Genomic DNA, 144,179 nt, shown 5'->3' with positions numbered 1-144,179 from the left:
TTGGCAGTTCCGTTCGGCTCGGGAAGCCACAAACATCGCCTGAGAATATCGAATTTTCGTTTAAAATGTAGCTGGGTATGTCTAGTATCATATTCGAGGAGAGCATTTTGATATTTATAATAATTATTTTTCTGTATTTTTCTAAATTCCCGTCCCTGGCACCGAAAACCGCGTCTTTTCGCTCTGGAGACTAAGTCCCAACGTTTTTCTTGGCAGTTCCGCCCTGCTCGGGAAGCCACAAACATCGCCTGAGAATATCGAATTTTCCTTTAAAATGTAGCTGGGTATGTCTAGTATCATATTCGAGGAGAGCATTTTTATATTTATAATAATTATTTTTCTGTATTTTTCTAAATTCCCGTCCCTGGCACCGAAAACCGCGTCTTTTCGCTCTGGAGACTAAGTCCCAACGTTTTTCTTGGCAGTTCCGTTCGGCTCAGGAAGCCACAAACATCGCCTGAGAATATCGAATTTTCGTTTAGAATGTAGCTGGGTATGTCTAGTATTATATTCGAGGAGAGCATTTTGATATTTATAATAATTATTTTTCTTTATTTTTCTAAATTCCCGTCCCTGGCACCGAAAACCGCGTCTTTTCGCTCTGGAGACTAAGTCCCAACGTTTTTCTTGGCAGTTCCGCCCGGCTCGGGAAGCCACAAACATCGCCTGAGAATATCGAATTTTCGTTTAAAATGTAGCTGGGTATGTCTAGTATCATATTCGAGGAGAGCATTTTGATATTTATACTAATTATTTTTCTGTATTTTTCTAAATTCCCGTCCCTGGCACCGAAAACCGCGTCTTTTCGCTCTGGAGACAAAGTCCCAACGTTTTTCTTGGCAGTTCCGTTCGGCTCAGGAAGCCACAAACATCGCCTGAGAATATCGAATTTTCGTTTAGAATGTAGCTGGGTATGTCTAGTATCATATTCGAGGAGAGCATTTTGATATTTATAATAATTAGTTTTCTGTATTTTTCTAAATTCCCGTCCCTGGCACCGAAAACCGCGTCTTTTCGCTCTGGAGACTAAGTCCCAACGTTTTTCTTGGCAGTTCCGTTCGGCTCAGGAAGCCACAAACATCGCCTGAGAATATCGAATTTTCGTTTAGAATGTAGCTGGGTATGTCTAGTATCATATTCGAGGAGAGCATTTTGATATTTATAATAATTATTTTTCTTTATTTTTCTAAATTCCCGTCCCTGGCACCGAAAACCGCGTCTTTTCGCTCTGGAGACTAAGTCCCAACGTTTTTCTTGGCAGTTCCGTTCGGCTCAGGAAGCCACAAACTTCGCCTGAGAAAATCGAATTTTCGTTTAGAATGTAGCTGGGTATGTCTAGTATCATATTCGAGGAGAGCATTTTGATATTTATAATAATTATTTTTCTGTATTTTTCTAAATTCCGTCCCTGGCACCGAAAACCGCGTCTTTTCGCTCTGGAGACTAAGTCCTAACGTTTTTCTTGGCAGTTCCGCCCGGCTCAGGAAGCCACAAACATCGCCTGAAAATATCGAATTTTCGTTTAGAATGTAGGTGGGTATGTCTAGTATCATATTCGAGGAGAGCATTTTGATATTTATAATAATTATTTTTCTGTATTTTTCTAAATTCCCGTCTTTGGCACCGAAAACCGCGTCTTTTCGCTCTGGAGACTAAGTCCCAACGTTTTTCTTGACAGTTCCGCCCTGCTCGGGAAGCCACAAACATCGCCTGAGAATATCGAATTTTCGTTTAAAATGTAGCTGGGTATGTCTAGTATCATATTCGTGGAGAGCATGTTGATATTTATAATAATTATTTTTCTGTATTTTTCTAAATTCCCGTCCCTGGCTCCGAAAACCGCGTCTTTTCGCTCTGGAGACTAAGTCCCAACGTTTTTCTTGGCAGTTCCGCCCGGCTCGGGAAGCCACAAACATCGCCTGAGAATATCGAATTTTCGTTTAAAATGTAGCTGGGTATGTCTAGTATCATATTCGAGGAGAGAAGTTTGATATTTATAATAATTATTTTTCTGTATTTTTCTAAATTCCCGTCCCTGGCACCGAAAACCGCGTCTTTTCGCTCTGGAGACCAAGTCCCAACGTTTTTCTTGGCAGTTCCGCCCGGCTCGGGGAGCCACAAACATCGCCTGAGAATATCGAATTTTCGTTTAAAATGTAGCTGGGTATGTCTAGTATCATATTCGAGGAGAGCATTTTGATATTTATACTAATTATTTTTCTGTATTTTTCTAAATTCCCGTCCCTGGCACCGAAAACCGCGTCTTTTCGCTCTGGAGACAAAGTCCCAACGTTTTTCTTGGCAGTTCCGTTCGGCTCAGGAAGCCACAAACATCGCCTGAGAATATCGAATTTTCGTTTAGAATGTAGCTGGGTATGTCTAGTATCATATTCGAGGAGAGCATTTTGATATTTATAATAATTATTTTTCTGTATTTTTCTAAATTCCCGTCCCTGGCACCGAAAACCGCGTCTTTTCGCTCTGGAGACTAAGTCCCAACGTTTTTCTTGGCAGTTCCGTTCGGCTCGGGAAGCCACAAACATCGCCTGAGAATATCGAATTTTCGTTTAAAATGTAGCTGGGTATGTCTAGTATCATATTCGAGGACAGCATTTTGATATTTATAATAATTATTTTTCTGTATTTTTCTAAATTCCCGTCCCTGGCACCGAAAACCGCGTCTTTTCGCTCTGGAGACTAAGTCCCAACGTTTTTCTTGGCAGTTCCGCCCTGCTCGGGAAGCCACAAACATCGCCTGAGAATATCGAATTTTTGTTTAGAATGTAGCTGGGTATGTCTAGTATCATATTCGAGGAGAGCATTTTGATATTTATAATAATTATTTTTCTGTATTTTTCTAAATTCCCGTCCCTGGCACCGAAAACCGCGTCTTTTCGCTCTGGAGACTAAGTCCCAACGTTTTTCTTGGTAGTTCCGCCCGGCTCGGGAAGCCACAAACATCGCCTGAGAATATCGAATTTTCGTTTAAAATGTAGCTGGGTATGTCTAGTATCATATTCGAGGACAGCATTTTGATATTTATAATAATTATTTTTCTGTATTTTTCTAAATTCCCGTCCCTGGCACCGAAAACCGCGTCTTTTCGCTCTGGAGACTAAGTCCCAACGTTTTTCTTGGCAGTTCCGTTCGGCTCAGGAAGCCACAAACATCGCCTGAGAATATCGAATTTTTGTTTAGAATGTAGCTGGGTATGTCTAGTATCATATTCGAGGAGAGCATTTTGATATTTATAATAATTATTTTTCTGTATTTTTCTAAATTCCCGTCCCTGGCACCGAAAACCGCGTCTTTTCGCTCTGGAGACTAAGTCCCAACGTTTTTCTTGGCAGTTCCGTTCGGCTCGGGAAGCCACAAACATCGCCTGAGAATATCGAATTTTCGTTTAAAATGTAGCTGGGTATGTCTAGTATCATATTCGAGGACAGCATTTTGATATTTATAATAATTATTTTTCTGTATTTTTCTAAATTCCCGTCCCTGGCACCGAAAACCGCGTCTTTTCGCTCTGGAGACTAAGTCCCAACGTTTTTCTTGGCAGTTCCGTTCGGCTCGGGAAGCCACAAACATCGCCTGAGAATATCGAATTTTCGTTTAAAATGTAGCTGGGTATGTCTAGTATCATATTCGAGGACAGCATTTTGATATTTATAATAATTATTTTTCTGTATTTTTCTAAATTCCCGTCCCTGGCACCGAAAACCGCGTCTTTTCGCTCTGGAGACTAAGTCCCAACGTTTTTCTTGGCAGTTCCGCCCTGCTCGGGAAGCCACAAACATCGCCTGAGAATATCGAATTTTTGTTTAGAATGTAGCTGGGTATGTCTAGTATCATATTCGAGGAGAGCATTTTGATATTTATAATAATTATTTTTCTGTATTTTTCTAAATTCCCGTCCCTGGCACCGAAAACCGCGTCTTTTCGCTCTGGAGACTAAGTCCCAACGTTTTTCTTGGTAGTTCCACCCGGCTCGGGAAGCCACAAACATCGCCTGAGAATATCGAATTTTCGTTTAAAATGTAGCTGGGTATGTCTAGTATCATATTCGAGGACAGCATTTTGATATTTATAATAATTATTTTTCTGTATTTTTCTAAATTCCCGTCCCTGGCACCGAAAACCGCGTCTTTTCGCTCTGGAGACTAAGTCCCAACGTTTTTCTTGGCAGTTCCGTTCGGCTCAGGAAGCCACAAACATCGCCTGAGAATATCGAATTTTTGTTTAGAATGTAGCTGGGTATGTCTAGTATCATATTCGAGGAGAGCATTTTGATATTTATAATAATTATTTTTCTGTATTTTTCTAAATTCCCGTCCCTGGCACCGAAAACCGCGTCTTTTCGCTCTGGAGACTAAGTCCCAACGTTTTTCTTGGCAGTTCCGTTCGGCTCGGGAAGCCACAAACATCGCCTGAGAATATCGAATTTTCGTTTAAAATGTAGCTGGGTATGTCTAGTATCATATTCGAGGAGAGCATTTTGATATTTATAATAATTATTTTTCTGTATTTTTCTAAATTCCCGTCCCTGGCACCGAAAACCGCGTCTTTTCGCTCTGGAGACTAAGTCCCAACGTTTTTCTTGGCAGTTCCGCCCTGCTCGGGAAGCCACAAACATCGCCTGAGAATATCGAATTTTCCTTTAAAATGTAGCTGGGTATGTCTAGTATCATATTCGAGGAGAGCATTTTTATATTTATAATAATTATTTTTCTGTATTTTTCTAAATTCCCGTCCCTGGCACCGAAAACCGCGTCTTTTCGCTCTGGAGACTAAGTCCCAACGTTTTTCTTGGCAGTTCCGTTCGGCTCAGGAAGCCACAAACATCGCCTGAGAATATCGAATTTTCGTTTAGAATGTAGCTGGGTATGTCTAGTATTATATTCGAGGAGAGCATTTTGATATTTATAATAATTATTTTTCTTTATTTTTCTAAATTCCCGTCCCTGGCACCGAAAACCGCGTCTTTTCGCTCTGGAGACTAAGTCCCAACGTTTTTCTTGGCAGTTCCGCCCGGCTCGGGAAGCCACAAACATCGCCTGAGAATATCGAATTTTCGTTTAAAATGTAGCTGGGTATGTCTAGTATCATATTCGAGGAGAGCATTTTGATATTTATACTAATTATTTTTCTGTATTTTTCTAAATTCCCGTCCCTGGCACCGAAAACCGCGTCTTTTCGCTCTGGAGACAAAGTCCCAACGTTTTTCTTGGCAGTTCCGTTCGGCTCAGGAAGCCACAAACATCGCCTGAGAATATCGAATTTTCGTTTAGAATGTAGCTGGGTATGTCTAGTATCATATTCGAGGAGAGCATTTTGATATTTATAATAATTAGTTTTCTGTATTTTTCTAAATTCCCGTCCCTGGCAGCGAAAACCGCGTCTTTTCGCTCTGGAGACTAAGTCCCAACGTTTTTCTTGGCAGTTCCGTTCGGCTCAGGAAGCCACAAACATCGCCTGAGAATATCGAATTTTCGTTTAGAATGTAGCTGGGTATGTCTAGTATCATATTCGAGGAGAGCATTTTGATATTTATAATAATTATTTTTCTTTATTTTTCTAAATTCCCGTCCCTGGCACCGAAAACCGCGTCTTTTCGCTCTGGAGACTAAGTCCTAACGTTTTTCTTGGCAGTTCCGCCCGGCTCAGGAAGCCACAAACATCGCCTGAAAATATCGAATTTTCGTTTAGAATGTAGGTGGGTATGTCTAGTATCATATTCGAGGAGAGCATTTTGATATTTATAATAATTATTTTTCTGTATTTTTCTAAATTCCCGTCTTTGGCACCGAAAACCGCGTCTTTTCGCTCTGGAGACTAAGTCCCAACGTTTTTCTTGACAGTTCCGCCCTGCTCGGGAAGCCACAAACATCGCCTGAGAATATCGAATTTTCGTTTAAAATGTAGCTGGGTATGTCTAGTATCATATTCGTGGAGAGCATGTTGATATTTATAATAATTATTTTTCTGTATTTTTCTAAATTCCCGTCCCTGGCACCGAAAACCGCGTCTTTTCGCTCTGGAGACTAAGTCCCAACGTTTTTCTTGGCAGTTCCGCCCGGCTCGGGAAGCCACAAACATCGCCTGAGAATATCGAATTTTCGTTTAAAATGTAGCTGGGTATGTCTAGTATCATATTCGAGGAGAGAAGTTTGATATTTATAATAATTATTTTTCTGTATTTTTCTAAATTCCCGTCCCTGGCACCGAAAACCGCGTCTTTTCGCTCTGGAGACCAAGTCCCAACGTTTTTCTTGGCAGTTCCGCCCGGCTCGGGGAGCCACAAACATCGCCTGAGAATATCGAATTTTCGTTTAAAATGTAGCTGGGTATGTCTAGTATCATATTCGAGGAGAGCATTTTGATATTTATACTAATTATTTTTCTGTATTTTTCTAAATTCCCGTCCCTGGCACCGAAAACCGCGTCTTTTCGCTCTGGAGACAAAGTCCCAACGTTTTTCTTGGCAGTTCCGTTCGGCTCAGGAAGCCACAAACATCGCCTGAGAATATCGAATTTTCGTTTAGAATGTAGCTGGGTATGTCTAGTATCATATTCGAGGAGAGCATTTTGATATTTATAATAATTATTTTTCTGTATTTTTCTAAATTCCCGTCCCTGGCACCGAAAACCGCGTCTTTTCGCTCTGGAGACTAAGTCCCAACGTTTTTCTTGGCAGTTCCGTTCGGCTCGGGAAGCCACAAACATCGCCTGAGAATATCGAATTTTCGTTTAAAATGTAGCTGGGTATGTCTAGTATCATATTCGAGGACAGCATTTTGATATTTATAATAATTATTTTTCTGTATTTTTCTAAATTCCCGTCCCTGGCACCGAAAACCGCGTCTTTTCGCTCTGGAGACTAAGTCCCAACGTTTTTCTTGGCAGTTCCGCCCTGCTCGGGAAGCCACAAACATCGCCTGAGAATATCGAATTTTTGTTTAGAATGTAGCTGGGTATGTCTAGTATCATATTCGAGGAGAGCATTTTGATATTTATAATAATTATTTTTCTGTATTTTTCTAAATTCCCGTCCCTGGCACCGAAAACCGCGTCTTTTCGCTCTGGAGACTAAGTCCCAACGTTTTTCTTGGTAGTTCCGCCCGGCTCGGGAAGCCACAAACATCGCCTGAGAATATCGAATTTTCGTTTAAAATGTAGCTGGGTATGTCTAGTATCATATTCGAGGACAGCATTTTGATATTTATAATAATTATTTTTCTGTATTTTTCTAAATTCCCGTCCCTGGCACCGAAAACCGCGTCTTTTCGCTCTGGAGACTAAGTCCCAACGTTTTTCTTGGCAGTTCCGTTCGGCTCAGGAAGCCACAAACATCGCCTGAGAATATCGAATTTTTGTTTAGAATGTAGCTGGGTATGTCTAGTATCATATTCGAGGAGAGCATTTTGATATTTATAATAATTATTTTTCTGTATTTTTCTAAATTCCCGTCCCTGGCACCGAAAACCGCGTCTTTTCGCTCTGGAGACTAAGTCCCAACGTTTTTCTTGGCAGTTCCGTTCGGCTCGGGAAGCCACAAACATCGCCTGAGAATATCGAATTTTCGTTTAAAATGTAGCTGGGTATGTCTAGTATCATATTCGAGGAGAGCATTTTGATATTTATAATAATTATTTTTCTGTATTTTTCTAAATTCCCGTCCCTGGCACCGAAAACCGCGTCTTTTCGCTCTGGAGACTAAGTCCCAACGTTTTTCTTGGCAGTTCCGTTCGGCTCAGGAAGCCACAAACATCGCCTGAGAATATCGAATTTTCGTTTAGAATGTAGCTGGGTATGTCTAGTATTATATTCGAGGAGAGCATTTTGATATTTATAATAATTATTTTTCTTTATTTTTTCTAAATTCCCGTCCCTGGCACCGAAAACCGCGTCTTTTCGCTCTGGAGACTAAGTCCCAACGTTTTTCTTGGCAGTTCCGCCCGGCTCGGGAAGCCACAAACATCGCCTGAGAATATCGAATTTTCGTTTAAAATGTAGCTGGGTATGTCTAGTATCATATTCGAGGAGAGCATTTTGATATTTATACTAATTATTTTTCTGTATTTTTCTAAATTCCCGTCCCTGGCACCGAAAACCGCGTCTTTTCGCTCTGGAGACAAAGTCCCAACGTTTTTCTTGGCAGTTCCGTTCGGCTCAGGAAGCCACAAACATCGCCTGAGAATATCGAATTTTCGTTTAGAATGTAGCTGGGTATCTCTAGTATCATATTCGAGGAGAGCATTTTGATATTTATAATAATTATTTTTCTGTATTTTTCTAAATTCCCGTCCCTGGCACCGAAAACCGCGTCTTTTCGCTCTGGAGACTAAGTCCCAACGTTTTTCTTGGCAGTTCCGCTCGGCTCGGGAAGCCACAAACATCGCCTGAGAATATCGAATTTTCGTTTAAAATGTAGCTGGGTATGTCTAGTATCATATTCGAGGAGAGCATTTTGATATTTATACTAATTATTTTTCTGTATTTTTCTAAATTCCCGTCCCTGGCACCGAAAACCGCGTCTTTTCGCTCTGGAGACAAAGTCCCAACGTTTTTCTTGGCAGTTCCGTTCGGCTCAGGAAGCCACAAACATCGCCTGAGAATATCGAATTTTCGTTTAGAATGTAGCTGGGTATGTCTAGTATCATATTCGAGGAGAGCATTTTGATATTTATAATAATTAGTTTTCTGTATTTTTCTAAATTCCCGTCCCTGGCACCGAAAACCGCGTCTTTTCGCTCTGGAGACTAAGTCCCAACGTTTTTCTTGGCAGTTCCGTTCGGCTCAGGAAGCCACAAACATCGCCTGAGAATATCGAATTTTCGTTTAGAATGTAGCTGGGTATGTCTAGTATCATATTCGAGGAGAGCATTTTGATATTTATAATAATTATTTTTCTTTATTTTTCTAAATTCCCGTCCCTGGCACCGAAAACCGCGTCTTTTCGCTCTGGAGACTAAGTCCCAACGTTTTTCTTGGCAGTTCCGTTCGGCTCAGGAAGCCACAAACTTCGCCTGAGAAAATCGAATTTTCGTTTAGAATGTAGCTGGGTATGTCTAGTATCATATTCGAGGAGAGCATTTTGATATTTATAATAATTATTTTTCTGTATTTTTCTAAATTCCGTCCCTGGCACCGAAAACCGCGTCTTTTCGCTCTGGAGACTAAGTCCTAACGTTTTTCTTGGCAGTTCCGCCCGGCTCAGGAAGCCACAAACATCGCCTGAGAATATCGAATTTTCGTTTAGAATGTAGGTGGGTATGTCTAGTATCATATTCGAGGAGAGCATTTTGATATTTATAATAATTATTTTTCTGTATTTTTCTAAATTCCCGTCTTTGGCACCGAAAACCGCGTCTTTTCGCTCTGGAGACTAAGTCCCAACGTTTTTCTTGACAGTTCCGCCCTGCTCGGGAAGCCACAAACATCGCCTGAGAATATCGAATTTTCGTTTAAAATGTAGCTGGGTATGTCTAGTATCATATTCGTGGAGAGCATGTTGATATTTATAATAATTATTTTTCTGTATTTTTCTAAATTCCCGTCCCTGGCACCGAAAACCGCGTCTTTTCGCTCTGGAGACTAAGTCCCAACGTTTTTCTTGGCAGTTCCGCCCGGCTCGGGAAGCCACAAACATCGCCTGAGAATATCGAATTTTCGTTTAAAATGTAGCTGGGTATGTCTAGTATCATATTCGAGGAGAGAAGTTTGATATTTATAATAATTATTTTTCTGTATTTTTCTAAATTCCCGTCCCTGGCACCGAAAACCGCGTCTTTTCGCTCTGGAGACCAAGTCCCAACGTTTTTCTTGGCAGTTCCGCCCGGCTCGGGGAGCCACAAACATCGCCTGAGAATATCGAATTTTCGTTTAAAATGTAGCTGGGTATGTCTAGTATCATATTCGAGGAGAGCATTTTGATATTTATACTAATTATTTTTCTGTATTTTTCTAAATTCCCGTCCCTGGCACCGAAAACCGCGTCTTTTCGCTCTGGAGACAAAGTCCCAACGTTTTTCTTGGCAGTTCCGTTCGGCTCAGGAAGCCACAAACATCGCCTGAGAATATCGAATTTTCGTTTAGAATGTAGCTGGGTATGTCTAGTATCATATTCGAGGAGAGCATTTTGATATTTATAATAATTAGTTTTCTGTATTTTTCTAAATTCCCGTCCCTGGCACCGAAAACCGCGTCTTTTCGCTCTGGAGACTAAGTCCCAACGTTTTTCTTGGCAGTTCCGTTCGGCTCAGGAAGCCACAAACATCGCCTGAGAATATCGAATTTTCGTTTAGAATGTAGCTGGGTATGTCTAGTATCATATTCGAGGAGAGCATTTTGATATTTATAATAATTATTTTTCTTTATTTTTCTAAATTCCCGTCCCTGGCACCGAAAACCGCGTCTTTTCGCTCTGGAGACTAAGTCCCAACGTTTTTCTTGGCAGTTCCGTTCGGCTCAGGAAGCCACAAACTTCGCCTGAGAAAATCGAATTTTCGTTTAGAATGTAGCTGGGTATGTCTAGTATCATATTCGAGGAGAGCATTTTGATATTTATAATAATTATTTTTCTGTATTTTTCTAAATTCCGTCCCTGGCACCGAAAACCGCGTCTTTTCGCTCTGGAGACTAAGTCCTAACGTTTTTCTTGGCAGTTCCGCCCGGCTCAGGAAGCCACAAACATCGCCTGAGAATATCGAATTTTCGTTTAGAATGTAGGTGGGTATGTCTAGTATCATATTCGAGGAGAGCATTTTGATATTTATAATAATTATTTTTCTGTATTTTTCTAAATTCCCGTCTTTGGCACCGAAAACCGCGTCTTTTCGCTCTGGAGACTAAGTCCCAACGTTTTTCTTGACAGTTTCGCCCGGCTCAGGAAGCCACAAACATCGCCTGAGAATATCGAATTTTCGTTTAGAATGTAGCTGGGTATGTCTTGTATCATATTCGAGGAGAGCATTTTGATATTTATAATAATTATTTTTCTGTATTTTTCTAAATTCCCGTCCCTGGCACCGAAAACCGCGTCTTTTCGCTCTGGAGACTAAGTCCTAACGTTTTTCTTGGCAGTTCCGCCCGGCTCAGGAAGCCACAAACATCGCCTGAGAATATCGAATTTTCGTTTAGAATGTAGCTGGGTATGTCTAGTATCATATTCGAGGAGAGCATTTTGATATTTATAATAATTATTTTTCTGTATTTTTCTATATTCCCGTCTTTGGCACCGAAAACCGCGTCTTTTCGCTCTTGAGACTGTCCCAACGTTTTTCTTGACAGTTTCGCCCGGCTCAGGAAGCCACAAACATCGCCTGAGAATATCGAATTTTCGTTTAGAATGTAGCTGGGTATGTCTTGTATCATATTCGAGGAGAGCATTTTGATATTTATAATAATTATTTTTCTGTATTTTTCTAAATTCCCGTCCCTGGCACCGAAAACCGCGTCTTTTCGCTCTGGAGACTAAGTCCTAACGTTTTTCTTGGCAGTTCCGCCCGGCTCAGGAAGTCACAAACATCGCCTGAGCATATCGAATTTTCGTTTAGAATGTAGCTGTGTATGTCTAGTATCATATTCGAGGAGAGCATTTTGATATTTATAATAATTATTTTTCTGTATTTTTCTAAATTCCCGTCCCTGGCACCGAAAACCGCGTCTTTTCGCTCTGGAGACTAAGTCCCAACGTTTTTCTTGGCAGTTCCGCCCTGCTCGGGAAGCCACAAACATCGCCTGAGAATATCGAATTTTCGTTTAGAATGTAGCTGGGTATGTCTAGTATCATATTCGAGGAGAGCATTTTGATATTTATAATAATTATTTTTCTTTATTTTTCTAAATTCCCGTCCCTGGCACCGAAAACCGCGTCTTTTCGCTCTGGAGACTAAGTCCCAACGTTTTTCTTGGCAGTTCCGTTCGGCTCAGGAAGCCACAAACATCGCCTGAGAATATCGAATTTTCGTTTAGAATGTAGCTGGGTATGTCTAGTATCATATTCGAGGAGAGCATTTTGATATTTATAATAATTATTTTTCTTTATTTTTCTAAATTCCCGTCCCTGGCACCGAAAACCGCGTCTTTTCGCTCTGGAGACTAAGTCCCAACGTTTTTCTTGGCAGTTCCGCCCGGCTCGGGAAGCCACAAACATCGCCTGAGAATATCGAATTTTCGTTTAAAATGTAGCTGGGTATGTCTAGTATCATATTCGAGGAGAGCATTTTGATATTTATACTAATTATTTTTCTGTATTTTTCTAAATTCCCGTCCCTGGCACCGAAAACCGCGTCTTTTCGCTCTGGAGACTAAGTCCCAACGTTTTTCTTGGCAGTTCCGTTCGGCTCAGGAAGCCACAAACATCGCCTGAGAATATCGAATTTTCGTTTAGAATGTAGCTGGGTATGTCTAGTATCATATTCGAGGAGAGCATTTTGATATTTATAATAATTATTTTTCTTTATTTTTCTAAATTCCCGTCCCTGGCACCGAAAACCGCGTCTTTTCGCTCTGGAGACTAAGTCCCAACGTTTTTCTTGGCAGTTCCGTTCGGCTCAGGAAGCCACAAACTTCGCCTGAGAAAATCGAATTTTCGTTTAGAATGTAGCTGGGTATGTCTAGTATCATATTCGAGGAGAGCATTTTGATATTTATAATAATTATTTTTCTGTATTTTTCTAAATTCCGTCCCTGGCACCGAAAACCGCGTCTTTTCGCTCTGGAGACTAAGTCCTAACGTTTTTCTTGGCAGTTCCGCCCGGCTCAGGAAGCCACAAACATCGCCTGAGAATATCGAATTTTCGTTTAGAATGTAGGTGGGTATGTCTAGTATCATATTCGAGGAGAGCATTTTGATATTTATAATAATTATTTTTCTGTATTTTTCTAAATTCCCGTCTTTGGCACCGAAAACCGCGTCTTTTCGCTCTGGAGACTAAGTCCCAACGTTTTTCTTGACAGTTTCGCCCGGCTCAGGAAGCCACAAACATCGCCTGAGAATATCGAATTTTCGTTTAGAATGTAGCTGGGTATGTCTTGTATCATATTCGAGGAGAGCATTTTGATATTTATAATAATTATTTTTCTGTATTTTTCTAAATTCCCGTCCCTGGCACCGAAAACCGCGTCTTTTCGCTCTGGAGACTAAGTCCTAACGTTTTTCTTGGCAGTTCCGCCCGGCTCAGGAAGCCACAAACATCGCCTGAGAATATCGAATTTTCGTTTAGAATGTAGCTGGGTATGTCTAGTATCATATTCGAGGAGAGCATTTTGATATTTATAATAATTATTTTTCTGTATTTTTCTATATTCCCGTCTTTGGCACCGAAAACCGCGTCTTTTCGCTCTTGAGACTGTCCCAACGTTTTTCTTGACAGTTTCGCCCGGCTCAGGAAGCCACAAACATCGCCTGAGAATATCGAATTTTCGTTTAGAATGTAGCTGGGTATGTCTTGTATCATATTCGAGGAGAGCATTTTGATATTTATAATAATTATTTTTCTGTATTTTTCTAAATTCCCGTCCCTGGCACCGAAAACCGCGTCTTTTCGCTCTGGAGACTAAGTCCTAACGTTTTTCTTGGCAGTTCCGCCCGGCTCAGGAAGTCACAAACATCGCCTGAGCATATCGAATTTTCGTTTAGAATGTAGCTGTGTATGTCTAGTATCATATTCGAGGAGAGCATTTTGATATTTATAATAATTATTTTTCTGTATTTTTCTAAATTCCCGTCCCTGGCACCGAAAACCGCGTCTTTTCGCTCTGGAGACTAAGTCCCAACGTTTTTCTTGGCAGTTCCGCCCTGCTCGGGAAGCCACAAACATCGCCTGAGAATATCGAATTTTCGTTTAGAATGTAGCTGGGTATGTCTAGTATCATATTCGAGGAGAGCATTTTGATATTTATAATAATTATTTTTCTTTATTTTTCTAAATTCCCGTCCCTGGCACCGAAAACCGCGTCTTTTCGCTCTGGAGACTAAGTCCCAACGTTTTTCTTGGCAGTTCCGTTCGGCTCAGGAAGCCACAAACATCGCCTGAGAATATCGAATTTTCGTTTAGAATGTAGCTGGGTATGTCTAGTATCATATTCGAGGAGAGCATTTTGATATTTATAATAATTATTTTTCTTTATTTTTCTAAATTCCCGTCCCTGGCACCGAAAACCGCGTCTTTTCGCTCTGGAGACTAAGTCCCAACGTTTTTCTTGGCAGTTCCGCCCGGCTCGGGAAGCCACAAACATCGCCTGAGAATATCGAATTTTCGTTTAAAATGTAGCTGGGTATGTCTAGTATCATATTCGAGGAGAGCATTTTGATATTTATACTAATTATTTTTCTGTATTTTTCTACATTCCCGTCCCTGGCACCGAAAACCGCGTCTTTTCGCTCTGGAGACAAAGTCCCAACGTTTTTCTTGGCAGTTCCGTTCGGCTCAGGAAGCCACAAACATCGCCTGAGAATATCGAATTTTCGTTTAAAATGTAGCTGGGTATGTCTAGTATCATATTCGAGGACAGCATTTTGATATTTATAATAATTATTTTTCTGTATTTTTCTAAATTCCCGTCCCTGGCACCGAAAACCGCGTCTTTTCGCTCTGGAGACTAAGTCCCAACGTTTTTCTTGGCAGTTCCGTTCGGCTCAGGAAGCCACAAACATCGCCTGAGAATATCGAATTTTCGTTTAGAATGTAGCTGGGTATGTCTAGTATCATATTCGAGGAGAGCATTTTGATATTTATAATAATTATTTTTCTTTATTTTTCTAAATTCCCGTCCCTGGCACCGAAAACCGCGTCTTTTCGCTCTGGAGACTAAGTCCCAACGTTTTTCTTGGCAGTTCCGCCCTGCTCGGGAAGCCACAAACATCGCCTGAGAATATCGAATTTTCGTTTAGAATGTAGCTGGGTATGTCTAGTATCATATTCGAGGAGAGCATTTTGATATTTATAATAATTATTTTTCTTTATTTTTCTAAATTCCCGTCCCTGGCACCGAAAACCGCGTCTTTTCGCTCTGGAGACTAAGTCCCAACGTTTTTCTTGGCAGTTCCGCCCGGCTCGGGAAGCCACAAACATTGCCTGAGAATATCGAGTTTTCGTTTAAAATGTAGCTGGGTATGTCTAGTATCATATTCGAGGACAGCATTTTGATATTTATAATAATTATTTTTCTGTATTTTTCTAAATTCCCGTCCCTGGCACCGAAAACCGCGTCTTTTCGCTCTGGAGACTAAGTCCCAACGTTTTTCTTGGCAGTTCCGTTCGGCTCAGAAAGCCACAAACATCGCCTGAGAATATCGAATTTTTGTTTAGAATGTAGCTGGGTATGTCTAGTATCATATTCGAGGAGAGCATTTTGATATTTATAATAATTATTTTTCTGTATTTTTCTAAATTCCCGTCCCTTGCACCGAAAACCGCGTCTTTTCGCTCTGGAGACTAAGTCCCAACGTTTTTCTTTGCAGTTCCGCCCTGCTCGGGAAGCCACAAACATCGCCTGAGAATATCGAATTTTCGTTTAGAATGTAGCTGGGTATGTCTAGTATCATATTCGAGGAGAGCATTTTGATATTTATAATAATTATTTTTCTGTATTTTTCTAAATTCCCGTCCCTGGCACCGAAAACCGCGTCTTTTCGCTCTGGAGACTAAGTCCCAACGTTTTTCTTGGCAGTTCCGCCCTGCTCGGGAAGCCACAAACATCGCCTGAGAATATCGAATTTTCGTTTAGAATGTAGCTGGGTATGTCTAGTATCATATTCGAGGAGAGCATTTTGATATTTATAATAATTATTTTTCTGTATTTTTCTAAATTCCCGTCCCTGGCACCGAAAACCGCGTCTTTTCGCTCTGGAGACTAAGTCCCAACGTTTTTCTTGGCAGTTCCGCCCTGCTCGGGAAGCCACAAACATCGCCTGAGAATATCGAATTTTCGTTTAGAATGTAGCTGGGTATGTCTAGTATCATATTCGAGGAGAGCATTTTGATATTTATAATAATTATTTTTCTTTATTTTTCTAAATTCCCGTCCCTGGCACCGAAAACCGCGTCTTTTCGCTCTGGAGACTAAGTCCCAACGTTTTTCTTGGCAGTTCCGCCCGGCTCGGGAAGCCACAAACATTGCCTGAGAATATCGAGTTTTCGTTTAAAATGTAGCTGGGTATGTCTAGTATCATATTCGAGGACAGCATTTTGATAATTATAATAATTATTTTTCTGTATTTTTCTAAATTCCCGTCCCTGGCACCGAAAACCGCGTCTTTTCGCTCTGGAGACTAAGTCCCAACGTTTTTCTTGGCAGTTCCGTTCGGCTCAGAAAGCCACAAACATCGCCTGAGAATATCGAATTTTTGTTTAGAATGTAGCTGGGTATGTCTAGTATCATATTCGAGGAGAGCATTTTGATATTTATAATAATTATTTTTCTGTATTTTTCTAAATTCCCGTCCCTGGCACCGAAAACCGCGTCTTTTCGCTCTGGAGACTAAGTCCCAACGTTTTTCTTGGCAGTTCCGCCCTGCTCGGGAAGCCACAAACATCGCCTGAGAATATCGAATTTTCGTTTAGAATGTAGCTGGGTATGTCTAGTATCATATTCGAGGAGAGCATTTTGATATTTATAATAATTATTTTTCTGTATTTTTCTAAATTCCCGTCCCTGGCACCGAAAACCGCGTCTTTTCGCTCTGGAGACTAAGTCCCAACGTTTTTCTTGGCAGTTCCGCCCGGCTCGGGAAGCCACAAACATTGCCTGAGAATATCGAATTTTCGTTTAAAATGTAGCTGGGTATGTCTAGTATCATATTCGAGGACAGCATTTTGATATTTATAATAATTATTTTTCTGTATTTTTCTAAATTCCCGTCCCTGGCACCGAAAACCGCGTCTTTTCGCTCTGGAGAAGTCCCAACGTTTTTCTTGGCAGTTCCGTTCGGCTCAGAAAGCCACAAACATCGCCTGAGAATATCGAATTTTTGTTTAGAATGTAGCTGGGTATGTCTAGTATCATATTCGAGGAGAGCATTTTGATATTTGTAATAATTATTTTTCTGTATTTTTCTAAATTCCCGTCCCTGGCACCGAAAACCGCGTCTTTTCGCTCTGGAGACTAAGTCCCAACGTTTTTCTTGGCAGTTCCGCCCTGCTCGGGAAGCCACAAACATCGCCTGAGAATATCGAATTTTCGTTTAGAATGTAGCTGGGTATGTCTAGTATCATATTCGAGGAGAGCATTTTGATATTTATAATAAATATTTTTCTTTATTTTTCTAAATTCCCGTCCCTGGCACCGAAAACCGCGTCTTTTCGCTCTGGAGACTAAGTCCCAACGTTTTTCTTGGCAGTTCCGCCCTGCTCGGGAAGCCACAAACATCGCCTGAGAATATCGAATTTTCGTTTAGAATGTAGCTGGGTATGTCTAGTATCATATTCGAGGAGAGCATTTTGATATTTATAATAATTATTTTTCTTTATTTTTCTAAATTCCCGTCCCTGGCACCGAAAACCGCGTCTTTTCGCTCTGGAGACTAAGTCCCAACGTTTTTCTTGGCAGTTCCGCCCTGCTCGGGAAGCCACAAACATCGCCTGAGAATATCGAATTTTCGTTTAGAATGTAGCTGGGTATGTCTAGTATCATATTCGAGGAGAGCATTTTGATATTTATAATAATTATTTTTCTTTATTTTTCTAAATTCCCGTCCCTGGCACCGAAAACCGCGTCTTTTCGCTCTGGAGACTAAGTCCCAACGTTTTTCTTGGCAGTTCCGTTCGGCTCAGAAAGCCACAAACATCGCCTGAGAATATCGAATTTTTGTTTAGAATGTAGCTGGGTATGTCTAGTATCATATTCGAGGAGAGCATTTTGATATTTATAATAATTATTTTTCTGTATTTTTCTAAATTCCCGTCCCTGGCACCGAAAACCGCGTCTTTTCGCTCTGGAGACTAAGTCCCAACGTTTTTCTTGGCAGTTCCGCCCTGCTCGGGAAGCCACAAACATCGCCTGAGAATATCGAATTTTCGTTTAGAATGTAGCTGGGTATGTCTAGTATCATATTCGAGGAGAGCATTTTGATATTTATAATAATTATTTTTCTTTATTTTTCTAAATTCCCGTCCCTGGCACCGAAAACCGCGTCTTTTCGCTCTGGAGACTAAGTCCCAACGTTTTTCTTGGCAGTTCCGCCCTGCTCGGGAAGCCACAAACATCGCCTGAGAATATCGAATTTTCGTTTAGAATGTAGCTGGGTATGTCTAGTATCATATTCGAGGAGAGCATTTTGATATTTATAATACTTATTTTTCTTTATTTTTCTAAATTCCCGTCCCTGGCACCGAAAACCGCGTCTTTTCGCTCTGGAGACTAAAGGGCCACCCACACTAGCGAGAAAACGCGCTCGGCGCGCCGATAAATCGGTTAAGCGGCAAGATAAAGGGCGTGTGTCTGCACGCGCTCGTGGCGCTGACTGTGCTTCGGCGACATTTTGTTACTTGCCGCGATCGGCGTGCCACGCGCGTTTTCTCGCTAGTGTGGGCGGCCCTTAAGTCCCAACGTTTTTCTTGGCAGTTCCGTTCGGCTCAGAAAGCCACAAACATCGCCTGAGAATATCGAATTTTTGTTTAGAATGTAGCTGGGTATGTCTAGTATCATATTCGAGGAGAGCATTTTGATATTTATAATAATTATTTTTCTTTATTTTTCTAAATTCCCGTCCCTGGCACCGAAAACCGCGTCTTTTCGCTCTGGAGACTAAGTCCCAACGTTTTTCTTGGCAGTTCCGCCCTGCTCGGGAAGCCACAAACATCGCCTGAGAATATCGAATTTTCGTTTAGAATGTAGCTGGGTATGTCTAGTATCATATTCGAGGAGAGCATTTTGATATTTATAATAATTATTTTTCTTTATTTTTCTAAATTCCCGTCCCTGGCACCGAAAACCGCGTCTTTTCGCTCTGGAGACTAAGTCCCAACGTTTTTCTTGGCAGTTCCGTTCGGCTCAGGAAGCCACAAACATCGCCTGAGAATATCGAATTTTCGTTTAGAATGTAGCTGGGTATGTCTAGTATCATATTCGAGGAGAGCATTTTGATATTTATAATAATTATTTTTCTTTATTTTTCTAAATTCCCGTCCCTGGCACCGAAAACCGCGTCTTTTCGCTCTGGAGACTAAGTCCCAACGTTTTTCTTGGCAGTTCCGCCCGGCTCGGGAAGCCACAAACATCGCCTGAGAATATCGAATTTTCGTTTAAAATGTAGCTGGGTATGTCTAGTATCATATTCGAGGAGAGCATTTTGATATTTATACTAATTATTTTTCTGTATTTTTCTACATTCCCGTCCCTGGCACCGAAAACCGCGTCTTTTCGCTCTGGAGACAAAGTCCCAACGTTTTTCTTGGCAGTTCCGTTCGGCTCAGGAAGCCACAAACATCGCCTGAGAATATCGAATTTTCGTTTAAAATGTAGCTGGGTATGTCTAGTATCATATTCGAGGACAGCATTTTGATATTTATAATAATTATGTTTCTGTATTTTTCTAAATTCCCGTCCCTGGCACCGAAAACCGCGTCTTTTCGCTCTGGAGACTAAGTCCCAACGTTTTTCTTGGCAGTTCCGCCCTGCTCGGGAAGCCACAAACATCGCCTGAGAATATCGAATTTTCGTTTAGAATGTAGCTGGGTATGTCTAGTATCATATTCGAGGAGAGCATTTTGATATTTATAATAATTATTTTTCTTTATTTTTCTAAATTCCCGTCCCTGGCACCGAAAACCGCGTCTTTTCGCTCTGGAGACTAAGTCCCAACGTTTTTCTTGGCAGTTCCGCCCGGCTCGGGAAGCCACAAACATTGCCTGAGAATATCGAGTTTTCGTTTAAAATGTAGCTGGGTATGTCTAGTATCATATTCGAGGACAGCATTTTGATATTTATAATAATTATTTTTCTGTATTTTTCTAAATTCCCGTCCCTGGCACCGAAAACCGCGTCTTTTCGCTCTGGAGACTAAGTCCCAACGTTTTTCTTGGCAGTTCCGTTCGGCTCAGAAAGCCACAAACATCGCCTGAGAATATCGAATTTTTGTTTAGAATGTAGCTGGGTATGTCTAGTATCATATTCGAGGAGAGCATTTTGATATTTATAATAATTATTTTTCTTTATTTTTCTAAATTCCCGTCCCTCGCACCGAAAACCGCGTCTTTTCGCTCTGGAGACTAAGTCCCAACGTTTTTCTTGGCAGTTCCGCCCTGCTCGGGAAGCCACAAACATCGCCTGAGAATATCGAATTTTCGTTTAGAATGTAGCTGGGTATGTCTAGTATCATATTCGAGGAGAGCATTTTGATATTTATAATAATTATTTTTCTTTATTTTTCTAAATTCCCGTCCCTGGCACCGAAAACCGCGTCTTTTCGCTCTGGAGACTAAGTCCCAACGTTTTTCTTGGCAGTTCCGTTCGGCTCAGGAAGCCACAAACATCGCCTGAGAATATCGAATTTTCGTTTAGAATGTAGCTGGGTATGTCTAGTATCATATTCGAGGAGAGCATTTTGATATTTATAATAATTATTTTTCTTTATTTTTCTAAATTCCCGTCCCTGGCACCGAAAACCGCGTCTTTTCGCTCTGGAGACTAAGTCCCAACGTTTTTCTTGGCAGTTCCGCCCGGCTCGGGAAGCCACAAACATCGCCTGAGAATATCGAATTTTCGTTTAAAATGTAGCTGGGTATGTCTAGTATCATATTCGAGGAGAGCATTTTGATATTTATACTAATTATTTTTCTGTATTTTTCTACATTCCCGTCCCTGGCACCGAAAACCGCGTCTTTTCGCTCTGGAGACAAAGTCCCAACGTTTTTCTTGGCAGTTCCGTTCGGCTCAGGAAGCCACAAACATCGCCTGAGAATATCGAATTTTCGTTTAAAATGTAGCTGGGTATGTCTAGTATCATATTCGAGGACAGCATTTTGATATTTATAATAATTATTTTTCTGTATTTTTCTAAATTCCCGTCCCTGGCACCGAAAACCGCGTCTTTTCGCTCTGGAGACTAAGTCCCAACGTTTTTCTTGGCAGTTCCGTTCGGCTCAGGAAGCCACAAACATCGCCTGAGAATATCGAATTTTCGTTTAGAATGTAGCTGGGTATGTCTAGTATCATATTCGAGGAGAGCATTTTGATATTTATAATAATTATTTTTCTTTATTTTTCTAAATTCCCGTCCCTGGCACCGAAAACCGCGTCTTTTCGCTCTGGAGACTAAGTCCCAACGTTTTTCTTGGCAGTTCCGCCCTGCTCGGGAAGCCACAAACATCGCCTGAGAATATCGAATTTTCGTTTAGAATGTAGCTGGGTATGTCTAGTATCATATTCGAGGAGAGCATTTTGATATTTATAATAATTATTTTTCTTTATTTTTCTAAATTCCCGTCCCTGGCACCGAAAACCGCGTCTTTTCGCTCTGGAGACTAAGTCCCAACGTTTTTCTTGGCAGTTCCGCCCGGCTCGGGAAGCCACAAACATTGCCTGAGAATATCGAGTTTTCGTTTAAAATGTAGCTGGGTATGTCTAGTATCATATTCGAGGACAGCATTTTGATATTTATAATAATTATATTTCTGTATTTTTCTAAATTCCCGTCCCTGGCACCGAAAACCGCGTCTTTTCGCTCTGGAGACTAAGTCCCAACGTTTTTCTTGGCAGTTCCGTTCGGCTCAGAAAGCCACAAACATCGCCTGAGAATATCGAATTTTTGTTTAGAATGTAGCTGGGTATGTCTAGTATCATATTCGAGGAGAGCATTTTGATATTTATAATAATTATTTTTCTGTATTTTTCTAAATTCCCGTCCCTTGCACCGAAAACCGCGTCTTTTCGCTCTGGAGACTAAGTCCCAACGTTTTTCTTTGCAGTTCCGCCCTGCTCGGGAAGCCACAAACATCGCCTGAGAATATCGAATTTTCGTTTAGAATGTAGCTGGGTATGTCTAGTATCATATTCGAGGAGAGCATTTTGATATTTATAATAATTATTTTTCTGTATTTTTCTAAATTCCCGTCCCTGGCACCGAAAACCGCGTCTTTTCGCTCTGGAGACTAAGTCCCAACGTTTTTCTTGGCAGTTCCGCCCTGCTCGGGAAGCCACAAACATCGCCTGAGAATATCGAATTTTCGTTTAGAATGTAGCTGGGTATGTCTAGTATCATATTCGAGGAGAGCATTTTGATATTTATAATAATTATTTTTCTGTATTTTTCTAAATTCCCGTCCCTGGCACCGAAAACCGCGTCTTTTCGCTCTGGAGACTAAGTCCCAACGTTTTTCTTGGCAGTTCCGCCCTGCTCGGGAAGCCACAAACATCGCCTGAGAATATCGAATTTTCGTTTAGAATGTAGCTGGGTATGTCTAGTATCATATTCGAGGAGAGCATTTTGATATTTATAATAATTATTTTTCTTTATTTTTCTAAATTCCCGTCCCTGGCACCGAAAACCGCGTCTTTTCGCTCTGGAGACTAAGTCCCAACGTTTTTCTTGGCAGTTCCGCCCTGCTCGGGAAGCCACAAACATCGCCTGAGAATATCGAATTTTCGTTTAGAATGTAGCTGGGTATGTCTAGTATCATATTCGAGGAGAGCATTTTGATATTTATAAGAATTATTTTTCTTTATTTTTCTAAATTCCCGTCCCTGGCACCGAAAACCGCGTCTTTTCGCTCTGGAGACTAAGTCCCAACGTTTTTCTTGGCAGTTCCGCCCGGCTCGGGAAGCCACAAACATTGCCTGAGAATATCGAGTTTTCGTTTAAAATGTAGCTGGGTATGTCTAGTATCATATTCGAGGACAGCATTTTGATAATTATAATAATTATTTTTCTGTATTTTTCTAAATTCCCGTCCCTGGCACCGAAAACCGCGTCTTTTCGCTCTGGAGACTAAGTCCCAACGTTTTTCTTGGCAGTTCCGTTCGGCTCAGAAAGCCACAAACATCGCCTGAGAATATCGAATTTTTGTTTAGAATGTAGCTGGGTATGTCTAGTATCATATTCGAGGAGAGCATTTTGATATTTATAATAATTATTTTTCTGTATTTTTCTAAATTCCCGTCCCTGGCACCGAAAACCGCGTCTTTTCGCTCTGGAGACTAAGTCCCAACGTTTTTCTTGGCAGTTCCGCCCTGCTCGGGAAGCCACAAACATCGCCTGAGAATATCGAATTTTCGTTTAGAATGTAGCTGGGTATGTCTAGTATCATATTCGAGGAGAGCATTTTGATATTTATAATAATTATTTTTCTGTATTTTTCTAAATTCCCGTCCCTGGCACCGAAAACCGCGTCTTTTCGCTCTGGAGACTAAGTCCCAACGTTTTTCTTGGCAGTTCCGCCCGGCTCGGGAAGCCACAAACATTGCCTGAGAATATCGAATTTTCGTTTAAAATGTAGCTGGGTATGTCTAGTATCATATTCGAGGACAGCATTTTGATATTTATAATAATTATTTTTCTGTATTTTTCTAAATTCCCGTCCCTGGCACCGAAAACCGCGTCTTTTCGCTCTGGAGAAGTCCCAACGTTTTTCTTGGCAGTTCCGTTCGGCTCAGAAAGCCACAAACATCGCCTGAGAATATCGAATTTTTGTTTAGAATGTAGCTGGGTATGTCTAGTATCATATTCGAGGAGAGCATTTTGATATTTGTAATAATTATTTTTCTGTATTTTTCTAAATTCCCGTCCCTGGCACCGAAAACCGCGTCTTTTCGCTCTGGAGACTAAGTCCCAACGTTTTTCTTGGCAGTTCCGCCCTGCTCGGGAAGCCACAAACATCGCCTGAGAATATCGAATTTTCGTTTAGAATGTAGCTGGGTATGTCTAGTATCATATTCGAGGAGAGCATTTTGATATTTATAATAAATATTTTTCTTTATTTTTCTAAATTCCCGTCCCTGGCACCGAAAACCGCGTCTTTTCGCTCTGGAGACTAAGTCCCAACGTTTTTCTTGGCAGTTCCGCCCTGCTCGGGAAGCCACAAACATCGCCTGAGAATATCGAATTTTCGTTTAGAATGTAGCTGGGTATGTCTAGTATCATATTCGAGGAGAGCATTTTGATATTTATAATAATTATTTTTCTTTATTTTTCTAAATTCCCGTCCCTGGCACCGAAAACCGCGTCTTTTCGCTCTGGAGACTAAGTCCCAACGTTTTTCTTGGCAGTTCCGCCCTGCTCGGGAAGCCACAAACATCGCCTGAGAATATCGAATTTTCGTTTAGAATGTAGCTGGGTATGTCTAGTATCATATTCGAGGAGAGCATTTTGATATTTATAATAATTATTTTTCTTTATTTTTCTAAATTCCCGTCCCTGGCACCGAAAACCGCGTCTTTTCGCTCTGGAGACTAAGTCCCAACGTTTTTCTTGGCAGTTGCGTTCGGCTCAGAAAGCCACAAACATCGCCTGAGAATATCGAATTTTTGTTTAGAATGTAGCTGGGTATGTCTAGTATCATATTCGAGGAGAGCATTTTGATATTTATAATAATTATTTTTCTTTATTTTTCTAAATTCCCGTCCCTGGCACCGAAAACCGCGTCTTTTCGCTCTGGAGACTAAGTCCCAACGTTTTTCTTGGCAGTTCCGCCCTGCTCGGGAAGCCACAAACATCGCCTGAGAATATCGAATTTTCGTTTAGAATGTAGCTGGGTATGTCTAGTATCATATTCGAGGAGAGCATTTTGATATTTATAATAATTATTTTTCTTTATTTTTCTAAATTCCCGTCCCTGGCACCGAAAACCGCGTCTTTTCGCTCTGGAGACTAAGTCCCAACGTTTTTCTTGGCAGTTCCGCCCGGCTCGGGAAGCCACAAACATTGCCTGAGAATATCGAGTTTTCGTTTAAAATGTAGCTGGGTATGTCTAGTATCATATTCGAGGACAGCATTTTGATATTTATAATAATTATTTTTCTGTATTTTTCTAAATTCCCGTCCCTGGCACCGAAAACCGCGTCTTTTCGCTCTGGAGACTAAGTCCCAACGTTTTTCTTGGCAGTTCCGTTCGGCTCAGAAAGCCACAAACATCGCCTGAGAATATCGAATTTTTGTTTAGAATGTAGCTGGGTATGTCTAGTATCATATTCGAGGAGAGCATTTTGATATTTATAATAATTATTTTTCTGTATTTTTCTAAATTCCCGTCCCTGGCACCGAAAACCGCGTCTTTTCGCTCTGGAGACTAAGTCCCAACGTTTTTCTTGGCAGTTCCGCCCTGCTCGGGAAGCCACAAACATCGCCTGAGAATATCGAATTTTCGTTTAGAATGTAGCTGGGTATGTCTAGTATCATATTCGAGGAGAGCATTTTGATATTTATAATAAATATTTTTCTTTATTTTTCTAAATTCCCGTCCCTGGCACCGAAAACCGCGTCTTTTCGCTCTGGAGACTAAGTCCCAACGTTTTTCTTGGCAGTTCCGCCCGGCTCGGGAAGCCACAAACATTGCCTGAGAATATCGAGTTTTCGTTTAAAATGTAGCTGGGTATGTCTAGTATCATATTCGAGGACAGCATTTTGATATTTATAATAATTATTTTTCTGTATTTTTCTAAATTCCCGTCCCTGGCACCGAAAACCGCGTCTTTTCGCTCTGGAGACTAAGTCCCAACGTTTTTCTTGGCAGTTCCGTTCGGCTCAGAAAGCCACAAACATCGCCTGAGAATATCGAATTTTTGTTTAGAATGTAGCTGGGTATGTCTAGTATCATATTCGAGGAGAGCATTTTGATATTTATAATAATTATTTTTCTGTATTTTTCTAAATTCCCGTCCCTGGCACCGAAAACCGCGTCTTTTCGCTCTGGAGACTAAGTCCCAACGTTTTTCTTGGCAGTTCCGCCCTGCTCGGGAAGCCACAAACATCGCCTGAGAATATCGAATTTTCGTTTAGAATGTAGCTGGGTATGTCTAGTATCATATTCGAGGAGAGCATTTTGATATTTATAATAATTATTTTTCTTTATTTTTCTAAATTCCCGTCCCTGGCACCGAAAACCGCGTCTTTTCGCTCTGGAGACTAAGTCCCAACGTTTTTCTTGGCAGTTCCGCCCTGCTCGGGAAGCCACAAACATCGCCTGAGAATATCGAATTTTCGTTTAGAATGTAGCTGGGTATGTCTAGTATCATATTCGAGGAGAGCATTTTGATATTTATAATACTTATTTTTCTTTATTTTTCTAAATTCCCGTCCCTGGCACCGAAAACCGCGTCTTTTCGCTCTGGAGACTAAAGGGCCACCCACACTAGCGAGAAAACGCGCTCGGCGCGCCGATAAATCGGTTAAGCGGCAAGATAAAGGGCGTGTGTCTGCACGCGCTCGTGGCGCTGACTGTGCTTCGGCGACATTTTGTTACTTGCCGCGATCGGCGTGCCACGCGCGTTTTCTCGCTAGTGTGGGCGGCCCTTAAGTCCCAACGTTTTTCTTGGCAGTTCCGTTCGGCTCAGAAAGCCACAAACATCGCCTGAGAATATCGAATTTTTGTTTAGAATGTAGCTGGGTATGTCTAGTATCATATTCGAGGAGAGCATTTTGATATTTATAATAATTATTTTTCTTTATTTTTCTAAATTCCCGTCCCTGGCACCGAAAACCGCGTCTTTTCGCTCTGGAGACTAAGTCCCAACGTTTTTCTTGGCAGTTCCGCCCTGCTCGGGAAGCCACAAACATCGCCTGAGAATATCGAATTTTCGTTTAGAATGTAGCTGGGTATGTCTAGTATCATATTCGAGGAGAGCATTTTGATATTTATAATAATTATTTTTCTTTATTTTTCTAAATTCCCGTCCCTGGCACCGAAAACCGCGTCTTTTCGCTCTGGAGACTAAGTCCCAACGTTTTTCTTGGCAGTTCCGTTCGGCTCAGGAAGCCACAAACATCGCCTGAGAATATCGAATTTTCGTTTAGAATGTAGCTGGGTATGTCTAGTATCATATTCGAGGAGAGCATTTTGATATTTATAATAATTATTTTTCTTTATTTTTCTAAATTCCCGTCCCTGGCACCGAAAACCGCGTCTTTTCGCTCTGGAGACTAAGTCCCAACGTTTTTCTTGGCAGTTCCGCCCGGCTCGGGAAGCCACAAACATCGCCTGAGAATATCGAATTTTCGTTTAAAATGTAGCTGGGTATGTCTAGTATCATATTCGAGGAGAGCATTTTGATATTTATACTAATTATTTTTCTGTATTTTTCTAAATTCCCGTCCCTTGCACCGAAAACCGCGTCTTTTCGCTCTGGAGACTAAGTCCCAACGTTTTTCTTGGCAGTTCCGCCCTGCTCGGGAAGCCACAAACATCGCCTGAGAATATCGAATTTTTGTTTAGAATGTAGCTGGGTATGTCTAGTATCATATTCGAGGAGAGCATTTTGATATTTGTAATAATTATTTTTCTGTATTTTTCTAAATTCCCGTCCCTGGCACCGAAAACCGCGTCTTTTCGCTCTGGAGACTAAGTCCCAACGTTTTTCTTGGCAGTTCCGCCCTGCTCGGGAAGCCACAAACATCGCCTGAGAATATCGAATTTTCGTTTAGAATGTAGCTGGGTATGTCTAGTATCATATTCGAGGAGAGCATTTTGATATTTATAATAAATATTTTTCTTTATTTTTCTAAATTCCCGTCCCTGGCACCGAAAACCGCGTCTTTTCGCTCTGGAGACTAAGTCCCAACGTTTTTCTTGGCAGTTCCGCCCTGCTCGGGAAGCCACAAACATCGCCTGAGAATATCGAATTTTCGTTTAGAATGTAGCTGGGTATGTCTAGTATCATATTCGAGGAGAGCATTTTGATATTTATAATAATTATTTTTCTTTATTTTTCTAAATTCCCGTCCCTGGCACCGAAAACCGCGTCTTTTCGCTCTGGAGACTAAGTCCCAACGTTTTTCTTGGCAGTTCCGCCCGGCTCGGGAAGCCACAAACATTGCCTGAGAATATCGAGTTTTCGTTTAAAATGTAGCTGGGTATGTCTAGTATCATATTCGAGGACAGCATTTTGATATTTATAATAATTATTTTTCTGTATTTTTCTAAATTCCCGTCCCTGGCACCGAAAACCGCGTCTTTTCGCTCTGGAGACTAAGTCCCAACGTTTTTCTTGGCAGTTCCGCCCTGCTCGGGAAGCCACAAACATCGCCTGAGAATATCGAATTTTCGTTTAGAATGTAGCTGGGTATGTCTAGTATCATATTCGAGGAGAGCATTTTGATATTTATAATAATTATTTTTCTGTATTTTTCTAAATTCCCGTCCCTGGCACCGAAAACCGCGTCTTTTCGCTCTGGAGACTAAGTCCCAACGTTTTTCTTGGCAGTTCCGCCCTGCTCGGGAAGCCACAAACATCGCCTGAGAATATCGAATTTTCGTTTAGAATGTAGCTGGGTATGTCTAGTATCATATTCGAGGAGAGCATTTTGATATTTATAATAATTATTTTTCTTTATTTTTCTAAATTCCCGTCCCTGGCACCGAAAACCGCGTCTTTTCGCTCTGGAGACTAAGTCCCAACGTTTTTCTTGGCAGTTCCGCCCGGCTCGGGAAGCCACAAACATTGCCTGAGAATATCGAGTTTTCGTTTAAAATGTAGCTGGGTATGTCTAGTATCATATTCGAGGACAGCATTTTGATAATTATAATAATTATTTTTCTGTATTTTTCTAAATTCCCGTCCCTGGCACCGAAAACCGCGTCTTTTCGCTCTGGAGACTAAGTCCCAACGTTTTTCTTGGCAGTTCCGTTCGGCTCAGAAAGCCACAAACATCGCCTGAGAATATCGAATTTTTGTTTAGAATGTAGCTGGGTATGTCTAGTATCATATTCGAGGAGAGCATTTTGATATTTATAATAATTATTTTTCTGTATTTTTCTAAATTCCCGTCCCTTGCACCGAAAACCGCGTCTTTTCGCTCTGGAGACTAAGTCCCAACGTTTTTCTTGGCAGTTCCGCCCTGCTCGGGAAGCCACAAACATCGCCTGAGAATATCGAATTTTCGTTTAGAATGTAGCTGGGTATGTCTAGTATCATATTCGAGGAGAGCATTTTGATATTTATAATAATTATTTTTCTGTATTTTTCTAAATTCCCGTCCCTGGCACCGAAAACCGCGTCTTTTCGCTCTGGAGACTAAGTCCCAACGTTTTTCTTGGCAGTTCCGCCCTGCTCGGGAAGCCACAAACATCGCCTGAGAATATCGAATTTTCGTTTAGAATGTAGCTGGGTATGTCTAGTATCATATTCGAGGAGAGCATTTTGATATTTATAATAATTATTTTTCTGTATTTTTCTAAATTCCCGTCCCTGGCACCGAAAACCGCGTCTTTTCGCTCTGGAGACTAAGTCCCAACGTTTTTCTTGGCAGTTCCGCCCTGCTCGGGAAGCCACAAACATCGCCTGAGAATATCGAATTTTCGTTTAGAATGTAGCTGGGTATGTCTAGTATCATATTCGAGGAGAGCATTTTGATATTTATAATAATTATTTTTCTTTATTTTTCTAAATTCCCGTCCCTGGCACCGAAAACCGCGTCTTTTCGCTCTGGAGACTAAGTCCCAACGTTTTTCTTGGCAGTTCCGCCCGGCTCGGGAAGCCACAAACATTGCCTGAGAATATCGAGTTTTCGTTTAAAATGTAGCTGGGTATGTCTAGTATCATATTCGAGGACAGCATTTTGATAATTATAATAATTATTTTTCTGTATTTTTCTAAATTCCCGTCCCTGGCACCGAAAACCGCGTCTTTTCGCTCTGGAGACTAAGTCCCAACGTTTTTCTTGGCAGTTCCGTTCGGCTCAGAAAGCCACAAACATCGCCTGAGAATATCGAATTTTTGTTTAGAATGTAGCTGGGTATGTCTAGTATCATATTCGAGGAGAGCATTTTGATATTTATAATAATTATTTTTCTGTATTTTTCTAAATTCCCGTCCCTGGCACCGAAAACCGCGTCTTTTCGCTCTGGAGACTAAGTCCCAACGTTTTTCTTGGCAGTTCCGCCCTGCTCGGGAAGCCACAAACATCGCCTGAGAATATCGAATTTTCGTTTAGAATGTAGCTGGGTATGTCTAGTATCATATTCGAGGAGAGCATTTTGATATTTATAATAATTATTTTTCTTTATTTTTCTAAATTCCCGTCCCTGGCACCGAAAACCGCGTCTTTTCGCTCTGGAGACTAAGTCCCAACGTTTTTCTTGGCAGTTCCGCCCGGCTCGGGAAGCCACAAACATTGCCTGAGAATATCGAGTTTTCGTTTAAAATGTAGCTGGGTATGTCTAGTATCATATTCGAGGACAGCATTTTGATATTTATAATAATTATTTTTCTGTATTTTTCTAAATTCCCGTCCCTGGCACCGAAAACCGCGTCTTTTCGCTCTGGAGACTAAGTCCCAACGTTTTTCTTGGCAGTTCCGCCCTGCTCGGGAAGCCACAAACATCGCCTGAGAATATCGAATTTTCGTTTAGAATGTAGCTGGGTATGTCTAGTATCATATTCGAGGAGAGCATTTTGATATTTATAATAATTATTTTTCTGTATTTTTCTAAATTCCCGTCCCTGGCACCGAAAACCGCGTCTTTTCGCTCTGGAGACTAAGTCCCAACGTTTTTCTTGGCAGTTCCGCCCTGCTCGGGAAGCCACAAACATCGCCTGAGAATATCGAATTTTCGTTTAGAATGTAGCTGGGTATGTCTAGTATCATATTCGAGGAGAGCATTTTGATATTTATAATAATTATTTTTCTTTATTTTTCTAAATTCCCGTCCCTGGCACCGAAAACCGCGTCTTTTCGCTCTGGAGACTAAGTCCCAACGTTTTTCTTGGCAGTTCCGCCCGGCTCGGGAAGCCACAAACATTGCCTGAGAATATCGAGTTTTCGTTTAAAATGTAGCTGGGTATGTCTAGTATCATATTCGAGGACAGCATTTTGATAATTATAATAATTATTTTTCTGTATTTTTCTAAATTCCCGTCCCTGGCACCGAAAACCGCGTCTTTTCGCTCTGGAGACTAAGTCCCAACGTTTTTCTTGGCAGTTCCGTTCGGCTCAGAAAGCCACAAACATCGCCTGAGAATATCGAATTTTTGTTTAGAATGTAGCTGGGTATGTCTAGTATCATATTCGAGGAGAGCATTTTGATATTTATAATAATTATTTTTCTGTATTTTTCTAAATTCCCGTCCCTTGCACCGAAAACCGCGTCTTTTCGCTCTGGAGACTAAGTCCCAACGTTTTTCTTGGCAGTTCCGCCCTGCTCGGGAAGCCACAAACATCGCCTGAGAATATCGAATTTTCGTTTAGAATGTAGCTGGGTATGTCTAGTATCATATTCGAGGAGAGCATTTTGATATTTATAATAATTATTTTTCTGTATTTTTCTAAATTCCCGTCCCTGGCACCGAAAACCGCGTCTTTTCGCTCTGGAGACTAAGTCCCAACGTTTTTCTTGGCAGTTCCGCCCTGCTCGGGAAGCCACAAACATCGCCTGAGAATATCGAATTTTCGTTTAGAATGTAGCTGGGTATGTCTAGTATCATATTCGAGGAGAGCATTTTGATATTTATAATAATTATTTTTCTTTATTTTTCTAAATTCCCGTCCCTGGCACCGAAAACCGCGTCTTTTCGCTCTGGAGACTAAGTCCCAACGTTTTTCTTGGCAGTTCCGCCCTGCTCGGGAAGCCACAAACATCGCCTGAGAATATCGAATTTTCGTTTAGAATGTAGCTGGGTATGTCTAGTATCATATTCGAGGAGAGCATTTTGATATTTATAATAATTATTTTTCTTTATTTTTCTAAATTCCCGTCCCTGGCACCGAAAACCGCGTCTTTTCGCTCTGGAGACTAAGTCCCAACGTTTTTCTTGGCAGTTCCGCCCGGCTCGGGAAGCCACAAACATTGCCTGAGAATATCGAGTTTTCGTTTAAAATGTAGCTGGGTATGTCTAGTATCATATTCGAGGACAGCATTTTGATAATTATAATAATTATTTTTCTGTATTTTTCTAAATTCCCGTCCCTGGCACCGAAAACCGCGTCTTTTCGCTCTGGAGACTAAGTCCCAACGTTTTTCTTGGCAGTTCCGTTCGGCTCAGAAAGCCACAAACATCGCCTGAGAATATCGAATTTTTGTTTAGAATGTAGCTGGGTATGTCTAGTATCATATTCGAGGAGAGCATTTTGATATTTATAATAATTATTTTTCTGTATTTTTCTAAATTCCCGTCCCTGGCACCGAAAACCGCGTCTTTTCGCTCTGGAGAAGTCCCAACGTTTTTCTTGGCAGTTCCGTTCGGCTCAGAAAGCCACAAACATCGCCTGAGAATATCGAATTTTTGTTTAGAATGTAGCTGGGTATGTCTAGTATCATATTCGAGGAGAGCATTTTGATATTTGTAATAATTATTTTTCTGTATTTTTCTAAATTCCCGTCCCTGGCACCGAAAACCGCGTCTTTTCGCTCTGGAGACTAAGTCCCAACGTTTTTCTTGGCAGTTCCGCCCTGCTCGGGAAGCCACAAACATCGCCTGAGAATATCGAATTTTCGTTTAGAATGTAGCTGGGTATGTCTAGTATCATATTCGAGGAGAGCATTTTGATATTTATAATAAATATTTTTCTTTATTTTTCTAAATTCCCGTCCCTGGCACCGAAAACCGCGTCTTTTCGCTCTGGAGACTAAGTCCCAACGTTTTTCTTGGCAGTTCCGCCCTGCTCGGGAAGCCACAAACATCGCCTGAGAATATCGAATTTTCGTTTAGAATGTAGCTGGGTATGTCTAGTATCATATTCGAGGAGAGCATTTTGATATTTATAATAATTATTTTTCTTTATTTTTCTAAATTCCCGTCCCTGGCACCGAAAACCGCGTCTTTTCGCTCTGGAGACTAAGTCCCAACGTTTTTCTTGGCAGTTCCGCCCTGCTCGGGAAGCCACAAACATCGCCTGAGAATATCGAATTTTCGTTTAGAATGTAGCTGGGTATGTCTAGTATCATATTCGAGGAGAGCATTTTGATATTTATAATAATTATTTTTCTTTATTTTTCTAAATTCCCGTCCCTGGCACCGAAAACCGCGTCTTTTCGCTCTGGAGACTAAGTCCCAACGTTTTTCTTGGCAGTTGCGTTCGGCTCAGAAAGCCACAAACATCGCCTGAGAATATCGAATTTTTGTTTAGAATGTAGCTGGGTATGTCTAGTATCATATTCGAGGAGAGCATTTTGATATTTATAATAATTATTTTTCTTTATTTTTCTAAATTCCCGTCCCTGGCACCGAAAACCGCGTCTTTTCGCTCTGGAGACTAAGTCCCAACGTTTTTCTTGGCAGTTCCGCCCTGCTCGGGAAGCCACAAACATCGCCTGAGAATATCGAATTTTCGTTTAGAATGTAGCTGGGTATGTCTAGTATCATATTCGAGGAGAGCATTTTGATATTTATAATAATTATTTTTCTTTATTTTTCTAAATTCCCGTCCCTGGCACCGAAAACCGCGTCTTTTCGCTCTGGAGACTAAGTCCCAACGTTTTTCTTGGCAGTTCCGCCCGGCTCGGGAAGCCACAAACATTGCCTGAGAATATCGAGTTTTCGTTTAAAATGTAGCTGGGTATGTCTAGTATCATATTCGAGGACAGCATTTTGATATTTATAATAATTATTTTTCTGTATTTTTCTAAATTCCCGTCCCTGGCACCGAAAACCGCGTCTTTTCGCTCTGGAGACTAAGTCCCAACGTTTTTCTTGGCAGTTCCGTTCGGCTCAGAAAGCCACAAACATCGCCTGAGAATATCGAATTTTTGTTTAGAATGTAGCTGGGTATGTCTAGTATCATATTCGAGGAGAGCATTTTGATATTTATAATAATTATTTTTCTGTATTTTTCTAAATTCCCGTCCCTGGCACCGAAAACCGCGTCTTTTCGCTCTGGAGACTAAGTCCCAACGTTTTTCTTGGCAGTTCCGCCCTGCTCGGGAAGCCACAAACATCGCCTGAGAATATCGAATTTTCGTTTAGAATGTAGCTGGGTATGTCTAGTATCATATTCGAGGAGAGCATTTTGATATTTATAATAATTATTTTTCTGTATTTTTCTAAATTCCCGTCCCTGGCACCGAAAACCGCGTCTTTTCGCTCTGGAGACTAAGTCCCAACGTTTTTCTTGGCAGTTCCGCCCGGCTCGGGAAGCCACAAACATTGCCTGAGAATATCGAATTTTCGTTTAAAATGTAGCTGGGTATGTCTAGTATCATATTCGAGGACAGCATTTTGATATTTATAATAATTATTTTTCTGTATTTTTCTAAATTCCCGTCCCTGGCACCGAAAACCGCGTCTTTTCGCTCTGGAGAAGTCCCAACGTTTTTCTTGGCAGTTCCGTTCGGCTCAGAAAGCCACAAACATCGCCTGAGAATATCGAATTTTTGTTTAGAATGTAGCTGGGTATGTCTAGTATCATATTCGAGGAGAGCATTTTGATATTTATAATAAATATTTTTCTTTATTTTTCTAAATTCCCGTCCCTGGCACCGAAAACCGCGTCTTTTCGCTCTGGAGACTAAGTCCCAACGTTTTTCTTGGCAGTTCCGCCCGGCTCGGGAAGCCACAAACATTGCCTGAGAATATCGAGTTTTCGTTTAAAATGTAGCTGGGTATGTCTAGTATCATATTCGAGGACAGCATTTTGATATTTATAATAATTATTTTTCTGTATTTTTCTAAATTCCCGTCCCTGGCACCGAAAACCGCGTCTTTTCGCTCTGGAGACTAAGTCCCAACGTTTTTCTTGGCAGTTCCGTTCGGCTCAGAAAGCCACAAACATCGCCTGAGAATATCGAATTTTTGTTTAGAATGTAGCTGGGTATGTCTAGTATCATATTCGAGGAGAGCATTTTGATATTTATAATAATTATTTTTCTGTATTTTTCTAAATTCCCGTCCCTGGCACCGAAAACCGCGTCTTTTCGCTCTGGAGACTAAGTCCCAACGTTTTTCTTGGCAGTTCCGCCCTGCTCGGGAAGCCACAAACATCGCCTGAGAATATCGAATTTTCGTTTAGAATGTAGCTGGGTATGTCTAGTATCATATTCGAGGAGAGCATTTTGATATTTATAATAATTATTTTTCTGTATTTTTCTAAATTCCCGTCCCTGGCACCGAAAACCGCGTCTTTTCGCTCTGGAGACTAAAGGGCCACCCACACTAGCGAGAAAACGCGCTCGGCGCGCCGATAAATCGGTTAAGCGGCAAGATAAAGGGCGTGTGTCTGCACGCGCTCGTGGCGCTGACTGTGCTTCGGCGACATTTTGTTACTTGCCGCGATCGGCGTGCCACGCGCGTTTTCTCGCTAGTGTGGGCGGCCCTTAAGTCCCAACGTTTTTCTTGGCAGTTCCGTTCGGCTCAGAAAGCCACAAACATCGCCTGAGAATATCGAATTTTTGTTTAGAATGTAGCTGGGTATGTCTAGTATCATATTCGAGGAGAGCATTTTGATATTTATAATAATTATTTTTCTTTATTTTTCTAAATTCCCGTCCCTGGCACCGAAAACCGCGTCTTTTCGCTCTGGAGACTAAGTCCCAACGTTTTTCTTGGCAGTTCCGCCCTGCTCGGGAAGCCACAAACATCGCCTGAGAATATCGAATTTTCGTTTAGAATGTAGCTGGGTATGTCTAGTATCATATTCGAGGAGAGCATTTTGATATTTATAATAATTATTTTTCTTTATTTTTCTAAATTCCCGTCCCTGGCACCGAAAACCGCGTCTTTTCGCTCTGGAGACTAAGTCCCAACGTTTTTCTTGGCAGTTCCGCCCGGCTCGGGAAGCCACAAACATCGCCTGAGAATATCGAATTTTCGTTTAAAATGTAGCTGGGTATGTCTAGTATCATATTCGAGGAGAGCATTTTGATATTTATACTAATTATTTTTCTGTATTTTTCTACATTCCCGTCCCTGGCACCGAAAACCGCGTCTTTTCGCTCTGGAGACAAAGTCCCAACGTTTTTCTTGGCAGTTCCGTTCGGCTCAGGAAGCCACAAACATCGCCTGAGAATATCGAATTTTCGTTTAAAATGTAGCTGGGTATGTCTAGTATCATATTCGAGGACAGCATTTTGATATTTATAATAATTATTTTTCTGTATTTTTCTAAATTCCCGTCCCTGGCACCGAAAACCGCGTCTTTTCGCTCTGGAGACTAAGTCCCAACGTTTTTCTTGGCAGTTCCGTTCGGCTCAGGAAGCCACAAACATCGCCTGAGAATATTGAATTTTCGTTTAGAATGTAGCTGGGTATGTCTAGTATCATATTCGAGGAGAGCATTTTGATATTTATAATAATTATTTTTCTTTATTTTTCTAAATTCCCGTCCCTGGCACCGAAAACCGCGTCTTTTCGCTCTGGAGACTAAGTCCCAACGTTTTTCTTGGCAGTTCCGCCCGGCTCGGGAAGCCACAAACATCGCCTGAGAATATCGAATTTTCGTTTAAAATGTAGCTGGGTATGTCTAGTATCATATTCGAGGAGAGAATTTTGATATTTATAATAATTATTTTTCTGTATTTTTCGAAATTCCCGTCCCTGGCACCGAAAACCGCGTCTTTTCGCTCCGGAGATTTAAGCCCGAATGTCCCTGGGGCAGCTGCGCCTGGTTCAGGAAAGCACAAAATTGCCTGAGGAGGTCCAGTCTCCACTATGGATACATGACGCTAGTCTGGGAGAGTATTTTTATATGTCATCTAATGCTGTTTTAGTGAGCTTTTAATTATTTCGCTCATTATAAATCTGACAATCTGGCGTGAACTAACCGCATGACCTGAAGTAGTTCCATGCCAAATTATGCAATTTTCAGTATCTCTTATTACACAAGGCCCGGGAAATTCGACTACCATCAAAAATCCCGGGCGCTCAGGCAATGACATACTTCAGGACTCTCGGGAGTTCGCAACCAGTTTTTTTTTCTAAGGTTCCACCAAGACTCAAACATTACTATGGACATCTTATTTTATCTGCCTGAGTTTTTTTTGCATTCGGGGGCGGTTGTGTATCACAATGCCGAAATAATTATCTGTAGAAGGTGAGGAAGAACCCTGGTGGGGAGATGATGTTTCATGTTTTACAAAGTAAAGACTGTGTCACAGGATTGACTGATATCTCCACCAGACGACTACACATATGCCGCCAAATGAGCTAGTCCAGACCCCATCGAAGAACCGACGGAGCGCGACATTTCTCATGTCGAGCTGCTCCCTAGGCCGTACACCCACGCTAAGTGCGTGTACAGTCACTCGCAATATGAAGGACCCATTCGCCGATGCAATTTATGGGGCGGCGCTTATACCACTTTAGCCAGGCGCACTTTATTTTGAGCGACAAGAAAGATAAAAGTTTATTTTATTCTTTCACGTCAAGAAATATGGTCCAGGCATAGACAAATCCAAAACAGCCTCAAACTGCCTGGTCGAATGGGTCCTTCATATTGCGGGAGACTGTACATCCAGCTAGAAGAACTGTAAGGAGGGAAAGTACGCGAGCGAGCTGGCTAGGAAACATCACTGAAAGAAAACCTTAGACTAGCACAAATAAAAATTGGGGGGACACTTAGGCTCCGCCTTAAGTGCATGACGCGATAGCGCAAGACCGGGTCGTCAGCGCAGGAGTGGAGGAAGGCGGAAGGGCAGGGGAGGTGGAGGAAGGAAGGGAAGGGGGTGGGGGTTGGGGGAATGGAGGGCTTGGAGGGGGTGGATGAGGGGAGGGGAGCTGGGGAGGGGGCCCTCCCACGGGGTCAAGCCGCCGCCGACTGCTACTAAGGGAGAGCAAGGGGTGGAGGGCACGGGAAAGGAGTGGGGGTCATATAGGAGTAGTGGAGGAGGGGATGGGAGGTGTGGGGGGTAAGGGGAGGGGATCCCATTCAACACCCGGGTCACGTGACCCGAGTGTTCAGGGAAGGGGAGTGGCCCACCCACGAGGTCACGCCGGACGCCGTGACCCGGGTAACTCGACACGGGTTACGGGGCCTACGAAGTCATGCCGGACGCCGACTACTACTACGCCGGCTTTTCCGCTGAACGGGAGCCTTACACTATCGCGTGAAATAACTCCCAGTCTCAGGTTTTTTTACAAGAACTTGCCTAGACCGATGATACTTCAGTCATTTTACCGCCCAAGCATTAGTATGCTGTGTTTTTTTTTTCGAAGTGCACTCGCGTGGGCTTTTCTCCTGGCTTATGCGCTTCTCGTGTATGCCTTTTCTTTTTTGCTGGTAACGTACGGAACAAAACAAGTTTCCATCGATCTGTGATAATCCATAATGAAGGGTGTACGCTTTTCCGACTGTTCTGTCAAAGACGAAAACTGCCGAGTCACTGGGCTGTGGACGCGAATGCGACGTACACCCGTCGTCAATATAAATGTAAACGCCGGACCGCCGACTGCTCCGTATCTATCAGCGTCATGATGCTGCGGCCCGTGGCGGCTTGCGCACCTTATCGCGCGCTACGCCGAGATTCAGCGTGTGAATCAGCTCAGCTCTGCTGCTGCTCCCTGAAGAAAGCGCGAGAATTGGGTAGGAGCCTTTCGGACGTTGTCAGGAGGCACTGTGGTGACTTGATAAAGTAACTATTTGTTTTTTTCTTGAATGCGGTCACATTTCTTTCGGCTCATTCGGCCACGCTCATTTTTGAAAAGTCGAAGTGGCTTCTGTCATGATACGCTCGAAATATTTTCTTGGTAAAAATATTTATCGCTATTAGCGTTCACTGAATAATAAAGAAAGAATCTGAGTTTTGATGAACTATACCGAGCAACGTCGGCGTTTTTCCGCGGGCGAAATGCAAACTATTTGCCGTCAATGACGTGTGCACAGCGCCCATAAAATGTCCCAAAATGGAAATCCACTTTCACGCTCTCTGCAGAGCGGAGCAGTAAAAGCGAAGACAGTGTTCGATCCAAGCGCTTAATTTCGGTGAGGCGCCAAGCGCCGATAAGGCTCGATAGCCGCCACGCCCGCCGCGTCATGACGCGGATAGTACGGAGCGGTCGACGGACCGGCCTCTACCTTCATATTAGGGAATTGTAGTAGACCGTTTTCCTTATCCGCTACGGTATCCGTGAAGAAAACGCCGCAGGTGCGCATGCGCGCCGACAGCCTTCTCTGCATAGTTCAAGGAGTTGTGGCGGATTACGGACCGCTATCCGGGTGCTTAACGGGCTGCGGAAACGGTCTACTACAATTCCCCATTAACGACGGGTGTACGATATTTCGCAGAGGGTTATTTCTCATACGAAAGAGTTACACAGCCCAGCAAACAAAGATGGTATCTCGCAGAAGGCTCTAATTTGAATGGCCCTATATACATTGGGGCCAATGTGCATGGTGTAGACCTTCGATCTTCTGTTAGTTGCCATCTTTATTTGGCTGTGGAGTGCATTTTGATCATGCGCAGTAGCTCTTCTCCGCGAAATATCGTACTCCGCACCTGCGTTTACAGTCCAGTCGCTCGGAATTTTTCGCACCAGAGATAAGCGTTTGGAAGGTATATAACACGAAACAAGTCGCAGGTTCGAGGAACAATGAAGATGTAGACGATAGGATCTTTCCTTCTACGGACCTCTTGTTCGTTGTTGCAGATCTAATATGCCGAGGTATGACGGCACAGCAGCTGTTAGCTGAGTAAGAAAGAGAGAGAGATGTTTATTTCCCCCCTTTTTAAAAAAAAAAAATGACTTAGTTGCTTGCCCGCTCAGTGCGCACACTGTCGATAGGGAAGGGGTCGGGAGAAAACGATGGAAAATATAGAAAGGTTGGGAGGTTTATAGATTAGGTTGGGAGGTATGTCTCAGCCGTCGTCCGCCCGTCGAGTCGCGTTCGATTCGTGTTCACCCCTAAGTTGGCAGTGCGGTGGAAGCTGTGGGCTTGTTGGACTAGTCAACTGCTGGCCTTGCACCACGTGACCACCCTGATCTCCACATACCACGTGCCAAGAGCGAGTTCAGGCGATAAGAGGCAGGCCACTGATTGGTCTGGCAAAACGCAGCTTCCACCGCACTGTCAGTTTAGGGGTCGAACGGAGTATAGTACGATCCAACGTTCAGAACGCACGGCCCCTCGAAGTTAGTAGATGTGGAGCAACCTTAGAGCGAATAATAAGTATTTTGCAACTGGGGTGGGCAGCAGTTGTGCTACAGAGTTAATGGAGAGATTTAGCAGTTCGATTTTTCGCCCTGATAACGGTAAGATGCATGCCCAAGGCCGCCGGAGGGGAGAGGAGGTATCGTTATCGGGGATAAAAAACAATCTGCTAAAACTCTCTAATATCGTCACAAGGCTTCCATTGAACGGATGGCTTTTTAGCGGGAAGCGCTTAGTGCCGCTTCCCACTAAACTTCACGGTTTTTTGGTGAGACAGCTAGTGTACAATACAACTCCTTCGGTCTCGGGTATTATATTTTGTTCCTTGCTCCTTCTTCGTATTTGCCCCGTGAGTGCGCGCTGTAGGCATTGGGTCCCACAAAAATGAACTTTGATGCTTTGAAACGTGTTCGCCCCATAGCTCGGTCTGTATATAGCATCGGGGTACGGATCATTAGTTCCCAAGTTCAACCCCACTCGATCGCTTCTGCTGTTTTCTTTTTTTTATATAAGATTGTAACAAATGTAGCGGTAAAACATAAGGGCTTAACCTGACGGTTTTTCATAGAAACTGGCGTACAAACATATTTTGTGTTAATAAACTCGGTTAAGGACTGAGACAGCATGCAACAATTACTAGGGCTCGGCGGGGGAGCAGGAAGAGCATGCGCCGGTTTCCGTGATGAATTCGTGAAGCCTCTAAACCCCTTCTTGCATCTGTATGTTGAATAAAGCAAATGCTCCTTTCAACTCTCCCAGACACGTGACTTTCATGAGTCCTTAAGGTGGAGTCGCACTTCTTATCATTATGCTGTTTCACGCACTACCATTGCAAAGATAGCGGTAAGACAGACTGCATTATTTGGGGCACCTTTCGTTAGCTTGTTGGAAACAACGCCTTCGAGCAAAGGAAACAAAACCCAGCCGAAAGTAACGCGTGAGCGTAAGTGGAAGGCATACGTCGCGTCTCTTGCGGTAGCACAGTTGTTTCACACCAGCATATTGCGTCTGTTGGTTTTCTCCGAAGCATGTGAGCGTAATCCTTGTCCGGGCCTCCTACACTTTCACTAATGATATGAGCGCGATCGTGCCCCCTGCCCGCTGCCACAAGGCGAGATTTCAAGCTCGCAATCCCGCATGCAATTTTAGCTAAGTGCAATAAGCAAAAATAGCTGAGTATTTTTAATGTCGGAAGCACAATCGGAGGCACTCAGTATCCAAACCGAGTGTCCGAGCGTCTACGCTTTCTCCAGTACTCTTTATTTTTTCGGACTCCTGCATGACGTATATACCTTCCTTACCGAATGTTTGCAAGAAAAGCTCGGGTCCAGCACATTTTATGTTAAAGTATTTAGGATTCAAGTGGACATAAGCATAAAATGATCTGAAGGCGCGCAGGCGCTGTTCTCGGGAACCACCCTGTCTGGGACCGCCGTGTCACCGTGTTGTTCTCCTTTTCTGGTCTTCCTGGTTCTACCAAGTCGGCCCAACATCTTGCCTGCTTTGTTTTCATAAATAAAGGATCGAATAGTCGCACCGCAGAGCCTATGGATTCAAGGGTTCAATCCCCACCCCTGTCCGTTTCGATGTGGATATACATTGTACCGGGGCGCGTCCGTCTATTACCACTGCGTGGTGCACGTTAAAAACCCCAGGCTAGCGGTCATATTCCACTTGGCAAATTTCTCATTTACAGCGTCCACAACATCGCCATACAACAACAAACTGAAATCATGCTCGCTAAACGCTCGATAAACATTTGTTTGTTTCTCTCTCATAGAATCGTGGTGCGTCTAGAATCTCTCGGAGAAGCACGTTGTTTATGGCGTTTGATAGACACAAGAGTCCGTTCGAGCTTGTTTAACTTTGAGAAAGCAGAGTGCTGAACCAAAAGGAAAATAATAAGTAAAATATAAACTTCAAAATACTATCTAGAAGTGCGCACAAGACAGCCCACCATATCAAGGTGGATGGAAAACAGGAGACCTTGTAGAATTGTTTAATCATAGAACATCGCCCGCTGTCGCCAATTGCGTTTCTTTTAACTACATACTTCAAAAGAGCCCTGCTTAGCAAATATGTGGCCTCGCAGCTTTCCAAAAGATTAAACCAGGCAACTACATTCGTCGTGAGCGTTTCCGCATGAGCTAGATCTGCACAGTAAAAATTGTAACACCCATAATTGTGTAAACAGGGTGTAAGAATGGTGTGAGTTAGAAAACACACCCATCTTATACCATTTTTACACGATTTTCAATTATTGATGGGTGTAACAAGGGTGTACGGACGATTCACACCCATCCTACACCGTTCACACACCCTACAGGTACATATCGTTCGTAAATTGTGTTAAAAGAGTGTTAGTCTTTCTCTTTACACCTATATCGACAGGGTGTGAGAGGGGTATGTCGGTGAAATCTCGGATTAACCCAAGGCATCAGTTAATCGAACTTTGCTACGACAAACAATGGCGATAAAGGCATCTCGACTGATCGTCACAATCAGGTATAGTTTGAAAGTCCTAATGAACTGCACGGGGTGGTCCGACCGATTCAATTTCGGTACGTTGATGCGACCAAACGTGTAAATGTCAATTCGTGTGTAGGACGATACAGCCAAATAGAAAAACGCCGCCACGCGCGAAAGCCGGATGTAGAGGTTGAAAAGTGCACGTGATCGTGCACGTGGAGTGCACCACGTGCACTCCACCTGACGGAAGCTTTTTTTTTCATTAGTCCGTTTTTGTATGATAAGAACATGAAGCCCACACGCTAATGCGTCGTATGCTGTCACTGACGCCCGCAACCGCGCATTTAATCGGCCGCTTTCGCTACTCGCGTACTTGTCCAAACACCCTTATTCGAGGGCGTGACATATTACACCCTTTTTCTGGGGTGTTTTCTTACACAAATAAGGGTGCTCCCTATAGGACAGGCCATTTACACAAATAAGGGTATAAAAAAGTGAAAGCCGTTTACAACTCCCTGTAACGCCGAATTGGAGCGCAGCTCTTGACGAGGAGGAGTGAAGGGTACTGAGCGGAGGGTAGACCCCTCCTCCTTCTCCTCCTCCTCCCCTCATTCTTTAATATGCTCCGGGGGGGTCACGTGACCTCGGGGGGGGGGGGGTGTCACGTGACTTCGGGGAGGGGGGTCACGTGACTTCGGGGAGGCGTGACCTGGGGGTCACGTGACCTTGGGTGTCACGTGGGGGTCACCTCAAGGTCACGTGACCCCCAAGGTGACCCCCACGTGACCTCAGGGGGTCACGTGACCTTGGGGGTCACGTGACCTGGAGGGGTCACGTGAGCTCGGGGGGTCACGTGACCTTGGGGAAGAGACCACGTGACCCCGCCGACGGCGACGCCAACGCCGACGCCGCTCAAGCCGGGAACGGGCCCCTAAGAGCTGCGCTCTAAAATGTTATGTGTGTGCCGTTTGAGAGGTGGTGATACTGGCTCACGCTGTACCTGAGAAATTCAGCCTGTGCAACTCAAACACGTGCCGGTACGATGCTCATCCTGATTGGATGGGACGAACCCAGGATTTCCGGGTTTTTGTAGCCTGATCTTTCTGCTCTCCACATGCCCCGAGCTGCCAGGCGCTAGCACACTCGGTTAGGGGCTCTCAGAAAACCAGGACTCAAACAGGAAATGTTGCGGGTCCCTCGCCTTCGCTGAAGGTATAAAATATATGGGCGAACTAGCATATAATTATTTATTTATTTGCACCATATAGTATCTCTCTTTCTCTCCCTTGCACAATATTACCAACTGCAGAGCTTACAGATGTTTCTGTGACTATCAGTCAACTTAGTCAAATTTCGACAGGGGCTTAAAATCATGTGGGTTACCACTATTTCAAGGCTGCTTGCAGAGTTTTTGCTGAACCTGGAAGCACGACTTTCAAAAACTTGCATATTATACAGTTTGTTACAATATATGGTCAGGAGGGGAAGCTCCTACTCCGGCTCGAGCTCTCAAGTTTGGTAACGCTTCAACTTACGAAGAATGACAAGCGCGAGGTGGAGACGGAGCTTCTCCTGCTGACCTTCTCGGTCTGGTCCAACCATTCGTAGGTACCGCCTCTATCTGTACCACATCGCGCTCGGCGTGAGTTGATATTACAAGGGCGACAGGGTGGTTCGTGCCCCAGTAGACTTCTGGTAAAGCGCGTATTTGTCCATCTCTAATGCAAAGCGTGCTTCTTGTTCCGAGTTATACATTTATATGAATGTGCATACAAGGGTCGTTTGATGAGTTTGGTAAAAAAAGCTGGTTAAACGCTTTGTTAGAAGAAAAAATTGATGTCGTTTCTCAACATAGTCCCCATTGAGGACTATCCACTTGGTCCAGCGAGTTTCTAAATTTTCTTTCTCTCAGAAAAAGAGGTTTTCTTAAAGGCTAGAAAATATGAACTGGCAAAAGTAATGACATTCTCATTTGATGAGAACTTTTTCCGACAGAGTCAGATTTCTCAAGTTTAGGAACACTGATAAAACACACGACGCCATATCAGAAGAATGAGGTGGATGAAGAATCAACTCGAAGCCCAATTCTTCCAATTTTGCCATTGTCACGGTCAATTCGTAGGAGAGCGCGTTGTCTTGGTGAATGAACAGTCTGGTGCCAACACCTCCTAGATCACAAGGCCGTAGTGGTGATAATTTTTCGTCACAGAAGAAGGCCGATCGCGGGCGGTGATTGGATACGAGCGCTGCGTCCGTCTCTCTGATTAGAAACGAGACGCTGACGCAGCCCTCGCGTCCAATCACGGCCCCCGATCGGCCTTCTTCTGTGGCGAAAAATTATTAGCATTACGGCCTTGTTATCTAGGAGGGGGTGCTGGCACCCATCGCGCACATCGCTTTTTGTAGAGGGTTTTGTGCACACGTTATTTTGAGATGCCTATGGTCTCAGCAGTCTTGTGCACATTCACTCGACTGTCCTCCAATTAATATATTATAAATTTTTTCAACAATATCCATCGTGGTGGCCTCAGCTCGGCGTCCGGAGCGCGCTTCATCTTCAGGGAACGTTCTGCCACGTTTAATCCAATGAACCCAGAGCTAAACAGCCTTCAATGTTGAATAAGGGTCCCCATGAACTTAATGCAACTCGGTTTTCATGCGTGGACGTTAACATTTTTAAAACAAACGTGCTTGATCATTGCACAGAGCCGGGTTTTTTTTTTCCAGTGTTGTGGCAAGCGCTACAGTGTTTGCTTCAGCCGTCTGTCAAACATGAACAGCGCTTCGCTCCCGTCTGGAAGCTAGCCTGGGTTAGTTTTAAGAATGACACTTGCCAGCCATGGCGTCATCCATTGAATTGTTCATCGTATAAATTTACCAAACTTATCAAACGACCCTTGTACTTGCGAGCTGTAAGGGAAGCAAAATGACGTGGAACAAAACGGAAAGAAGCTCGAATCCGGAATCGCGCAGGGGTGTGCCAATAGTGGACTCTATAGTCTGTGACAGCTCAAGAGTGCAGTGGGAGCTCCGCTTCCAGCACAAGCTTTGTGGCCTTGATAGCACAAGTGTGCACGCGCAGTCAAAGCGCGGCGGAAAGCAAGGAGCGCGCGCTGAAGGCGGAGCTTCCACTGCACTCTTGAGCTGTCACCCACAATAGTGAGCTTGTTTACAAACAGACAAATAAATAGCCGACGTGCATATTCCACCGTATCACGGCCAAAGCTATAATTGTACCTTTTTAGCAACCACGCGCAATAAAAGCCCGGGGTAATCGCTTTGGGTGACGCCTCGGCAGCTGCGCGAGCACTCGTGCTGCGAGGATGCAAATCTACGCAGTCAGGGCTGCCATCTCACGCTAGCGCAGCCTCCGTGGTTTGTCCATGTTAGCGTGAGACTGCGAAGTACTACTGAAAAGGTTGTGCAAGCGCGAGCGGCTAGCCTTGACAAACTCGACTGGAGTACTCTCTGCCCGAGCGCTCGCGCAGCCACCGAGGAGTGATTCAAAGGAAACGGCTCGCGCCTTTAGCATGCATGGCTTACAATAGTCCATGCTGAGGTGAGACAAAGTTTAGCCTGAGCCAAGGCGCCCTAAGCCAGTAGACCCTCTCTAACAGGCTCCAGTGATAAGAGAAAGCCCAGCCTGAAACAGAGCACTTTTAGCATCGTTTTGCCTTATGTCCGATGCACTACCGCCGGTGCGAGGTAGGAAGACGCAGCGGATTCGGCTCGCGCTTCAATACTTCGTCTAACCTTAGCATGGGCTATTGTTGGTCGCGTGCTAAAAGCGCGAGCTATTTGCTTTCGAAGACACCTCGGCGGCTGCACGAGGGCTCGTGTGGCGCGAACGCCAATGAAGGCTACCGTCTCGCGCTAAAGCAGCCTCCGGGGCCAGTCCATGCTAAGGTGAGACGAAGTATAGCTTTAACTTTGCTCGGTTTAAATTTGGCTTTTTAGCGATGGAGCAATAGTCTTGAGCGTTAGCTTATCACTTTAAAATGCGCATTGGCTGCGGGAGAAGCAATTACACATTGCACGTCTGCGCTAGGCGCGCCCAGCTGTGACCTTGAGAGGTTCCGAGGTTCGGAGCTGTCTTGAGCGTGTTATCAGTGCTATGCCCTTGCTGCATTACGATGTCTCCTCTCCGGATTCGAAGATAAGATTGGCGGTGCGGGCGGAAACAGAGGGCACATTGGAAATTGGAAAAGTGATTTCGCTCGGGGCTTAGGCGCCACATGCCGTCGCGGAATGTAATTAAACCGAATGTCTCGGATTCTTGGCCATGGTTCAGCTACTCTCATCCCCGCAGTGGTTGGATACAAGCCACCACCGGAGTGTCCGCCAAGGCATTGATTGTTACGAGCCGAAGTCGAGTGCTCACGCAGTTCTCGTGTCCAATTCATGAGCCGCGTTCGACTGTCGTCAGGCGGGTTGTCTCGATTCTACAATTACTTCATTAAGCTTTGCGAAAGCATGATTGAAATAAATAGTCCCCTTTTCGCCTCGCAATTCCGCCGCGACCAAGGAGCTTCTGAATCAGCGGCGGTCCGTGCGAGTATATACTTGGGCCATACTAGGACCAATATGCCTCTGTAAAGTCATTAACATTGCAACCCGATATCATTTCGTGACCCCTTTAAGCTTCTGCTGCTCTGGCTGTTGCCACTGCGCTCCTTTTATTTGCGTTTCTGATAATTTTATATTTATGGCAGTGCAAGACAAGAACACATTGGGGCGAGACGAACTTCTAAACAATGTTTTCATGCTGCGTGCGAGGACATACTATACTTCGTTCAAACTTAAGGCCTGTTCACACATACAGCGGAGCCGTAAGTTAGCGCTATCGTGAGCGCTCCGAAGAGCGCTCATGTGGCGCTTCCTAGCACGTGACTTAGTTCTAATCCAGCGCGCGACTAGAGCTTGTGTAGCGCCTTGTTAACGCTTGAGTAGCGCCTTGCTAGCGCTTGTTGTACGGCGGTTATTGCTGCGGATTATCGCGTGCACTGCGGTTCCGGTTCCTCTGGACGGGTGTGCATCAAAAGTGCCATGAGGGACATGTGGGACGCTGACATAGAAACGCAACAAACGCTCAGTGGATATGTGTTTGGACGACTTAACACCCAGAAGAGCCTTCTGGGTCCTCGAAATCTTTGGCCACCGAGATACCGACAGGTATCAGGCAAACCTTGTTTCCAGGCTGAAAGGCTGAGACACAGAGCTCTTTCGAAGGTGTTTATATTTTAACGGCGTGTATTTTAAACGAGGGTCACCCATATCGAATAGAAAGCATGAGGTCGTACCCAATCAATCAGTCGTTCGGAGTCCATGGCTCTGGATCGTCTGCCCGACCCTTTGCTTGGAGAGCGTCTGTTTTACTTTCTCTTCTTTCGTTGCTCAAAAGAGAAACAACAACAACGGAATCGCCGTGCACGCACTGTTCCACAACAGCAAGCACGGCACAAGGAGCGTGAGAGCGCTTACGCTGCGCTGCTGAAGCTCTAACCCAGCGCCTACTTAAGCGCTTCTGGAGTGCTAACTTAGCGCCTACTGGAGCGCTATGTCACGCGCAAGTCGGTGCCACATGAACGCTGTTTCCAGCGCTCCTGAAGCGCTGACTGAGCGCTCCGCTGTATGTGTGGACCGCCCTTTAAAGACACACTGACAGGGTATTTATGCTCGCCAAGATTTTCATTTGTATATGACATATGAGAACCCGACTACCGAAACGCAAATTACGGCTCGAAATTTGTTTTTTGTCTGTTGGAAAATGACCGATCGAGAACTAATATAAACAAAATTATCATCATACAATCCTTTTTTTTTTAAAGTGATGCAAATGAATTATTTACTCACTTTTCATTCATTATGAAAGTTTGAAACATAATAAAATTAACTTTTCTGTTGTTATTTTTGGAGTAAAGAGAAGATAATCAGAACGTTTCACACGAATTCAAGCGAGAGGAATAATGAATATCTACTCGGCACCAATATCACAATGACTGCCCACGGCTAGCTTTGCCTTCTGCGACTTGCCGTCATCGTTCTGGTGGCAGCTCTCGCCCCGATTCATATCCCTTCTGACAGTATTTTGCTGCTACGGTATTTTCTGGATACCTCCCCGAATCTTCCGCAATAGTAAGTGCTTCGCTGGCGCTGGCCATGGGCGACGATACGGCGGACATCGACGTCTTTAGCTCTATTGGGGCGAACCTACATCAGTTACCTGAGGAAGGCCAGCTCAGCTGAAAGCAATGATCGTTACCGGCTCAATGACAGTGGGCGCCATCGTGTAACTCCGGCCGATCTCGATTGCCTCAACTGTCGTTGGCTTAATGAGAGCTAAGAGCGCTTCAGTAACTGGTGTATTAAATCGGCATTACTTGTCCTTGTGATGGGGTTCGTGATAGTTGAAGTTACTAATCCCAGGAGAGACCTGAATACGTTGAGCAATAATTTGGTATGCAATAAAAATATAATAAAATAATATTAATATATATATATATATATATATATATATGCAAATCGTCCATGGGTGTGTTCAGATAAGAACGGTCATAGTGGTGTCATGCCTATTTTTATTGCAATTATATTTTTATGTGGGGTAGCTAAATCTGTCCCCACAACGGCATAGACCTTACTTTTGCAAGATACTTCCTTGTATTTCTGAGAAAAATAGCATTCGAGAGGAGGTAAAAAAAAAAAAACGATTTTCCCAACTGCGCCATGACGCAAATTTGAAGCCTGGAGGAATAAAGAGTGAAACTTTCTACAGAGTCCAATTTCTTGTGCTTAATGCACGTATACTTTACTGCCAGAATTGGTTAAAGTTAACTTATTTGAGCATATATTTCAAGCGAAATAAAATGCCAAACTTGGCTTGTGGAGCAAATCTGACATAATGAGGTATTTTTCGGCGACTTTTTTGGTAGTGTTAAATTCATATTTTAAAGACGAAACTTTTTTGCATGGAGTGTTTCATGCTTCGTGAACTTTTAAAAATTAATTAGCGTTCTACTGCTGAAAGTATTTCCTGCATTGCGCCCAGAGATTTTGCCAAGACCAAACATTTTTTTTAGCTATTTTCGTGTGGCAATTAAAAAAAAGTAATTCTCAATTTTTTTTTTCAATTTTACCCGAAGGGCCATTGATGACCGGTAATTACAAATCTGCAGAGACATGTTGCATTATTTTGTTTGAAAACAAGAAAATAAATGCGTAACCCGGTCGTGGTCCCTTAACCTCCCGGGCATTTCTATCTTAACCACTAGTGGTACACGAGCGACGCATGCCACAGTAACCGTACATGGTCATATTGCCTCGCGCGTGCAGCTGACAAGAAGGCAGCGCGGCCGTGGCCTAAGGGTTATCGTGCTTGTCTCCCACACGGAGAGCCAGGGTTAGAATCCTGGGAGCGACGTGTCTTTTATTTATTCTTTTCTACTTGTCATTCTCGCAAGTTCGAGAACTTTCTCGTTTCACCGAGTTACGAATGTTCTACTCCCCGAACGTCCAAGCGCGAATGTTCTAGAAACCCACGCCGGTACAAAAGGCGCTCGGCGTGGCGAGCTGGGATCAGTCTCGCTCCAGCGCTCGGTCCTGCGGTTTCGCCGACTTCGACGCCCGCGACACTCTGTGGTTTTCTTCTGTTCCCTTTTTATTTGGGCCCAAGTTCGCCCCATCAAACGTTAAGTTATCATCGTCTAATCAATTGTCATTCGTGACAGTATTAATGCCCACGTGCCACGAAGCATTATAGAAATAGCACGTGAACTTGGTTTCATGGCTGATGTGACTGTTATTGCCAATGAAAACTGAACGTTTCGGCCCGTCCGATCCATTTTAGGGCAGTAAACTTGGCTGGTTAGATGTTCATTGTGCTACCATTTCAAGTTATTACTTTAATATTAGTGCCTGGGTGACAAAATAATTTGATTCGTATTTCTGGGCACCGCTAGAAAGCTTGCCGAGAAAATAGTTTGATTCCTTTCTCAAGGCATCCCTTGGAACGAGCGACACTGCGGAAGCTTCTGATCCTACCGATGGTGGGCGTGTCTAGGGCGGAACGATAACAGGTTATATCTAGAAAAAAAATGGCGAATGAGTGGAAATTAAGGTTAAGTTAGAGGGGATTTAGGTAGCGTAAACGGTCCAGAGTCGAAGGCCACAGCCAGATGTTCGCTCGGGCGCTACTCAAGTCGCTTTAACTGGATCTCTTGCGACGCCTGATCCGCGATCAGAAAAGTGATGATCTCTGACTGGGTCAAGGGGGGCAAAAGAGTTATCAATCTGGGGAAATATGTTATGAAATTCCAAGAGGGTTATAGAGTGCAAAAACCTGCAGATGTTAATTTCCAATTAGAATGCTCTTGGTGTGAATCAGCCAGCGCCGCTACGAAATGCCTTAAGCCGTCACACGCGCAAAGGTCCGCGGTTCACTATAAACAGAGAAGAAAAAAATAACTGCTGATCAGTCGACCGGCCTAGACCGCGGTGAGGTCTTCCCAATAAAGAGGACGTAACACAAGTTTTAAAATAACGGTAGTATTCTTAAAACGATGATTTAAATAGAAAGAGGAATAATATAATGGAGTTCACAAGTACCGAAACAGGGCAATAAACAGACTCAGCACTTCACCCTGCCGGTGCGCGGGCGGCAAAAATTCAAAAATACCTAGGAAACACACGGAAGAAAAACAATTACTAGACAATTGAAAGATGAACTCCTAAAATCCGGAATTACTACCAATTCCATAGCAATACTGAGGAGCTAGCGGGTGGAGGGAGTATCTTATCTGTCACCGTCCAGGAGTTACGGCTTCTTCCGTTGCATTATCCGAAGAGGGTGGTTCCGGTGGATTCCACGGTGGGTTCGTTTGCAACTCGATGAGGCCAGCCAGCCAGCCAGCCAGCCGGATGTAACCTTCGGCCTCATTTTCGGGGAGGGGGGGGGGGGGGGGGGAGGGGTCTGCCACTTATTTTGTCGGCAAGTCTGCATCAAAGCAACACTTGTTTTCCTCCGCCGTCTTCGATTATGCTCCGGCTTGGAGTCTAGCTACTCTACGCCATGCGTTACAATTCAAAAATATACCACCGGCTTAACCTTCCGTTCACGCCACGGCCCTTATCAGTCGTGCCAAAGGCTTCCGTAAAATCGCTCGGCCCTAGCGGTTGCTAGTACGGCGAATTAAATTATTTTGTCGGCCAAGTACTCGCATTAAAGTACTAATCTGAAAAGGTAGCACGATGAGCATCTAACCAGCCAAGTATAACACCCTAATAAGTATCGGACGCGCCGTAAAGTTCAGTATTCATTGGCAATATCAGCCCCATCAGCGATAAAAACAAGTTCACGTGTTATTTCTAAGTGCTTCGTTGCACCTGGGCAATAATATGACTAAGTATGGATAGTGTGGCATGCGTCGCTCTTGTACCACAATCTCGTTAAGACAGAATCGCCCCAGCGGTATTTGATGTGACCATGACCAGTTTACACATTTTTCTGAACAAAATACAGTGAAGTGTTTGTGCAGATTTGTATTTATCATTCATTAATGGCCCAACGGGTAAAAATTAAAAAAAAATTTGAATGATCATGTTTTTTATTGCCGCACGAAAATCGCAAAATGTTTACTTTTTTATATTGATAGAACGTCCGGCCGCAATGCAGAAACTACTTTCAGCAGTAGAAAGCTAATTAATTTGTTGAACATTCACAAAGCAGGAAACACTCGACACAAAAAGTTTCAGCTTTAGCATATAAATTTAAAGCGACTCAGAAAGTCGCCGAAAAATGACTGAATATGTAATGCTTGCTCCAGAAACAAAGTTTGGCATTTTATTTCGCTTGAAATATATCCTCATATTAGTTAACTTTAATCAATTCTGACAGTAAAGCATACATGCATCAAACGTGAGAAGTTTGACAGTGTAGAAAGCGCATTTTTTATTCCTCCGGCCTTCAAATTTCCGTCATCGCGCAGTTGGGTTTGCGCGATGACGTCAGAAAAATCGAATGCGATTTTTCTCACGAATACAAGAAAGTACCTTGCAAACGTAAGGCCTGTCCCGTTGTGTGGACAGCTTTGGCTATCTCATATAAGTATTTCATTGAAAGCAAAAAAATAGGCATGAGACCACCATGACCTTTCTTATCTGATCACACCCACATGCACAGTCATAAGTGAATGAGTTCGTTGTTAATGTCCTAATGGGTAGGACTCACTGTTTACAATGTTTGTGGATCGATCCTTGCCGTTGACCTCTATGACTTATGAAGGGTCCGATTACTGTTAACGGTCAGAGGTTCGATGGTCGGGCAATCGGCTAGTTCATAGGGATAGAACGAGATTCCTTACTTGGCGGATTTTCTTCTTTTCGCTCCTTGCGGTCGAGTCGGCCTCGTACAGGCCGGCGCCTCGATAGCTTGAGGAGAGGGGGTGACGCGTCGGGTCTCTCGAAGCTTGGGTGCCAAGCTTCATGTCGTCGCTGTGATCCGGGACCTTGGAAGTAATAGTGACTTGCTGCCGGTCGCCTCTCGGGGCCTGGGCACTCCGCCGGATGCTGACGATGTTCGTCCTGAAGCGAAAATTAGGGACTCTAACCAAAAATGTAATAAACATTTACCCGACGTTTTGAGACCAGTTCGGTTTCTTGATCACGGGTGAGAGACGAAAAGAAAAGAATACGCGTCGCCTAATTGCACATACGGATGTAGGGGGCTTTGCTCCCATCACGCAGTCCCGAGACGTAGCTGCTGGGCAGGGAGCCCGAAGAACAATTCACGTTCCCCTTTGTGTGCTGTACTCGCTTCGTTGAGTCTTGGTTTATCCAGCACACAAAGGGGAACGTGAATCGTTCTTCGGGCTCCCTGCCCAGCAGCTACGTCTCGGGACTGCGTGATGTGAGCAAAGCCCCCTATATACGTATGTGCAATTAGGCGACTCGTGTTCTTTTCTTTTCGTCACTCACCCGTGAACAAGGGACCTAACTGGTCCCGAAATGTCGGATAAATGTTTATTTAGGATCATGAATATCGAAATTATTTTTTTTCGATTTTGTGCACAGAAGTTGACGAAAAATCATTTTTAAAATACCGCTGAAGGCCATCCTTCCCGGAGTGTGACGCCATATTAGAAGTTTTCGGAATCTCCAGTCTCGCGCATCAGTCTCGAGAGTCGAGCTAGCTAGCTCCAGCCGGTCAAAGTAAAAATGACCAGATTCTAACATATTTTAGTAACATCAGTCTCATCGCTTCTGCGATCAGTGTCGAAGACTCCGACGAAGCGAGTGACGCCACAGACGTCACCGTTTTGGAACCGCGTGTTTGAAACATTAAGGTAAACGTTGAAGCTGAAGAGCGAAACGATCGGAGAGCCAAGTTTGCGAGTGCATTTCAAAGGACGCTGCCAGTTGGGCGGAGGAAGTCACCGATCAACCGAACGCGGCATCCTTTTCGAATAGGGCTTCTTCTTGTGCCGCACCATTTTAGAAATGGCGTGCCATCGAGATGTGGTTGACAAGTTCGCATTGTAGACGAGCGATTTTTTTAATGCTGTAGAATTGATGGCCTCTCTGATGGTTTAACAATGCCTGGAGCTTAGCACGCGTTTTCTACTTTTTTGCCTTGCTATGATTACCGTTGGCGGCATAGGACAGGCACCAGGCCACGTGGCCACTTGTTCTGGCTCCGAGTTGAGGGGTTGAACGATGCTGATACACTAAGAATTCATTGGCCCACTGCCATTGCTTCTAAAGAAATGTTGAAAAAGGTGTATTCGGTTATCAGCGTTGGGGAGTGATTGTGAGGTGTATTTAACGAAAGTAGAAATAATGTTTAATGGTGCTTTAAGTGTAATGAAACTGCGGATTGTGGGGTCTTCATATATTTTTCTTTGAATGTGTGAATAACTAATTGCTGTCTATTTTAGTACTGTATACGAATCGCTGCGGTTAAACGTTGTGTTATGTTAGCGCTGTGTGTGTGGGCGCTTTGCAAGCTAAACCGCGATTGCACCTTCTGCTGGGCGCGTGTTCAGAAGGAAGAAATTAGGATCGGTGCGTTGTAAGACTTGTACGTGCACACCATCTTTAGAAAAAACCTAATTCAGAACAACAAACGTGCGAGGTACTCGAGGCATTCACCATCTTGAGTCTGGCCGATCGTTGCGTTAGTCAGCCCTTGGTTGTTTTGAGCGAAAAAAAAGGTGCCTTGTTGCGAACATTTGTCTGTGATTGAACCGTTCACCCCCTGGTGCCGATGTCCCCTGTCATGAATCGTGCTTCATCTTTCCTTTCTTCACTTAATATACCAAAGTAATCAGTACGCGCCTGTGTGTGTTCTTTGTTCCTTCCTCGTTTGCCTTTATCTCTTTGTGCGCGATTTTTCATCATCTTCAACGCCTACCAACCCGCCCTGCTTACCGTATTTACTCGAGTAACAGCCGCACTGTTTATAAAGAAAACCTGATGGTTCGCTTTTCCGCGGAGCACGCGGCTTGCGAATCACCGCGACCCACAACATGATGCCAGCTGTTTACAGGACAGAGATACCGTCTTCGCGCGATGATACCATCTGTGAAGGTTGCATTCGTATGGAGACTCGTGTTCTTCATTTAGCTATTCGCTATATTATTTATGCGCAACGCGATGATTAGGTGTATATCTGCGTTGCGGCAAAATAGACACAAGGGCCTTGTTCATAAATAGTGAGGCTATTGCCTCGAGTAAGTACTGTACTACTTTACTACAAAATTCCCCATTATGAGTACCAATTTAAAGCGCAAAATAAATAACAAACTTTTTTTTTTTAAATGCCAGTTTTTTTAGGTTGTCAGAAATTCCTCGTTATAATTTCGTGAAAACATGTAATGTTATCAGGTCCATCAAATCAATACCTCACACATTTCGATTGCCACCAATTGCCTGCTTGATGCAAATCCCGCAACGGTGCACTACGTTTAATTTAATGTAAGCAGTTCCAGGGATTAAACATATATGATGATTGCATAATCTATGACCTATAGGCATTCAAAAGGGACCCAAATTATTTTCATGCAAGACCTATGGGCCTGCTAAAACACGTTCAATGGTTGTTTTTTCTTTTTTTTTTGTATCGTAAACACAAATCGTCTTCTCTATTGATAACATAAATGCTTACTAACTGGTGTCAAGTACATTAAAATTAATGTGTATATTTATTGCATGGAAACCACAAATATAGAACAGTGGTGTAATTCCATACCATGGTATACCGGCAGATACCCCACACCCGCAAGACAACACACCCTATTTGATTTGCATAATTTTTACTTTCTTCAAGACCAGTAAAAATAGCCCACATCTAGAAATTTCAACAGCTGCTCGGTGAACTTGACAGAAACAGGGCAAACTACGATAGGAGATAAGCGAACTATTGGGACTGATAACGACAATCATCTTTGGTTCACCTGTCCATTGCTACTATAACAAGTTTGACACTCCACAAGGCCCAAAAATAACCTTGTGAATCTTAAACTGAAAGTGTGGGTTAATATATACAAAACTTAACAGTATAAGATAGCGAGGCGAGGACAAGGATGTCCTGTTCCCATTGTCGTCCTCGCAATTTTATACTTTCAACTTTTTTTATTTGTGAATGTTAAAATAGTTATTTTAGTGCCGGACTGCCCAGCGAACCGAGCGCGGTCCGAACTCTTCCAGAGAATGGGGGCTAGAAGGAGCGGCAGAAAACTAGAGTAAAAAACTTTCAGCCTTTGCACTCTGGCGAACATTGAAGACCAGCGAAGTTGTACTAAGGTGGAATTTAAGTATTTCTAAAAACCGTTCAGCCAGCGTGGCGTCCTGTCGTCGCCGGGCTTTGCGCTTGGCTTCCTCGGCACGATCGCCATCCGTGGCGTTAGCCCGCCGGTGCCGGTCACATCGCCGCTTTTGTTCTCGGCGTCCTTCCGGGGAGCGATCTGCTCTTTTTCTCGGAAGAAACTCAGAACCACTCGACGCAGTGGAACTTGAGGCGATAGCGGCTTCGCGGTGTTTGCGCGGCCACTCACGCTGCTGCGCAAGTCGCCGCTCCTTTCGCTCCCGCTCTTCCTCTTCCGAACCAACGGCACGCGGGAAATCTTCTTCTTTAATAACTGATCAAAATAAATGATAAGAAGACATTGGCTGCTGCTATAGCAGCGCCGGCTACTCCTTTGAACTTGAGTGTTCAGTGTCCATTTCCTTCAGAGTTCACAGTTGTCACATAAACTAAACACTGCACAGAACACCCTGCAATACACTCCAAGTTATAAAAGTACACTATTTACATCAGGGTGCAATGATTTGTCATGCTATTTATATATATTCCTACACTCAAACGTACGTGGTACACTGTACAATATATATACACTAAAAAGGGCGGTATGCACATTAAATTATTCAAACACTTTTTACATTAAAAGCTCAATTTAGCGCGATAGTATAGAACCAAGGTGTATTATATACAGAATTTCACAGTTGAAGGATGTATGTAACGTAAATTTATCATATAATGATGTTTCCACTTTGGTGTTGCATTTCTGTTGTTCTTGTTGAAGATGTATAACTCTCAATATCTGTCCGCTATTTTAGTTTCCAAGATGAAATCGCGTAAGGCAAACAGAGCCCTTTTTTGTAGAACTGGCGTAGGCCAAGGTCCTAGCATCTTCTTCAGTGACAAGGGGCGGTCGTCAAGTACCATGAGCCGTAAATTGAGCTCTTTTCGACACTTTACGAATCTTGAGCATTCTAGTAGGAGATGAGTTTCATCTTCGACCGACTCTCCACATGCACATTCTGGAGATTCTGCGCGATGGATGCGGTATAAAAAACTAGCGGTATAAGCAACATTGAGACGAAGTCTATGTAGTAATGTTTCTATGCTGCGTGGGAGAGAAATGGGTACGCGGAATTTTATCTGAGGGTCGATTTCAAAAAGAATGGAGCGTTTAGAGTGTTCGTCAAACCACGTGGAACTACACTTTGTGCGTACCATTGTCCTTAATATTTCCCGAGTGTCTCCACGGGAAAGGGGAACTCGTTGATATTGCCCGTCCCAGTGTGCCTTTTTCGCGAGGCAGTCTGCAGCTTCATTGCCCGTGAGGCCACAGTGTCCTGGGACCCACTGAAGTGCAATGTCGTGGCCTGCCTTCATTGCCGCCGTCATTTCCATCTGAATTTTGTAAATGTATCCTCCGTTGTTACTTTTATAGTTCATTGATTGTATGGATGTTAGAGCCACTTGCGAGTCACTGCATATGACCCATTTCTTTATCATGCTTCCATGCCGAATATATTGTAATGCTGACAGTATGGCATGTAACTCAGCTGCAGTAGAGGATGATCGATGTGATAGCCGGAATGAACGATGTGTGTCTAAAGATGGTATAACAAATGCAGAAGCTGATCCTTGATCGTCGGTAGATCCGTCTGTGTACACTTGAGTGAAACTGGGGTACTCATTGTATACATGGAAGAGAGCCAGTTGTGCCGCCACCATACTGCTCACTGAGCTTTTCTTCTCCATTCCATTTATAGTGGTCTGAACTTTAGGCATCGTCAACGTCCAGGGAGCAGGTGAGGCCGGTACTTCCCATTGTGTGTAACTTGGTAGGTGGCGCTGATGTTCTAAAAGAACGTTATGTACTCGTGCGCCTGTTCTGCTCATAAGGTTATGAAAAATAGGATGGTCGATATGTTGTGTCTTTAACCGAAAAAAATGCCTGCAGGTTTCTTGTATTCGAAGGACCGAGACTGGCGGCTCCCGTGCCTCCGCAAAAACTAGAGTACCGGATGTTGCGCGAGGCACTCCCAGGCAAACTCTTAGACTACGAGCCAATAAGTAATGTAGACGAGTCTCGGCAGTGCGCGAGAGGCCATGGAGCACTGGAATAGAATAGGCTAGTGTTTGACGTACTAGCGCTACGTGCAGGTGGAGGAGGGATGATGTTGAGCCTCCCCATTTGGTTCCCGCAATGCAGCGTAAGGCATTAATTATCCTATTAACTTTTTGTTCCATCGCAGTCACGTGCGTGTTCCACGTAAGGGTTCGGTCTATAGTTATACCCAAAAATCGGTGGGTCTTGACAGTTTCTAGTTGTTCTCCGTCTACAGAGAGTCTGAAGTCTTTTAGTCTTTTTAAGGTGAAGGGGAGAACTGCCGATTTGGTCGCAGAGAGGTCCATTCCATGCTCTTTTAAGAATGACACAATAATGTCTAGACCGTTCTGCAATGATGCTTTAACAGTATCAATAGAACGTGCTGACGCCCAGATGCATATGTCGTCTGCGTAGATGGAATACTCTAGCTCTGATGGAAGGAGACGTGACAGCTGATTCATAACCGCGTTGAAGAGGGTGGGGCTCAATACGCTGCCCTGAGGAACCCCATTGCGAAGAGTATGTTCCTGGCTTTTGCCTTTGTTTGTGTCTACAAAAATCTTGCGTTCATTGAGGAAGTCTGCTATCCAACGTAGGGTGCGACCGCGAACACCGAGTTCAAGAAGTCCATGTAAAACATGACTATGATTAACGGTGTCAAAAGCCCGTTTGATGTCAAGAAATACGGCTACGGTGATGTTACCTCGGCTTCTTTCGTGTTCTACATGCGTTACTAGGTTCAGTATACAATCCATTGTGCATCGTCGTCTTCTAAAGCCAGCTAGGTGCGGTGAAAGTGCGTTGTTTTCTTCAACCCACCATTGCAATCGCTCGTTAATTAATTTCTCCATAACTTTACCAATACAGCTTGTTAGACTCACGGGGCGGAATGACTCCAGTGACATGGGCGATTTTCCTGGTTTCAGAAGAGGGACAACTTTCGCTAGTTTCCAGTCCTCTGGTAGACGTTCTTGTTGCCATATGTTATTAAATAATTGAAGAAGAAGCGTGGTTACTTTAGGTCCCAAGTTCGAAAGGGCTCCGTATGTTATGCCATCTGGTCCTGGCGCTGTTTTTCTACCGGAAATTGTTTGTAAGGCAGTCTCCAGTTCGGGCATTGTGAATGGGAGATCCAACTCTGAATGAGTTGACCAAAATTGTGCATCTATTTTTTGTTTCACTGCGTTGCATGATGTTGTGAATTCTTTTGTACATGTCGCAGCGCCCGGCCGCGTGAGCAGTTGGCAAAACTCGTCCGCAACGAGGGCAACGGAAATATCCCGATGTAATGCCAAAGCCCGGAATGGGTGAACCTGAGTGACAGGAGTTCTAAGTGCTCGGAGTATGTTCCAGATTTTGGGTATTGGTGTAAAAGGCGAAAGAGAATCGCAGTTGCTGCGCCAGCGTTTTTTGGCAAGCTTTTTCAGTTGTCGACGCATGAGGGCATGCGTCCGTTGAGCCTCTAAGTAGTGCTCAACTTGCCCTGATCGATTGTATTTCCGTTCAGCCCTTCGTCGGATAGCCCGTAGCTTCTCATATTCGGCATCTACTCCAATACATCCCTGAGGAACTGATATTACCCGCGTGGAGCGTTCCATATTTGTGCGAATGCTTGTAACAAGATTTTCAAGTGTGCAGTCAATTGTATTTATGGTTTTAGTATTTAAGTGTCGATAAACTTTCCAATTTGTTAGTTGAGTTCTACGTTTCTGAGGAGACTGCAAAAGTTTAGGTTGACACACGAGGATAGGAAAATGATCACTTCCCCTTGTCTCGACATCTGTGCGCCACTCCATTCCAGAAGATAAGTTGTGGGAGCAGAGTGTTAGGTCTAAACAACCAACGGCACGCGGGAAATCCATCGTGAGCCCAAAGGTCGACTGATGAGAGCGCTAGCACCACCTCGACTTCACGGGACACAGGACACACACGATTGTTAGGTGAGACAATGATGTAGGGTGACGGTGAACTGTCTCGAGTTTTTTTGTCGACACGCCGCTTCTCCGCGGACACGATAGTGGGGGAACTAGCACTTAACAGCTTCGCTGTAAAAAACAGCCGCTACATTAGACTGGCTCAGTGTTGCCCCGACGGGTTGATGTCATGCAAGTGCTTTGCTACGTTACGCCGCGAGCTTGCGCCAAGACTGAGCACCAGTTCTCACTCAGCCCTCTTTGGCTGGAGAGATGGTTGATGTGTAGACTGTTGATCGTAAAATTATTTTTCCGTGCGGTGATAGCATATTTTTCGACGTGATTTTTTGTTTAAAAAACAAATGATGTCAATAAAATGTTTACTGCTCGCAAGGAGAAAACGGTATTGTCACTTCTGCTTAATGAAAAATTATTACACACATGGCGCGGACGTTTAGGGCAAGAAGTTTCGTAAACTGTGTAATTGTTGAGCTCCTGCGTTTCTAGGAGTGCGCGTCGTGTTTCGTTAACTGAAATGTCTAGACGAAGATCTCAGCCGGCGCTGTCTGTAGAAAACAACTGCCGCAAGTACAAGCCTTCGGAAGCATTTTGCGGGTGTTTTTTTTCGTAGCGGAACAGGCGCAACTCTAGCGTCCTACGCAAACTCTTTTGCTTAATCTGACATGATATGTTTGTTTAAGCGTGTTAATATTGAATAAGGATGTCGATTTCTGCAAATAGCTCCACTTCTTTTTGAACCCTGCAACTCTCGTGACTGCGACCATGTTTCGAGAGGTGCGCAATTTCGCGACATTTGGCACTCAGCCTCAAGTGTGCGCCTAGCATTATGTTTGTTCAATTTTGCGTCCGTTATTAAACTACGGTTGCGTGTAGCTCAAGTCATGAGCAGCACACGTGGCTTGCTAAAGTGGATATTTTCTGGACTCCTTTTACTGCGCGTTATGATGGTCACCCAACTTGCTCGCAAACGCAGTACAAGCAAATAGTAATAAAGAAAAAGTTGAAATCCTTCATTTTGTTGAGATCCTTGCTTATACTTTTTGCAGCTTTCTAGGAGGCACCAATTGACGCAAATAGAGGTTTGTATTTGGACCAAAGCTTGTGAAGGGTGGAACACCAGAGCGCCGCTTTCATGACTACGCCTTCCGGGTGATGCAGGGGGGGTCGACGGTGGTGGAATAGCAGATAATTTCGAAAGCTGCCCCACGCCTGCTCGCGCGACTAGCAGATGGTGTCAGGCGGCATTCTAGCGGCGCTGGACGTCGGGACAGGAAGACAATAGGTTTGCGAACGTGCTCGGTCGAGTGGCCAGGCCTACCTCGTAGCTATGGGTGGGGCCACTGGTTTCTGGGAGGGGCTTAGAGCGTATCGTAACCTCCAACTAAACTGCATCTCGCAACAAATATATTGCGCTATATTTTTCTTTGTCAAACATTTCTTTTGTCACATACGTTCACATTTATGCACTTCTTAAAATGTCTTATTATTTCTAGTTTTTCTTTATGTTGTCAGTCGTTATAGCTGCCAAGTCACATATCATTTTCCATTTTCTTTCCCAGAATACAAGACGCTATGACATATCTCCAGAAGAAACAGAGTTAACATCGATGGAGCGGACGGACTTAAAGCCATCTGCAACCAAAAATGCGAAGCAGTCTACATCCCACGTGCTCTACGAGATTATGCTACCCCTGTTCATTCTTGCGGGCTTGGCGTTGTCTGCGTTTCTTTTTATCCGGGTCGTGGAAAATGTCCTCGGAGCACGAAATGTAAGCAAACAAAACCAGCGCGTGGGATTAGTTAAAGTGCATAAACATATCCTATTCAAGAGCTCATCGAGAAACACTGGTGACTGACATGTTATGGGCATGGCTCACCGCGAGGCAAATGCATGGACGCAAGTTTAAGCAAGGCTCTGACACAGCACTCGTGTCGACTAGATTGAAACCCTAGTGCGCACGGAACGTCGACGCAAATATCGTGTCCAATGCATGTTCATGGTGCATGGTGAAAACATAATGACATCGCAGCTGCTTCTGAGGTCTGAATTTGGTCACTGCGAAAACGAGATCTAATTTTCCCCTCGCGGAGCGAGCGAAGATTACGTTCGTAGACGGTTTGTCTTCTAACTCTATGGGAGAACAAGTTCGTCAGGTTAGAAGTGATATTCGCGCACAAAAAATAAAGCAAGAAAAAATGTACGTCTTCTGCATACCAATACGTAAACAACTTTGATGGTCTCCTTCGAACCTAGCGTGGCGGGGAAGTAAAATCAGACGACTGCTGAAATTCTGAACGTCTGCTTGTTCTTGTTGGAAGTTATTGGCAACCCGCGCTTCGTTTGCCCATCACAACCTATTCTTCGCGGCACACAAGCTGATGTCGACCGGTGGATTAACTTGTTCTAAAGACATTTAAATAAGAGTCCGCGGAACCTCTATTACTTTCGGTATATTGGTGAACCATTCTCACCAAAATATGGTGTTTGTGAACGCGCGATCGCGTTTAAAAGGTCTGTTCAGTTGATTTCGCGCAAGCTGCGGAGCACCTCCTAGTCAACACCCGTGGAAACTTTCACACTCACCTTGACCGAAATTAAACTTTTGAAGTGCCTCTAGTTCTGAAAGGTATGGTCATACAGGCATATGGTGACCATAATTTTCCTTAGCGCATTAAAAACACACCGGAGAATATTCGGCGCCAGTGCGCAGAGGGCTCAGATTTTCGAAGAATGAATGGTAACGATGTGGATTTTACCTTAATGCATTTTAAGTCTTTGATTCCTTCTTGCGCTAAGTGACACCAACGAACATGCCATGGTCCACGGCGTACGTGTTAAAAAACGACCACCCAGGCAGCAAAAACTGATTGGAAATACATTTGCCCAACAAGGTTGGCCACTGGAAAATGCATTGTTAATTGCCTGGTCTAAGCGGTACGCCCAGGCTTGTCATTAAAGGAAGGTAAACCTCAGTGTTGCAGGCGCTGCGGAAAGAAAAGGAACGAAATGCGTTTCACGTTATCATGAAAATAAAGGAGCGCGTTACCGACCTACGTTACTTAAAATAAAAGAACTCGTTACCCTTACAGTCCTAAGTTGAGCTAGTTGGTACATGTTACATATAACTGTTATCCTTTGTGTTATGTTCTCGCTGACGCTCATGCCTAACTCGTTACCAATACAGTTACATATACAATGTAACGCACATTGCGTTAGCGTTATTTTCTATTTATAAATTACAGCTTTTTTTTTTGCCGACAGCGTTTCTCGACATTGAGAGAAAGGGCATGGATGTTGAGATTTTATCTAAAATTGGGACTTTCTGCGTGGGGAAAAGACACGCAAACTATTAAGTCTATGTAGAATGAGTGAAATATCTAACGACTTAGCGTCTATATTTCTTTTCAGGTTAACTCCAGACACAGCCGACGCTACGAGCTAATAGGACCAATCAAGGAGCGTCAAAAGCGCAAGTTACTGGGCCTTTTTCGTTTATGATAGGTTCAGCGATATTAGAACACGTACAGTAACATGATGACCACCATGATGATGCCCGTTTAACGCTGCCTAATTGGTCCCATTAACTCGTAGAGTCGTCTGCGTCTGAACGTAAGGTAAAACAAAGTATAGAAACACTAAACAAAAATTAGGTCTACTATTTTTTAGGTTTCGGAAAGAAGATGTAAGAAGTAACGTAACTACGTTACAGGTAACTCGAAATCTGTAACGTAAGTACGTTACTTGTCACTCTTTTTAAGTAAAATTAACCAGCACGTTGCTACGTTACTGAGAAAAGTGACGCCTTACCGCTAACTCTGTTATCTGTAAGGAGTTTCCGGCAACACTGGCTAAGGGTACCCTGACGCCTGTACACTTACCCACAAACGGGCGTAAAGTTGCCTTCCCGAAGGAGCGAAGCTTGCGCCTCAACCAGGCTCTAAGCTTGTATTTTATAACAGGAGTTAACGTTAGGCTATTAGGGGGTTCTACAGTGACGGTCTGGTTATCTCAAGGATGTAGATCCTGCGCAAATTGTTTTTAACTCTGCGCCTTTATTTTTACGTTTTCAATCTCGCCACGTCCCAGTCCCAGCCCCAGTGCCATCCTTGCCACGCCACGCCATGTGCTTTTTGAAAGGAAACTGAAGCTGTTCCGTTTACTTTCGTACACAGGCTTACTAGTTCCACATGTTCGCACACCCCATTCCCCGTCCGGACCAGATATCGTCGTCTTTGTTCTTTTCTTAAAAGTCTCTTGTTTTAGGAAAACATCAGCATTCGTCCGCCCTGAAGCCTAACGTCCTCGTTAAGTTCAAGAGACACACAAATACCAAGATATTAAACAAACACGCACGCAAACAAAACTTAGTAAACGACTTCACATTATACGGTCTCGCAGCTCAGCAGGCAGTGTGCGCTTCTTTGTAGGCCTTCTAGCAGCGGAGGGCTCCCCTTGCGTGTCTCCCAAATCATTGAGGCGACGTCATGCTCAAGGTGGGGCGCTGCCGACGTCGTTGACCATTCTGTTAAATTAGGAAACGTGTGCCGTCGTTACGAACCGGCTCCCAAAACTTTGGTCCAGCTCTGGCACTCCATAGGTATTTGCGGAAACACCTGTGTGACAACCAGGTGTCCTCGGTACTTTGGTTGTGTCTTCGGTGAGTTTCAGGTCTGATGATTTGCTCTCCCCGTAAATGCAACTTCCTCCACGTCATGCAGCTTTACTGGCTAGTGCCGACGATCATAAACCTGCTTGTTTCTTCCCTGTTTGTCCAGCAACCGTTGACACACATAGACGCGTCTCGCTAGGAACCTTCCATGTGACTTAATCGTCCAATGCTAGCTCCTGTAATGCAGTTCAGTAGAACCTTGGCTTGTATCCATGAAGCAGTTAGAATGGCGTCTTCTCTGTTGACTTGTTCACCGCATTGTGAAGGCTGCACTCAGCGCGTTTGAGTTTAGCGCCCCTCTCTCGGTGGACGCGAATCCTTATGGCTACTGTAATGACAGGTAGCACTGCCAAGTTTACCTTCTCGACCTGACCGTTGGCCTTGGCATGTCGTGTGGAGTTTAGCACGTATTTTAGTGTTCGTGCCGTGCAAAACTCTTCAAATGCCTTTCATGTAAAAGAACTTCCTCTGGCTGTGAGGATAGACTTAGGCAGACCTCTGTCAAGTATGAATTCCTCCAACGCACACAGCACATGCTTGGACGATATATCTCAAGTAGCAAAAAGTCAAAGAAACTTTGTTAAGTTGTCGACGGTAACCAGAAGGTGCTGGTTGCGCTTCTTGCTTGAACCAAATGGTCGAAGTTCACTATCGCAAAGAGGTGCTTTCCCAGTGGGATGGGTTTGAGGACCCTCACCCGGGGAAGTATTGAGGAAAATAGTTGTTTGTGTGGTCTTAGAACAATATTTCCCCTGGACGAGAAAGCGTGAGGCACCATGACCACATTGTTTTAACAAAAGCATTCAATGAAAACTGCGAGAACCGGCTACAAGCTGTTTGTGGTTAGCGGCGTGTCTATGTATCGTAGTCTATTCTAGATTGGCAAAAAAAAAAAACTGTCTACCTAGGAGTCTGCCAGCGAAGCCAGAACTTGATGCCACTGTAAACATTGTTGGGAAGCTCAGCAGGGGAGTTTTAAGAGACCCGAAGCACACTCTTTCTTGATAATCCACTTTTTTTACCAGATGAAGTGTCCACGTGTTTTGCAGTTAAAAGTCATGTTAGTGTCCAATGATATCGTAAACGACAATAACAGGTTTTCGTGTGAAACGCTCGTGGCCGCGCTCGTGGTGTGCCCACGAGCGCGGCCACGGCTTAGCCCAAATGTCTTGAACCGAAGAGATAATGAACACAATTATGTACACATCGCGACACTGTTAGCGCGAACACGACATCGGCGTCTTTTCGCTTTTTATTAGGAAAGAGAATTAGTGGGCACGCTATTTTACCCCTTACATTAAAGCCCTAGATCAGCTCTTTCTATAACCACGATACTTTTGATGACAGCCTTTCGGTTCTAAGAGAAAAATACAAAAAACTGGCGATCGCTTGTTCGCGCTAACAGTGTCGCGCTCTGTACGCTTCGCCCCCAGTACAGCTTACATCTGCGCTCGCTGCACCCCCTAGAGCCGAGGTGGAACCATCTAAGGACAAAAAAAGGGCCTAACTTGCTTTAGCCGCCACGATGATTCTCAAAGAAATGCGTAACCGTTTCGCGCTTTGGTACATATTGCCACGCGCAGGGCCGAGAAAGCAACGCTCGGTCACGGACGTTTAGAAGGTTTTTGTTTATTTTTGCTCCGGACTTAACTTCTATCATTTATTGCTGCTATCTTGTCCTAAAAAGTGCGTGTTCATTCTAGCCACGAGAGCGCGACGCTCGAGCTTTCTTTGACGAATCTTCGAGATGGTGACGTACTCTAGATGGTAGGCAACCTGTGACTTTATCAAGTCAGTCTCGCTCCAGCATGTGATCGTGCTGTTTCGCCGTCATCGACGCTTGCGACGCTAGCCTTTTTTTCATTGTGTGTTGGAGCACAAGTTCGCCCCATTAAAAGTTTAGTATACTTCAGTTTTCGTCGCATCATCACTTGTCATTCGTGACATTTTTGTGGAGGTGCGGGGTAACGCATGGCCCTGCAGCGTACCTCTCCGATGGCCCGCAGTGCATGACTGACACCAATCTGACGAATACCCAACAAAGACACTACCGAGACCCGAGTAAGTCGCCACACCCAGGGCCTACACCCAGAATATGGACTTCTGCCAACCAAGACGAAGCAGCCAACGAGGCCGACGATAAACCACCAGTCGTCGCAGACCCCGACCGCCCCCGCCATTGTCTATCTGTCCATCGATCAGCAAATACCGCATCTTCCATGGCGAGACCCTCGAGCATGGCAGCATCTTCCATGTCGAGACTCACGAGCATGTCAAGGGCTCGCTTCTGCACTATGAACGTGTAGACTGCCACAATCGATGGACCACTGAGCAGCGCCTCCAAAACCTATACTTCTGTTTGGAGGTTATCGCGAGGAACTGGTTCGAGAACCACGAGGCTTCACTTACGTCATGGGACTCCTGTATCGCCGGCCTGAAGTAAACATTCACTAACCAGACGCGGCGACAGTGAGCGGAAGACCTCCTGCAAATACGGAGTCAAGGGCCCAACGAAACGGTCCCCAGCTTCGTTAAAAACGTCCTCCACCTGAGCAGCCGCACCGACGCTCAGTCCACCGAGAAGATGATGCTGGCGTCTTGATGAGAAGCGGGAACAGTGACATCTTCGGCGGCCTTGTACGCAACCCACCAACTGCTGTCGATGAATTCGTTGCCAAAGCAACTAACTCCGAGCGTGCCCTGTCGATTCGAGCCAGATAACTACAATCGAATCGCCGGCTGCAAAGCTGCTTTGGTGATTGCATCGTCGCCACTTAACCTGGGCAGCCTCAGTGTAGACAACCTTCGCCAGATTGTCCGCGACGTCTTTCGGGAGATCAGGAAGGTGCTGTCCACCGCCGGTCACCCTGCCTCGCTCTCCATGACCGATGTAGTGCGAGGGAATGTGCACCGAGCCTTCCTGCTGGAGGCTCCGTTGACCTGCCAGCGTCAGAACCACCGACGGTGAGATACGCCGCCACGTTTCGATGACCGCCACCTGCTGCCCATCAACCTTCTGTGCCACCGCGACGGGACGCATAAGGACAACCGTACACCGAAGTTTTGAGGATCGACTTCAGTACGTCTGATGAGAACAGCCGGCGCCCAGGAAGACCGACGTGTGGCGAACGGCCGATCGACGCTCGGAATGCTACCACTGCGGTGAAGCGGACCACATGTACCGACGATGCCCCTACCGCCAGTTGGGCCTACAAAGGTTTGCGCCCAAAAACCCTCGACCACACCTTGGAGAGCGACCTCGGGACATCGAGGAATACCTCTGCCGCTCTTCATCTTCTGAGTCGTCTCCCCGCCGAGGATTCCGTTCACCGTCTCCCCGACGCTTGCCATCGCCCTTCCGCGGTCATGCCATGACAGCCTGTCACCCATCGCTTCCCGTCGGGAAAAGTAGGCGCGGCAATGCCGGAAGGTGGTGTTGCCGAAGGCGAGCGATGCCAAGATCCTCCAAGATTGTCGGAGCCCCCCCACTCTAACACCGCAACGCCCCGAAATGACGTTTTTTGCAACTGTCGAATAACCTGAACGTTAATATCTACAGACGCGACGGCACTCGACGACACCGGAGCAGGTTATTCTGTTTTGAGTGGGATACGCTCTCGTCGCCTTTGGAACGTTACAACGTCGTGGGACGGACTGCAGACACGAACCGCCGACGGACATCTCTTCACACCTGTCGGCAGGTGCACTGCTCGCGTTGAGATTCACGGTAAAACATGCCCTGTGAAGTTCGTCGTTCTGCAAGACTGCTCGAGGGACGTCATTTTCGGAATGGACTTCTTGTTTGAATACGGCGCCATCATCGGCCTTGTGGAGAACAAGCTGACGCTTCAAAAACCTGTTCCATTGGCGGAAGATCTCTAAGCAACATCAGCTGCAGTGCGAGTCCTTATCAGCCACCTGCCGCTGTCTAGTGTCTTTGTGCCAATCGGAACCGTAGAAGCCACCTGCGGTTTAGCACTGTTGAAAGGAAGCGTCCAACTTCTCCTTGGACGAGGGATTGGCATTTCAAGAAGCGTAACCGAGCTCCAGAACGGGCGTACTGTAGCCTTTTTCACCAACTTCCGGCAAGAGTCGCAGCACCTTACAAAGGGTACAGCGGTGGGCTACGTTGTGGAAATTCAGGACTCGGCTGCGATCGCAGTGATCTCAGAAGGCGCCTTTCCTACGTAGCGCAAGAGAATTACGTCGTCAGAACTAAACGTCGACCCGTCCCTCCCAGCCCCACAGCGACGACAGCTGACTGACGTTCTTGCTGAGTTCAATTAGTGCTTCGCCACATCGTCAAGGCCACGCCAAACAGCGGTTGCAAAGCATCGAATTGTTACTGATGATGACGTGACCCCTATTCATCAGCCGCCGTACCACCTTTCGGTGAAAGAGAGTGAAACCGCCCAGAAACAATTCCAAGAAATGCTTGACAACGATATTATCCAGCCCTTAAGTAGTCCGTGGGCCTCTCCAGTCGTGCTGGTGAAGAAGAAGGACGGAACTCTTAGGTTCTGCGTGGACTACAGACGGCAGAACGCTGTTACAAAAAAGATGTATATCCGCTACCCCGATACTTTTCGTCGATGGACTTAAAAAGTGGCTACTGACAGAGTGATGTCGATGAACGGGACCATGAGAAGACTGCCTTCGTCATGCCTAATGGACTCTACGAGTTTAAGGTGATGCCCTTCGGCCTCTGTATGACGCCGGCGACTTTCCAGTGGATCATGGATACCACGCTAACGGGACTGCAGTAACAGAGCTCCCTGGTCTACCTGGACGACTTCGTCGAATTTTCGCACGACTTCGACGTTCACTTCAAACGGCTTAGGGCCATGCTCTAAGCCATCAAGACCACAGGGCTCACAGTCAAGCTAACAAAGCGCCCTTTCGCCTATTGCGAACTAAATTTCCTTGGCCTCATCATCAGTAGCGAAGGGGTGCGCCCTGACCACGCGAAGACATCCTCCGTAGCAGTATTTCCTCGACCATCGGACAAGAAGGCCATCTGCAGATTCCTGGGGCTGTGCACGTGTCACAGACAGTTCTTTCAATATTTCGCATAAATGTCGGCGCCCCTCACACATCTTACGAATGACGCCATAAAGTTTCAATGGGCAGAATAACAAGAGCGGGCGTTCGCCAACTGAAGCGAAGTCTTCAGACACCTCTGATTCTCAGACATTTTGACCAGTACGCCGCAACCGAAATTCACACAAATGGTAGTGACTCCGGACTTGGCGGGGTATTGGTACAGCTACAGGAATGCACGGAGCGAGTCTGTGCCCACGCAAGTCGGACACTGTCGAAGGCGGAGGAAAATTACTCCACGACGGAAAAAGAATGTCTCGCAGTCGTATGAGCGATCCCAACGATTCGTCTGTATATATACGGGAATCCGTTTCGCGTTGTCACAGACCATCACTCGCTCTATTGGCTTGCAAATCTCAAAAACCCTTCAAGACGCCTTGCTCGATGGGGTCTTCGACTGCAAGAATTTGACATGACCGTGGTCCACAAGTCAGAACGGAAACACAGTGACGCCGACTGCCCGTCCAGAGCCCCCGTCGAAACGTCAGGCTGTACCGACGGCGATGACAACGAGTGTTCTCTAGGTCTGTGGAAACCGACGACATGGCAGGACTTCAACGAGACGATCCGAAGTTGCGCGCCCTGATTGAGCATCTAGAAAGACGAGGAAGTACAGTTCCCCATGTCGTTTCACGAACCCTGCTGACCTTAGCTATTCGACAAGGTGTAATTTATAAGAAAAAGTTTGGAACCAGCAATTCGCCGTGGCTTCTGGTAGTCCCTACCAGCGTTCGTGAAGAGATTTTTCAAGCCTGCCATAACGACCCGACTTCAGGACACCTCGGTTATATCCGGACACTAGCCCGAATACTTTAAAACCCATACAAAAATGGTCTCTGGTCGTCTATGGCAAATTCTATATCAGGCTATCATCCCCTATTGCCTTCTATGGTCGGCCATAGAAATCCATAAATACAGCTACAGCCAGCTATAGAAAAATCTATGGTCCTGTGCCTAAAGACTGAGAACCAATGCGTTTTCTTTACACGCGTATAGAAAATTCTATGGCCGCGAGACTAAAAACTGGGGATTAATAAATTGTCCTTACCCGCATATAGAAAATTTTATGGCTTTGAGTCTAAGACAGGGAAGCAATAAATCTTCTTTAACCGCTTATAGAAAATTTTACGACCCTGCGTCTAAAGATTGGGAATTAATACATTTGCTTTACCCGTCCATTGAAAATTTTGTGGCAACGAGCCTAAAAATTCCTCCTCTATGCTCGCGGCGGCGGTGGCGGTCTGCTCAACGATCTACTAAAACTCTCAACACGGGCTTTTGAACTTTCTGACTTGGGCAACTTGATGCTTTTAAGTGTCGCATTATATCACAGAAAACAGTCTCATTTTACTCGTCTGCTGTGATACCCAAGGTATGGTTCGTGGGTCTTTATCACTCCAGGCGCCTACTTTTTATAGGAAAAACGCTCCAGGTTCGAAAATTAAAGCAATACTAAATTTTTGTAATACCGGTGACAAAGCATGACCCATGTTATGTTCACTGCTGTTGCAACGAGTCTTGAAAACCGGTAATATTGTTTGCTTGAAAAATTAATTGAAATATTTGTGCAACAATTAAAATTAATTGTTACCCCACCAAAAACTGAAAATAGATTACACTGCAATCAAGCAATAGCTTGATTGCAATGTTCACCACCAGTGTTCTGCATTTCAACACTTCATTGTAAACACGATTCATTAAACTTGTTAAAAAGATAATTAATACATTTTAGTTAATTAGCCTAATGATCTCCCTGTCCTTTGCTCAGGGTGTTGAATTAAGAGATGGGGGCTATTCCAAGAGACAATTCAAATAATATATTAAGTACGAGTATTATTTGCTCCGCCTCTCCGTGTTTTTGCGACAAATAATGGGTCACCGGCAAAGTCGGATTCAAAAATTAGACTGCCATATATACAGGTAGTGCGAACGTAGCATATGTAGAGAGGGGCGGGGGACAGGTGTCGCTGCGTTGTAGCTGTTGTGGGGGGTAGTGTTCTGCTTGTGTTCTGTGCATTCTGTTCAGATATGTATGTGTATCTACAATGTAGCGTTCATAAGTTGGAAGAACTTGAAGTAAAATTTTTTTAGAGTTCGTTGGCTAAAGAGAGCCATAGGGTAAGCCATACAAAAGTCTTTAACCAACCATTAGAAAAGCTAAAGAGCGCCATGGCTTGACAGCAATAGGGCTATAGACGAAGCTAAAGAGGCCCATAATGGCGACCTTAAAAAGCGCTAAAGACGGCCACAGAACAGTTTTTAGCTAATTGGGCCAAACAGCTAAAGCCGATCATACAAAGAATTTTCTACAGCCGACCATAGGACATTCTTTGTACGGGAAATACTACTGGCCCAAGCTTCCGAACAGTGTCCGTCTCTACACACGATGGTGCCATGAGTGCCAGTGACGCAAGAAACCACCGTTAAAGCCAGCAGGTCTCTTTCAGCCTATTACCCGTCAAACTAAGCCCTTCCAGCTAATTAGAATGGATTCGCTGGCTCGTTTTCTACCGTCGACGATGAAAAACCGCTGGATAATTGTTGCCAGAAATTATCTTACACGTTACGCCGAGACGAAAGCCCTTCCGTCGGGGACGGCTGTCAAAGTCGCCAAGTTCTTCATTGAGTCCATCGTTCTCCGGCATGGCGCGCCCGACATTCTGATCACAGACTAAGGGTCATCGTTCAAGGCAATTTCGACCCAAGAGATCCTTCGTCTAAGTCGCACGAACCACCGTCGGACAACTGCATACCATTCGTAGAACGACGGGTTGACTGAGCGGTTCAACAAAACAATCGCCGACATGGTCTCTATGTACGTCAACGTGGAGCACAAGACCTTGGACGAAGTGCTGCCCTAAGTCACGTTTACCTACAACACGGCAGTGCAAGAGACCACAGGAGTGACGTTCTTCCAGCTGGTGTATGGCCGGAAGGTGATGACTATGCTAGACTCCATGTTGCCGCACGAGCCAGTTGACGACGGGAGCGATGACGCCCAGGTGGTAGCGCAACGGGCAATTCACGGAGCGCACAGATTACACAATCCCGATAATGACTTTGCCGTTTTTTCGCCGGTGTCCAATTGTCGCGCTTCGCAAACTTTCAGCACCAACTTTTGACGTGCTTAGGGCCACAGGTCACTTATCGTGCGCACGACGAACGATGGCCGCAGAGGATCGGCTGGTTATAAGGACGACGGCGTGACGTAGCACATAGCAACCGAGTTGCAGTTAAAGGGGGCAGCGGGGCAATGGCGTACTTGTGCCGCCGGTGGCCCAAGTAGGCTTAATATTTCGTAATTAACCATCCGCACAATGTCGCCACAAAGTGTCTTGAACGGACGGACTGGGGTGAGTTAACACGAGCCCCAGGGGCACTCCCAACGTCACCCCACTGCACGGCGTCAAAATTGTCGATTGGGGACGTCGCCTGCGATCTTTGGTTGCTAGATGTAGAGTCACGGCTTTACTCCTTACAACTAGCCAATCCAGTACGGCCTCCGTTGCTATGTGTTCTGTTGCCAAGCCCCTGGAAACATGCACGCCGCCGCGATGTATCGACGCTTAAAGGTTTTTGCTAGCCCGTTTCCGCGGAAAGTGGTGCTGTGGCGCAATCCCGGGGCGACGTTGGGAACCTTATATAGGTGTGCTCCCAACCATTCAAGGTCAGCGCATGCGCCCAGGCTGTGATTCTAAGGCATTAATATTGAACAAGCTAAGTCGGACATTCCACGCCACGCCGAGTTGCGTCTGAAGGGTGTGTTATGTATTTGCAACTCTATTTTGGGCATGCTCACGCTGCGTTCATCTGGAACTAAATTGTGTTTCGAAATTGCTGCACTAACCTACATTACCCACGTGGGACCCACGCGGGCGGCACCTAATGTGCTACCTGTACGTGTTCAGTCAGTGAGGACTTGAGTTACACCCGGACGCTGCTGTAGTATTCGTGTCCACTATGTGTCCGGGGCAGTCCTTTCTTTGATGACAGAAAAGCTGCTATGAATGCACGGTCTTTAAAATAAGCTAAAGGAGTGTTTTGTTTGATTCTCTTGAAGAAATGACGAACGTATAATCCTTAGAGCTAGCTAGGAGTAAATACTGCACTGGCGTAAAAACGCTGCAATAAAAAGGCAGAAATAGGCGGCCCCTGCGCTGCACCCCTTATAGTGAACATAACTCCAAATCGTGCATTGCTATTTTTATCTGGTGATGAAACTGCGCCGCAAGAAAGTGATAAAATCTGTTAAGCAAAGTCCCTAAAAAGCAAGCAAGCTCTTTGCTTATAATTGAGCAGGGCCAAGTCCTTTTTGAACAACAACCGACACCAATCAACCACAGGTACCTGCAGCATTCATGTAACGGTATGATAGGCGGGCGCGGGATCGCCCGCACGCATTTCCTGAGCATTGAAAAATGTTAGGCTTTTTAAATACGTTATTGTATGTATGCTGCTTATGCTCGAAGTTGGTCGTTGAAAATTTGCAATATTTGTCGCTCAACTACGACTGGGGCGTAATTAAAGCCTGATTCAATGGTCCGCATTTCCTTGCAATTTTACAGTCGGTAAGTCGAGCCCCACAGCTTCCGATGCGCTTTCTTTGCCACTCAGGTGACGTCGAAATTTCGAAATTGGAAGCAAACTTGCCCCATGGTAATTATGCTTAACAGGTTCGTCGGAGAACAAGTAATCTCTAGATGTAGGCGAAACCGGCAAGTGAGGAATCACTGCGTAGGGTCACTCTATTATCGGTTCGGTGAGCCTGGCACTTGCACGCAATTAGGTTTCACAAGTAAAAAATGCAATATCTTACGCTTCCTCCAATAGAACATGATCACGTGAATGTGTTTCAACAACGTGTTTGCGAGCTTTGTGTAAATTTTACAGGCACATATCGATGGCCCTTAAATTCGCATTTCGTGCGCACTCGGGCTATCAAAACATGTCGGCCACTAACGTTGTCACACTGGTCGTTTTACTGCCTCACGCAGAACCTCTTAAACATAACAATAGATCACTCAAAAATTGCAGCACTATCTCCCGACAGGCTCAGCGAGCAAACGACGCACTTTGATGTTTACTCGCTGCGTCTATCGGTATCAGCGTGGCTTATTATCATCAGAGATATTTGTTTTGTCTTTTGTTAAGTTTTTAATGTTTAATGCAGCATTTGTATTAGCCTTGGAACAATACTAGAACGATCAAATCTAGCTACGCACTACGTTTTGTTTTTCTTTTTCTAATACGATGGAGATTATAGACGATTGCAATGGGGATATATTCGCTCTATTTTTTCGCCCAGGACACAAGAGAAACTGGGGGCACAAGAGACATATTTGAACTCGGGCCGGTGGGGCGCCCCAGCCCATCTTCCGGAGTCACACCTGAAGTGGAGGTAATTACGACACGCGTTTCCTGTGGGATGATGCTACGCGTGCTAGCGAAACGCCTCTCTAGCCTAAAATGGAGATCGTGAGTTTTCTATAAAAAAAGACGTGGAAGAAACCAGGACCTCCTCATGCAAATATTTACAAACGTTTAGAAGCCGAATTGAATAATAAAGCGTATAAAACTCCTCTGGAAATTCCCGTATCGCAAACGCACTCAATAAGCGAGCCGTGATGCCGTCCCCTTGGGATCAGTACGCTGTCTCCTTAGGACTCACGTTCTACCGCATTCCTCGTTCCAGCATCTTGTCATGGCGTTGACTGCGTCGCGTCGCTCAACGCATTTCTTCTTAATATTAGCAGCAATGACGTGTTTTAAGCAAGGACGAAAAATCTTGGCAGACTGCTTCAATTGGGAGTTTAAGAATTACGTATTCAAATGCTTTACGAACGAAAATGATAGCGTCGTCGCCACTGCGCGTGCACCCAGTGCTTACCGGGTTTTGCGCTTTACGAGCGCTATTTTAGCGTACGCCATTTTTCAATAATTGCGTGCGCACGCAGATAATCTTTGTCAACCTCAGCCCTTGGACTCCTCCATAAGGGATTCGTGACGTGCGAGAAGTTGGCTGAAGCGAAGACGAGCATAGTTAGAAAATGGCGGCTCCCGGTATCACGGCTGCGGCCGCTCTGGCGGTCACCGTGGACGCGAACGTCGGCGGCATCCTCGATACAGCGAATTTCAATACATTAAGACAGCGCACTTTCGCGGGAGGTGCACGTCGAAAACGGTTTGGAAGAACCAGCAGGCTGGGTAACCATTGCCGGAAACTTGCTGCTTGCAACACGCGAGCAATTCTGGGCGAAAGTACACCGGGTACGTGTGCGAAGGTCTTTACACTCGACCTCTCTTGCAGAGGCGCCGCAAGCGGACACGACCGGTTGACCGGTTTCGTAGCATTCTCATATTTAAAAAAAATCTAAAATGCGACTTGGGTCCAAAAAAGCTTTTCTTGTTTTAAGTCACAGCATTTTATATGTGAAAAAGAAAAGAAAATTGTCACGGTCTTTTGGTGACGCTGCAAGCCCGAGATGCTTGTGTTTTTAAGTCGCGGCCGAGGAAAGCTATTTTAAAACTCTCTTTCTTGGCGTGGGCTAAAGCAAGCTCTAAAGTTTGCGTAGCGTGCGGTAAAATCGCGTACGTTCGTCTAAAACTTCCTAATACTGGAAAGGACGGAAAAAGAAAAAGGCGTGACATCACTATAAGTTGCAGTAGAATCTTGTTACGTCACAGGTTTCGTCCAGTGACGAAACGATAATATTATGTCAAACTCTGAGCTTCGCGAACAAATTTTCTGATAGAGTCTTAGTTATTTTGGTTCGACAGATCAGCAGCGTAATTCAAAACACGTAAACGTCCGCTAATAGTGAATATCGACCATCGCTATTTTAAGGCTGGAGACGCCCTTTGACATTCTCTCGTGATATACTTTTTAGAAAACATAATCACTGAGAGTTTAAGAAACGCAATGTGTGATTTTGTTATATTTACATATAATGCTTTGTGATAACGAAAGCAGTGCCTTTATATTCGGCAGTGTCGTGCAAGTGTCGGTCGATATATATATATATATACAAGTCACAGATCCGTACTTGCGGAGTTGCTATGCTAGGAGTTTATTGCATGTATTACGACAGTTTCGCCGAGAGTCTCGGCTTCGTCAGGAGATGGCATACATGGCATCAGACTGCGCAAAGCAGTAAGCGGCCAATGGGGCGAGGAGGACGTGGCGTCACGAAAGATAAAAGTAAAAAGACATATGAAAAAAGCAAACAATTAAAACAAAATAAAACGCCCCCCCCCCCCCCCCCCCCCAAAAAAAAAAGTTTTATTAGAGCGCCTTCCCACGTTAGGGCGGCGGGTTTCAAAGCTAGAGAGGTGTATATGAGATCTCCGACACTGCGGTGGGTACAATAGGTCATAAACGGACGCCACAGGCTCTGGAACGACATCTTCGGTACTAATTTCCCGTAAGGCTAAGCCGATGTGGGCGTCCGTCTCAGCGACGGTCACCCCGCGTCCCCTCGGGCGCCGCGCGCCGCGGAAAAGAGGGGACAGGGGAGCAAGGGAGCAGATCGCGGGGCAGGGGAACGCAGGGGAGGGTGGGGCGAATGCTTCTGGATAGTTGCAAAGCCGTCGTCGTACCGGACAGAGAATTAAAAATACAAATTTAAAAGATAAAACATTAAAGTAAAACTTAAAATAAATACAAATAAATTCACATGTCTAGGGTCAAGACCGAGTAACGTTGTGTGCAGCAGGACAGCATTGCTCGGAAGGCGCAGATTTGCTTCGCCTTTCAATGAAAAGAAAAGGAAAGAAAATTGAATATTAGCGTATCTCGCATATGAGTGGGTAGACCGACGAAAAAGGAAGCGGCGTGCACAGAAGTGCGTGTGGAAGGCTCACTGTTTCACACACACACACACACACACACACACACACACGCACACGCACACGCACACACACACACACGCACACGCACACACACGCACACGCACACACACACGGCACGCACGGCTTGCATTCGTCATTTGACATTGACAAATTCAGGCGAGAGTTTACAAGTGAGTCTCTTAGGTTACGTGATCATCTGTAGACCACACCGGGGCGGACGGAAACGCACGTTTAAGGCCTCATTCACACAGGTGTTAGGACCGGTTTCCGGACGAAATCGCCCCGTTCCGGCGAAAGCGGCGTGGGCGCCGTGCCGAAAACGGGACGGTGCGGGGACGGAGGAGTGTTCGAACCTGCGACGGCGGAGCTGCCGGCGATGCTGGCGGCTGTGCCCCCTTATATTGGGCGGTAGCTTGCGTCACCTAGCTTAGAAACCTTTGTGCAACTTTGAAATTCCGCTTCGAACGATTGTATCCCGTAAAACTGTATAACCGATATAACCTATTATTTCGTGCGCAATTACACACTTCTCTCGATCTCTATTACCAATCTTGTAATCTCGTATTTGTGGCTGCTTCGTGGCGGCGTGGACCACCAAATGTAGCCGACAATCGGCGTCGATGGGCGCAGCCACAACTGTTTTGTTCCTCGGAGCTTGCGTTTGGGTCGCCGATAACGATCTTGCATGTTTCAAAACATTTTATTTCTCTCCACGCTTCGAAACAAAAACGACAAGACCCACCGCGAGCACGTTTCACATCAATCCCCAGGCAGCACCGAGTTCTGGGCCAAAACTTGGCTTGCGTCTGGCAGTTTAGGGCATTAAAAAGCCCGAAGAAGCCAAAGTAGTGCCAAACCTAACCTCCCTTGGCAACAGTCTGGGTATCTTGGCCCTTATTCGCCAAAATAGTGCCAAACTTAGGCTTCGCTGCCGGGTAGTTCGGCTGTCGTCTGGCATCTTCGGGCCTAAATCGCCTAAAAAGTGCCAGATTTAGGCTTACTGCCCGGTAGTTCGGCAGATCTTTGGCATTTTTGGGCCAAAATCGCCAAACTAATGCCAAAGTTAGGCTTCACGTTTTGATAGTTCGGCTATCACCTGGCACATTCGGGCCAAAATCGCCACAGATGTGCCAGAGTTAGGCTTACTACCTTGTAGTTCGGCAGAGCTTTGGCATCTTCGGGCCCAAATTGCCAAACTAATGCCAAAGTTAGGCTTCACTTTTTGACAGTTCGGCTGTCACCTGGCACATTCGGGCCAAAATCGCCACAAATCTGCCAGAGTTAGGCTTACTACCTTGTAGTTCGGTTGAGATCTGGCATCTTTGGGCCCAAGTTGCCAAACGAGCGCCCAAGTTAGGCTCCGCTTCCCGATAGTTCGGCTGTCATCTGGCAGCTGCGGGCCAAAGTTGCCAAACAAGTGCCAGAACTACCCTATTGGAAAAACGTACAAGAAACAAACCTGCTGCTTGTACAGTTCTGGTATGACACCACCTTAATTTCTTTGTGTTACGGATGCAGCTAGTTTGGTTTGGCGTTCTGCATAACTGGAGATACCGGCACCGCTATGGCTCCGGGTCTGTCTATACTGGCAGCCACTTTGCTTGCCGATGTGATTCGGTGTGGCTGGTATGATTTTGCGTCCGATGACGTAGGCGACTGCCGTCTTTCCAACAAACGCTTATACCACAGGACCACCGGTATAACCAAATCATACATGCAGAAAGACGACCGCCATCTTCCAACAAAAACGTCCATCGTTCACCACCGCTATCGTTACATACACCATACATGTCGAAAAAGAACATAAGCCACGTTTACACGAATGCGAAGTCGCATTGAATCCAGTTGCCGCATTCAATATGCGGTCATGTAAACGGCATAATGCGCAAAGCGCATCGCATTTTGGAACAGGGAGGAGTATCGGAAGGCGCTCGCTGCGGGAGCGAGTGAACAGCTGAGAACATGGCGGCGGCCAACCTCGTCGGCGGCGCGGAGACCGGTCCCGCAATTTTTTTTCCCGAGAACGCAAGCTTTTATTGCGATCATAAGTAAGCGGAATATAGCGGAGCTGCTCGGTGAGGGCGGCCCCGTCCAAACCTTTGCGAAGTACGACTTGCGCGTCCGAAGGGGTCACAAAGGCTTCGGTGCAAGCACGAATGACACCGAGAGCTCCGAGCACTGTAGAGCACTGCATGGTAGCGCAGAATGAGCAGCTCCTACCTCGGTGCAGTTCCTGGCTCCGCAAGAGCCTCTCGGACTCGGGGTCCGGTTGGTCTGGTCGCGATCGGCGAGGTCTAGCGCGGCGAAACGCGGAGGCTTCCTCAAAGCGTGCACACACACGTCGCCTCTCGTTCAGAGTGAACCGGCGGCCCGGCCTGGAGTCCTAAACGCCTTCCGTCTCCCAACTTCTTCCACAGCACCAAAGACAGCGGGCACGATCTTTACGTTCACTGAATGCCTCGAAAGGCCTCCACGTGCGATGCACCGGAAAACGTGGTGCGGCTGGTGCCGGAACGGAACTGCATAACTTCGAGCTTTGAGTCAACGTGCACGGCAACAAACCGATCGTGACACCAAGCCGCGGATACCTCATCGCCGGTCGACAGCGGCAAACGGCCCGTTGCTCGTATCGTGGGCCGTGACTCGTACTCGGCCAACTTGGCGTCTTTTCGTGGCCCCTCGCGTCGTCGCAACCAGCCACAAACCCGACAAACCCACCAGCCCGAAACCGTAGCGACCGTAGCCTGCGTTGGAGAAAAGCGAAACCGAAACTTAAAGCTTCCGCCCAGTGGCTTCCGCTGCCGCGGGTTTTCTAACTTTGCCGCTTCCACTTCCGGTGGTCGCGGAGATGGCAAAGAAAGAGCGGTGTGGGGGTTCGTTGGCTCGTTTACGGTTACGGGACAGATGTTTTGCGGTCCGTTTCTACTGCGTCTCTGGCTCTTAACTGGACGGCACCTCTCATAGTTCAACCAGGCGTGGTCAGCCTGCGTCAGGCCGGCTCGACTCGTCCGATCGCCGGACCGCAGGCGACTTCCAAGTACGGCCGTTAGGCCTAGGATCCTTGAAACGGTAAGCGAATCTCGTCCCGTTTTCGTTCTACTTTTAAATTACGTTAGATGCGCTACAGTATAAGCATGCGTGCCAAGTGTTCGTGACAATTTTGAACTAGAATAATTGTGCTTCATTGCGGTCATTTGCCGAAAATGTAAATCGAGCAATGAACGAGGAGCCATGCTTGAAAACGGTGTATGTACGATGTTAACTTCTACCTGGGCGGCTAAAAAAAAAAAAGACTGGTTACGGTTGGATGCGAGGCTGGTCCCAATGCAATGGTAAGCACTTAGAGCGCCTTTCTGCACGGCGTGTTAGCAATATAGCGATCAAAGAGACGAGCGACGGCGAGAAGCTACGAGAGCCGGCGGCGAGCGCCGAAGATTTCTCACTCTCGCTGCTTGCGCCGCTCGGTTCTTGGGCTTCTAGAAAACGTCGCTCATCGCCTCGGTCGCTCGCACCAATCGCTTTCATAATGTGTGTCTCGTCGCGCGGCTGACTGCCGTGTTTATTCAATATAAATCGACCTTTTTTTTTTTTTCTTATTTTTTTTCTTTTCGGAAATTGTGACTAAAGAATTTCGACACCTACATTCGCGACCAAATTTTGCGACCCTACCGGAGGCATGAAGCTATCGAGTCACCGAGCCGGCGTTGCCGTAGAGCCGCGCCGCTTCTTGTTTCAAAAAGCTTTTGGTTGCCGAAATGGCTCGCCGCCCGCGGTGGCCGGTCGGGCGTCGGATTTCGACATCGCGCCTCTAGCGTTCCCCTTGCTGGGCAACGGGGATGGAGAGGAACGCGATGCGCCATGCACTTTACCCTCCATCCTCGCAAACGCGCAAAAAAAAAATGTTATTTTTGTTAGTTGCTTGAGGTGGCTCGGCTCGCGTGTTGCTCATGGCGACACGGCGGCTTTGCTGGCGTCTTTGTAGTTTGTCTTCCGTCGCTTCGCACCTTTTTTCGTTTCTTGTCATTTTACAACGGTGTCAGTGAAGTATTGCTGCGAATTTGCGAGGATGTCTACCCAGCTGACGAAGCTTGGGACGATGATAACATGTCCAGAAGTTCTGACGGTGATGAAGTTTTTGGCATCGCCCCGTGAGTTAGCTGAGAGTGATGCAAATAAAGGTTTTTTTCTTTCTTTTGCCCAAAATTTCCCCTGTTCTGAAAAATAAAAAAAAAGATCGACCTATATTTCAATTCTTTTTTTTTTGGTGGATCCAATAAATAGGGTTCGACCTATTTTCGAGTAAATACGGTAACTTTAATTTTTATTTTGGGTTACGTCGGACGCAACTCGAATGCTTGACAGTTACGTTGGGCGTAACTTTAATTTTTATTTCGGGTTCCGTCGGACGTAACGTTAGACACTCCGTTACACTTAAGGAAAATGGGGGCTGCTGGTTCATCATATAAAGTTATAAACCAACCATTTGTGTTTAATTAAAATGCATCACTGACCTAAAAAAAAAATACTGCTATCCTAGAGTTTATGCTATAGGAATGTAGCGCTTCAGATAAATTTGTTAGTCCCTGCCCCCTCCAGATACAACATCTGGCCTAAAGCAGTGTTCCGGATCTCCTTCCAAGACCTCAGGCGGGTCGTCATTCAATCCATGAGTCGGCGGCGTCTCATGGGGATGTTGCTGGTGCTTACTGGATGGTGCTACCGAGGGAAAAGTGGTCGTGCTTGGGAAAGGCAAGTATGGCCGCCGTAATTATAGATATTGTTTTTACCTTTACTCGAATCCACTTTTAAGAAATGCACAGTTCGCATGTGTGCATCTCTCAATGTTTCCACAGTCGGCTGTTTTTTTTGTTTTTTTTGAGTGCTCTAACTCTGTCAGCGCTAGTTTCTCTAGATCATGCAAATGGGATGCAACACCAAACCACATATGCTCTCGCAACAAACAGTGCTGTGCAGAAGCACAGTGGAATTTACTCTAGCTTTATAATGCAGCACAAAATGGTTGACTCCAAGTATAGCTACTTTTGTGACTCCGTTTAACCAAAAGCTCTGCCGAAACAAACTTGCCGCCTTATAGGTAGTGCAAAAGAACCTCGCGTGCCTAACCTGGAGAAGGGCATTTTTTTTCATAGGTCAATTTTTCCTTAAACCAATAGCTTCAGCCTCCTTGAAATGTTAACATTATGTGACACACGGAAGAACAGTAAACTCTTTAATGTTGGCGAACCTTTAATTTTCGCGGCCTTTAATTTTGCAGAATTCAGTGGCTGCGATTATGTCCTCTGTGACCGATTCGAGTAGAAATAGGGGCCACGAAGATAAGGGGGTTTTACTGTACATCGGAGGAAAGAGGAAGTCACTTATGTTTGTATGCAGGAGTAAAACCAACAACAACAATCATGGTGTCGACACTTTGTAAGCCTATCTGTGTCTATTGAATGATATCAATTTAGTTTTAGTTCGTTAAACATTGTTGCCTGTACATTGTGGGATGTCGTCTTCAACACGAGCAGTGGTTTTCTTCTCAAGCAGGCAGCATGGACGCGTGCCGCAGAACAACATAGTTCATTTGCAGGTGGTACCGCAGGTTGAAGGATGGTTGGCACAATATGGGGGAATCACAATTCAATGTTCTACCTCGGGCGTAGACAAGATGTGCTTATTCTAAATCATTTTGTCTAAAAATCTGGGATTTGCGATGAATGTACCCGCATGGTTGGAAGGGCCAGACAAGCCTTGTGAGCGCTTCATTTTCTAGCGTCTCAGTCCTGAACCCACTCACGCACCACATGTGTAGATGTTTCGATAGGTGGGAGCACTTATTTGGAAAATGGTGAATGGCAACTGTTATCTTTATCAGACTTCTGTATTATGGTCAAAGTTGGACTGCATATTTGCAATACTTTTTCTCACTTAAAAATATGTCATACTAAAATATGTAGAATAGCTGATGACAAAAAGAGAATGGCTGGGCGTCCTCCAGCACGTGCTTGTGCTTTTCACTCCACTTTGGACAGATGTGCTTGCTCCAGGCTCATGAGGCGCTGAAATGTCATCGAAGGTAGCAGACGGGCTGGTGGTGGAACAACGGAGACTTCTCCCTGCCTTTCTCATGCTGTCAGTGAGCGTGTACCTCTATACTCTAACTTAGCTTAACCTGCACAGAGCTGAGGAGAATAGGCTTGGCGAGTGCCCTTACTGCATATGCTGAGGTAGAATAGCCGAGGTACAGCTGGGGCACTTTCTGAATCAAGAACATTGTGTATCTTACCTTCAAAAACACATCATTTTGGGGGTGCAAAAGGAATTGTAAGGCATATCTTTGTTTGTATTGTCCTATTACGCATCGCAGGCACGTAGCCAGGGGGAAGCTTATGAGGCCCGCCCCCCCCCCCCCCCCGATATCTTCCATTTTGCATGGGTCCTCCTCTCCCCCCTCCCCCTCATACAGCGTTTTGTTATGAGGGGGCCCCCCCTGAAACAAAATCCTGGCTACGTGCCTGACGCATCGACTCCAACTTAATGCGGAGTCGACCCACCCTGTTGATAAATTTAATGCCTGCCAGGTAATTTGTTTTGCATTCAGTTAATATATCAGTATTCAGTTAGGTATCCCAAGTCATTACTCGTTGAGATGCAGTCTCTCTGCAAGTCAGTCATGTTTAACATTCATAAAACTGCTTGTCAAATAATGGCACTGTCGAGGACATGTACTCGGCTCGAGCGATCGCTGTGCACAAGCTGGTCGTGTGGTTACAGGCAGCAAACATCCCGGTTGGAACGTCCTACCTCGCAATGTAGCTGAAGACTAGGTCAGGGCCCCACTCACAAACGTCTATACTTTGCATCTCTTTTAAGCTGGACCACTTTTGACACTACAAGCCATTGCAGCAAAAACAGTGTGAGACATGATTATAAGCTCGACGTGCCATATCATCCAACTAGAAGGTCACATGGCTTGCAGCTTCTGCCGTGGTTAACTTTAAACTGAGATAGTTTGGAATAATGCTCCGGGTTTTTAGTGTTGCCCGGCACGGTTAACAATTTGGTGATATAGTGCTGCATTGAAAAATCTGCATTCGTGACTGTATCACCTTATGAATGCATACTAGCTATTAAACTCTCCATTCTGCAGAGAAATGAAATGCACTTTGCTTCCAAGTGCAGCTACTTCTGAAACTTCATGGTATGAAGCACCTTATGGCTGCAAGCTCTGACCGATCTTGTTCTCTGGTCTGCGCAGGCCCATTGCAGGGAGTCACTCTGAGAGCCTCACCAGAGGTTCCTGCCCGTGGTCGTTCTAAATTTTTTTGTTGTAGGTATGCATCCTTTCTGTCTTTCCCTTAATTGTACTCGGGCGTTTTCTTTTCATTGTCGCAGATTTGCCTCAAAATTGGTTCAGCACAAAAATGGATGCTGTACAACTGTATCCCGCATATTTTGTTCAAGATAACTTTTCTTGGCGAAAGTTAGATTTTTTTTATGAAGGTTAGTCTTTTTTTGTTTTTATTCACAAATTTATTTGAGTTTCCATGGGCAACAACGTTATGCCAAGGGCAAGGACAAGTTCACTGCTCTAACTTGTTCTCAACTGATATCAAGAAATTTTGTTAATGTCGTGAAACCTCTTTCCAGCACTTGCTTTGCAGCATGGAAACAAATTATACATGGGACATACTCTTCTTTAGACTGCTTGTTCATTCTGCAGGTCGGCCTTCTATAGATGTCGTGCTACTGGAGAGCAGGCGAATTCGATTGTTGGTTTTGCCATTGCTTTTTTTTTTTAGCCGTTGTCTATTTTGACTAGTTAGCTGAAAATAATGATCTAGTACCCTTTAGTCAGTAAAATAGATAGTGTGTGCCGCTGTTAGTGTCAAGTAGAGATGCACGCTTTTTAGGCATTTTGCGCAGGGTGGTACCCATTTTTATTGGTTAGCCTCTTGGTGCGCCAACTAAACTCTTTCTATCCAGACACCTGCCCTTTGCTTTTATTTGGCAGGCTCTGGCAATAAAATAATATAGTGTTATTCCTCGGTGGCTTAAATACCTAAAGAAAGAAGTTTCTCCATGTTTAAACGCAAACTTTTATAAAGGCAAAAATGAATTAAGCCAGTAGCAGACGACACATAGCCTCAGCAGTGCTCCGCGGCAACAGCGTTGCATCAAAATAGCGGTCGTCTCCTTTTTTCTGCCTGCTCTCTCTTTCCTTCGGCGCTCTCCTCCCTTTCCTCCTCTCCGGCACCTTTGTCACCACACCCACTGGCTAAACTCTCCCATTATACGGCTCTGCATTGCAGTAGTAGGTTTTTTTTATAGTCTTTAGAGTTAAATGTGAATATTTGCCAGAAATCTCCCAGGTTCGGGTGCAATAGGGTTAAATGAATGCATTTGATCATTCGCCTTAATTCGGTACCCATCATTTCAAGGCCTGTCTGGCCTTGTGCTGGGGTGTGTCTATGACTGTGGCTGTGAAGGAGCAGTTTTTTAATAGGTACAAGTACAAAGTATAAAAACAAGGATCTATGTGCTGATCATGAAAGAATATGCTAGCCATTCTAATGTAGCTCTGCCAAGTACTTGATTGTGATTTGTTTTTATTTCCAGCTACTTGGTTGCCTCAATATCTGGAGATCCTAGTGGCCACAAGCTTGGACTCAATCTTCTTCTGTGGTCCGGCCAGGACCATGGGGGAGGTAATCCCAGCAACAAGAGCATCACAGTATCTCCCTGCTTGTGACTTTCGATTAGCATCACGACAAGGGAGTCCTCATGCCACCAAGTGTTAGGTATGCTACTCGAAATAAGCATTCTTACCTATTCTTGAAGTGAAACAGCAAAAGCACTACTAAGCCTAAAATGCAAAAAACATTCAAATATCGGGTTGGATGGAGTTCCAATTACAAAAAGGCGTCTGCAGACATGATTCACATGTGAACTTAAAGCCCACGGATGTAGGTTCGACCGAGTCACAGAAATAACTTCCCGCAGATGGCTTCGCTAGTGCCATACCCGAAGAAATTCTTAAAATAATCATTGTGTTACGTTGGTGTCATTAATCTTATGTACCTACCCCACCCAGCAGTTGGGAGATGTGAAATATAAAAAAAAATGGGAACTTGCACATTGTCAGCTCTGCAAACATAATATATTGAACCAAGCATAGCACGTTCAACTTAAGAAAGAATTCAGTGCAGGCCTAGTTTTAAGCTTCACATATTTGTTATTGCCCTTCATAATGAAGTAAAAACTGCTTAAGTTGTGGCCCACTACAGGCTTTCTATTAGTGTTAAAAAGTGTTATGGCAGTTTAAAGAGCTCGCTCCAAATATTTTCTTGAAATGCATAGGTTTATTATTATGTGGATGTTTGCAGACAGTCATGGTGAGACCAATCTTCAATGCCAAGTGTTCCACTTATTGAGAGTTGGTTGAGTCTGTAAATATTGTAGGTCGCAAATTAAATTTTTATGGTATGCAATGGGCACAATCATCCGTAATGACTAGCTCTACCTAGGGGAACTTTATACGTTTACTACGGCAAGATGGTTTCACAAAACTAAGTATTTAGTTTATTCAACTCCTGCACTAACCTTATCTCTAGAAACTTTTTATATTCTTTACGATGCTGAGTTAGGATTCTGGAAGTAGTTTTATAGAACTACGCTAGACATTTCCAGTTCATAAATTTTCTCGCAAAGAATTCAAGAGAGCCGAACCCTGTAATATACGGATGGAACTCGCAGAATGATACGACTGGCAGTTTGAAACATTTGGCACTGTAACAGTAACAATGACATGTCACTTGCCTATGTAATGCTCATTGTCGCAGGTCAAACTGCTTTTTCCGTCTGCACTCATTTTCAGTGGACTCATTCAGCGAACTCGCACCCGAGACTGCAGCGCTGGGTTCTGCGAAGTAATTTGCATGAATATAGATGCAACAGGTTTCTTTGAGTGTGCGTCTAACACGTATTCTTCATATTGAATCTGCTACTGTATTCATGACCATGTCCTTAATTGTATCCACATTCCAGCTTATTTTTATTTTGACATTTGAATTTTCTTCAGTACTTTTCTCAACATCTGTGCTTGTCGAGCCGTACTCAAGACCATTAATCTTGTCTTTCACTATTACATTAATATATAAAACTGTTGATGCCGAGTGAGAATTCAAGGTCCCGAATCTCGTGCGAGTTAAATAAGAACCAATAAAAAGCTCTACAAAGGAAATTTCGTTAAAGGAGGCTGTATAAGCATTAAAATAGCACATGCCATGCTAAAAAAAAATACAAATTCTTGTTAGGTATGCAAGGATGACACTGCTGTTTCTGATGTGTCACAAAAAAAATCAGTGCCATACAGTGTTCCTTATGGAAGTACAAACTGTCGAATTCAAAGCCCAGAAGTTTTATTCAAGAATGTTCCTCAATACAAATGTATTTAGAGATCTGAGCCACTGACTCATACATGACTATGTGGCGAACATTCATTTTCATGTGCATTATAGTTTACAAGGTCTAGTCTGCATTGATTTATTGCATTCATGCTGAAACTGGGAGGGGTTCTCTGGGTATGAATAAAGAGATAAACATTTCTTGAAATCAAAACATTTGAGAACGGACAAAAGGAAGGATCTGAGAACGGTATCTTAGATTCTCCGCTAAGTCTAACTGAGAAACTAATTTTTTTATGGATGACATGACACGGTAATGCAACGTCATTTTCCCCGCTACTTTTAGCGGGAAAACTGCATTTGTGTTGAGGTCATGTGACATTAATTTCCCCGCTAAATTTTGTGGAAAACTTAACCCGCTAAATTTAGTGGGCAAATTTTCCCGCTAAATTCAGGGAAATTTTTCGCTAAATGGGAGGGAGCAGAAGAGTAGGAGGGTTAGGGGGTGGGGGGTCATACCCTCCCATCCTCCTCTTCAAGATCTGTGCTCTAATTTCACATTACAGAGAATTGTAAACGTCTCATATTTCATCTCATGTTTATTCAACTTTTATATTGCAGGTGCACTTGCAGCACAAATCTGGGTTGTGCTGATCCTCTACGCACAAGTTAGGAACTCCTGAGTGGCAAGAGTGGGAGTTTGGTCTGACAGCTCAAGGGACACCACTGTTCAGTATTGCATTTTTAATTATCTTCTTTGAGCACAGTTAAACTTTGTTGCTTTCAGGTCTTCTAAAAATAAATACCTACAACCAAATTTACCACGTCACAACATTTTGCCGCTGCTCTTAGTGCTCCTGGTGAGCCTCGGATAAGAGCTTACTGGTGTGCAAACATCAAGCTTGTTTGAAACCACTCACTGATGTACTCTCGCTGACATCCAGCATTCCAATGAAACGCTGGATGTCCACAGGTCTTTTTTGAACAATGCAAGCGGGAAAGGAACCATACAATCGTATCGTATTGGGGGACATTCTAGAGAGTGTTTCTTTTGTATGTTTTACAGATTTGTTTTAAAAAAAACCGTAAAAGCTACATTTATGCGGTCTGTGCACGTGAGTTATATGGCCAGGGCGGCATAGTATAAAAGGCTAATTTGTAATGATCAGTCAGCTTATTACAGAAATGTGCCAGTCTTCTTTCAGAAAACTAGATGGAGGTTCATTCTAGCATAGTTTTATCTCGCGAATCTGAATATCCCGTTCGTTTTCCGCAAAGGTATAACTAAACGTGAGAAAACAAAAAAAACATCCTACTAATAGTGACATCGTAAGAAGACCTTTCGGCCGCCAAGCGCGTCGTTTAAGGGCCACTCGTCCAATCTCAAGTTTTGTAGGTGTGTTCTCCCGCATTGGCACCAGTCGTGACACATTTTTCTGCCCTTTTAAAAAATAGCACATGCGTGCATAGCTTTGATAGGTGCTGAAGATGCATGAGCAAAAATTTCGAAAGCCACATTTGTGACGTCGCTCTCCAGGGAAGTGCTTTCACAGCGCTTTAAAAATGACTCTATGCAGCCTCGATTCATAAAATTACCAAATAATTTCGATATTTGAGATTCTGGAGGTCATATGAAGAAGATTTAAAAGTGTTTTCTCAAATACAAAACCGCTTCAGCCTCTCTCCAAGTATAGTATGTTCGTGAAATTTTTAATCAGTGAAAATAGACCCATGGTTCCAATTAGAAACTTGCTAAGCATCATCAAAACACACTAAATCAACTTTCTTTGTGAAGATATAAAACAAGAGCAGCATTTTATGGCGTTCTAAAAAAATGGTCAATTTGGACACGTTTCCAGACTTTGGTTTCTTACCAGAGCGCATCTTTGCACCTGCGGTCCTGCTGCCCGGTGGCCGCAGTGCGAAGCCGCCCCCTCGCCTCCCTCGTAGGATGGAGGGAAGCAAGGCGCACGTGCGTTGCGTGTCTAAGGGGGAACAGGACCTTGGGCGCAGAGATGAGCTCTGATAAGAAACTGTACCCTAGAAACTCGTCCAAATAAAGCGTTTTTACAGAACGCGTAAAAGGCTACCCCTGCATTATATCCTTCTAAAAAGAGTTGATTTTGTGGTTTTCAATGACTCAGCAAGTTTCTAATTGAAACCATATTTTCATTTTCACTAATTAAAAAGTTAATTAACAATTGTAAACATAGAAATTAACAATTAACAAATTGTATTTAATTATCTGACTGATTGTTACGATTAGGCCCCTATACTACGTACGCCTGGCCGTATAACTCGCCTGCACAAACCGCATTAATTTAGCTTTCACGACCTTTCTAAACATATATGTAAAGCTTAAAACTAAATCGCCCTGTACAACAGTGAAAAGGCGAAACCAGCATGTTGGAGCCATATGGCTCCACCGTGCTGGTGTGGGGGGCCGCGAGGCCCTGCCACGTTATTTGGTGACCCGGTCGAGGACCATGGACAACGGCGAACCCCAAAGAGCAGCGGCCGGATCACCGGCTTCCATCTCATCGGTTGCAGTCCGACTTCCGCCGTACTATGACAGAAACCCGAGGGTCTGGTTCCTGCAGGCTGAGTCCCAGTTTCATCTCAGCGGTGTGACGAGCCAGGAGAGCAAGTATCATCATGTCGTCTCGGCGCTGTCGCTGGCAGCAGCCGACGAAGTATACGACATCCTTGCGCAACCGTCGGCCACAGCTTCCTACGACCAGCTGAAGGCGGCTCTCCTGCAGAGAACCGAGGCATCAGATCGCTCCCGCCTTCAAGAACTTCTTTCGGCGGAAGAACTCGGCGATCGACGTCCGTCTCAGCTGCTAAGGCGGATGACTCAGCTCCTTGGAGATCGCGCCAACACGATCGGCGACGCTCTGCTGCGGGAGCTATTTATTCAGCGCCTCCCAACCAACGTCCAGATGGTGATGGCCACCGCTACGGCTCTCGACCTCACAGGCCTCGCAGCCCTGGCAGACGCCGTTATTGAAGTTGCCACTCCACCCGTCGCCTGCGTTACATCGGCGGCAGAAGACGGAAGTGAAGCTATGCCTGCCCCGCCAGGCACTCCATCGTTTGACGGCAACCTCGAGCGGCTTTGCCAGCGGTTGGAAGAGAGTGTTACCGCGGCAACTCACCAGCCAGATCGTCCACGCACTCAACAACAACGTGGACGTTCAACATCTCGTTGCAGAAATGCTGACCGTTCCCGCTCCGCAATTTCAGCGGACGTCTGCGTATACCATCGTCGCTTTGGCTCCGACGCCCGGCACTGCCTTCGTCCCTGCTCCTGGAGCAAACCGATAGAGGCAACGAGTAGTCAGAATCTACCAGGAAGTCGCCTATTTTACATCGCCGACAGGACTACGGGAACCCGTTATCTCGTCGATACCGGGGCCGAGGTAAGCGCTGTTCCTGCAAAACGCGCGGATCGATCACAGACGCCCATCTACTACCTTCGGGCTGTGAACAACTCGTCGATCCCCGTCTACAAGGAACGGTCCATCACCATAAATCTTGGCCTCAGACGAGTCTACCGATGGGTATTCCTGGTCGCAGACGTAGGCAACGCGATTATCGGCGCTGACTTCCTACAACACCACAGCCTCCTTGTAGACGTCAAGGAGAGACGCCTGCTCGACTCCACAACGCGACTCTCCGTGCAAGGCGTCTCAACAACTGACACCGCAGGATTTGCGTCAGTCTGCTCTAACATCGACGGGCCATTCCGACCTCCTCTCCAGGATTTTCCAAGCCTCACGCGAGCTCCTGACTGGACCAGACCGGTTTCGCACGATGTCCACCATCACATCGAAACAACGGGCGCACCGGTTCACTTCCGACCCCGTCGTCTGGCTCCAGAGAAACTCCGCATCGCTCGCGAAGAATTTGAGCACATGCTCGAGCTTGGAATTATTCGACCTTCGTCAAGCAGCTGGGCGTCTCCCCTACACATGGTGTCCAAGAAGAACGGAGATTGGAGACCGTGTGGCGACTATCGCGCACTGAACAAGAGCACAGTGCCCGATAGATACCCCCTCCCAAACATTCAGGACTTTACTGTCAACCTCCAAGGCGCGACCATTTTTTCGAAGGTTGACCTTACCCGCGCGTACCACCAGATCCCCGTCGCTGACGAAGACATCCCAAAGACAGCTATTACAACTCCGTTTGGTCTGTTTGAGTTTCTCCGCATGCCCTTTGGCCTCAGTAATGCGGCTCAAACATTCCAGAGATTCATCGACGCTGTCACGCGCGGGCTTCCCTTCGTATTTGCCTACGTTGACGACTTGTTGGTCGCTAGCTCGACAACGGAGGAGCACACCAACCACCTCCGTCTTCTTTTCCAAAGGCTCTCAGACCACGGCATCATCATCAACGCCGCAAAAAGTGAGTTTGGGAGATCAGAACTCGATTTTCTGAGACATCGAATGGACCGACACGGCATCAGACCTTTGCCGTCGAAAGTGCAAGTGATCAGGGACTTTCCAAGACCTAAATCGATCACAAAGCTTCGCCAGTTCCTCGGCCTGGTAAATTTTTACCGCCGGTTCATTCCGAACTGCGCGAGGCTACTCCAGCCTCTTGATTTTCTACTAGCCAAGACTGCACGTGCCACTACCAACCTGCCTTGGAGTGAAGACGCGGAGCAAGCCTTCTGCGAAGTAAAGACTGTACTCGCAGACGCTGTACTTCTGCGACATCCACAACACGATGCCAGAACCTCGATCATGACAGATGCTTCAGCTACGGCTGTTGGGGCGGTCCTACAACAACAGGTGGACGGTGAATGGCAGCCCCTAGCTTTCTTTTCGAAGAAGTTAAAGCCCGCCCAGACCCGCTACAGCGTATTTGGAAGAGAACTGCTCGCAGCGTACTTGTCCGTCCGGCACTTTCGACACTTTGTCGAAGGTCGCCCCTTCGTCATCTGGACGGACCATAAACCACTCACCTACGCCATCCGCAACTCAAGCTCTGTCTATACCCCTCGAGAGATCCGCCAGCTGGCCTTCTTGTCGGAGTTTACGACGGACATCCGGCATATCAAAGGGAAATCAAACGTCCCCGCTGATGTACTGAGCCGAATTGACGCCGTACCTTCGCCTGCTCCGCAACTCGACATCACGTTGCTGGCTCGTCATCAGGCATCCGACGAGGAGCTACAGCAGCTCCGCACATCAAACAACTCTCTCCAGCTAGAGGATGTTGAGTTCCCAGGAGGCATCACCATCGTCTGCGACACGTCCACAGGAACGCATCGCCCATTCGTTCCGATGGCGCTACGAAGGCCGCTTTTTGATGCCATTCATTCGTTGTCGCATCCCGGCGTGAAGGCAACACAGAAGCTAGTGGCGAATCGCTACGTTTGGCCTCGGCTGAAGTCCGACGTGCGTGACTGGGTGCGGGCCTGCTTGGCATGTCAACGAGCCAAGGTTCACCGTCATTCCGTGCCTTCATCCACGAGCTTCCTGCCACCAGATGCCCGTTTCGACAAGGTCCACATCGACCTGGTCGGGCCCCTTCCGACATCTCAAGGGCAACGATACATCCTGACCTGTATCGACCGCTTCACAAGATGGCCGGAAGCTACACCATTGCCCGACATGACTGCAGCCACCGTCGCCGAGGCATTCGTCTCGTCCTGGGTGGCGCGCTTCGGATGCCCATCTGAAATCGTCACCGACAGAGGGCGTCAATTCGAATCCAACTTGTTCACCGAGTTGTCCCGAATCCTAGGCATGACGAGATCTCGGACAACTGCATACCATCCGCAGTCTAACGGCCTGGTGGAACGTTTCCACCGACACCTCAAGTCCGCGCTCATGGCCCACGCGAACTCCAAGGAATGGGTACAACAGCTTCCACTCGTCTTACTCGGAGTTCGAACGGCGTTGAAGCAGGACCTCGGCTGTGCAACCTCTGAACTCGTCTATGGGACGACCCTCCGATTGCCATCGGACTTTTTCGAGGTCGACCCGTCTCCAAACACGAGGCCAGAAGACTACGCCACAAAGCTGAAGGAGGTTTTTGCAGACCTACGACCAGTTCCTACGCGCGCGGTATCTGCCAAGACTCCTTACGTCTCTCAGGACTTGTACAGTGCAACGCATGTGTTCGTGCGCCAAACAGCCAGACGGAAACCGCTCCAACCACACTATATGGGACCGTTCCCGGTTCTGGAAAAGAAGCCAAGTGGCTTCGTTGTACAGATCAATGGACGACGAGACACCATCGCTCTCGAGCGTCTAAAGCCAGCCCATCTCGAGCACGCACCCGTGAACCTCATCACATGTGAGACGCGCGAGGAAAGTCCGAAGTCTCGCAGGAAGTCTGCTCAAGTTCATTGGACAAACTCATGGCCAGAGCTAGCGCCCTAAATGTGTGTTGTCGTTGTTCTTTTCGTTTTCTTTAATCGCTCGTTGGGGCTCCTCGCTAAGGGGGGGCATATCTGTAGGGTGCAACGCACCCACAGATCCATTCTTCTCATGAAAATAAAAGAGATGGCTCGAGGCGCAGCACGCGCACGCGCCTCGGAGAGCGCGTGCAAGAGAAGACGCGCCTCGGAGAGCGCGTGCAAGAGAATGCTCTGAAGCCGCCATCACAGGCAAACACGTCGTTCGCTCGTCTCGTTCTATGTCCTCACTTTAAATAACGTGGCAGGGCCTCGCGGCCCCCCACACTGGTATCGCCTTTTCGCCGGTATAGGTTGTCCCATATTACTTTATGCATGTATGGTTCCACATGGTTCCGCCATATTCCACTACGCCGGTATAGGATGTCCCATAATACGACACGCTTGTATGGTTCCGCCTACCTGTATCATTCCGCCGTAATCCACTATACTCCATCCACCGATTCGCTTGTATAGAATGTCCCATATTACGGTTACGCTTGTATGAGCCTTTTCCGTCATCTTTCCATCATCGAAATTTTCCAACTGGGTAGGCTTACTTCCTTGGAGTTCGGCTGATGAGGTATTTGATGTACGCGGGTGGTCTTCATCTTAATTAAATAGAAATCAAGTTTTATTCGGCTGGCAACTTTATCTTATTTTGGGTGTCTCTTGATTTCTGCAGTCCAAAGGTTGGCTGAATGTTTTGACGCGGCTGGAGCAGGCTTTGCAAACGCAAATTGTGCCAGATGTTGCACTCGCGTGTAGGTACACAAGCCAATATCGGGACGCGCCGTGAGACTGGTTCGACATTATGGCGCCTTCACACCGGCGATGCGATCTAGTCGCGCCATAACTTTCATCGCAAAAGCGACCATCGCGGGCAAAAAGTGACGGGTTTTGAGCAGTCGCTTGCTAACCCGACTTTTTACGATGCACTCTAGTCGCGGAGAGGCCGAGCCAATCAACGGCGTTCGGAACGAGAGTTTTTGAGAAGCGACTCGCCAACGAAGGCGTTGGACTCGCTCATCGCGCACGCCAAATTGACCAACTAATTACTTTTATTTATTTTTTTTTTTTTTTTGCGATGCGATTTAGTTGGATCACGCGACTTCTTACATCCCTGGTGTGAATCCGCCTTTACAGAAAGTGCTGCCATTGAGCTAACACTGCGCAAGACGGATGTACGCACGTTTCCACAAGAGAAATCATTATTAGGCGGCGCATTGCAAAAGCGAGCGTGGCTCTGTGCGTGTCTTGCATTGTGATTAAGCACTGTCAAATCCTAGCAATAACAAAGAGCGGAAACTACCGGGGCTCCGTGGCGCGGCTCCCGCATCACACTTGGGGAATGGAAATAAAATCCCGGAAGTTGTACTATTTTATACTTCGTTTCAGCTTCCGTCCGAGCGCAGCCAAAGGCTGAGGGACGGTTCGCAACTTTGAGAAGAGCATTCCTACGCACCACAAAGTAGTCCGCAAAAGTATTTTTTTTCTAAATAACTGTTTTGTGCGTAAACAGTGCACAATATTTCAGATATCTACTGCTGATAATTATTTCCAACTAAAGGAATTATATACTTGAAGTTTATGGTTTTACTAATATATGTAAATGCATGTGGTTTGGTGAAAGCACATACATCCGCTGGCAACACGGCTGCAGTGCTCAGTTTTTCTGTGTGATTTCGTTCCCGTAATGGCCGAATCATGTGCTTCGCTGCTTTCCTCACCGAGTCGCTTCAAAACGTCCTTTCGGAAAGGTACGTTTGGGCGTCAGGCGCGAGAGGTCGTGATGAATGTCGGCTTTCGAATTCGGCGGGAGACTCCGGCCGCATCGTACCGCGAATGCGTTGTAAACAAGAAAAGCGTCCGGGCCACTACAATTCACTGATAGGCGGCGAACTCAGGGCACCTTTTTACCTGCCGATCACACTGAACGCCGAGAAGCTGGTGAAGTGAAGAGGACTGCGCCTCGAGGCCTGGTATATCCATACAATACAAGGAAACACCAACGGCCAGGTCATCGGGCACCTTGCAACCTGTACTTACATCTCCAAACTATGCCGAACAGGTGGAAAACTCGGAATCAAACGGCAGCGGCCAGCCTACGTACTGACATCCCCTGTGACTAAATTTCAGAACGTGAAAGGGCATTTTTTAAACCTGTAGCAGACGATACCACCCGTAGCAGACGAAATACTCGGCGGGCGCGGGCGGCGCGGACGACCAGCGGCGCAGCGGAGTGATACAAAGGTGCAGGTGAGATCGCGTGACCTATTGCCGGCGTCTGATTGGCTCTGGCCACACGTAGCTTTGGCTGCGCTCGGACGGAAGCTGAAACGAAGTATAGCGTGTTGATACTTTTTAAACATTAAAAGTGGAAGCACAAAAGGGACGATACAGACAGGACAATCTGAACTTTAAGTGCCGCTTTACAAACGGGACGTTCTACAGAGAAGAACCTTCTCTCCCGAAGCTGGGGGACGGGAAGGGAAATTGCCATCGTTGGGTGGAAAGAGCGTCTAGAGAATGGGATTAGCCTCGGGGCGAGCCATCCTCTCGAGAGGGAGTGGGGACGGAACAATGCTGCCGTGGGGGTTCCGGCTAAAAGGTGAAAGAAAGTTAAGCTTGTCAAACGGCGACCTCGGATCCGAGGACGGGCACGTTAGAGAATTTGAAAAAAGCTGCTTGATTAGCCGGTCGACCCAGTGCGGTCTACTGGTTCTAGAAGGTGACTCGGATGAAGAAAACTCGTTTTGCTCGAAAACTCTAAAAGCATTCTGGACGTGAACTCTTGCCACAAATAAAAATAACACATGCATGAAAAACTACGAAGGCAACTAAGCTTTCTCCTATGATGGGAGAATGCGTGAGCATTACAGGCAGAGTTATGTTGGCGCAACTTGCAATAAAGAAAAAAAAAAGTTATGTTGGCGCAACGGACAGCGCGCTAGTTTCACAATCAAGAGGGCCTAGCTTCGAAACCGGGCAGGGGATGGTTTTTTTTCTGGTGCTCTTTTTTTATTTCGTTTATTTTTTTTTGTTTGGTCACTTGACAAGAAAAATTACATGAACAGATTTTTTTTTTTTGTCCACGTCACCAGAGATTTTTTTTCTTATTTCTCCTTTCCTTCAGTCTTTCTTTCTTTTTTTTCCTTTTTTTTCGGTTTACGCTTCCTATCGCAAACTCTTTGCGATAGGAAGCGTTACATTGGCGTTAGCCAAATCGTTTTATTTATGGCAGGGAATTCTGCCGTACGTACCTTATGTTACTATTACCAACCCTGGCTTGCAATTTCTGCTATCCAAAGGACTGGACTATGCCCTTGCTCCACGGTACGTTCCAAAACGTGACTTCATAATTGAAATTGAAGAGAAACTCAGACATGTGCACGATGTCACAGGGGTAAATCCCGAGAGAAGCCGCGTTGTCAGTGTTTTGAACAATGCGAAACCGGCCGGGTCAAATTTAGATCAACAAAAACGCATTGCTCTTAATGAGTTGAAGTCAGACAGCTCCATCATGATTTTAAAGGCCGACAAAGGAAAAGGAACCGTTGTGCTTGATAGGGATGACTACATGAAGAAGATGTATGAAGTTATAAATGACAGTCGCTATTTTGTGAGGCTATCAAGAGCTCCCGCTGCTAAGTCCGAAAGAGAGTTAGTTGACCACCTTCGAGAGCTGAAAAAGAAAGGACGCATCAGTGACGACCTATACCGTCGTCTCTTCTCCTTTGACACCGCGACACCCAAGATGTATGGACTCCCCAAAATTCACAAACCGGGTAGCCCTTTACGCCCGATTGTATCTTTTATTGGTTCACCCACTTACAGCCTTTCCAAATATCTGGTTACGATTCTGAGCCCTCTTACGGGAATCAATGAGTTTAGCGTCCGGAATTCCCGTGACTTTGTTGAACTTATACGCGCTCAGACCCTGCTACCGCACGAGGCTATGGTATCCTTTGATGTGATTTCATTATTTACGAATGTCCCCAAAGCCCTGGCGGTTGATGTCGCCCGTGACCGGTTGTTGGCAGACCAGTCGTCCGCTCGCACAACCCTCCCTGTTGATGACGTTATACTCCTTTTGCGTTTTTGTCTCAACCAGTGTAGTTTTGCTTTTAATGGGGACATATATCATCAGGTCAGCGGATGCCCTATGGGGAGTCCAGTTTCCGTAACCGTCTCGAATCTCGTCATGGAATATGTTGAGGAAAAGGTAATGTCTGGCATTGATTTCCCCGTGAAGTTCTACCGTCGCTATGTCGACACTTTTGTAATAGTTAACAGAAAGAACGTAACTGATTTTCACCGCAATTTGAATAGTGTCCACCCCTCGATTCAGTTCACCTGCGAACATGAAACTGATAGTACCTTGCCGTTTTTATATGTACGTGTCCATAGAACTAGTGAATCTGTCTTTAAGATGGAGACATCCGTATATGGTAAACCATGTGACAGACAAAACTTCCTTGACTACCACTCTCATAAACCTACTCAACACAAAAGCTCAGTTGTAAGATCGTTGCCTTCATCGTTCAGAAACAGTCCCATCTAACTCAACACTTAGCGATCAAGAACTTAGCCATGTGCGGTAGGCTTTGAAGAAACGTAACTACCCCAACCGGTTTATCAATCGCGTTAAGAAACAAATGTTCCGTCGGCGCCCGGATCGAGCCGAACGAACACGTGACGTCGTGTGCATCCCGTACGTTAAGGGGGTTTCAAAGGCATTGGGACGCGCCCTTAGGCCGTTGGCCGTTGGGGGTACGAACTGTATACAAACCCTACAGAACAATTGCCAATGTTATCTCCCAGCCAAAAGACCCGACCCCGCGAGAGGCAAAAAGGGTCGTGATCTACCAGGTGCAGTGCAAGGAATGTGACGCTTCCTACATTGGAGAGACGGAACGAAGAAGAAAAACAAGACTAAAAGAACATGCACGGGATGTCGCCAATTCCACGAACGCCACCCGCTTCAAGTCCGAACTCGTCGACCAAGCATGGACGTCAGGACACCAATTTGACTTTGACAAGGCGAGGGATAAAAGGTGGGGACCGCGGAACCTGCTGGAATCTTGGTTCATGCAGAACGACAAACGCGGAAGTGATTCATCGCTGGTAAACAAGAACCGTGGCCCCCTGCCGGACGTGTACACAAACATTATGCCTAAATAGCCGAACTTTTTTGTGCGACTCTCACTCGCTCTGCGCTCTACTGAAGATGCCTCCCGCATGGGAGGCGAAACGTTTAATTAAATTGTTATTTTTGTTATGTCAAGCCGTTTTCGTTATTACATTTATCATGTCTTCGCCCGGCTTCTGGAGTATTTCCGCGCTCCTAATTTCACCGGCACGACAGCCATGGGAGGCCACTGCGAGCGAGTGGGGACAGAAATAATTGAGGCCTATCGGATGGCGACAAGCCCGAAAAACATAACCACCCCGTCCATTTCGCTCTCAAGAAAGGAGATTATCTTTCTGAGGCCCTCAATGGAAGCCGAACGCTGACAGACTAGGCAAGGCGACAAGGTCACCGGCAAAGCGGCCTTTCCTTTTATGCGTTGTTGATTCCCCTTCGACCTCGCCTTTTGCAAATCCTCCCCACCTCCTTTTGTGTCTTCGTGTGGCTTTCAGCGAGCGCGACAACCGCTTTAAAGGCGGGCGCTCAAAATTTTCTTCAGCGTGGCAGAAGATTCCCCCTCTTTTCTTTTTTTCCTCCTCCCCTTTCCTCCTCAATTTTCCTCCTCGCTTTTTCCGGCCTTCTCGCACGAGTGCTGATGGGCTTACCGGCCCCCCGACAAAATCTTTGTAACCCTTCAAGGTTCTCTGCTTCAATCCCAAGCATCAGGGATTAGTTAGGCAGGCTGGATCAGGACCAACTTCTGGGCTGGATATGAGCTCGGAAGGGTTCCGGCTGGCTCGCTTTTCTTTTTTTTCTTTTTTACTTGTTTTTTGCAGCTCTAAAACGCACTCAGATAGTCAACACCAACGACCCAACAACGAGTTCTTTTACATTCAGATACTTCCGCATGCGGCCACATACGCTACAAAACCGCATATTTATCTCGAGTGGACGGAACTTGAACATCATAGCAGAAGGAAAAAAGATGGGTATTTTTATCTGAACTTTGAGCTCTACCCAGGGAGTTGAAAATTGGTCGTTTTAACAACGGCACACTGAAGAGTGATTGTATCACAATTGTGTTTTTGTTTTTTTGTTTTTTGTAGAAAGTAGTAATTACAAGTAAACACAAGTTAAATATATTGCAGTCAGAGGGACGCAGTCTGATCATTTCTGGTGCATAATATATAGGTTCCTACTACAGGTGTTTTCTAGAGTGACGGCCGTATCGTTGAAGCTATTAACAAGAGCAAAAACAAACTTCCATAAAAAGTGAAACGGTTAATGGCATATTTCACGTATCTTCAGCCTTTAAAAAAAAATCTTCGTGGCCAAACGTGCATTTAGTTTCTGTCGACAAATGTAACTGAAAACTCGACAGCCGACAAATGTCTTGCGTATCAACAAAGAGAACGGGAAACACGGAGATTGAACCGCAAAATCACAATTTTCTTCGCGTAAAATAGTGCAACTAGCAATAGTAGCATATTATGCCATTTATTAAAAGACAACAGGTATTACGAAGTTTTTATTCTCTTCTGTTCTCATTTGTTCGGTGATTAAGAAATGGAATGCCCAGATAGCCTCTGCAGCCCTTGCATCATAATTGTACGGGGCTCTGTCAGGGTGGACAAAGGCCAGCGACCATCTCTAAAAAAAACCAGGAGTTCGGAAGGTGTACTACCGCAAGTTTTGGGGCTGCTTGGCTAATTTAGGCGTCTGGCGTTCCCCGCCTACTTAGAAAAGGAGCGGAACAGCGGCCAGCTCAACGTCGTCACCAAGCGGGAAATCGTGCCGAAATGTGTCCTTGAACACGTACGAGATCTTTACCCGAACCCAGCCGGGATTCACCACAATTCCTAATTAATTTATGAAAAAAACTATAAAAAGGGGTAGGCTTAAACGATTTGTCAATTTTTGAATATGGTCATGCGGACTAACTGTCCACAAGTACAAAAAGAAATGCCGTAGAAATGCAGAGCTCTATTGTGTTCTTTATGTCCATACTTGTCTTTCGCGCTGTACGCCAATTGAAATAAATTCTGCAATATATGTAGATTATGCTTGGTTATGTTGTCTCTAAAAGAAAAGTAATCAAGGAAGTTCGGTATCGTGCCACCAATTTGTGCAGATACAATTTTATGTGGTATTCAATGTCAAAACAGTACTTCCGCGTGAAATAATGCATCCGTCGTTCTTCGCCTTCCTGAAGCTATGAACTACCGATCTCGACTACAGGACTTTTGGGTCCACAAAATATCACGCTCAGTAGAAAATTCGCCTTTTCTACCAAAAATACTGTAATTATTTATTTTTCAAACAGGTCGGGTGGTGATGCGTGTTTGAGTGTAGGACCATTGACTGGGCACTGGTTTGCGCCAAGAGTGCATGCAGTGCTGCCTGCGACAAGGTTTGGAAATTTGAATATAGTAGAAATAAAATCAACTGGCACTCTTAGAATTATTTTAAACTTGCGCGTTCTTCAGGCATTAAGATTTTGATTGTACCTTTTATTCATTGTCGTCTTCGATGAGGGAACAACTTGCCGAGGAGGTCGCGCTGTCTGCGTACGCGGCTTGACGGATAAGGTCGGGAATGCTTTTCACGAATCTTTAAAGACCAAGCATAAAAATGAAAGACGCTTACAAATCTCTGTAACGCGAAATTAGAGCGCAGCCACTTTACGCCAATGAAACCAACTTTATGTTTTGGGCAGGCGAGAGTTGCAGTATTTTTAATTATGCCTAATAAATTAAATGTTTAGGACTGAGTACCAAACTTTTTTAAATGTATTAAGAACCGAAATGTCTATTGGAAAGTTCTAGAGCTCATTGAGAAACACCCGAATTAGCTGTTTGCAACGTGATACGGCTCGCGTGGCTTCCTTCTGACTCGTAATAAAGCTTATGAAACATGACAAAATACCCCGTGATGAAGCGCCCGCTTCATCATAGACTCAATTTCGAATGTCCCGGGATTTGTTTTTATAGGCCGGAAAAAAAAAATAAAAAAAGATGCATGCAAGACGCGTGCCCCACGCTTTATTTATGTCAGAAAAAAACTGCCCTCTGTTTTATATACAACGTTTTTTTGTATTTTTTTGTTTATCTTTTTTCACTTACTAGATATTAGAAAAAAAAACGTGCAAATTAACGTTTTGTGGATGTGAGCTATACGGCCAGGCGAAGATTGGGTTCAAGAAAGAACGCAACAAAAACCGACTGATTACCTAACATTTGTTAATGAACTTTTTGATTATAAAAGAAAACGGGATAGTTGATTTATAAAGTTGTTGGGCATAATCGAAAACCACCAAATTGTCCAGTGAAAATTAGCGCCATTGCGGCTTATGTAGGTGAATACGGCCAGGCGAGGATTAGGTTCAAGAAAGAACGCAACTAAAACCGACCGATTGCCTAAAATTCGCTAATTAAACTTTTAATTACAGAAGAAAACGGCATCGTGTATTTAGAAAGTTGTTGGCCATAATCGCAAGCCACCAAACCGTCCATTCTTAAAAAGATGTAACGCGCGCACACTATTATACGGCGTCCTGATACGGCGTCCTCCTAATTTGGGGGCGAAAATATAGTTCTGATTTTATGTGGCCTCCATCTCCGCGTGGCACAGCCCAACGCCGTGAAGCCAAAGCGACAAATCATGCGCATCGCTGTGACAACGCCACCGAGGAGTACGGCGGCCGAAAACATTGCGGTAACACGATTCGCGTCCAAATTAGGCTTTTTGGGACCCCGTGAACCACTTCACGTGCACTACATCTCTTTAAAAATGAATGATTTGGTGTATTCGATGACTACAGATAAGACAAAAACCGCAATTGCGTAACTCTGACGTCTTTTAAAAAAAAATGGCTAGTCCTTAAAAAACAAAATCGCCCTGTATAACCACGATTGTAAGGCAGTTCTTTACGTCCGGCGACATCATTACGGCATGGAAGGAGACGTTGACCACAGATCATACGCTGTGTATGATCTGTGGTCACTGTTTTTTTGTTTGTTTTTTCATACGAGAATGAGCAAACATTTGACACCAAATAAAATAGATTTAGAATTCACTAAATTCGGCTTGTTTACTTGATTCAAATCATTATTTGATTTGATTAACACTTATTTTGTACCCCCACATGCCTACTTTATTCCCTAATGAGTTACAAGTGATAATTATATTGTTTGTTCGTTTTGTCGTGCGAGGTCATCGCAATTTATTATTAACAATCGGAGCTATGCGATTACGCGGAGGAGGCGCATTTGAAGATATTCAAAATTGTTCTGAATACACAAACAACTTTAAACGTCTTCCTGTTTGGGTCCTTTCCTACACGCAGGACCAATAATAAAGCCAAAACCTTATAAAGGAGCCTATCTCTATAAACTCAACGTGCAAACACGATGTGAAGCGTGCCTGCGTACGTTGGAAAAGAGATACCGGCGAGCAAACCATAGCGTCGCATGTCCATGCATCAAAATGTCCGTGCACCAAAATATCCGCGCAACGAAAAGTCCCACACCGAAAAGTCTTTGCAGCAAAAAGTCCGTACACTGAAATGTCTGTGCACCAAAAAGTCCGCACCGAAATGCCCTACAGCAAAACGCTCTACGCCGAAAAGTGCTAGACCCACTACGGATGGGATCCTCCGTCACCTCTGCCGGTTTACGAACCATAAGGATTCAGAACCACTGGACTATGGAGTGCCATTCCTGATATACAGAAAAGGCCGCTAATACTTCCCGTGTTCGCCATGAATCCGCCTAAACAACGAAAGATGCCAAATCAGATATTTATATTAATATTGATACTTCTATGACTACCTCTTTGAGCAGTACAAGGTATTTGTGCTCTCACAACAGCAAGAATAGTCCTCCAAACCAATGCTAAAAAAGAGCCAATGCAACTCGTTGGAAAGAGCAAGCGCCAAGGCCAAGCTCGCTCAAAACAGCAACTCGGTTGGTTCAGCTCCTTGTCGCAGGTGTGTCGGCTGGCTTCTGGATAATCTTTTCAAATCCTTGAAGCTTTCATTTCCTCCACCCCAAACTTGTAAAAAAAAAACAAAAAAAACAGGCAGCCCGTAAAAAAAAAAACAAAAAAAAAAATTGAAGATGGCGAGGAGGAAACGAGAGGCGATTCCCTCCTCTCACAGTGGCGAGAAGGAACGTGAGGGTCGGGTTCCTTCTCTCTGCTTCCGGGCCGGCCTTTAAGCAAATCAAAAGGGTGAAGCGAAACGCGTGACCCAGCGTGACCTCTCTACGTAGGACGCGTAGGACAAAAACGTTTGGACGAAAATTTTTCACGTGACTTTCTCTGTCACGCTGATGGGATCTCTGGGGCTGTCGTTTTCGCCGTTTGCCTAGTTGTAGAAATAAGCGGGCCACGTAGGTCCGGTTTTTGAACTGCTCTTCAGTGTTCTGTTGCTTTCGTGCGTTGCAGACGCGGCTGTGTTATTTCGTCGTAAACGGTCGGAATACGTCCATGCCAATTTTTCGGTAACAGCCATTTTTTGCACCGGAGTTCGTGGAATACTTGTGATGTGTTTGTTGGACACGCTTCGACAAAAACTGCTCTTCGCCGACGACGAGACGTCAGTCCTCGAATCCTCGAATGTGTTTGTGGGGTGCCTGAGTTGGATTATGCATCTATCAAGGATTACATGATCTAGCTCTTTTATTAGTAAGTGCACTGCAAGCATGATTCTGATAGTCGTCCTGCTTTCCTTTCAATCTCCGTGGTTTTTGTGTGATGAGTTTTGCTTGGCATGAGAACAGTGTTAATTGTATTTTATAATTTTCTTTTCGTTTTACAGAGAAGTGTGACCTTTGCAAAATATGTTGAGAATACACTGTGTGCAATGATAGTTGTTTAATAAACATCTGGGAGCGATCGGAAAAAAATTGTTTGTCCATATAAGTGATTGGATATGCAACAAATGACATGCAACGTACACATACTTGCACGACGTTCGGCCAATACGAAGCGGACGCATCGTAGATTTTTCGCACAATATTGCGCGAACGCTAGGCCGGGGCGAAACAGCTGTACGGCAATGCCTGCCGGGTATCAAACGGTGGTGCAAAATTGGACAGTTGAGCGGTATTGTAACCGACTTTCGACCGGCACTGGCACGATACTGCAAAGTATTGCCGTGCTGCTCGGGAACGGAGGTGATGACATCTTACCATCGTGTTTCCAACGCCTATTAAATTTATTTCTCTTCTGGGACGCGTGAAAGAGCAATTCTGTGACACACCAGAGATATTCGAAACTTGGGCTGGCCTCTCGGCTTTCTTTTTCACTTTTGGCACTTATTTGGCACTTCAGTGGGTAGCCACAGAAAAGCCAAACTGCGGCATGCCCCGAATCGACAAATTAAGATTTACAGCGGCAGTTATGGCTCAAGTCTGGCACTTACTTTGACACAACTGTGGTGGTCCAGAGAAAAGCCAAACTCGGCGAGGCCGAAATACCGAAATTAGGCGTTGCTTTGGTAGTTATGGCTCAAGTATGGCACACTTCAGCACTCCTGTGGCGTACCAGAGAAACGACAAATTTTGGCATGTCCGAAATACCTAAATTTGGCGTTGCTCTGGCAGTTATGGCTGAATTATGGCACCAACTTTAGCGCTACTCTGGCGGACCAGAGAAACGCCAAACCTTGGCACGTCCCAAATACCGAAATTAAGCGTTGCTCTGGCAGCTATGGCTGAAGTATGGCACCAACTTTGGCGCTCCTCTGGCGGACCAGAGAAACGCCAAACCTCGGCACGTCCCAAATTCCGAAATCAGGCGTTGCTCTGGCAGTTATGGCTGAAGTATGGCACCAACTTTGGCGCTCCTCTGGCGGACCAGAGAAACGCCAAACCTTGGCATGCCCCGAATTCCCAGATTAGGATTTACTATGGGAGTTATGGCTCAAGTCTGGCACCAACTTTGGCGCTCCTCTGGCGGGCCCGAGAAAAGCCGAACTTTGGCACGTCCCAAATACCGAAATTAGGCGTTACTCTGGCAGCTATGGCTGAAGTAGGGCACCAACTTTGTCGCTCCTCTGGCGGACCAGAGAAACGCCAAACCTTGGCACGTCCCAAATACCGAAATTAGGCGTTGCTCTGGCAGTTATGGCTGAAGTATGGCACCAACTTTGTCGCTCCTCTGGCGGACCAGAGAAACGCCAAACCTTGGCATGCCCCGCATTCCCAGATTAGGATTTACTATGGCAGTTATGGCTCAAGTATGGCACCAACTTTGGCACTCCTCTGGCGTACCAGAGAAGAGCCAAACTTTGGCATGCCCTAGGATTGCCCAACTAAGGCTATAGTTAGGCACCGTACTTTGGCACTGAGGAGTGCCATGGTGCAAAAACCTAACTGCGCCAAAGTTGGGCCCTTATGTTTGCCAGACCTTTGCCCAAGTTGGGCATTCCTCTGGCGTGCTACCTGGGTCAATCCTTGCGCCGCATTTCGTCCCCGATGATCGACGACCGTATTTTGTTTCTTCAACTGTTCTTCCTTAAAATCGCATTTCCGTCTATCGCAAAGGAACCGATGTGGTCTCACCATTTTGAGCAGCAGCTCAGCGGTAAGTCCAAATCTCTGTATGCCCGCTGTTCAAGAGCCGTAAACATCACACAATGCGTACCTCGACACGCTGGCGTCCATCCTTCCCGAAAAGGGCTTCGTTGGCTTCGTCGTTAGGGCGTTAGGGCACAGCACGGTCAACTCTCCCTCCCGCGGCCGTGCCCATGGTCACCCAACTTTTGCGAATCGGCCAGATTCAGCGAAAGTTTCCTATTTTGTGATTGGCCGTCCCTCGATGGTGCGGGGCGCCGACGTTCCCGGCCTCTCGCCGGTGCCGGGGACGTTGAACATCCTCGTAGGGCCCTTTTCGGGTCCGGCGCCCCGATTTCGGCCGGAAACCGGTCCCAACACCCTCTCCCCCGGCGCAAAAGACGGCCGGCGTTTTCGCCGGGCCGGGAGAAAAAAACGGCTGTGTGAATGAGGCCTAAGACGTTCGCTTTGTTCTAGAATATTATAGTGCCGTCTCAGCATACCGTTTGCATTAGGAAAGTTTGTGCTGTAAGCTAGGCATAGATTCGTGCGTTGTAGGTCGGGTTTGGGGAAGTCGGTTCGCAATTAAGTCCTCGCGGTTCAATTGTTTAGCCTTTTTAATTGCGTCGTGAATTACATGTAATGGATATTTTTGTTTTCCCAGCATTGTCGTTAGGATCTGGGCGCTCGCATCAAAATCTTCCGCCTTCGTGCAAATCCGTTTGAAACGGTGGGCTTGGCTGTAGGGGACGCTGTTTTTACAAAGGCGGGGGTGGTCGCTCTGGTAATGAAGATAATGTTGTTGATCTGTCGGTATATGGTAGAGATTTGTAAAGAGTTTGCCATTTTCAATTTTTACAGTTACATCTAAGAAGTTGATATCCGTTTGAGAGTAGGCGTAACTGAAGTTAATGTTCGGGGGTACAGAATTGTAACAGCCTACGAAATCCAGCAGTTCGTCCTCGCTCTGTGTCCAAATAAGAAAGATATCGTCTATGTATCTCTTGTAGAAAGTTGGCGTTAGAAGCAATTCAGAAAGAAATTTAGACTCTAGCTTTCCCGTAAATACGTTGGCACACCTGTGGGCCATTTTAGTGCCCATAACGGTTCCGCTGACTTGCCTAAAATATTCATTATTAAATTCAAATGCATTAAGTTCTAAGATCAGCCTCGTTAAACAGGAAATGACGTGACAATCCGGGGTATCTGGTTTCTTATGAAGTTCGTACATGTCAATTAGAGCAGCTATTCCGTCATCGTGGGGAATGCTTGTGTATAGGGAAGAAACATCAAGAGTGACCAGATATGCTCCTTTAGGTACGCACATATCCGAGATTTCTCCTAGAAACTGAGTGGTGTCTTTGGCATACGAATCGAGAGTTGTAGGAATATTGCTTATTAATTTGTCTATAAAGCCGGAGATAGGTTCGGTTATTGTACCTATGCCTGATATAATGGCGCCCTGGTTTACCAGTTTTATGAATTTTAGGAAGGATGTAGAAGCGAATTGACCTGAGATTTAATGGTTTCATCACAATATGTTCGTGAAGGGTTATGTTTCTGTGTCCAAGAAATCTTTCAGTTTTGACGTTGTGAGTATTGACGTTGTGAGTAGTGAATCGTTGAATCCCCCTCAAGACGCCCATAAAATTTTGGATCATTAGTTTTGGCCGTATCCTTCTCGAGTGTAGTTGGCAGCGTTCAGGATCACGATTGCTCCCCCTTAATCAGCTGGCTTTATCGTTATATCGGTCCTGGTTCCCAGAGTTTTCAGGCAATCCCTTTCCGATTTTGTTAAGTTGTACCGTTTTCCCTTCTGTTTGCTCGGCCTAAAATGCACCGTAAAAATCGACGCGTGCACGTAGCAATGAGAACTTTTCGTCAATAGTGCATTTCACAGGGCGGCTTTTTCTTGTAAAACCACAAAGCGTAGCTCTCTTTTTGTAAGAAATAGGTCCAAGAAACTTGCCAGGGTCAACGGCGGGCGGCGACGCAGATGACTGAGTGGAGTTTCGGGGAGCGTTTGGCGCTCGTATTGAGCGCGTGACAATATGCTTGTAAGGGCATAGTGCCATGCGCGTGACTGACCGAGTGCGTACATGGCAAAGGGTAAAATTGAACAGTACCCTACAGGAACCAGTGACAGAAAAATAGAACTGTATTACTTCACAAGAATTTTTTTTTGTGAGTCAAACTTTACAAAAGGTTCCAAAACATACGAATTGCTACGCCATGGTTTGCACTCTGGCGGTTGCCGTTTGGACTATCCAGGCATTGCATTTTAGTTACCTGTAGGTACAACTAGTTGCCAAGCTCCATGTTACAAATTTGTGCTCGACTCTTTACCACAGAAGTGGAGCAACGATGCTCTTTCAGTGAATAAAACACAAAGCAAAGATGCTTACCAATTTTTTGAACACACCGATTAAACACAAAAAAAGCACAAAAGTAGAAAGAAAATATAAACTTTCAGCAGTGCTCATTGCAAAGTCAAGTTGAAGAAGGCACTGGTTGGAAGATATCATGGTAGACAAATTTGCCATTGATCTGACGAAAACAGCGTTAAAATTCTTCTGCACAAGATAAAACCGACGAAATATTGTCAAGCAAATCAAAAAGCCCGAGTGACCCTAGCAATACTACAGGATTATACAACGGTATCAAAATGTTTTTTCAAGCACACACTGTGGTTTTATCGTCACAAAACATGTTTTACCGCTTATGCTCAAGTTTTAAGGGCTCTGTGTAAGTTTGTGAAATTCGTTTTTGAAAGACCACAGATGGCAAAGAACGCAATTGGTACACAACATGGTACTGGCGCTTCTCTGTACCACGAAAAAAGGCCAGTGAAAAAACACTCATAAGCGCGAATAATATTGACATCACTTCATTAAAAGGGCGCATATTTTTAGATACTACTTCACTGCGATACTTAGTTAACTTTCGCAATGCTCACAAATCAAGCAATTCACTGCAGAAGACTTGAATACAGCCGTCTCACTGCCGAGAGCCCACTACCAGGGGGGCGAAAAGACTGCAATGTTTAAATATGCTTGTCTGTCTGGTTCACGGCCTCAGCAAGTATCCTGCTATTCTGAAGTTTGACAAACTCTTCCTATTATGACGGTATTCTCCACTCGCTCTTTTGCTTTGCTGGGCACGTGAGACGACTGAATGCTCCTTTTACACCCTAACCTTCTTCGCACACCTTTTTTCGGCACCCAAAAACAGGTTAAACTTTTTTGGGCGATTGATACAGGTGCTATCCCCTTGATACTATGAATCAGTCTCTCAACAAAGGTGCGTGAGTAGGTAAAACAATTCAACTCCTTTTTTTTTTTTAAATATACAGTGATGCGTGATGCTTGAGAATACCGCTTACACCGCCGCGCGCGCTTTTTCCGTGCCCTGATTCTGAGTAGATCCACATGTGGCATTTCTCTTTTTCTCTGATTGGTATAATTGGAAATAATCTTTGAAGTGCCTTGGAGCTCTTAAAGAAATGTTAATTACATATGAAAACACGGGCAGCAGCTTCCCCCCCCCCCCCCCAAGGGGTTCTTCGATACATGCAAATGAAATGAGCACGTGTGCAAAGTCGTGGTAATTGTCATCACTCCCCACTCCAAAGTTTAGCCTTCCCTTTGTGGTCGCGGATGTGCAGGTAAAAATCGTCACCGTCTGGTTCTTCCAGTGGTAGCTTCGCACAGCACGTTGGACGACAACACTCCAGTTTTCGGCGAAATGAAAGTGTAAGCTAACGGCACTCGGTTGTATCATTAGTCTATTCAAGGCATGTGGCATTCCTTGAGCGCGTTTGATGTAAGAGTTGGGTATGTATTTCGTCGCCTACTTTAGAACTCGTTACGGAAAGATGTTTCCTCTAAATGTTTTTTTTTTTTTTTTTATAAACTCCCCGCCCCATTTCCACGATCTTAACTCTCGCTCATCTTCCAGTTCACTGCATAATTTCTCAAGGGAGAGATATTTTTTCTTCGAACAGGCTGTGCATGTTTGCAGGAAGCAGTTTTCTGATGAATTGTGAAAAAGGAAAAAAATTTTTTTTTAACATATTCAAATGACCTGGTCTCCCCTGTGGCATTTGACAGAGATGTGAGGCAAAGTGAGAAGTTGGCAGAGTACACGCACACATTCTTTTTTAATTTGGCGTTTCTTAACCCAATTATTTGGAAGAGAGAAAAATTTAGTTGGGGCTAGTTTTCATTCGGGATGGCCCACTTTCAATTTTTTGCAGGCTTTTCTAATGGGTTTTGTCATCAACCGCTTTTTGACATAGACCTCCTTTCCGTCAATAATAAACGGCACATCTATCCTGTTCATGATTTGTCTTGAGCAATCCATAGCGTATAACGTGTAATAAGCTGGATCAAGAACCACATTATTTTCGTCAAGAGGATGCCCTTAGTGTGGGCCAGACGCTGCCTAGATCCCCATTTCTCTTCTGAGGTTTCTTGAACTGTTCACATCGTGCTTTGGCTTCGGGGACTGCTTTCAAAATATATATATATATTTTTTTTTTTTAAATTGGAGGGCAACGAATTGAACAGGTGGTAACGTTCTATTTGCGACGTGTTTTTAAACAAGCAAAACAGAAATTGGTGACCCAACCTGTGCATGAGAAACATGAGTCTTCGTTGTCGAGATCTACCGGGGGCTCCGCCTCAGCTTACTTGCGTAAACTGAGACAAAGCTCTGAAACTTTATGGAAATAGCGGTCGGAATAAACAATTCTCTTGTGCCTTCTTGAATAATCGGCGCACGCTTACCAGTTTTTAGTAAAATTGCAAGCTAGTGCGCAATCGAACGCACGTGGCTTTATGAAAACAAAAGAGTCCACTATCTAAGAACATTTAGCTTAAAACGGAGATAGAGCAAACACCCGCGCTTTCAGATTACTTGAGTCAGACGAACACCGAATAGGTCCCTACTATCCCCTTCTTCAGTAGAACATGTCAGATAAGCTGCATGAGAGGAGGAGGAAGGGAAAGAGAGGAGCGCCGATGTCCGAGGTGACCTCCGAAGGCCCAGTCTCCCGATAATCCGTTTTTGGCGATGCGCCCAAAGGCATAACCTTTTATAATTGGGTTGTAGGGATGTTTATACAGCGTGTAGTTGGTCAGCCATTAAAGTTGCGACGAGTCACACGCTGTAGATGAGCAATTTAGCCAGTGCAGTACAACCGCTAGCCTGGGGTCTTTAACGTGCACCACGCAGTAGTGATACACGACCGCACGCCGGTACGATGCTCATCCAGATCGAAACGGGCAGGGGTGGGGCTCGAACCCAGGATCCCTGGGTTCTGCATCGCGAGCTTTCGCCCCACGTGCGTCGAGCTGGGTGTGCGCTTTAGCCCACTCGGCCACCGATCCCCCCGCATAACCTTTTGAAGCCCTTGTACCCTGCTGGATAAACTGAGGGCAGACCGGCGCAGGTCTGAGGGCGCGGTCCACTAGGTGGCCGTCTAACTTCTACCATCTGTAAGGACTCAAAGCCGGTAATGAAAGACTGAGAGAAAGTGGAAACTACTTCAAACGTAATGCGACACAGAATATGAAGGGAGTATAGGTGCAACGCGGCCGAACTTATGAATATCCATTCTTTTTGCTCACATTATGCCCAAGTTTTCTCATATATACGTTACAATTAAAGACAAGTATTAATGCTCGGCAAATAATCGTATCTATGCCACAATGTTCGCCACAATAGAACCCATGCGAAGGCACCCCCATTCAGAACGCACATCTTACGAGATTCAAGCTTTAATTGCGTACATACACAAAATATAGTACAAGCACTATTGGTGCATGGGTAACTCGACGGCAATTTTTTCGCTAAATTTAGCATGGAACCTGAACTGGTGCATAAGTCCTAACGTCAATTTTTCTGCTAAATGCAGAGAGGATCATGAATTTGTGCATATATCTTCACGTCAATTTTGCCGCTGAATTTTGCGGGGAAAGTAAGTTGGTGCATTGGTCACGTGACGTCAATTTTTTTGCTAAATCTAGCGGGGAACATAAATTGCTGCAGAGGTCGTGTCGTCCATTTTACGCTGAATTTAGCGGGGAAACTGAATTATTGCATAGGTCCCATGACGTAAGTTTTCTGCTAAATCTAGTCGTAAACCAAGGGTACCTCGCCTACTACGTTAGATGACTGACACCTCGAGAGAAATTGGTAATGAATGGCTTAATACTGCTATCGCATTAAAAGTTCGTCATTGCTTGTAGTCACCGAGGGGTTATTAAGAAGGGTGAACTCGGCTGTGGTAGTCAAGAGCCCGATAGGGCCCAGGGCAGGGACGTAAGATGGTGGGATCCTCTCCTACAACTCTAGTTAATCTACATACAGTGTACATGCAAGGTGGTTGTTTGCCGAGAGCCAAAGGAGTCGGCTCGCATCGTCAATCTTCTAACACTACAGATTTTTCCTAGGTCTACAGGTGCTGACTTCTATGTTGTCAGAAGGCAGCCGATTCCCCTGGAGCATCTGTCAACCAATCATTTCTTATTTATGGCCTCGTGGCCAAAGTAGCAGCAAACAAAACGCTGCCAAAGGCGGGTTCACGTGGCATGGGAGTTATGTCTCTTCCTCATCCGATTTTCACGAGCAGACGTATAATAATCTTACGCACCGTCCCGCAGACATCCGGCTAATCTCATCGTCTGGACGCCACTCCTTGACCGGGTAACCCTCGTAACCTTATCCGAAATTATTTCTTGCGTTCGGGCGGGTAAAAAAGAGTGAAAGCCGTTTACAACTCCCTGTAACGCCGAATTGGAGCGCAGCTCTTGGGGAGGAGGAGGGAAGGGTACTGAAGGGAGGGTAGACCCCTCCTCCTCCCTTCATTCTTTCATATGCTCCGGGGGGGTCACCTGACCTCGGGGGGAGGGGATCGCGTGACCTCGGGGGGGGGGGGGTGGTCACGTGATCTTGGGGTGACCTTGGGGGGTCACGTGGGCGTCACTTGGGGTGACCTTGAGGGTCACGTGACCTTGAAATGACCTTGGTTTCGCCGTCGGCGACGGCGACGCCGCTCAAGCCGGAAACAGGCGCCTAAGAGCTGCGCTCTAAAAAAAAACGGATCAAGCGAAACTTGACGAATGTAATGACACCAAACTATCACCACATCTAAACGCAAAACTCTCTCCCCGCAAAAATTGTGCCAACTAGATATTCATAAGAAACTATCTGAATCTACAGGTTAACTAATAAATATTTAGTTCACCTCCCCTACAAAAGCTACGTCTCGAGAAAGCTTCATCTGGAAACGAAAGCCTGAAACCATGCACTTAATTATCGACTGAGCTTTAGCGAAAGCATCTACCTCGCGCCGAGGACCCTGCGGCTTTGTCCTAGCTCGCCCCTTAGCCGAATTCAGATTACAGACGCTTTCTCTTTCTGAGTCTCTTTCAATGGTGCTTGCGATGAGACACCACACGAGTTCAAAATTTGCTCGCGATTCTCCTAACTTCTTTACTCTCCTAACCTGGCTTCCGCAGTTCTTTTTCAAGTCAAACGCTTGTCGTTCATCGAAAGCTCGCGGACGGATCGGTTTGAAAGCAAATAAGGAAACTGTGGTGGAAGGTGAGCCGATACTGCGGCCTTGGTTTAGGGAGTTCCAAGTCATCATCTAATTAGGACCTTGGCAATCAGAACAGGTACGCTCCGTCAACAAACCACTTGCCTAAGCCAAGCGCCTCGCCCTGTCTAGTTTTCATGACGGACCTAGAATAGATGCACAATGTTCAACATGGGGCACAGTCTCTGAGAATGGTGCAAAACAGACCGTTTGCACTGGTGTTGTAAAGGTGAGGCTTTGGCAGAGTGGCATCGGCGCGATCAGTGCTGACGACAAAGAATGCCAACCTCTTTTTCCGGCAGCTTAGTGCAAATTGCACAGTTTCATTGCAGCGGAAGCATCCCGCCTCTTTACTCGCCTCAAGTCTCTTCTTACGTGTGTCATCTGTGTGATCTGAGTAACTTTGTTCCTCATTGCAACGTTGTTTTTTTCTGTTCTAACCATTTTCTCGAATATTTGTTCAAAATATTTTCCAAGGTTGCCTCCGCGTGCTCCCTTACAGCTGCGCTCTGGGGTGTCATCTTTCGCGATGTTGCGGTTTCCCGTAAACTCCTCAGCCAGCTCGGCGGCCTTCTGCGTCGTGTTGGGATTTTTATCCCGAGCCCAGTATCGAATTCAGTATGGGATCGAATGATTCTTGAACGCGATCGTGGTCGCCGCAAACATCCGCGTCTTTAAGCCAGTCATTAGTTTTGGTCGAAGGGTGTAAGCAAATTCGACGAACGACTCTGCTGGCCCTTATTTCGGCACACTTAAATCGCTGTCGGAAGGCCCCTGTCGATAAGCGATACTTTTTGTAGAGGCCTAGCTTTGACCTCGTCAAAGACTGCAGCCTCCTCCGCGCTTCGACTAGCGACAACTTGTGCCGCCTCAGAAGGTCACAACGGGAAAAGAGCTGAGTCCAAGTAGCACGCGACCAACCCGTCTTGCTTCATACCTCTCAAAGTTTAGCACAAAAAGCCCACTATCGTCCCCGACCATGATAGGCTGCATCAGGTCTTCAATTTTTAACGCCTTCACTTTCTCGGGATTCAAAGCTAGTCTACCTGCCTGCTGTTTCTAGACGCTTAATTTGTAACTCCAAACGTTTCATCTCTAAATCGCAATCTGCTTTTGGTTTCCCCTCTATTCCAACGGCTTCGGCTTCCCTTTCTTCCGCCTCGCCTTTGCCTTTCCTCTCTTTTGCCCCGGCTTTTGCTCTCTTATATACAACATGGGGTTTTGCTTCCATCTCCTTGATGAGCTCCCAGCATTCACTGAACTCTTTCCTGTCAGCGCCGTTAGCCTGAGTCGCGTTCAGGGAGTGGTTGGGATGAATGTTTCTGGAATCAATTTCCGAATCCTTAAAAACTAACAGGAAGTCACGTTTACACAGTCGCTCAAGATCCATGTTCAGAGTTACTCTTATATATCCATCTCAAGTGCTGCCTAAATTTTTTTTAGTGTAGCCTAAACACCAATTCTAGAAGTCCTAGCTAGAATTATGGAGTTGTTTGGAGCAAGATCGAGCACTCCCCACTACCCGCAAGCCAACTTTTATCCAGTCCATCCCACCGCTGCCAACCAGCTGTCAAGAACGAGGGATTCCAAGGCTGGGTGTACTCGGCTGATGTTGAGGGTACTTGAGGAGCCGCACCGAGCAGAGAGCAATAATTTAAAGATGCGGAGTCACTCGTACCACTATTGTTTATTTACATAGAATGCACAAGTGAGTTAGCTGAAAGCGGAGAGCCCAGAGAGCCGGCTCGTATCGTAGTGAGCTCGTTTTCAACTAAATATTTTTCCTAATTCCCCAATGACGACGGAAGGCAGCCAATTCGCGTGGAGCTTGTTGCTACCCTTCTGTCTCTCTCCCTCACGTTGTCATGCGCAGACGTAAGGCAATGTCACGCGCCGTCCTTTAGACATCCGGCTGATCTTATTGCCTGTACGCCTCTTCTTGACCGGGTGACTCTGGTAAACCTATGCGGAAAAAAATTATTGCGTTCGGGCGGGTGAAAGCTAAACCACGTAGCTTTTACCATCAGCATCTACCACGCCCGCAGACAGGCTTCACAGAGATACGAGTTCAAGGCAGTAAATTGGACGCAAGTGGTAGCGTAGGGTGGCAGCAGTTCTGAAAAACTTGGCGCACTCCGAAACGAAAGTTTTGCAAAAGCCATCCACGACAGCTCGAGTTCACTCCCGCCGGATCACATGCCTGAATCGACCGCCGATCGTAACAGGCTATACCAATGCAGTGTAATCAGAAAAGTTAGAGGGTGATGCATACTGGAAAAAAAAAACATTATGTACTTATATGTGAAAGTAAACGGGTTCATACCTGTAAGAGTTAAGCCCCACCAGTCTCCTCTTTGAGCCATACCGGTCACCTGTTGCGGTAGACGGGTGACTCGTTTGGGCAAGTGAGTCACCCGTTTTTACAAGCGGGCCGCCCATTTGTTTGAACGGGTGACCATTAGTACAAGCGGGCTACCGGGAACCGTCAAACTGTAGCGGTTTAATCAAACAGCCCTCCCATTACGCTGTGAGCACTTTCATACCGAAGCACAGACCGGCGGTACGGGCACCCCTGCTTAACCCGCATGCAGATTCGAAAGAGCTCTTTTGAATGTCAGTACACACATTATCAGCGTAGGCTCAGTAACGACGTAGCAATCGTAACGTAAGAGCCTGCCGCGCCTCGATCTAGCCGACAGCGCTCGCTTCGCTGAAATTTGTTGGTGGGACTCTCGACCATCGTTAGCTTACTGAAGATGCAAAATGCTGCTTTGTCGTCGTAAATCATTTGCTCTTCAAACACCTACGAAGCCGTTTTAGCGCTCGGCGTACCCTACGCAGCTCCTTTCAACAACTGTTCGCGCAGCATCGAAACCTTCCAGCTCTAACGCCGGCGCTCGCTGACTGCCAACAGGCACCAGAGAAGTTGCGATGCTGCCCGGGTGGTGCGCCGAGTGCTGGCCTGGATCGCAGGTGTTCGCGAGGCAAACTATTTTCAACGAAAAAGCAGCCTCCTGCGACTTCAGCGAGCGAATGGTGCTCGAAAGTCACACGCTCATATTTGAGCAGAGCGAGCTTCATCCGTCAGATAGAGGCCCAGTCGGCTCTCGTCTCCCGATTGCTACCTCGCTGCTCTATCTACACTGATGACATGTGCACTCAAGTTCGAAACAGCTCTCTTGTGACTACATTTCACAGATCGCTTGCACGTTTTTTTCTTGTCTACGGAATGAACTGCATGATTTAAGATATTTGAAAACAATCGGTTGTGTCTGCTTTCCTTCTTATTTCCAAACACTTTTGAGATTATATAGTTTTAGGAGTTCACTGCATATTATAAATTGGTTTATCAAGTTCTGGACGTCTCAAATAAGTTTAAGATATCTAACCTTCCAGGGGGTACCCATTTAGGGCTGAGAAATAATTTGCCTGAATATCCGAAGGAAGCGTTCAAATACGTGGTCACGTCCCACGACGAACGTGCCAGGTCCAGCAGCCAGGGATACACGACCTCACGTCTGAGAGGCCTTCCTTATATATCTTTATATTAAACTTTCACCTTCCTAAATGCGGCTCAGATATTTCGTACCTGCATTTTCACGGTTTTTAGTACACTCCATTTTGAAGCTGTAATCCTGTTTATTTATTTTTCACCACACCACACGGCTATTGTTGTGTTTAGTTTTGTTTAGAAATTCCAGCGGCTGGTGGTTGTCTTAAAGCTTGCCTTTCCAGGATATCTGAGAGGATATCTGAGTAGTCTGCATTCAAAGGGAAAACTTTGAGTCTCCTCTTTGTGCACAAGGTTGTACTGACAAACAAGTCTTTCCCACCTTTTCGTGTTAATGCCACATTCGTTATATTCTATACATCCTCATTCTCGTTGTCTCCCTTATCATATTCCGTCCTTGTTGCTGAACTGCAATGTGGCAAAACCTAATTCGGTCATCTCCACTCTTCATATTTCTTCCTCATCTTTACATGGAAGACATTTATTTTTCCTCCTATCTCCAGCTGATTGTCCACTTCATTTCTTCTCGGCGTCACCGTGAATAGACCTTTCCATAGCATGAGCATTTATTCTTGTTCATTAGCAGAAAGATGAATGTCTGATCCCCCAGATTTATTTCTCTGGTGACATTCTTCTTGTCATAATGTGCCCTCTATTTACCCTTGGCCTCATTAAGGCATTCATGCGCTAGTTTTCAATTTTTTTCTAGCTTTTTTTTATAAGTTCATTACCTTGCCATCCGAAGTTTTTGATTTTTTACTCAGAGTCTTGTTTGACCAGACCTCTTTCGAATGGTCGAGAGACCCGGTACGTCTCTCCCGTATAACAGCTCGAACGAAACAAATTTCAAGCTAGACACCGGGATCTATCAGTAGGCGAATAGTAAAAGAGGCAAGTGCCTGTTCCTGTCATTGGGCATCTCCAGGCTCGATTTTTGAAGCAATTGCTTTAACGTGTTATTAAACATTTAACAACCGCCCAATGCATTTGGGATCATGGGGTTGTTGAGAGGTGATTCATGAATAAGAGGTCCACCTCTTTCATTGGGTTTGATGTAAACGTGGGGCTACAGTCGCTGAGGAGTTCCCCGGGGTAGATATATCAAGAACACATTTCGTCGCCATTACCAAAGTACCAATAGCTGGGAGAGCCACCGCGCCTGGATGTCCTGTTGCCAAGTCCGCCACAGGCAAAATGTTTTTGTTCCCGGTGTCTCACTAGAGCGTGATATGACCAATGATATCAATGGTCGGTCTTTGGAAGGGAGTCTAAATCGTTGTTATAGTACATCTGGGCGTTTTGTCCACCTTTCATTTAAGCAACGTATTCTGGCTGGTGCAACAAGAACGTGCAAATCTATTGTTAATCTCGTTTTGCATGCCTGTCCAAATTAATATTTTGGTTACTAGTCCCATGGTAATATTTATTCCTTGATGACCTCACTCATGTCCTCCAATATAGAGGAAAACCTGCAACATCTGCACCTTATCTGGTCGCCGATATGAGGACAAAAACAACAAAACGTAAAGAAATAAAAATTGTTTGGCGAGGGGCACATCGAGTGACAGCTTTCCGAAGCACTAATTTTTCTTGTTTCTCTTCTATAAAAAAGTAATAGCACGTCACATCTTTTCCCGACGCCGCGACTCTCTTCCTTTCTCACTTCCTTGGCAAATTCTTCTTCTTCCCCTCTTTCTCGTTCATCAATACATGTCAACTGATGCATGCCACCTCCGCGTGATCGCGTTTCCTCCCGTTCTGAAGACATGGCGCTGCTAACCGGTGAGTTTCTCCACGCCTTTTCCTCCGCTCCCCCTCTTTCCTTTACGAGACCGAAGAAACTACTGTTCGGACATCGAAAGTGCACGATTGCCCACCAATGTCCTCTTCGAGGTTTGATCGGCACGAATAATGTGGTGAAGAGCAAAAATATGATTTGCTTTACACGTATTTGTAGGAAACTGAGTGCAACGGACGTGTGACCGAAGCCACGGGAGGCGCCAATGCAGCACTCGCGCACTGGAAGCAACTGTAGAAGCTCGTGCTCTCTACCTTTGACCATGGTCTCTGACCTTAGTGTGGATGCTGTCTCCACCCGCATTGAACACTGAGGGAATCACCACGTGTCTCAAAAAAACATTGATAACCAAGAGTCCTATATATATATGGGTCCCCATGTATAGTTTGTGTGGGTGTGGGATCCTATGGGTCCCCGCATGGTCTGTGTGGGTCCCTATATGTCTCCGCATAGCCTGTGGGACCCGGAGGTCCACAGGACTGTGGAGACCATGTAGGTGACCCACACGGTTTCATAATCCTACGCTCTGTGGGCGATCTGTGTGGGGCTTGCGGGAAATGGATGCTTAACTGCCATATTTTATTAAACCATTGCCACGATCCGGCCGGTCTCGGGGGGATGCTTTTTGTGTTTTCTGAGGTTCCAATAAAACCTATCAGTTGCGAGTGAGCGCTCGTCCGTCGCTTATGTTTCTTACTCTGTCCTCGTCTTTTGTGCGCTTTTAAAACCAAGATGAATAACTACCCTACTGAAAAAAACCCATTTGAAATTCAAACGAGTGGCAAACTGGTCGCCCGTTTGAATCAAACTTGTCGATCCGTTTGGATCAAACGTGATAATGGGATACGGGTGCCCGTTTGGAAACGGTACCCGTTCGAAACGGTACCCGTTTGATACGGGTGCCATATGGTACGAGTACCCGTTCGACATGGCACGTGACCACACGTTTGAACATGCCATTCGAATTGGCAAATTATGCGCTTGCCCTAAATGGGTATCGTCTGGGAGGTTGGTTATCTTAAACACATTTAAGACGTCCCGAAACTCATAAACGTATTTATAACACGGAGAAAACACGTAGAACAAATGCACTCGCGTAGGTGCTTATAAGTGGACAGGAAAACCGACACAAAAGATTGTTTTCAATTTTCCTCGAAGTTTATTACATCTTCTCTAGACAAGTACAAACGTGCAAGCGATCTGTGAATACTATACAGGTAGACTTTCGGGGAAATTATTCTCCTGGCAGCCGCGCGAATAGGCGCTGCATAATTTTATAGATAATCTAGAAGAGTACGCGTAGAAGAACGGTCAATCGTTGCCAACACGTAGGTTGCAGTGCACTTACCATAACAATAGCGGACTTGAAAGAAGTAATCCGTGATATTTGTCGACACGGTCAAAGCAGGACAACCACACAAACACAAACGAGAGGGAACGGCTCCTTTGAAGTTTCAACACGATGCGGCGCACAAGCTGTCACTTGCCGAACCCAACCAAACCGCGAGAATTTGCGACTTCTTTGAAGAATCGCTCGTTGCCGACATACACGTGGGTCTTTTCGAACACTGATAGCTTTGGTGCACATCCAATACGTTGTCGAGAGACATCCCAATAAGACCGCAGGGTTAGGCGACAGATTGAAGCAGGTAGGACGAGCGAACTTCGAGCAGCAACTGACAACACGCAGACAAAGAAAAAAGCGGCTGCAAGGCGCGCCCTTCCGGATCTCGATGCTTATCAGCGTGTAGCACGCGCGCTGCTGTGGGTCACGTGACAGGGGTGACAAGAGAGGAGGGAGGGGGCGAGGTCAAGGCGCTGGGACCACCGGAACGGCCCCTCTCCCTCTCTTCAGGCATTCCAGGAAGATGCGTTTTTGTAGTCCCAAAAAACAAACGCGCGCGCGCGCGCGCGCTCGAACTTTGGAAATGGCGGCGGGGCGGCCAGAAGCTCGGCTTGCGCCCGAGCGAAGAAAGTACTCAGCGCAAGCTCGTAGTTTGAGTGCTGCAACGGCGGGCGTGCTCTCGCAATGCTCGATGTTCTTGCAGCCGCGTGTACGCGTGCTACCTTCGCTGCGTCTTGAATTAAAGTGAAACGGAGTCTAGACGTACATTCTTTCAAGCGGTCGCGTCTTGTGCGAGAGATATTCGAGCTGAATAAGTAAATTGAGGCAACAAAGATGGACAAAGTATTAAAGGTCTGTCAAAAATATCGGCTCACCAACGTCGTGCGTTTACGTAAAACAAAAAAAAATGTGTTAGTTTTAGTTGCAGCATAATCGAAAATCAGCGCAATTGAAATATAAATATAATTACTTGCATTACGCCGACGATCTGAAATCGACGAACCGGCGCTCCCAGCCTTCTGGAAAACATTGGCTGCCACGGCTGAAACGCTAGGCGTGCCCACGCCGCCGATCTGTACGTTTAATATCAAACGGGCTCCGGAGAGCCGTTTGATTAAACCGGTGCAGTTTGCAACATGGTCGCCGGTTTGAGCAAACGTGCGACAACTTTGCCCCAACGAGTCGCCCATTTGCCCAGACGAGCGACCCGTTTGCCAAATAGGTGACCGTTATGGCTCATACGGGGGACCCCTTTGAGCCATACGGGCGACCCCTTTGACAAAATGGTGACCAGTATGGTTAAACGGTTACCGGTATGGACCCGTTTATTTTCATATGGGCGCCAAATGGTTTTTTTCAGTAGGGTACCAACTAGCGCAACTTTCCACTCTACTGCGAATTGTAAGCTATGCCTCACATTATGCTGTCGTATGCCATCGCGATGGCGGGTTGTCTGAACATCTTCGGAAAAGTAATTGGTTCATGCGTCTATCCGAGCCTGTACAACTTCTGCACATAAATCTGTTTCTGATAAATAACCTATATTTTTGCTCCTCAATATTTGCTCAGACTCCACTTATCCGTGCGCGCCCAGGCCGAAATGATAAGGTGTTATTGATGTTAAAATGTATCCTGTTATATTTTCCGAAATTGTGAAATGATGCATAAAATATGCCCAACCACCATCAGCTGGTTTCATCCCTTCCGCATGAAGCCCGTGATAGGTTCCAAGTTGGCCCCGAGCACTGACGCTGCGCTCATGTGGAATACGGTTCGGTCGGGAACACTTCGAAGGCTGGCGAATCGCGCGTGTCCGATCCGTGCTCGCCTTGCATGACCAACTAATTGCGGCAGTACATAACCTATGCATCATTTCGAAATTTTGAAAAGGGTATATTGACACCTACGACCGGACACGTGCACGGAATCAGGAAAGGCAAGACAAAAAGTTGAAACCAATAAAATATTATATGTTTAAAAATTTGAGAGGAGCTATCCGGAAGGTAAAATAAAGAGACGTATACGAGTTCTTAAAAACAGTTTCAGGTATACAGTCCCAGACTGACGTCGCCATGGGGGCGGAGTAGGTGATTGCCGGCGGACTTCCCTTGGAACCTGGGCAATCAGCCACCATTGTTCGATATTAACTTGCCGGTATAGTCTTCGGGGATAAGACGGGAGCTTGACGAGCGTTGGGACGACACCAGCCGCAGGCGTCCCAAAGCAACTCGAACCGTCTAGTATAGCAAAAGTCTCACGCATGCATGAACTTCATGGGATTTCGTCTCTCCTTGTTCCATTCTTTGCCGTTCCTTTTGAACCTTAACAAGGTAGGTTTCACCTGTTATATTTGAAGGCGTAGCTCCCTTTCAAAAAATGACCCCGACGAACATGCCACGCACCGCGGTGGACGTAATCAAAAACGACCATCTTACCCAGGAAACAAAAAATGATTGGGAAAGGATATTCCAACAACGTAGGCAACTGGGAAATCATATATTCATCGCCTGGTAAGAGTGGTTTCCACAGTATTTTCCCCCATTGAGGTAAAAAGTCCCTTGAGGCATGTGCACTCACCCTTGATTGGCTCAAAGCTGCCTCCTTAATGGAGCCAAGTTTCTAACTATAGCAGGCTCTAACCCTCTATCCTGCCACAAGATGTAACGTTAGCTTCGTAGAGGGAGGGAGGGGGAGGGGGCTAGAGTAACAGGTCGATTTCTTCAGTATGTAAATCCTGCACTAGATTTGAGTGTGTGGTTGCCAGTCTGTCACAAAACCGTAATATATTGCCGGTGCAAAAGATTAACAAACACAACTTAATTGACTCAACGAAATACGACGGCGGGTACGGTAGATGTGGATGGCGTCGCTGCAAAACATCCAACATTACAGGGATAAAAAAAGTATGGGCACAAAATATTTGGTCAGACGGTGTTAGTAAGGTTACGTCGATCGTTTTATCGGTATGGTAATAATTACCGATATCAGTACCATGCATGCGGAATATGCCGGCGTATTATCGAATATTCCTATTGGAATTACCACACCAATCTCCTCAATCTCACCTCAACACTGGGTGCTAACTAGTTATTGAAGGTTTATGTCAACTCATCCAGCAATCTCGATTGGCCACAGAGCTAGAGATAGAAGGAAAAACTCTCTGCGCCATACGCGTCTTAAGTAAATGCAGTGGAGCCAAAGTGTGTGCTAATTTTGTACTATCGTTTATTAAAACATTAGGCATTCAGGCGGCCGATGTGCGACACTATTTTTTATTTAGATTATTACTCTCGCTGTCAAAATCTGGAAAGAGCCGCAATGACATATACACACACACCAAACCAAAAGTTCAAGTCGCACTCTTTAGAAGAAGGTGGTTATTCTACTTCCTCAGGAATTAAAAAAAAATAACCTATGATAAAACCGCGTGATAAGTTTTCATATACATATGTCAGGCCCATCTTTGAAGTCTTGAGGGCAATATTTCTTTCTGTATTCTTTGAAGGATTCCCCCCCCTGGACTAGTAAATCTGCAGCACCAATACAAGCAATTTTTGGAGGAAACACAAGCCAAAGAATCGACTAAATAAGGCTACAAGCTGATTATGTATATCGGCTTGTCCAGATACGGTATTCTAGTCTAGATTGGTAAAGAAAGCCGTCCACCTGGAAGTACCAGTGTAGCCAGAGCTCGGTCACACTGTAAATCTTGTTGGGAAGCTCAGCAGGGAAATTCTAAGAAACCCGAAGCACACATTTCCTCTTAATACACCTTATTTAAATCATGGTACAAGAAGTTGCGCATTGAAAACTTATGTTCACCTTCAATGAACTTGTGAAAGACCATATACCCAGGATTCGAGGACACGAGCGCGCCGACACTACTTGCGCCATCTATCGGCAGCGGTGGCGGGACGGCCCGTAACTCAATGGGACGAACTATATATTTTTTATTTCACGAAATTCTAAGCGTCGCATTATTTTGCTCTCAGCGACCTTTTTTAGTAGATATCCTTTTTGTTCATTGTGCTAAATTTAAGGACTGTATGTCTATGATAAATAGAGCCAACTGGCAATCGGAAAAAAATGCATTATCCTTATGGGGGTACTGTGATTTACAGAGAAATATTTGAGTTCAAACTTGATTTACAAACTAACCACTCCGTATCGCGAGTTGCTCTCTACGGTTATATAAGCTCCAGTTCCCCAGCTACATCATGGTACTATTTTCTTTGCGATCCAATAATTCTACGAAGTGCACTCGTCATTAAAAGAACAAAAGGCAGGGCTCTCCAAATGAATTCAGGGCCGTTTAGAGCAGTAAAAAGCTGTTTCTCGCGCATAATGACAAATTAAATAAATTAATCTTACCATCTATACTACATGATAAATGTGCATCATTCATTCCAAGCACATATTTACCAAACCCCGGGGCTTGAACCTGGAGTTCCTGAATAAAAAAAAATATAAATGAAATTTGAATTAGTTTTACGGTGGGGCAAGAACGTTTCTCCGGAAGATAAAAGCATTTCTCTGTAAGGAAGATACGATATTACATCTAATTTCTCAAATCAAGGTAAAAAATATATATTTATCAAGCAGCACTAACGCCACGCACACGAATAGAAAAATTATTACGCGGACATCAACCACGCAGTTATAATAATGATGTGATTTTAAGTGCACTTGAGAATACATTTTTGACTTGCCGTTCTTGAACGAGTTATTTAAATATGACCTTAATATAATTAATTAAAATTCATCTTAATCCTTTGGGCATACTCAAGACAGAAAATGAGCAGCGTGTTATGAGCTGCGCTGGGTATTTGAGATTTTTTAAACCCTTTCGTAGGTACAATATGTCCGATGATCACGTGGTTGGGGCACGTGATGTCACAGTGTCGCGTCATAACGTCACGTCACGTGACACAATGTAGAGTTATGTCATAGTATCTTGACATCTTGACATCGTGATTTTTAGTGTCACGCCTTGGTGTCAAGTCACGTGCATTGTGTAGTATTGCGTGACGTTGTCACATGGTTAATATCACGGGACGACGTTATGCTGATGAAGTAACGGGGTCACACCTCGCTTATAATGTCACGTGACGATCGTGCGCTAAGTTTGGGGGTGATTTAGCATTTCTGCAATGCATTCTGTAACTTTTACATAGCGGGACCTAATTAGCTATATTTTGTGGGCGTTTGACGGTTTTTAGAGGCGGTTCTCGTGACAACTTGTCACGCTTTTTGAACACAGCGGGATTACAGGTATGAAATTGACCGCCTAAACGCGAAATCGCGCGAGCCGCGGGAGGTGTTGCCTTTGAATATGTTCTCGGCGAAAACGCTCCGCGCTCGTGACACGCGCAAGATGGTCGCTTTGCATGTCAGCTTCTTGGCAGTAGTGGCTATACAGATCTCTATTGTGTACTCCGTTCACCCCTGGGGTATCCACACGAAGGAGAAATCCCCCACTTTCCTCCGAGGATCGCGCATCACGTGAGACATAAGTCATCCCTTTTTGACGCCTCGCGTCGCCGTTCTCCCCTTTTCCTCCGTGGCGGAGGCGCGGAGGCTTCGTGCTGTCAGCACGAAAGCTACCGGCGTGCGGTCGTATATCACTACTGCGTGATGCACGTTAAAGACCCCAGGCTAGCGGCTGTACCGCACTGGCTAAATTTCTTATCTACAGCTGGGAGACTCGTCGCCCCCGTGAGGCAGACCAAGTTCTAGGCTGTATAAAGACACACACAACCCACTTATTATTCCACATGTGCACGCGGCAGAGCCGGGGACGGAGTTTCTCGGGTGGTTGACGTCATGACATCCGTCCGCGGAGTTCTCCTTCGTGTGGATACCCTAGATGTGGGCAAAGGCGCCGCGCTCAGGCACTTAGGGTTCAACCTTCAGAGTACTCTAGCCCCACACATATGAGAGCAGACTTGGTCTAGTTTTAGAATCCAAGGGAGCATTTCGGGAATCGGATTACTTCGCGAGTTATTTTAATTAGAACATACTCTCTCCCTTCAAAAACGGCCAAAAAGGGGGCGTGGTCCGAAAATTTGGGCAAAGGCGCCGCGCTCAGGCACCTAGGGTTCAACCCTCACAGTAATCTAGCCCCACACATACGAGAGCAGACTTGGTCTAGTTTTAGAATCCAAGGGAGCATTTCGGGAATCGGATTACTTCGCGTGTTATTTTAATTAGAACATACTCTTACCCTTCAAAAACGGCCAAAAAGGGGGCGTGGTCCGAAAATTTGGGCAAAGGCGCCGCGCTCAGGCGCCTAGGGTTCAACCCTCAGAGTAATCTAGCCCCACACATATGAGAGCAGACTTGGTCTAGTTTTAGAATCCAAGGGAGCATTTCGGGAATCGGATTACTTCGCGAGTTATTTTAATTAGAACATACTCTTACCCTTCAAGAACGGCCAAAAAGGGGGCGTGGTCCGAAAATTTGGGCAAAGGCGCCGCGCTCAGTGGCCTAGGGTTCAACCCTCAGAGTAATCTAGCCCCACACATATGAGAGCAGACTTGGTCTAGTTTTAGAATCCAAGGGAGCATTTCGGGAATCGGATTACTTCGCGAGTTATTTTAATTAGAACATACTCTTACCCTTCAAAAACGGCCAAAAAGGGGGCGTGGTCCGAAAATTTGGGCAAAGGCGCCGCGCTCAGGCGCCTAGGGTTCAACCCTCAGAGTAATCTAGCCCCACACATATGAGAGCAGACTTGGTCTAGTTTTAGAATCCAAGGGAGCATTTCGGGAATCGGATTACTTCGCGAGTTATTTTAATTAGAACATACTCTTACCCTTCAAAAACGGCCAAAAAGGGGGCGTGGTCCGAAAATTTGGGCAAAGGTGCCGCGCTCAGGCACCTAGGGTTCAACCCTCAGAGTACTCTAGCCCCACACATATGAGAGCAGACTTGGTCTAGTTTTAGAATCCAAGGGAGCATTTCGGGAATCGGATTACTTCGCGAGTTATTTTAATTAGAACATACTCTTACCCTTCAAGAACGGCCAAAAAGGGGGCGTGGTCCGAAAATTTGGGCAAAGGCGCCGCGCTCAGTGGCCTAGGGTTCAACCCTCAGAGTAATCTAGCCCCACACATATGAGAGCAGACTTGGTCTAGTTTTAGAATCCAAGGGAGCATTTCGGGAATCGGATTACTTCGCGAGTTATTTTAATTAGAACATACTCTTACCCTTCAAAAACGGCCAAAAAGGGGGCGTGGTCCGAAAATTTGGGCAAAGGCGCCGCGCTCAGGCGCCTAGGGTTCAACCCTCAGAGTAATCTAGCCCCACACATATGAGAGCAGACTTGGTCTAGTTTTAGAATCCAAGGGAGCATTTCGGGAATCGGATTACTTCGCGAGTTATTTTAATTAGAACATACTCTTACCCTTCAAAAACGGCCAAAAAGGGGGCGTGGTCCGAAAATTTGGGCAAAGGTGCCGCGCTCAGGCACCTAGGGTTCAACCCTCAGAGTACTCTAGCCCCACACATATGAGAGCAGACTTGGTCTAGTTTTAGAATCCAAGGGAGCATTTCGGGAATCGGATTACTTCGCGAGTTATTTTAATTAGAACATACTCTTACCCTTCAAAAACGGCCAAAAAGGGGGCGTGGTCCGAAAATTTGGGCAAAGGCGCCGCGCTCAGGCACCTAGGGTTCAACCCTCAGAGTAATCTAGCTCACACATATGAGAGCAGACTTGGTCTAGTTTTAGAATCCAAGGGAGCATTTCGGGAATCGGATTACTTCGCGAGTTATTTTAATTAGAACATACTCTTACCCTTCAAAAACGGCCAAAAAGGGGGCGTGGTCCGAAAATTTGGGCAAAGGCGCCGCGCTCAGGCACCTAGGGTTCAACCCTCAGAGTACTCTAGCCCCACACATATGAGAGCAGACTTGGTCTAGTTTTAGAATCCAAGGGAGCATTTCGGGAATCGGATTACTTCGCGAGTTATTTTAATTAGAACATACTCTTACTCTTCAAAAACGGCCAAAAAGGGGGCGTGGTCCGAAAATTTGGGCAAAGGCGCCGCGCTCAGGCACCTAGGGTTCAACCCTCAGAGTACTCTAGCCCCACACATATGAGAGCATACTTGGTCTAGTTTTAGAATCCAAGGGAGCATTTCGGGAATCGGATTACTTCGCGAGTTATTTTAATTAGAACATACTCTTACCCTTCAAAAACGGCCAAAAAGGGGGCGTGGTCCGAAAATTTGGGCAAAGGCGCCGCGCTCAGGCACCTAGGGTTCAACCCTCAGAGTACTCTAGCCCCACACATATGAGAGCAGACTTGGTCTAGTTTTAGAATCCAAGGGAGCATTTCGGGAATCGGATTACTTCGCGAGTTATTTTAATTAGAACATACTCTTACCCTTCAAAAACGGCCAAAAAGGGGGCGTGGTCCGAAAATTTGGGCAAAGGCGCCGCGCTCAGGCACCTAGGGTTCAACCCTCAGAGTAATCTAGCTCACACATATGAGAGCAGACTTGGTCTAGTTTTAGAATCCAAGGGAGCATTTCGGGAATCGGATTACTTCGCGAGTTATTTTAATTAGAACATACTCTTACCCTTCAAAAACGGCCAAAAAGGGGGCGTGGTCCGAAAATTTGGGCAAAGGCGCCGCGCTCAGGCACCTAGGGTTCAACCCTCAGAGTACTCTAGCCCCACACATGTGAGAGCAGACTTGGTCTAGTTTTAGAATCCAAGGGAGCATTTCGGGAATCGGATTACTTCGCGAGTTATTTTAATTAGAACATACTCTTACCCTTCAAAAACGGCCAAAAAGGGGGGCGTGGTCCGAAAATTTGGGCAAAGGCGCCGCGCTCAGGCACCTAGGGTTCAACCCTCAGAGTACTCTAGCCCCACACATATGAGAGCAGACTTGGTCTAGTTTTAGAATCCAAGGGAGCATTTCGGGAATCGGATTACTTCGCGAGTTATTTTAATTAGAACATACTCTTACCCTTCAAAAACGGCCAAAAAGGGGGCGTGGCCCGAAAATTTGGGCAAAGGCGCCGCGCTCAGGCACCTAGGGTTCAACCCTCAGAGTACTCTAGCCCCACACATATGAGAGCAGACTTGGTCTAGTTTTAGAATCCAATGGAGCATTTCGGGAATCGGATTACTTCGCGAGTTATTTTAATTAGAACATACTCTTACCCTTCAAAAACGGCCAAAAAGGGGGCGTGGCCCGAAAATTTGGGGAAAGGCGCCGCGCTGAGGCACCTAGGGTTCAAACCTCAGCGTACTCTAACCTCTCAAATATGATAGCAAACCTGGCGCCCAAAACTTTTGTCAAAGGGGCCGCGCTCTAGAACCAATATTGAACTGGGGCCCAAAGCCCTGAACGCTCTAGAACCAATATTGAACTGGATCCCAAGTAAATGCAGAAGATTATTTAAAAAAAAGAAGATTTCGATGAACGGGTTAGTTTGCTAGTAATTTTATTGTGATAAAAGGGGGATTTAGAATAGCATTGCCTCCCTCGAGGTATTGTTGCCGTTAGCACGCACTGTGACTTTGAAGCGGGCCCTCCTGCACGCGCCAGAAACCGTACCGAGGCCAGTGGCCACTGTTGCCCGCAGTAACGCTCTGCTAAGATCTGCATATTCCTTATCACGATAAAAACAAATTAGAAAAAATTCATACTCCGGCTCTACTCACTATTTAACTTAAATCATAGCCTCTTATATCGGATGTTTCTGCAAATAATTTAGAAAGCCTGAAATCGTGTGTAGTTAGGAAGATAATAAACTCTTTTCGGGGGGAACTAACTGAAGCCACAGCGGACATTAAAAATTTCATACAAAAAAACATACTAATTAGCAAACTAATTTTTTTCCCGATTGGCTATCTAATAAGTGAGATTAAAGGGGCGGTGCAGCGGTATTCATTTGAAATATTTTTCATTTTAGATTAGCTTACTGGCACTAGAGGGACTCAGTAATACTCGCACTCAACGCCATTGTCTAAGAAACTTCCTTGTTATGGTGTCACTTCAAGGGTAAAAGCGAGCGTATTCTTTCAATCTCTCCTGCGCAAAACTTGACGACGTAGCTGGGGGATCGCAGTATCCCCCAGAGACGGTAGTTGAATGCGGCTCATAGATGGGACCCGATCACTGCGTCAGCACTCTATAGTCGATAGCTCGACAAGCATTCGGGTTATGGTCCATGTCCAATCGCTGCAAAGGCGACAATAGGCGAACCATAGCAATGTCTGGAACTCAACACTTGTCTCCTGCTTTGCCGACTCCAGCGCGTGGCTATGATCAACATTGGCGGCATATAATCGGCTCCAGATCACGTGGCCGCTTGTTCTAGCTGGCAGTTGAGGGGGTCAGCGCTGCTTGTTCTTCTTTATTTTTTCTGCGACGTTTATTACGTGCGGAGAAAAACGAGCGCATGTTTCATCGATCATAAACGTTAGGGATTCGTTCTATGTGGTATTCACGGAAAGTACAAAAATTGTTGCACCGACACTTTGAACGTTTGTTTTCTATTAGAGACTTTGTGAGAGTCATTGAAAATCCCTAGATCAGGAAATGTGAGGACGCGTGGGAGGCGCGGGAGTTCGCTAAAGTTAGCACACGTTCAGCTTGCTCAAGGTCGGCGATGCGAAATCACGAATGGCTTTATTATCGCTTATATCCTCGCAGACAAATATACGCACACACAGAAACGCACACGTGCATACACACGCAGGCACACACACACTCACATGCATATTCAAAGACGGGATTGTTGATGGACATACACACACGTAGATATCTGAGCGGAATCACGGAAAGACAAATAACCAAAACAAAACAAAATTAATCTTTTCACCATAAACTACAACATCCGTTAAATCCGCCCCCACCCCCCCTCTCAGTGCAATAGTTTTGCACCCTCTCATAAACGTGACCTCGTCAATGCAGGATGGCAGGGATTCAACCCAATACATTTCTTGGTTACTACTCTGCCTTTGAGTTTTCTTTTTTTTTTTTTGTTGCTATGTCTCTACCAATAAAGGTGTACTGACAGACTATATCTCTATACTTTTAATGTCGTAAATGTGGTCAAACCCTTTAATAGATCGCGTGTTCAGGCCACACGATTTGTGGCGGGAGCTCGCGCTGCCACTTCGATGTATGCTCTGAAGCAGGCACTGGGAACACGCGTACATGCTCACAAACGCAGACGCACATACGCACGCACGCGGATGCCGGACGCCGGGCGCAGGTCCGTTCAAGAAAGAATGTAAGGAGTGTGTGTGTATGGGGGGGGGGGGGGGTTACGAGGTCGCAGAGACTACATCAGTCGCTCTCTGTTTCTGGGGCAAGCGGTCATGTTCTCCGCCGGCCTCGCCAAGGTCAGGCCTTGAGCTTCTTTGAGCTGAGCCACCTGGTCTCAAACGAAACTAATCCTAAACACAAGGGCACAAGGAGAAAAAAACGTATTGTTAGGCAGCAGGGCGTGTACTCGAATAATGCACGTTGGACTCATCCCAAGCCGCGTATTTCGTTAACCCGTCATCACGTAAAATAATGAAAAAAGCAAATCTCAGACATATACAGCCTGGGCGAAATGGATTGAAAGCACTTCAGACTGACTGCATAAATTGGTTAACTTGTCGCGTTGGGATTTACTAGAGACGTGCTCGAAGCTGGTGTATTCAATAATTGAGAGTATGGATGCATGAAATCTCCGGAGTCAAAAGAAAGAAAATAGAAACTGGGTTTGTCTATGAACAATTTATCGCGAAGCCTTTTATCTCAAAATCATAAGACCATCGTTGTGGGCTATTCTGGCGTTTACTACGATTGAAAAATTTGTCAAGTGGAAAGAAAATATTATTGACTTACCTATTCTTCACTTCGTTTTGCTGAAACAAGCGCCACAATAAAACTTACTTTTGGTGCACCTGCAAAGTATAATGAAAACTTAGTTTTTTTAAATTTTTTTACTTACTCGGGTGATACAATCTTTCCACGATTTTACCGAAAGCCTCAACCAACTTAAGGCATCTCTGTAGTAAACCCCAGCGCGATAGGTTAAGAAACCTATTTATGCGGTCAGTTTAAATTGAGTTCAATCATTTTCGCCCATGCTGGATATACACCAACACAGAAGCCGAAGTGTGCTATGCGCGAGGCTCTCAACGCAAATAAACATTGCCGTTTTATTTTTTCTCTCCGAGCTCGAAAAATGTCATGAAATATGTTAGTGCGCACCTCCAGAGCCGTATATGTAGCTGTGCGCATCTGGGCACTACACTAACCGCTTATTCATCCTGGAAGCGGATCCGCGTTCGCAAAGCAGTTGCAAACGCGGTTGTATAAAGATCCAGTACAATTGCACGCGCACTCGATGACATCAAGTGAGCGTGCAATTGTACTGGATCTTTATACGACCGCGTTTGCAACCGCTTTGCGAACGCGGATCCGCTTCCAGTGGGAATGAGCGGTAAGGGATACAGTGTGACGCCCCACACAATACCCTTTCAGAGAAAAATTCGAAGATGCGCCGTGGCAGTGCCCTTCACACTCTTTTTAGATTGTCGAGATCCAGTAAGCCACATCGCGTGGTTGTTCGAACGAGTTGGGGACCGCTTCAGTCCGGTTTCATAAATTAATACGCATTAAAATTGATATTGCTTTACGTAGATTACGCTGGCAACCACCACTGTAATTTTACGTTGTACTAGACGCTTTATTTCGCCACTCTCTGGTTTATGAACCGTCAATATCTGGCCTTCGATCATGCGCTTTTATTCAAATTTTTACAAAAAAAAACTCGCTACATCTTGAATGCAGTGCTGCGTTTGTGGTTGTGCATAGCCACATGACCACAGACTCAGAGTCAATCTTCACTAAATCATGGTTGAAAAGAATTGCCGAAGCACAATGAGACACGGGCCATGCTCTGTGATGAGTAAACGCAAGAACAAGCTACCGTTGAGGAGGCCAGCACGTGCAGTGCGTGTAACCATACTCCATCTCATGAGTTACTTGCAGCAGAGGCAAAAGCACAGACGCGAGGGCCTGGCTTTCTTATTTGCTTTCCTTTCACGAGCACTCGCGAAGAGAAAGCAGATCTGAAAGCCACGTGCCCGCGCCAATGCCTTTGCCTTTGCTGCACACAACTCCTGAGAGAGTATACTTTCGCAGCATGCTCCTTGATTCCTGGGGAATTGAGAAAAACGTGTGCACCACCTAGAAGACAAGGCTTACGCCCCCATCTCATGGGTCATTGGTGATGGATCCAGGCAGCCCCATCTCCTTGCGTCAGAATGGTCGTTAGCGCGTCTTGCAGCGTTTCCAAGGAGCGCGACGCTATCACGCAGTGACGCCAAGACGGACGCGTGTGCCGCTTTGCGGTCGCTCTCGTCAAGCGTGTTTGCCGCACGCGGCGGGTCGGAATCAACGTTATTTGAATAACGTTAACTAACGATAACGATAACTAGCTATGACCTCCGACGCACAGCTTTTATTGATTACGTCCATGCGCTTGATTTAGCAAATAGGTGCCTGGACGGCTCTACGACGACGCGAACCCAGGAGAAACTTCCTATCGTGAAGGCCGGACGCGCTTGCACGAATTACCGGAAAAACTGAGCTCGCAGCTCCATGACGTATCAAATGAAGACTAACTCGAAATTAACTATTACATTTTGCATGGGACAAGTTCAATTATATGCTAGTCCCAATGTTCCCGTGTGATAACATAAAAAAACAAAAAAAAACGAAAGGCAAATCTTGAATATGTTTACGCGACTACAATGGGCCCCAATATATTGTTTTCATATAGCCGGTCGTAGCATTTCAATCTGGGTATCTGCCGTAGTAAAAGCATGAAAACAGATATTTAACCTCGGAATTTCCAACCAGGCTCCAAAGGGCGCTTTAATTTCAAAGGCGTGTGCATCGCGCAATTATGACGTAGTCATCTTCGACACCAATTTTGTCAGGTTAACGTAAATGCCTAGCCGTGAGAAATTCGTTTACACATACAAATTTCAATTTATTTGATATTGAAGTTCGAAAAAAAATGTAATATTTCGAATTTTTTTCTAACTGCAAAGTCGAAAATTTTAAAAGGTTTGATTTCAAGTTCCAAGTCTGAATTTCACGGATGAAAATCGAATTCTGCACGAACTAAGTTTTCATGAATTTATCTAGAAAGTTAGCGAAATGTGTTCCAAATTTTACTAAAAACGTTGCCCAGATTATTATAAGCTTACATCAGCTCACTCGCGCCCTCCACGTTGTGTTATAAAATACTCATTCCTTCTCAGTGCTGTGGTACTGACGGTATTATCTGTATTGCTCGTTATTTGTCAAAACTTATGAAACAAGCGTTGAACTGGTTGAGCGGTTCATCGAAAAAACCCGACGCGGTTGGGTGAACGTACTTCCTACTTGCGAACTAATAGCAATCTGTTCAAGCGTCGCCTAAATGCCACGCTGGCATAAGACAACTAAATATGCGGTACAACGCAGTCACATAAAGGCATCCAGGCTTCTCAAATATTTTCAGTTGCACTGGGCGTTTATTTTCGGCAGGATGACCCGCGGGATGGAGAAAACACTGAACACAGGCAAAGCACCCGACACTAGTCAGGGTATTCGCCTCGAGATCGAACCGTGTCGCCACCGTGCGGCCGAAATTGGAAACGCGCCAAAGCGGGGATACCGCCGTGCGTCGTCTGCTACGGGCGCACGCTCAGAAGCATGGATCTCGACGACGCAAGCCCGTTTTAGGCCGAGCTTGACATTCCTTATTAAATGTTTTATGTATTTGTTGCCGTTTCTTCTTACTAAAGGTTGTGTTGTATCGTTTCCTATGCGTAGAAATTCAGCAAAGCGATTACTATTAAGTCGGAAGCTTCCATAATCTTAGTGTGTTGGTTTGTATACAATCGCTGGTGCCACGTATTTTTGTTATCTCGCACAAACCGTGGCTTTCATAAAGCATTGAATGTTGAGTGGGTCTGTGTGTTCGATTAGAAAATTAACCCGACTGATCGCTATTCTTTAATAGACTAATGAATCAATTAATCCGTATGTTGATTTTTCGCCGGTCATATTGCGTGAAAGGCGTTAAAACTAGACATTTTTTTACTGGTTTTACAATGTCATAAATGGCATATTGCATTCCCATTCTAAACTTCACGTTGTGAGTCCTACATAAATATGAACACGGGAAGCCTTTTAAAATTAAGTCTTTTTTAAGTTATTATTCAAACAGTATAATCGCCCTCGGTGAAATGACAAGCACGCTGAAGTGGTTTACCGTGCAAGCCTGTGTCACACACACACACACACACACAAAAAAAAAGACGTCAAAAATATTAAAGCAGGCATATTTTGCTCCTTGTTGACTTTCTCCGGCACAAGACTCCAATTAACCGGAAAAAAAATCGCAATTAAAGCATCACTTGAATAATCTGATGGTTAATCGATGAGCTGCCCAGTCCCGATATACGCTAGGTGAGTGAAGAGGGTGATCGCAAAGCCTCGTGAAGGTCGAGCCCTCATCAGTAAAAGAGTATCACTGCGGCCGATGCTGTCTGTGTCTTGGTGCGCGCCGTTTGTTGGGGTTGCAGAGTTTACTGTGTTTGAATAGAAGATTGTTTAGCCAGAAATGTATAGTTTTAGCCTCTTGACATCCGCGGCCCTCACCAAGAAAATTGAAGCGGGTGATCCCACACTACCGAGAAAAACATTTAAAAACATGAACATTGCTGCGTTGCTCGGTTACACTCGTTTATTACATCACGGCAGATATATTAGACCAGTTTGTTTCACTTGTTCTAGTTGTCCTGCCAACCGTGCGGTTTGCAGATCTTGACTGGAAGAGACACTCTCTTCTTATCGCAACGCAGTAGATTTGTTCGGACTCCAAAAGCCTTACCCACACTATGGCACAGTAAAACGGCAGAGGAACTCAATAGCATGGTAATTTCCAATACAGCGCTAACTTATCTTCATTCCAAATATTTATATTACTGAAAAAGCTAGAAGGTAAAAAAAAAGCATAGAAGCTGCGATTTCACAGTACCAGTATTATGTTATCTGGGTTGGACATCATTGTTTTTTTTTTGTTTTTTTTACTTTTTTTAATTCCCACGTTGATGAACCGATACATTCATTTTAAAAGAAACAAGCATTTAACGTAAATATTCCAGTTCAGCCGGAGACAGGCATCAGTCGTGGTGATCCATGCGTTCCAACGTCTGCCTAGAGCAGACGACGCAGCCACAGAAGCGATTATATAAATTTAGGCCGCACGCTGGCAACACGATTTGATCTTCACTGAAGCACCGAACAGTACAGCATCCTTTTCCGCTATAATTGTTTTCCCACCGATAGTATGCGACAAAATAAACGCAAGAATCTACGCCGTCTTCGCGCACGAACGTGGAGAGCCTATGGGGCGGCCGTTCTCCTATCCCCGCTTTGATGATGATGATAGCGCGACCGTAGCGCCACCTCTAGGTCGATCTCGAGGCGAATAGGAGGCAACCAGGCTCAATTGGGGATCCCCAGGACTAATACAACTGATCAGGTCACGATCGGTTGTTCTCGACCAAACCATAATGCCGCTCCCTGAAACTTTTCTTATTCGACGAATGGAAATATTGGACGCCCTAAAATGTAGCCGGTCACTAATGATAATGAAGTAAGCGCCGGTTCAGCGTTCACTGCAGCGCATCGGTGTCACTCTCCGCGCGCGTCTTCCCTTGACGCGAGGGAATCGAGGGACTCGCGTTCAAAAACAACTAATGCTACGAAGGACGCTCCCAGCGAAGCGCCCCGGTTGAATTTTGAGCATGCAGATAAAGAATCTGTTGGCCTACAGGTTACCTCGGGGCAACCTACGGAGTCGTGCGCGCGAGAGGCTCTGCGCGGAAGTCAAAAGAAGAAGGTGCGGGGTACGAGGCCACCCTAAAGCGATCAATCGGCGCTTTACAAGCATTTCGTTAGTAGCACGATCAGTTAACGGTAAGAATCTGAGTGCAATTTCAACTCCACTTCATACATTGACATCTCGCATTATTGATATTTGTTGCCTCGAACGTATACGCTCGAGGCAACAGTTCACCCCTATATATAGGGGTGAACTGGGTTGGAACTTTCTCGAACTTTTGTTTAAAAGTTCGAAGTTCGTTGAACTTTTGAACTTAGCAGGGTCGAAAGTTCGGAAATCGTCGAATTTCTGAGCGTAGTAAATTCGAAAATGTCGAATTTCATAGCGCGAAAAATGGGAAGGTTGAAAACAATCGGAAACCTCAGCGCAAAAAAGCCTTTGCAATCCTTTCGAAGCTTCGCAAAAAGTTCACGGAATCTCTAATTCTAATGTCGCATACATGATGTGCTCGGATCACCGCCGCCGAAGCAAAATGGCCGTTCAGCCCGTCATTAGCCCTCACAAGTTGTAACAAATATTTTCACGCGAAGGCCTTAATGATACCACGTGGAAGAGTTTATTTACTCTGCGTATGAACTTGTAAATCGAACAGGAAATGTGCCTTCAATATAAGCGGTGAAAAATGCGCATATTATTTGTTTTTCTCGTCATTTTGTTACCTAAAGTAAATGCCTACTGATATAATATTTAGTGTGCGATCATCCATGGCACGTCTTGTGTTTAGCTTGAGTTTCTTTTTGTTCCGATCGGCTCAGTGACGTTCATGCTCAGTGTCGTTCTCGTGAACTCAACATGGAGGGTTCGAACCGCGGGCGACCCTTTGCCAAGCAGTTTTGTGAGCGTCGCTCACAGCCTCGGTATCCTTGCAACTTATAAGGTCCTCATATCTTGTCTTTTTTGTTGTTGTTATTTCTTTATTTTTTTTTTAATAAATATGTATTTCCGGGGTTTATTTCGAAAACACTGAATAAAACAATGTAATATTGTTACATCGTGATAAAAATCGGTGGTGGGAAGAAAAACAATGAATAAAAATAAAATGTACTTGGCGCACTCATTGTGAAATTAATAGTTTGTGCGCCTAAACACCGCTCCAAGAAGTTCGCATCAATTCTATATGCATTGAAATGACTAAATACACGTCCTACGGCGAAAGAGTCTCAGAGGAGCTACCAATCCATAGTGTTCTCGTTTTTACTGCAGCAGTTCAGAGCATCCGGGATGGGTGCAGAAAAAATGTGCATCCGCTCCAAACTGCTTGTAAGAGCAGAAAGCAGACTGGCTGCTTCGTTAGTTATTATTTTTTTTTTTTGTGGTTACCTTTTCTCTCTTCGGTTATAGTCAACTTCCCCCGATTGTGGACACGCGTATTGCACAGTCAATAATGGATAATTCACAATACGGAGTAAGCACAATAAAGCAGAAGACTATGTCAACGTAAGCTCTAAAGCTTAAAAATCAGCGTACTACCTGGGTTCTACCCTGTTGACCCTTAAGCTGACAGTACGGTAGAAGCGACGGGCTTGTAGAATCAATCACCCGCCTTTCTTTCCTCACCTGACTCCCCTCTCTGTGCGTGAGTATAGACGAGAACGTGATCACGTGGCAAAGAGATGACGGTATTAGTGGTTTAACAAGCGCGTATCTTCCACCCCATTTTCAGCCTACGGCGTGAATAGGGTATCGGGAAAACAATCCGCTTAGCGTACACCGTCCGTCGGGCCAAGGCTGCGAAGAGAACCGACGAAGCGAATTTCACTCCCAGTGGTATTTCCGAACAGAGGAGGAGAGGCTGCGCACGGCTTAAATTGTTACGAAAGTGTCCCTCCTCGGGCGACGGGACCGCTTCTCAAGTGTCGAGGCGGGGTCGCCATCCTGTAAGCCAGATGTCCTTGTGAACAGAAATTTGGCGTGGGATGGCTCTGTTGCAATATCCTTGGTGGTTTAACCCCCCTCCTTCGTTTCGCTCTCTGCTACTCTGAGTACATGATTATTTGCGTCGAAGGGCCATCCGCGTCCAGAAGCTCCTAAAGTATGAAGTCTCGGCAGGGAAGTCGTGGGCATAGCTAATGACACCATAAAAAACTTAGAAACTTGGGCTAGTTCAAATAATCTAAAAATAAGTGACAATAAACCGAAAGCTCTCTTCTTTCGCCCCAAAACTAAGTACTGTGACCTTCCATGCGATATTATTTCAAACTCCTCTCCTGTCGAACTAGTAAGTTCCTTTAAAACATTGGGGGTGTTATTTTCGAAGTACATGTCGTAGATAAAACACGTCGACATAGATCGTAGACCGAAAACGTCGAACGATACCGGCAAGTTTCTAAACTCGCTTGTATCGTTGACACAAGGCGTGGTTAGACACTTGGTAGCACTCCATTTGATGTCGAACATGTAAAAACTTCCTGGGCCTACATATTCACATAGTTGTCTCTATATTATTTAAAGGGGAGGGAGAAAGAGGGGTGTATCTATGTGTGTGTATGGGGAGGGGGGAGGAGGGAGGCGCCCTGCCAAGTCTGAATTACCCGGCTTCCATATCAGGGGTGATAGTGGCAACGGCCATTGACGGTGGTGATAATATGTGTGTACGTGTTAGGCGAGTCGAAAGCGTTTTTCTGGCCCCTCATCGCATTGTTTACTTCGAATTTTTGCAATTTTTATAGGAGGAGAGGGGCGGGCTATCGAACCCGTCCCTTCTCCCTCTGTTCCAACGCCACCCCAAGGTACATAACGTTTTTTTGTTTTTTTTTCAATGTCATATTCATATGTTACGTTCAGTCGTCACAATACAGGATTGTTGTTAGCTCTTTAGTCGGACTGGCCGTTACCCTTTTATAGGCTTCACTAGGCATATTAGTTGTTAGCTGTTTGCAAGCATAAGGAAGGGGTTTGCTTTGTTTCTGTCCCTTAGGAAAGTAGGTTGAGGACAATGTAACCCTAAAAGTCGCAAAAAAGCGTTGTGTCTTGTTTTTCTTTCTTTTCTTTACAGCTTTTCAACTGCTTTTCACCCTGGAAGAAAAACAATTAGGCAAACTCGCGTCTTAGTTTTGGATAACTGACCGCGCATCAGAAAGTTTTCTTCAACTTCAGCGGTCGCAACTGTAAAATTCAGATGTAAAACTTTCTTTTTATGTGCGAATGTTTTTTTTTTTTGCCCGCTTAGAAGCTAATTACGAGTTTTGATTGTTTACTTCCATCCAGAAGAATGAAATGTGAATAGAATAAATACTAAAATTTTGTGCTCATGGAAACTACGTAGTGATCATCAGGACATCACAATTTGTAGCGCGTGATAAAGGGGGCAAAGCTAGTTCTTTTAATGTTGAGACGTGAATCTGATAAGCTCATATAATATTCACAGCGAAGGCCTAGAAATCCGCTTTGAAATTGTAACGTTTATAAATTTCCTAACCTGAACATGAATAAAACAGCGTTAAGCGATTACTAAGTTATCCGATGAATCCACGTTCAGTAGAATCTTTAGTACCCCTCTAACACGAACGTTATTCATTGGCCTCTTTATGCAGTATAATAGCACCGACGTTACTAGTGTTCTCTATACAAAACACATGCTTAGTTTGCAAAGCTTTCGGAGTCGGATATTTCAAGTGCGGCCCCTGAAAATCTGAGTAAGACGGTCTTGCGTTTTAGTTGCAAATCCAGGTTACATGCGTAAGCATATACGCATATATTCGGAAACAACCATACTGCATCTTGATCTTCAGACCGATACACTCGAAAGTCAATGTTGTTATGATGTTTGAAGTTTTGTGTTGTTAGGCACGTATTATTTGCCTTTAAATTAGGAAAATATAAGTTTGTCAGAGCTGACGGACCTATATCAAATAAAAGTAATATTCCTTTTCAACATCAGCAAAAAAAAAAATATCCCTGCCAGAAACAGTAAGCGACTGGTTGCTTAGAACACCTCCTTTTTGAAGCGATGTGCTCCTGTGCCCGACGGCTGGACCGCACGACCAGCCGACCCAGTTGACCACCGCCCACCCCACCCGCAAACTTCTCTCTCACTTCGAGGGAAGAAGGAAGGGGAAGACGAAGGGTGCCTAGCGGCGATCATCGGCTCCGCGCGTCCGACCCCGCTTCCCGCTTCTTCGCTTGTAGTCCGCTCATCGCGCCATCTGGGAGTTCCTGGGGGAACTAAAGCAAATGTCTCCCAATCCTGGCCTTGAGAGTAGAAGCGTGTGCACTTGGGCTAGTTGGTGATCCATGTTGTGACCCTCACGATTATAAGAGTTGTCACGTGAAAGGTCGACGGCCGCGATCGGGGTTTATACGCCAGCGTTCTATGCCCGAACATCTCAATTTGAAGAGTTAAAAGAATATGAAAAAGAATGAAGCATCTACGCTCACTGCGCCCCCTCAAAATTAAGGTCAATCAAATTAAGGATTCCAATGAACATCCCATGTTGGGCATACCCTCACCGAGCTAGAGTTGGGGCCGACGGGCATATTATACGTGTGCAGCCTAATCGGGGCATTATGACGTTGCGTTCAGGAGTGACCAACGAATATTTAATATTTGCTGCACTAGTACTCATTACTCACGTGGCACCCGCGCGGGCTCCACCTTGTGGTCTACCTGAGCGTGTTCAATCAGTTAGGACTTGAGTTTCACCCAGACGCTGTTGCAGCCCTCGTGCCCGGTATGTACCCCTACTGAAAAAAACCATTTGAAATTCAAACTGGTCGACCCGTTTGAATCAAACCTGTCGATCTGTATGAATCAAACGTGATTATGGGATACGGGTACCCGTTTGAAACGGTACCCGTTCAAAACGGTACTCATTTGATACGGGTGCCCGTTTGATACAGGTGCCCGTTTGATACGGGTGCCCGTTCGACCTAGCACGTGACCACACGTTTGAACCTGCTATTCGCATTCGCTAGCCCTAAATGGGTATGGTCTGGGAGATTGGTTATTTTAAACTTATTTAAGACGTCCTGAAACTCAGAAACGTATTTATAACATGGAGAAAACACGTAGAACAAATGCGCTCGCGTAGGTGCTTGCAAGTGGACAGGAAAACCGACACAAAAGATTGTTTTCAATTCTCCTCGAAGTTTATTACCTCTTCTGACGACAAGTTCAAACGTGCAAGCGATCTGTGAAATGTGCGAGGCACTTTTATACAACTGAGAAGATTGCAAAGCAAACAAGAACCGAGGTAATTCTAGACTATACAGCTAGACTTTCGGGGAAATTATTCTCCCGGCTGCCGCGTGAATAGGCGCTGCACAACTCTACGGATAACCTGGAAGAGTACGCGTAGATGAGCGGTATATCGTTGCCAACACGTAATTTGCAGTGCACTTACCATAATAATAGCGGACCTGAAAGATGTATTCCGTGATATTTGTCGTCACGGTCAAAGCA

The sequence above is a fragment of the Ixodes scapularis genome, unplaced genomic scaffold (assembly GCF_016920785.2).
Source record: "Ixodes scapularis isolate PalLabHiFi unplaced genomic scaffold, ASM1692078v2 PGA_scaffold12__126_contigs__length_90152505, whole genome shotgun sequence".
Taxonomy (NCBI): Eukaryota; Metazoa; Arthropoda; class Arachnida; order Ixodida; family Ixodidae; genus Ixodes; species Ixodes scapularis.
The sequence above is the reverse complement of the archived record's forward strand: the minus strand, read 5'-3'. Positions refer to the sequence as shown.